We start from the raw sequence: 106,906 nt of genomic DNA on the forward strand, positions 1-106,906 counted from the left end.
TCATTGGTTGCGAGACAGAACTTTGAAGTCAGACAGACAAGACTCTGACGTTCGTCTCTGTGAGTGGTCGAGTGGTAACGGGCCTTCGTTGGACGGACACTTGCATCATCAAGTCGGAACTTCTGCCAAATCGTCTGGTTAGGCGGTATGCGGTGTAATCACATCCATACTCTACTCGGCTGGTGTCGCAATATTCCTTCCGTTTCTCATACAGCAACTGTCGCCAACTGTCGTCCATGGCATTGATCTGGATATAAGCTGATGACATACGAGTGAAAACCCTCAATAAATGATTGTTTCGTTGTGAACCTGCTTTGATGTGCACAATTTTCTTCTTTTTTTTTTTTCTTTCTTTTTGAAGTGATACAAGAATAAGTGATGGCGTCGAAGCATTTTCAACTGCTAGTGTCAGCAGTGCTTATGCTTTCGGTCTTCACCACAATTTCTGCCCTGTCTTGCGGCACCTGTATTCCTGAGAATTGCCCCGTTTTGTCTTGCCCTGGAGGGCTTGTAGATGATGTTTGTGGCTGCTGCAAGCAGTGCGCCAAGCAACCGGGACAATCTTGCGGTGGGCAATTTAACAAACATGGACAATGTGATAAGGGGTCCGTATGTGAACGGATTGTTGAATCTGGAGGATCCGTGCGTTCAGATGTTCCTGGAATATGCAGTGGTTTGTATTTAATTTCATCCCGTTTCAATTTCATGTAAAAAAATATATCTTTTGTAGTTTTGATGTCATGTTTCATCAGATGTGGTTGCAGTTAGTTGCAATTCAAGACGACGCCACAACCATGTTGGTAAAGGTCGAGAAGAACAGTTTCTACTCTAGCATCTGCAGTAAACTTAGGAGTTTCTCATTATCTTTTACCAACATAAAAAACATATTGCTGCTATGGAAACCAAATTTGCCAGACCACTTAAGTAAAAGAGTGAGAAACTTCATTGATCAAAGATGGTTTTTGTTGTTTGTTTGTTTGTTTTTACTTTGGAGTTTTTATTATATACCCTACAACAAGGGCTACTCAATTTTTTTTTTTTTTTCAGGGTCCTTGCCTGGTGTTATCGACTACATGTATACTTGGGTGACCCGCACCTCGTCATAGTTAATGTTTGCGCATATTTGAATCTCATTTCGCCACTGAAATTCTTTGAAATCCAACTCACATACAGGAAAAATGCTGAAAATTCCAATGGAACCACAATTTCACTGCTCGATATCGAAAATTTGCTGCTATCGTCGTCAAACGCGAACGATGCGAAAAAGTTGCGCGCTAAGGAAGGGGCCCGCAACTCGTCACCCGCGCTCCCATAGACAAAGCACGTAAAAGACGTGTGCGGGTGACCGTGATGCTCCCATAGACATACACGTAAAAGATGCGTGCGGGGACAGTTGTGATACTTATAACACGTATTCCGATTAAATTTCAGATTTTCGCGAAAAATCGTTCGGTTTTCACCACAGTTTGCTTGGTTGTGGTAGCCCTGCCAAGTTTCAAGCTTACTGAACACAGTCCCGGGCATAAATTTTTGTTGAGTGCGCTTAAAACAATTTTAAGCGGGGTGACGGTATTCGGGCCCCTGACGAGGTGCGGGCACCTCGCTATACATCATTTATTATCACTGTACCCAAATAAAGAAATGATCCCAAGTTCATACTTCCAGTTCTCGACTTTGATAGTTCAGAATTGTAATCCATGTTTAGCATACTTTAATATTGTATGTTTCCGTAGGTTGGAACTTACATTATACTTAGTTCATGAAGGAGTGAATGCAGAGAAAGTAGTATGGCTGTATTTGGAATTTTGTTTTTCTTTGTTTTCTTTGTTTTGTTTTGTTTGTTTGAGGGGGAGTAGTATTGCAGCTTTCATGTCCAATGCATACCGATATTTGTAGATTACACAAAGTTTTGTCTGTCCGTCAAAGTGATTGCTGCTCGGAATTAGATTCTTGTTTGTTGGTTTGTTTCTGATAATCCTCTTTAAACAGAGGATTTTTGCTATCATGAAGTGGAACTTTCTGGAAGCCGAAATCTCGTAAATAATGTTCAGCAACTGCTGTACAGCGCCACTAGACTTGTGTCCTAATGTGGATTTTTCGTCCTGATGATAACGTCAACGAGAGGCAAATAAGTTATTAACTTTAAATGCCTACTTCCAAGGTATATTTCCAAGGTATATAATGACCCCATACATCGCATCATTTACAATTGTAGATTGCTATAGAGAGACTTAAGCATCTTTTAATGTTGCTATATATCAGTGACATCCAAAATACTACTATGTGCAATGTACATGACCAGTACATTAATACTAATTTTAAACTTGGCTTCCTTAGAAAAAAAAAAAATCTGAAAATGAAATTAAGGAAACAGTGTACAAGGCCTTTGTAAGACCAGCTCTAGAGTATGCCTGCTGTGTTTGGAATCCTGCTACTCAGAAAAAAACATCAATAAGCTGTAGAGTCTGTACAGAGACAAGCTGCTAGCTTTGTGCTGTTCAGGTACCATAACACATCAAGTGTAAGCTAGATGATCAAGACCCTTGGCTTGGCTGGAGCATTGCAGGAAAATCTCACATCTCTCCACTCTCCCACTACCCCCTCGCCAATGATGCTCTCATAGCAAACGATTCCAGGTTGTCACCTGCAGAATATAGTACAGGAGGTCATCTTTCCTACCGAGGACCATAAAGGACTGGAACAGCCTTCCAGAGGAAGTAGTGGCTGCTTCAAACCTTGACACATTTATGTCAAGGGTCAGCAAATAACCAGCCATCATTGGGCATTTTTTTTTATTTTAGAAAAAAAAGAAGAAGAAGAATTTGTACAGTATGAAATAGCAGTTTGGTAGGTCAATGTAGGACTGGTCAAGCTTGTAACAGTCTATATCCCTAGTGCCATGATAGTCAACCTATTGATTGTGGGCATCTTCAGCAAGACAAGACAAAGTCATGTCATCAATTTTCAGATCTACAATTGAAGGGGTCGGTGCAATATAGTGCTAACCCACACAATAGTCATTTTGAGATAATTGCTGTTGAATCTTTGGAAAGTCCATACATTGTACATTAATAAAACATGAATGCATGCATTTTTTACCATCTTATTGGTAGAATTCAAATATGATATTTTCACGGAGGTTAGAGTAAAGGATAAGGATTATGAAAATGCATGTAACTCAATTTTGACAAAAGTGTGGGTTAGCACTATATTGCACCGACCCCTTCAATTGAAAAGATACATGGTGCCACTGTGTAAGGAGAGGATTGCACAGGTTAATGCATGGTCTAATAAAACTGACTAAGCTGAAAAAATACTGTAGCTTGGAGATTTTCAGGGGATAATGGAATTATGTGGAAAGAGGAGAAGGAAAGATATTGAATACCTCTGTGACCTTTTGCTGGTATTGAGGGAAAACATTCTGTTTGAGCAATCTTGGTACTACTTGTACACTATACTAGGAAATATATTTCTCTGTTTTAGCAGAAGCTCCCTATATAATGCCATTCCGTGGGCATGAAGTCTTTTGCTGTCATTTTTGCAAAATTGTTTACCATTTGCCATTTATGAAATTATGGCAGATATTAGAAGAATGCTGAAACAGCAGTCAGGCTTCCAGGTCTATCCTCTTGTCTGTGCGATCATATCTACAGTACCCACTTACTTCAATGATAAAGTGCATGTAGATAGGGGACAGAGAGGGCAAGGAAGCAGTGTCCTCACAAGAGTATATGTTCATGAAATATATACTGAGAATGATGAGTGAAGTACTGCTGCTCTATCCAGCGATGATCAAGCCTGATTTTGAAGGTGTCTATGCTCAGAGCCGCAACTGCTATGTACCTCCACAGGGAGGGAGTTTCAGTCAGAAAGGAACTAGAATTAAAGTACTATTCGATATAATTAAAACAACTCAGAAAAGAACAGCTACACAAATGATATGATGTATCAAATTCAGGGAGGGAAGGTGTTTTTTTTTTCTTTTAAATTTTCTCTCATTCATGTATTTCCAGTGAGAAATTTAAGTGGCAGTCATTGTGAAGATTTTCATTGTGTCTTTGAAGTCAGATAGTTCTAGATACAGTGTGATGAGAATAAAGTTGTTCTTGAATGCTTACAAATTTGTTTAAGTCACAAGTAATTGGTAATGGAAAATGTGCACATAAAATAATTTATATAGTCAGGAAATATGTGGTAACTTGCAGTTCCAAAGATGAAATGTAACATGTCTGTGGCAATGAATCAAAAAGAAAGGAAGAGATAGCGATATGCAATGTTCCTATTCAATTACAAAGATGTACAAAAACCTACATGCAGGCATACACTATATAGACCACACTTCAAGATAAAGACTTAGTGATGTGTGCAGCTGGCCATCAGATGCATTGATTTGCAAATCACTGGCCTTTCTACCATAGACTTGTTACTGGAGATATTAGCTGCTCTTTATTTGAAATTCTAAAAGCCGGGGACATTAGCAGTTAGGGCTCCGTCACAAAGCGTGGAGTCACACTTGCAAGTGTGTGATTGAATGGACTTTTGCAGACCCAGGCAGCACTCCACAGAATGGGCTGGATGATTGTAGGGGGCAAAGGGCAGGTAGCATGCTGTTGGTGTGTAAATGCTCTGGGTGTTTAGCTCTGAATCAGAGCAGGACTAATGGAGCAGGGCTATCCAGTCCTCCCCATGCCAGGAGGGCATGGTATGCAGGTACATGCAAAGGGGGAAACAATTCAAAGCCTGTGGGTACAACTGTATGCCATGTGGGCAGAGTAAACGCAGTGTGCATGGACAGTTCTCTGCTATTTGTTGGACTGGCATGATTATAGGAGGGAGCAGGCAATGCTACTAATCACAGAAAATGTCTTATATTCTTACATTTTCAACTACACACTTTTGTAAACAGGCCAACCAGTTCATTTGTGTGTCATTGATTCAGAGTAATGCTAATGTACGTTTCACATTCTTGTCATTTTCAGAGGAAATAATCAATTTGATGACTGATTTGTGAATGGTATTGAGCCGTAAGTGTCTAATCACACTAATTAATCATACCACATCCGTAACTCTCAATGACTGTCAATCAGTTTGTTCTGATGTTCATGGTAGAAGAGGTCATTGTGATGTCTTTGTAAGAAAGCTAATTTTGTGATTCACTAGTATCCCTAATATGCATTCTGATGTCAGTATTGTAACTTTTGTCATGTCCTATGCTGTGTACATGTAGTTCATACAAAGGGCAACATAACTTCTTCAATTCTGATTTGTACAGAGCTGTTTGTAGAAATATGGTGAGTGCAAAATTTGAGTTTTATCAGGAAAACTGCTTGTGTTGGCAAAGAATATGCTGTGAAGCTACAATGTATTTATAAGCAGCTAAGATACAATATTTCTTTGCTCTGTACTGTAATACTACCATGTCACACCTTTACACCTGTATGTTGTGTTGGGTTTTTTTTTTTTTTTGTGTGTTTATTTTGTTAAAGCTTAACATACAGATACTCAAATGCCCAACAACATTTCATTTGGAACTTTTCATTTGTCAACCAAATATAAAAGTCTATTGGCCTGTAGTGTGATTATGCTCAGCAGATAGATGAATTGGTTTTACTCTGAACACTGAAGTATAAAGCGCCCAAAGAAAAATGTTTTAGGTCGGTTAGGATGTGCATAAAACACAGCAACAAGCTCTGTATTAGCCATGGATTTTGCATTCTGTATCATCCGATGACTAGTTATTACATTGTAATAATATGCCTCCTGTATAACAGAAATACCATGAATACCATCTTCAAGCTAGGACATTGCTAACTTTTTTGTTTACTTAACACTTGTGAATACAGCTGTATGTCTCTCCAGTTATGTTTCACAAAAATATCATACTCACAAATTGGTCGTGGTGCATTTGATTTTTTTTTAAGGCATCACTTTTCTTTCATTCCGAGTCCTTTTCTTTGATACATTTTGATGAATATAGATGGTTTTTAGACCTGAAAAAAAAAAAGTTAACCAAAACTACTGTGACATTGAAGCGTGCAATTTGTCTCAACAAATCATACTGTCAAAAATACACAGCGAAGATGGTAATGGGATTGCATAAATGAAACTTTTATGAACTATAGTGTACCTAGTTTTGTGGAAGTACAGGTATACAATTTATAATACAACAGACACATACACGTAGTAGTGTGTAATTGATGTAAATGTCTGTTGCATCTAAATCTTTCATTTTCTTTCAGTGGTACATGTACATTGTATAATTGTATTGTGAGGTGCATATTTGTTTCTGGCGCGCCAGTAATAAGAACAAACAAACAATATAAATCTACACTCCCTTCATGCAGTGTATATTAAAAAAAAAACAACAACAACCACAAAAGAAAACATAAGAAGGAGCATGAGTGAAATTGTCTTTCTGGTAGACATCTTTGTTTAGCATTTGTAAGCATTTCTGTTTATTGATTTCTTCTTTGAACGTACCAGAGCTTTGGGGCAAACTGTAATGTTTTTAAGACCTCCTCACTGCTTGTAATGCAGTATGCTCAAACATTTGATAGAATGTGAAACACACACAACTGTAAAGAAATGCATGGCTTCAAAGATAACATGATTGTACATCATGAAGCCTGTTGTGCTCAGTTGACTTGGTGGAATCTAAAAAAAAACCAAAAAAACAAGTGTATACATGTGTGTGTGTGTGTGTGTGTGTGTGTGTGTGTGTGTATGTGTGTGTGTTTGTACTGTACATGTATGCACACTTATAACTTTCCTACATTGTAGGGATGAACAATGTTTCTCCAACTGAAGCCACATGCATGTTCATTTGGCCTCGGTGATTATTTGCATGATGGGATTAGAATACTGGATCCCTTGGAACAGGTATGTGCAATGTGCCTACATGTATACTCCACAGCAGGGCAAAGCAGTGTATCGTATCTGAATCCATTTCCTTTGCACGCTAATGAGATTCTTCCATGGTTATCCTACTGTACACCAAATGTGAGGGTTTTACTTGTATTGTATTGTAAGGATCCTAAAATACAAACACCTCGACTCTGCATACAATTTTTCCATGTTCTTTTAGTCTCAAAGAGTACGTTTTGTGTTGCATTTGTTTTTTCAAGTTACAATTAAGCCAAGAAAAAAAAAAAAAAAGAGCAAAAGCAAAGTCCATCTATACTATTTTTACTAGACACATAATGTATTTGGCATTGGATTTCTTTAGTTTATAATGCACAACTATGCATGCATCATCTTTGTTTCTTAGGATTTGAATATGCATCACAAGTACCTGGTAAATACGAAATTCATGTGTGTCTGTACTTGTGAGCATACACTTGTACATTATTTAGTTGTCACGGATGAACCTAGCCCCCAAACAAGGAATATTTTCTGGTTCGAGAACCGCAGCCATTGGATGCTTGTCAATGCTGCTCTCTTGGGGGAGTGAAACAAGGAAAGTAGTATATAGGAGTGCTGATATTGATTTCTGCGCTGCCTGTAATTAGAGGAGTGTACTCAAGGAGTGTGACAGAGCATCTTGCTACAACAACACCTTGATTCAGGGAGAGATTTTCCAGACAGTTCAGCTAATCGATAAGATTGAGTAGGCCTTCTGTTGTCTGATTGTCCTGTCACTGAATGGATGACGAGTAAAGAAGATATGTGACACTTGAAGGTAAAGAGAGAATGGACGGGATGGAGTGGGGGAGATTATTTCTAGCTGTTTGGTGAATCCTCAACTGTTTTTAAATGTTACTACTTATGATATGATTTCAAAAGTCAAGAATTTTAAAACATTGTACTTGTTGACACTGTACAATGGGGTGTTAATATGATTTTCTTCATTAGCAAGTCTGTGAATGGGTATACAGTGAATTAACAAGTGTGTGTGCATACAATACAGTACATGTATGCCACTAATTCGCTGTCAGAGAATGACTACAATATGGAGTATAAGATTGCCTTAAAAATGCACTGTCACAGCACTCTTCTGTTCCCATCTGTAGCATTTCCAGGAAATTTTTGGCTGTAGTTTGTCTTCTCTGTCACTGTGACTTGTCAGATTTTAGCATAAGCCAAATTGTGATAAGTTTTCCCTCACAGTTTTTGAAAGCTTTAGAAATGGTACAATGTAACTTGACTCAGCTCAGAGGTGCAATCCAATCTGTGAATCAAGTGTGATGTTATAAATGACATACAAATTACTATGAATTGTTTATGGCATAATTAGCTGCATCTGTTGTGCAAAAAGAACTTCTGGCAAAAGGAAAGTACTGGTATTCCTTTTGATGTTCCTCCCTGTTTAATTATCATGTTACAATTAATTGTTCTCAAACTCCAACCTGATGACTTAACTGTTTGTTGTTGTTTTTTAAATCGGAATAAGCTTTTTAAGTCATTCAAGGACCCTAATCCCTACATGTAGCCTACTTCAATCCCCCTTTACCTTCAAACACCTGTAACTCTTAATGGTATGACCTTAAAGAGAGGAGGGGGATAGACCTGAAATTGATTTCTTCACTTATTCTCAGTCTTATTATTATTCAAACAAAAAGGAGAGTTAACTTACGATCCCCTTCTTCTGAGAAGCAAAGAAAGACGAGAAAATTACTCTCGGATGGGTAAAGTGTTAAACTATTTTGCATTTCGATTTGAGTTGGTTGTGTTTCGGTGTTTGATAGGAAAAAAAAATCAATAGAGATTTTGTAGAGTGTTTTCAGGCTATTAATACCATAGCCACAGGACCATGCCCCAACTTTAGTGCAACATCCTTCAAAATGTAAGATATTGTAGGTGTTGCCATGTCATAAATTTGATGACATGCTAAAAATAAGAAATGTATAGGAGAGTGAGTCAATATGTGTCTGCAGAAATCAGACTAAAAATCTGTCCACAGATTCATATCTTTCCATCACAGCTTGTTTACTTTGGTTAAAGCTGATCCCCTGCCACAAGGGATTTTGTGCGTTGTGACTGATGGGCACTTCTTGCACATATCAAGGTTTTCCAGGCAACATGCCGCATATTCAAATTGCGAACCACCTCACTTGATGACCATTAAATGAATGTTGTCATGGCAAGATTCAATGGAAGCTGAAAAGATGCATGTAACGTACAAACATAGCTGTAAGTTCAAGCAACTGCACAAATACTAGCTTCAGAGGCAGTAAACATTTTCTGTGCTGGACTTAGTGCATGTGAGTTTCAATCCTACCTTCACAAGGACTCTTATTTTGTTTTGTATTGTCTTTTGTCTTTTCTCTAAACTGAAGATTTTGAGGATGACACCAGCTCGAGCTTCACCGAAACCTGTGAAATCAAGTCCTTCTCGGGCTGCAACATCGTGGCCGAGGAGTGTGGCTGCAGCTCGGAGGCAAGAGCTTGCGTCAACCCGTTCCAGTTTGCAGACCTTGCAGAGTGTCGGGCGGCCGTGAGCACCGTCAAGGGATCGCTGGCAGGTAAGCGTCGTCGTGGCGATGTGAAAGAGAGAGCGGCCCGCCCATCCTTGGTACCTGTGAAGTGTTGCTTTGTGCCACTGTTTAGAGAGAGGGAGAGGATGTGCGCACTTCTGCTCGTGTGAACGTTGAAGTCAGGACTTTGTGCCCCTAAACTGGCACAAAGTAGCCACAATTTGACAGATTTCAGCTTGTAAAACTTTTCTTACACCAAGTTGTAGCTATATGCTGCATGCAAAAGAACCACATGGTTGTATTTTTGTGTTGATATTGTGTGCTACATGCTGTATACTGAAAGTTGGGTAGAAGACATGATAGAACTATAAGGCAATTGGACGATGGCTGAAATGCAAGCTTGAGGGAATTGAGCAAATGAGGAGGGAAAAGAGAGAGTGAAAATAATGCTAAGATGAGAGAAGAAAGTATACTGAATGGGGCCAAGTGTGAATGGAGTCTGAACTGAGTGTGATCGAGATGTTGGAGGAGGGAATCTTGATGGCCCAGACAAGTAGATACTGTACCTATACGGTAATCATATCAGGTTTCAGACCACTTCCATCAAGACAGCTTCAAGCAGTTATGTGCATATTATACACACATCATTTTCACAGTCTATGTGTAGCAGCTCTCATTTCAACCTGTGAATGAGCATTATCAGACTTTTTATGTCATGCTCAGACTGGCTCAATAGCTGCATCTAATTTTGATATTTATAAGACAAAATGAAAATGCTAAGGTGAAAAGCTAAAAAAAAAAAATGGTGTACTTGATTACACTCCCACATATCCCCTTTATCCCAATCGCAAAGCAAAAATAGATACATTATATACTCTGATTGACCTCTCTTTTTGGGGAGGTCGAATTATAGTGTTATCAACATTCATATCCTTGACAATGGCCAAATGGTTCATTAATGCCACATCCTCAGTTATTTTCAGGTTCTTCGTATGAATGGTGGAACACATTGACACATTGTTTATGATTACAAAGTTGAGCAAACACAACCACAACGTTCTTGGTGTCATTAAAGAATGCCCGTTCCACCCTAGTCACTGCGTGGGTTGGATGTAAACAGGGCATGTTACAGACACAGGCGTAGGCAGTGGTTTCAGGCTTGCACCAGTTAACATTCCAAGCAGCTTTGTCCAGGGACACGACTCTTTGTTTGAGTGGCACCCGAAACGAGACAACTCTATATGTCCCATCCTGTTTTGATGGACAGTTAGATCAAACTTTCTCTTTTGTACACATCTTCTGCTTTTCTCCTCTCTCTTTTTTCTCCCCCCCCCCTTATTTTTTACTTGTCAACAGCAGAAAAGAAAGCAAGCCTACGGTACTTGCCAAAGTACTGATTGTGCGCAGTATGCACAGTGAAGTGCACAGTGCGTCTACAAGAAAGGATACCAGTGCATGGTTTCGAGGCCTATAAGTAATTTATCCTTCCCTGGTGATGTTTTGGAAAGTTTTGTTGAGCGTTGGGGCATTGAAAGAAAGGGACTTAAATCAAAGAAAGCGGAATGCCTGAATGACTGTAGTAACTGCTTTGTGCAGTGCAGATGTCTCTCTCATCTATTGAATAAAGTATGCGAACTATTTGACACAATTTGAGCAGAATTAGTAGGCCTACACAAGGAACTCTGTACTGTAACTGGTAGCAGTGAGGATTGGTCCTTGACTCCGATGCCCTTGCATTAGGCAGCTGTTTCTTAGAATGGCATGAAACTGGTAGTGCTGCAAAAGCTCTCTGAATTTAAGTGAAATATATAAGTACAATGTTAATAGTGCTGTTATATATTTCTGAAGAAATTAATCTGAATAGTTGCATTTAAGAAAATCAATGTTTGACATGCAGTTTTTGGTGTCAGAGCATCTCCATTCAAAAGTTGATTACTTTTTGATATGCATTTTTGTTTGTGTTTATGTGTAAAGGTTCTTTTCACCTTTATAGGACCACCATCCTAAAATGCTACGGATATTGTGATAAACATGTAACTGAATAGACTGATATGGTTAGATGAAAAGATTTGCATGGTCAAAGACAAAGATGATAAGTGCTACTCGAGAATTGTCATCAAGAAAAGGGGGTAGCAAATGTGAGGGTATAAATATCCTATTTAGATAAGAAAATCATGCTTTTGAAATAATATGGGATTACTTTGCAACAAATTATTGATTTTTTAAAGCATCCACAAATTGGGGACACAATTTGCAGCAGATTGCGTGCATTTAAATCTACTAGCACAAATTGAGGTACCAAAAATCGAGAAATAACAGATGCAATTCTCACGACTTTCACTGTAAAATGCCTGCACACTCTCACACAGACAACATGTCTGCTTTCATGCAATTTTGAATGAAAGCAAAACTTTCAAACAAGACAGGAAACGTGTGTTTTTGTACACAGAACAGAAGCCTTTCATTACTTCTGCCAAGTAAAACAAGTTTCTAGGTCATCTGTGTTCCCCCATTACTACTGGGGCTCTTCCAAGGGATGAAGCTGTTCAAAGTACCACAGCGAGCCCTGGGGAGGATATCAATATACAACCACAAATGATAATGCTATCAGTGATTTTCCTCCACAGGGAATTCCTTCCATAGGGACAGGCATGAACCTCAGAGGATATATTTCTATAATATTGATAGACAGGAAATTGTGGAACAAATTTAGGTCATTATTTCATGTCCTTACCAATAACCTTTAAATCAGATTGACACAAATGGAGGAGGAGTCTTTTGTTTCTGCATGAACAAACAAAAGTTACAAGCGGCAGTGCTTGCATGAAATTGTGGTCTCTAGTCAAATAAAGCAATAGAGAATGCCAGAATTGAACTCAATGAGACTGTCAATAACAGTTGTATGAAGTTATTGTTTATGGCTGCTCTTCTATAACACCCCCCCCCCCAAAAAAAACCAAAACAAAACAAAACAAAAAACAAAAAACAGAACGAGGGTGGAACAAATATCAAATCCCATTTTGAGGTAAGATTCCAGCACCATATGCCGTGTGGTTGTGTTTCTAGCCCCGGCGTATTCTCTCTCCCTGTCATTCCATGTCGCCGGTGGTATCCATTATCATAGGCACATCTGCATTTTATTTTCAGAAAGGGAGGAGCAGGGCAACAATAAACTGATAAAACTGCAGGCAGAGTGGCGACCCGACCCGTTCAGGAAGGGAGAAAAAAATGAAGAAGAAAAATTATGAAAAAAAAAAAAAATCATGCATGAAATACATTTGATTCCGATGAACTCTGAAGTCCTGGCACTGAAGGGAAATCTCTGAGGGATCTGCCTTCATCCTTTTTTTTTTTCCTTCGTCTCCATGAGGGTTGAAGCAACCAGGCGTTGTCAGTCATGTTCAGATTTATAGATAATTACTACGCTGAGTGAGGTATTGATCGTGGCCACGTTTGTGACAGGCCAAGCGACATGATTCATCTCTGTGTTGCCTGTAGTAGCAGCAGAAGCTTGAGTTACTCCAGTTTTTCTCTTTATGTCAATGATCGCACTGAAGTCTCCCTTTCACTGTTTGATGTCGATGTAGTGAAATGATGTGGACTTATTTGGAAAGTAATCCAGGTCGTGTTTCGTCTGATTTTGTAAGCAGGCTTGCTGGGAGACGAAGGTGAATGGAACTGCTGCTACTCTTTTTTTTTTCTTCTTTTTTTCTTGCCCTGTGTTGTATAGGCTTGGATCTCTCGTAACAACTGCAAATAGCAGCTGAAGGTGCAGAAATGAAAGGGGAGGAGGGGGCAGGATAACACTTCAACCCTCAATGTCAGCCCTGAGATCTATGTACGAGACAAAACTTATCATGAGACAGTTGTCTTCATGTACATGTGTGTCATGGTGACACATTCAATTTGATTAGCCCCGAGTGCTTGTTATGGTGTTCATAAATGAATGATGCACTCATCCATCACACGAACACACCCATTGTGAGGCAGGGCTTGAAGTAGTTGTACATTTTTAAAAAGTGAACATGATGCATCACCCCAAGCAAGTTACATTTGAGTTTCTGTTTGATGACATTGACTATTGTAGAGATGAATAAATTTCTTTCCTGTGCAGAAATTTGATGACGTTTCAAGCACAAATGTAAGCCTGTTTGTTTAATATTATAAATGATACCATCATCACTTAGTTACAATGTGTCCTTTAAGTTAGTCATTAGATGTCATCTTTCAGGACATACCAAAAATGAAATGATTGTAACTTTCTGCATTATTGCCATATAATTGCCAATTTTTAAAATCTTGTGCTTCTCGAAGGAAAGCTATATCTCCAGCAAAAGTGCATACAATGTGTTGATGTATCATTTGTCACATTAATCAGAATAAGAAATTTCATTATTTAAGGCCAGATAGGTGTTGCTTCAGTCGGATGAAGCACACCAAATCTGATGAAAGCAGTATGCTTTTCAAAAGCTCAAGTTAATTTGGGTTCAAATTCGCAGTTGAATCCATCTTGCAGAATATAGTGAATTTGGCTTTGATCCAAGATTTCTTGAGACAGCCCCTGCTGTTCCCACCTTACCCTTAGGACACTCTTCTCGCAGGGGTTGGGGGGGGGGGGGAGGAAGTGGAGACTATTTTGAACAACTTACACTACAGTATGAGATTTGCGTGCTTACTTTAATGAAGTCAATGAAGAATAAGATTAGAAAGGGTATAAATGTGGATTATCAGAAATTGATACTGTTCTGGTTTCTAGAATGTTGCATTTTTTTTTGTAGCACTTGGTCGCAGGCCGTGAGCTAAAACTGTTGATGGCCATCCAAAACAGCTTGCTAAATTGATTTTGAAATTTTGTGTCCTCTCTTCAAAAAAAAAATAAATAAATAAACATCTAATCGTATTCAGACATTTTTGGATGTCTTTGTAATTGTTGATTATATTGAGTTACTGGTCTATATATCTTTGAGGTGTGCCCTTCCATAACATTGTGCATGGTACAGAGGATTCATATCCAGTTTATTGCAGAAAACGTAGGCCTCATGCCTACCTGTACTTGAACAAAGGCTAATGTGTGGAGAGCACTGCATTTTCCAAGTATATGTATGCACTCAAGCAAAGTTTAGAGTCGAGGGTAGTGCAACTGTGCGGCTAGGTTGCCAATTGAACATTTACAGAATGGATTAATGCAGAGCTGTACTAACCTCTTTCCTAAATATCAGCCAGCGAAGACGGGGCTAATCGTTGCATGATCCCCAGGTCCATATTTACACCAAACTCGACTTAGCCCAATTTTCTTACATTGCCTTCAACATCAAGGACAGTGCATGCAACCTTAGACGTGGTTCCTCGAAAAGTCAGAGCTTTCCTTGCTAGCTATTATCATGGAAAATACCTTAAACTCCAGCTGCTTTTTTCCCCTAAAGATCTAGGTTATTTCTTGTTATATTGCTCCCCTCCCCTGCTGCCTTTTTGCTCCATTCATCTTCAGTCAGTATGGCAGTTAATTGAGGATTAGGTGAAACTCTGATCCTACAGTTAGTTGATGCCAGCCAAAAAAAAAGGTTATGGGAGCATGCCTTAGAGGATTTACACTTAGTCTTTGAACTTGGGATATCCCCCCCCCCCCCCCTGTTCTAGTTCAGAGAAATCTCCATTAAAGGGACTGAATAGGACCTCCCAGGAGACACCACTCCCTCCCCCTCTCCCACCCCCCTCTCTCCCAGGGGTTTGACCAGTGGTAAGCCCTTAATGACGTTGCCCAATTACACGGGTAATTTAATTGACACTGTCCATATAACACCCAGGTGCAAAAGGGGAGGATATTCCAGTATCCCATCAGTTATTTCCTTTCTCAAGCTATCGCACAAGGGCAACCAAGTGCAACATTCCAAAACAGAGAAAGTTCATTCCTAGGTAGGATGCTACTATTGTTCTCAAGTAATGGGGGCAATGAGGTATGAAAAGGAAGGAGATTATGGGTTGGAGGAAATTGTTTTTAGGAATCCTGTGTGTTTGTGTGGGGGTGTGTGTGACAGGTTGTTAACCCCTAGCTAGTAAAGAGATGCGGTTGGGGGTAAGGATAGACAGGCAAGGCAATCGTTTGTCCGCAGTGAAGATCTGCATCATGTAACTTCTGAACACTGTATACGCCATATATTTAGAGAGTCTAAATTTTCGCGATTCGGGACTTCCTTACGATTTCGTGAGTGGTTAAATTCGCGATCATGGAGTACTGTACTGAACGGAGAAATGTTTATGTGTGCGACGCATTCATATCAGGATCAGAGTCATTATTTTTGTGTGTCTTTAATTTCACGAATAGCACCTGAAATGCGAAATTCCGGAGAACAAAATCTTGTGAAATATTTAGCGTTTACAGTAGTATTTGGTAATGTCACTTGAACAGGAAAGTAAAAATTTAGACACACTTGACTTCACATTCATCTTACTATATCAGTAATGACCCATGAGAACACCTAGCCATCCCCAAGCTGGAAATCAGAGGAAAGTAAACTTTCTAGCAACAAACTATGCTCCTGGTGGTCTTTTGTGCCTAATTTAACTCCCAAATATATCAGAATAGCAGGTAGGCAGAACATCAATTATAGGCCTCACACTTTCATTGTTTTGTACTTGAGTTGTCCCCACCCACTCCTTTTGTAGATTCTTTGTGGTACAAACAACAGATCACGGGGTCACTTTGAAAGCGTCTGAAGTATTTGATTTGTCACCATTCCTGTCGACCAATTACAAAGCACTTAGCACGATGTCACGATGCACTTCATGGCAAACAGCCAAGAGAAGATATAAAACCTCGACAAACAACAGCTATTTCTCCATCACTCTCCCCTTCCCTTTCTTCATCTCGTGATAAGCACTGTCATCACCGCCCTGCCGTTGGATTCCAAAGACTCTCCTGGAGAGTAGAGTGGATTTAAATCAGCCCCTTCAGTATCAAAGTCTAAACTCGTCTCGCATAGTATGTCAATCAATCCCAGCGACAGTGACTGCAAAATGTCATCAACTTTTAAGAACGTCACTCTTTCTCCATGTTTTTCTTTTTGAATTCAAATTTGTATCATTCACTAGACATATCTGTCAGGTAGAGATAAAAGATGACTTGTTTAGCACAGGCCTGCACTGCACTGTTCATTAGATGCAGTACAGCATCATTCTCATCTGGTAGAGATGCTGTAAAAACTCATAAAGAGCCTGTATAGCATGGACGGATATCAGTGAGGTAGACAGATTTCTCTGTAAGTTAGGGACATCAGTCTCTTTGAAAACTTCAAGAAAGTCAAGCCTGTGCAGTTCAAGTTGCTATGTGGGCAGACTTACATAAATGCACCTTAACCCCTGCTGTGCCAGCCACCTGGCTCCTGGGTACTTGCCAGGGGTCGTGTCAGGTCACACCTCATTCCAGCTCAAACTTGGAGAACAAAACACATTGTTCTGTTATGTGCGTAGTCTCATGTTCAGACGTTGTAATCCAACTTTCACTTTCTGGAGAATTTATCATAATGTCTTGGAGGCATCAAACCAGAATGGTACATTAAGGTAAATCTTTTGCTTTTTCATGCAAGCTCATACGGAAGATGGCATTATACAGCAATTTTATGGCCAAACCATCAGCAGGCGTAGAAAAGAGAGTGTAGATTCAAAATATCAACATGTTTTTCCTTTTTGAGACTAGTATTATATACAGTGCTCTAGAGGCCCTAATTTGTTCGGTAGATATACTGCAATGATGATAATTTGAATGTGGAGGTATGCTTTACTCCATGAGATGGGACGAGTCACACATGCAACTAAAACTGATCCTTTATGGTAACTCTACTCGAATATGGAGAAATCCACACATTTGGAAGTTTCAGTGGCACTGAAAGGAATTCATGTACATATTGTACCTAGATGCTTTATCCTGGGTTCAGATTTGATTCTGACTGAAGTGTTGTGAATGCTAATTTGGCTAAGTCTGGCACATTTGGAATATGCAAGGCCATCAGCAGAGAAGTGATTGGGTTTAGAGTGTATTTAGGGCCAGGTTACTGTGACATTTACAGTTTTTGCAAATGATGTTTATGTTTCATCTGCTCACAAGTTTATCTAGGTCAACAGCAATAAAGAAGTTGTGAGTTATACCATATTTGATGGTGAAGATACCCCCTCCCCAATTCTGATGGCTTGTATGTGGACCAATTTGTTCCCACTGGTGATCACCCATGTTTGACTGAACTGCTGTGGTGTCTGAATCTAATCCTACGACCAAAGTTCTTGGGTGTGTGAGGTAGACCAACCAATCAGGCAGCATCAAACCACAACCACTAGAAAGAGGGGGGGGGGGGGGGGTCTTTTCTTGGTTTGCATCTGTGGTCCTATCAAACCTCTTAATCAAGATTGAGATGATCTGAATAATTGGGATCATCCATTGCAGCTTGCCATCACACCCACCTGACACCTGCTTCTCTTCAAAAACATTCAATCATCTACTAAAAATACTATTTTCGTAATAGCGACTCTATCCATACTTGCTTCTGTTTTGTTTTTATGGTGGTGGTGGTGGTTTCATCATCAGGATTGTAATGAAATGTATAGATTTTTACTTTAATGATACACTGGAGTAATGCCATTTTTCATTGCTCTTTTGTGTGTGTGGGGGGGGGGGGATGGAAAATCCTAATTGTCATTGACTTTTGATTTAAGTTCTTAGAGAAAGCCTACACCTGTAGCACCATTGACAATACATTGACAAAAAAAACCCCAACAACAACAACAACACAACACAACACAACAGAGCACAGCATAGAACATCACAGAAAATACATAGGGTGATTTTTTTCCCCCATGGTGGAACAGAAACCAAGTAAACAATGTTACTCTTTGTGTACCATTATTTTCAGGATTATGTATCAGATAATATGTATCTTTCTAAATATAGCCATGCTTTGTGTGTGCTGGATAGGGAAACATTTATAGTGAGCACAAGGAATGACTTTTTTTTTCCAGTATTGGGGTAATGTGTGATGATATAAGAATACCATAAAACATTTCCATCACCCCCAGAAAAAAACAAAAACAAATGTAACCATACCAAAATGTTATTCTGTAGTGTATGGAATTTTTGTTGAATTCAGTGAGCTTGCTTGAGAATGGTACAAAATGTTACATTTGTGCCTTGTGTCTACTGGGAAGATTAAAGTTTTTCTCTGCTCTGCTCGTATAAATTGTAGCTACAGTGTGCTCTGATTTAATACGGTATATACATTTGCAGTAATTTATACAAAATGTATGTAAAGAATGGAATGTTAAGCATAATTCCAGGGTTATCAACATTATTTAAAAGAAAGAAAATAAGATTTAACAGGAATGCCATGCATAATTGAGAAGCTTAACATTGTTTTGCTGGCTTAATACTTACGAGGCATGTGTCATTCTTGTGTGTGTTTGTTTGTGTATATAGTCTGTTTTTGTGCTGTGAGTTGTTTTCTGGGAGGGATTAATTTACTTAGCCCAGCAAGATTGCCATGACAAAAAGGGGATTATCACATCAAGAGCTAAAAGGGGAGAGTTGATGCGTCATCCAGGAGAAGCCCCCTTTCTCTGCTCATTGATGAGTGTAAGACGTAAGGTGCATCTCACACCCTGTTAGATGTCGCTGCACTAAATAATATGATTTATATTTAGACGCTGATATTTTATGTCTTAGTGGAAACACACCCAGGATGTACTGCTCTTCAGTGAGTTTGCTTTGCTGTGGACGATTTCTTGAAATAATGACAAGAGTTGGTTCCAGAAGTGTGCGTTTGCGTGCATTTGTGTGTGTTCTGTGCCAGGAAAACATTTTATGGCTTTGAGGAGTGTTATTACCAATTCCAAACACAAATTCTGATTGTTATCTATCGTGAATGAGTTAGTGTTGCCTAAGTTTAAACTGTATGATACAGTATACATTTTGTAGGTAGAGCTCAGGTGTTTTTTTCTTTGAGGAGATGCATGCAGTTCTTCTGTTTTGTGTATTTGCATTAAAAAAAACCCCCAGGAATGTGTATAGGCCTACATGTATACTGATGTAGGTATCAGATTATTTTAGCTGTTGTCATGGCATCGCATCGATGTATAAGTGTAGTCTTGCAGTGTAATACTAGCTAAGCTCATTATCTGTGAAGATGGTAGACTGATTCTACACTGGACTGCGGCCTCTCCTTTTATTTACCTGGTATTTGTTTTTATTTTCTTGTGACCTACTAACCATTCAGGCCTCCTAAGCACTGTCAAAAGTCATCTCAAGGCATGATTGGTTTGGCCTTCTGTTTTCTGTGCAGGGATTAAAAGTGGGAAAGACCGCCTAAATCCGCCACTGAATGGCAGCAACTTTTGCTCACTGTTCCTGGCAAGGCAACTTTCATTCATTCACATTCTCAACAAACAAGCTGGTAATGCTTGCACTGCGCATGACATATCACAATGTTCTACTTCTTGTCATTGTTAGGCTAGTAATTGTATCTGTAAACAATCACATTCTTTTCCTCTCAAACTCTCAATGAAGTATATTTCTTTTCTTTTTAGGTGGGGAAGAGGACTACAAAAGCACAACATGTTATTTGGTAAAGATATAAGATAGGTGAAATATGTGGTTCAATCTGTGTTGTGCAGTGTTCTTATCGAAGTGTTTTGACAACTGCAGAAGAGACAAGATCTATGAAAGAAATTGGAATATCAGCAGCAACCCCATTTTTAATCTTAGTTTACAGTGTTCACTGTTTACATTTTCCCTCCACGTCTGCTCGCGGCAAGAATTAATTTGTTAGACCATGATGGATGGGAAAGGACTTCGGTGTGTCAATGAGCGCATGAAGTCATGAGATTACTGCGTGTGATAAGAAATTCAGCTGCACTTGCTTTGTGTTAGTGTGGGTACATATGAGCAACTCCTCCTTGACAGTACAGGTGTTACGATTGTGCTCTGATTGATGATAAAGGTTGCCCTGTTGGCAGGTAAAGAGCCAAAGTGAGGCGATCATCAACAGGATGTCTTGTTTACTTCTTGTTAACTGGATCAGCTTACAAAAATATCTATTATGGAAACACTAAATCAACAAAAACATTTGCGCTTCGCAGCTTTATTGTGGTCACTACTGCATTAACTGAAAAGTTGATTTGTGAAAATATGTTGTTGTTTTTTGGGTTTTTTTGATAAAGAGCTTGGGCACTGTTTAAAACTTAATAATTACTTAAAACAGTTATACCTGGGTTTTCTGTTAGCCCTCTTAAAAGTATGTTTTCTATTTGTACATGATTAACACATTAATGGTAAATGACTGTTTTGTCAATGTTAAAATAATTTAGTGCAAAGCCATTAAATCATGCCCTTTTCAGGCTTTACCCCTGTAAATATAAATTGTTGCAAATGTCACTTTACCATCACCTAGGAATCTTTGAAATGGATACATCAAAGTGATGCTGATAGACAAAAAAACCCCCCCAAAAATCCCTGTCAAAGAGTTTGGTGTAAATAGAAATGCTGTTTGCACCCTTCATGGAAACATGTCTAGATGATTACCGATTACACTCAGTGAGGTCATGCTTCACATGTTCTGAGCATCCTCATGTCCGGTGCCTTTAAAAGAAACAAAAGGGGGAGGGGGAGAGGTGTCTGGTTCGGGACCCATACAGTACCCAACTTTAGCGGAATGCAGGAAGTGACATGCAGTCGGGCATGGGTTGTCAAGCCAGAGTTTCCTGTCAGTTTGAGTGAGGTGGGACTCCAGCTCGTCCCCAAAGACCCGCTTCCTCAGGGTTTGTGAGCTGGAGGAATGTCGTCTGGCTGAGAACGAGACTTGGGGGCCATGTCACCCAGAGCTTGTTTTCACTGTGTGGAATCGGGTCCATCCAGTCGTGCATGACTCTCCTCTCTGTTTCCCCATACTTTTTCTTCTCTATTATACTGATTCTGCTTTCATTCATTTCACCATGACACCCTACAGACAGGAACTGGTGCAAAGTGAAATGATTCTTGTGATATCAATCAGCAACATATCATTTCTCAGTGCCTGGTTGATTGCATGTAAGGCAACCATGTAGGATGAAGAATGGATTGAGGCTGCCATGTTGCACCAAAGAAATGATCCATTACACATATTAAGTACTAATCAGGTCAGTTGCACTGAAACATTTGAAAGCAAGGGAAAATAGAAATGTATGCTGGTATTCCAGCTGCAGAATGATCTTTGTGGTAGAATATTTTACTGATCCATTAACTCTGCCCGAGCACTGGACATGGATTTCTAGAAAACTGTGTTGCTTGTTCCTCATATAGACTATAGTATCTCAGAGATGCAGTAGGCCTATTTGTTGCAAGTAACTGAGATACTATATCACTATTATCTACACTAGCTCTTACTGAGCCAGTCAAAAGTAGCAAGGAGGGTTGGGATTCCCTCACCCATTGAAGACAGACTGGTGTTGCTGTAACATTCATTTCGCACAGACACATGTCCGACTGTACCCAGCACTAGACTTCAACAGGTTTAAAGCGGGAAACACATCGTGCTGTTGAGGGTCAGTCATAGTCCTGTTCAGGGCAGCTTGGAGCAAATGAAAATCCCAATTGAGGATAGTGGAGTACGAAAGGAAATTGCGGACAGTTTGATTCCCCGATGCTAAACTAGGAGACAGCTCATTCATTGCAAGTGTTACCAGTAACTTCATGTTCGGTTGTCATATTCCATTTGCCATGAATTGTTACTTGAACAGGAATGAGGGATGCAATAGATTGATTAGGCTTACTTGTGCATTGTAAGTATTATAAAGGTAACAGTGCATTGTCATGTTGGACATTTGAGGACATAAGAGGAAGCAGCACAAATACAGTGGGATTTCTGAAACCCAGACATATCAGCTTAAGAGAAAATCACTTTGGATTGCAGGGCACGTGTAATTTTGTTAAAAGTGAAAGCACTAACTTGCACAGTTGCAAGCATTTCAAATTGAGAAACACCCAATGGAATTTGTCCCCTGACTCTTATGTACATTGTCACTGGCTGGCAAAACAGCGATTTCATTACACCACAACTGGACTCCTTCCATCTACTGTCCAACCCGGCACTCACACTCTACCCCTCCCCTCCAAAATGTTGGAGTAAACGAGGAGAAGTTCTTTGTTGAGCAAGAATTGCAGAATAAATGAAGAGCCTTTGGAGAAACAAATCTTGCATTATTCAGCAATGTCAACAGAGCTTTGTAGGCCCTGCCAGGTCCCATTGCAAGTGGACCTCTATCCCACGCCCTGTCTCGATGTGATTCAACCACTGGCCATAGAACCCAAATGAAAACATGAGGCATGTGGGTATTTGCCAAGTCAACATTGCTCTATATGGGAGATGGGGGGGGGGGGGGAGGGGATAGAATACCCAGCATTAAATCCAGGTATAGGCTATGGTAGTTGCTCTTGGTATGCGAGACGAGAAAACAGGTGAGTATCTCTTACCCTCGACACTGGTCCTAAATGTCTGGCCTACCTCACTTCAAAAGGCTTTGTAGGTACAGGCCCTATTGTTTGTGGCCGATTCCGGGTATTGAAACAGGGTCCCCGAAGTAAATACTTAGAATAGGATTAGGCCTGAATCCACATTTGCAGCAGTGTAAAGTTAAAAGCGGCATGCATTCTTGTAGCACTATGAGAAGAAGAAGGAGTTTTAAGGTAAGGGGATGTGGAATAATTTTTCCCCTTGTTAGTGTTGGCACAGACTGAGTGGGTAAATAGGGCTCATATTAAGATTCATTGATTTACTGCACAAAACAACTTTGCAACTGGCATCTCATTGAGGCATCTTATGTTTCTGTCACAGCCTTGTTAGTCTCACTCAGGTGAAGGAACAAACTTCTATAGGCTTACCCATGAAATTGCATGGGTTTAGGTCTTGTGATCATCACATTGAGCTGATGGAGGCACACATCCAAACTTGAATGTGATAATGTCAAAAGACCGTTCAGATCAGCATACAAATCTTGGGTTGGCAATGAGCCATTACAAATAGTATTACTCTAATTCACAGAGCATGGAATTGTCTTGAGCTTGTCAGACTGCTTGGCGGACATTCTCGGGTGTTAAGTGTTGGACATCTGTTCTTCTTTCAAACAAAGTGATTACAAAGTGGCCAGAATAGGTTTGGACATACATATCTATCTATCAAGCTATCTACAAATGTATTTCTCTCTATATATTTTGCTGTTGATGATGGAAAGTTCACACCATGGAGGTGGGACATCTCCCTGTTTACACCGTGTGAATGAGCCAATACTTTGGGACTGATAAGACAATTTTGCATGTGATGAACCTTTCAAGCAGACTGTATATCCCATGAGGTTTCTGGCCACTCACAAGTAATCTAGTCTCCATTCCTAAAAGAAAGGATAAACTTGAGAAGTTTTCAAAGACTCCTTGAGGGGAGCCTATCTTACAGAGGATCCCCTTCACTGTGACAATTGTTTAGCTGAGTGGGCAGAGAAGAGGTATACTTTGACTTTTATGGTGTAAATTCCTTGTAAAAGCTTCAGGATCGAGATGAGCAATAAAAGGGGTGTGTGGGAGGGCAGTTTAGACAGTGAGACCAACAAAAGAAGCGTTTAAGACCAGTGTTGGTCCATTCATTTGTATACTCACTGTCTTGCATAGGAGTTCATAATAATATTCCTTTGAACGAAGGCTCCCTTGTTATCTCAGGAAAGATGTATTGAGTGCACATCAATCATTGATTTTCCTTCTGAGAAGCGTAGAAATGGAAAAAGGAGCAGAAAACATTTGGACACAAAAAAGTTTAAGGAATATGAATTTTTTGAGAAGAGGTGATCTTGCTGATACTGGTGGCAGGTGTTATTTTCAGTTTTAATGTGTTAAGATGTGTGTTTAGCAGGATATTGGGAAAGGTTCGTCATTGTATGCAAAGTATGTGCATGCTACTTCTCATGAGGCATTGGTGTACTTTTGATTGAGGAGGTTTAATGTGTGCTTGCTTGAACATTGTAACAAGACACTGTATTAATATCATCATGACTGGAAAAAAAAAATCAGCTATAAAGATTTGTTCATGTTGTGAGTATCCTAATGTAAAAAAAGTACCCAGGTTCAGATTTTGTGATCATTCTGAGCATTTGCTATATTTGCTTTGCCATTGTGGTTTTCATTGTCGATAGTGTTGATATTGTGAATCATATTACCGTCCCAACATTCAATATCTTTTGAGTTTGTCACAGTCAAAAGGGAAATCGGTACAGTGCCGGGACTGTAATTTAACATGTTTGCTCACATTTGCTTGAGCAAACGCTCCCAAAACTGCTCTTGGTCCAGATGCCCCAACTCCGTCACGAATGTGTGTGCGCATCTAGGTGCAATATGGAGAAGAGAAATTGGGTTGGAGCAAACTTGCAGGCCGCCCGAACATGTAAGGCGAGATCTGCGCTTGTTTGCGAGTGGTCCCTAGGCTGAGGTCGGTCGGTCTTGTACTTTCATTTGCACCTGCCACAGAATGTATGAGCAGTCTACATTCTCTCCTCTCTCTTCCAGAACTGTCTTTTATGTTGAAGTCATAGCTGTATCCAGTGTGAAAGTATTTCTTTTCATGTGAAAAATATGAAGTTTAGTGTATCAGCCAGATTTGGGGTTAGGGTTGATGGGGGAGGGTATTATGCAAGGTATGTGAGGTATTATGTGAAAGTGACAGATTTTAAGGGAGGTGGTTTTTCCTTTGTCCAGGCTGACAAGAGTGAAAGTAGAGTAAATGACAGTTGTGAAGGTTTGTGTGCCAAAGAGGGAGAGAGAAAGGGGGTGGGGTGAATGGGAGGGAAGAATGAGCTGAAAGAAATAATGATGTTGCCTTGGAGTTGGAATGGAATAAGGTTAACCACCTCCTCGATGAAGAAAATCTGGCCATGCTGGGGATGCCTGCCATCAAAGTCAATGTGTTTTCCAGTGCATGTAATTTCACATCTGTAGGTTGTTGCTTTTGAGCAGTGTATTTGCATGAGCCTTCGTTTTTTCCTGCTGAATGAAGTCCAAACTCTGTCCTCTTCTCTGAAGAGCTTGTTTTTGTCCCAGAGTGTTTATTTTGACAAGTATTTATGATCAATTGGAACTTCTGATAAAAGGGGGGTGACTGACTCCTGGGCAGCGTTGATGGGCTAAATGATGATGCTCCCTTACCCCCGCTGGGTGCCACAATTTGCTGAAAGTTATGTGGGAAATGTGGCGATTGTTTATATTTCATATAGTGAAGTGGGCACTGTATGGCAATAATTTGAGCACGTCTTGAACAGAGCACATCTTTTATAGCGCAGGATTTTCACTCGTATGCATGTAGACACCTTGTTCCTAGGATGCACAACACAGCAAATATTTTAGCCCCTTACAAGCGGCACATAACTCCAGTTCTGAGAGACAAAGGAGTGTAAAATACTGTAAAACACCCGCAAAGATTTCTTTGTGACAAAACTTTTTTTTTCCAAATGAGATATCACAAATGACAACTTCTTCAGTAGCCTATTATGAGATTTCCAGACCTATAATGTGACTGAGCAGGCAGATATCGTACTGATGTAAGGTGGTTAACTTAGCCAAGTTCACAAGCTAAAAGTTGAATGTAGTCTGCTCGTCGTATGTAGTGTAGCAGATGGAATCTTGAAAATTCCATTGATGATCTGCTTCCATGGAAACCTGACAGGAATATCATGTCTTCTTCTATCACATGGCATCAGTAGATTGCCCATGAGTTGTATAAAACTCCAGGCTTAGTCATGTTTCCTATAGATACATGTATGTTGTTACTGCCTACAACAGGGCTGCCAACTCCCACGCATTGAGCGTGAGACTCACGCATTTTGGTCCTTTCTCACTCTAAAACTTTATTTCATTTGCATGCATTTCTATTGATCTCACTCATTTTGACTCCTAAATTATAGCATTGGCCTATGGGAGTCTCACTCTCAACTAGTTTCCAGTGTTGGCAACCCTGCTACAATCATCGCATTGCAGGACTTCAACTTGACTGGAGACCAGTCCAGTAGCTTGAAGCATTGAATGCATTATGATTCCTGGTCCCTTTTGCCATGACCATGTAGCCACTTTGCTGCCTTTAGTTTTGAATACCATGACACAAATGAGAATAAGTGACAGAAGAGACTTGAATAGGCTTACATTGTAAGTGGTTTTGCAATCATGTTGTGAAAGTGAAAATAATTCTCACGTCTAAGAATTGCATGAAACTGACCTTTATGTGGCCGCTATACTTCAGAAAGTTAAAAAGGGGAAAGATTCATTGTAATCCCTGTGATATTTTTCACTAAGTACTACTTTTTGTTAAGTCCAGCTTTATGTCTGAGTAGACTATGGACAGAATAAGTACATGCTTTAGAATGATGTTACTTAAGCGCAATCAAAACGTCGGCCCTGAAGAGGTGTGGGTATAATAGTTCTTTATGCAACTGCCGTACTGTATTCTATGAAAAGGGGAATATTGGAAGTTTGCACAACTCTTTAACAGTTCGTTCTCACACGGCCTAAATGAGCTCAGTGTCCTTGGCACTGTACTGGCTTTATCTCTGGTGTGACCTTTAGTCACCCATGAACAATGATGTGAAATCATTTGATTTAAAAAAAAAAAAATGACCATGAATCAATGTAGGCCTAAGCTGTCACAGAGGCATTTGATATTGGTGTAGATATTAAGGAGTTGTCATCACAGCTTCATGTTTTTCTTTAGCGAAATCTTAAATTTAGGGATTGAAAGAGAGATGAGAGGGAGGAAAGCAATTGGAAGGAGGAGAATAAAAGTGATTTATGTGGCTGTCAGAGATGTGCTAGCAAGCACCAGCAAAGAGAGGTAAAGCCTCCTGTACATTTTATACCCCAGGAAGTAATGATGTTTACACACACATAAAATGTCAATGAGAACAAATTCCAAAACAAATTTAAAGATGCCAATCGCAGTTCTGACCTTGCAGTAGGAAACACTGGGAATTGTCCTCTTTTTCTTTGTCTTTTTTTTTTTTAAATTCTGAGGAATATAAGGTTGTCTTGGGGATGTTGGCGGCAGCAGATGATGGAGGGGTTCCCACTGGCAGGTAACTAGACTTCTTGGTGTTGGTTTCAACACATCTTCACCTCCCCATCCTCCCATGCCACCCTCATAGTACCCCCCCCCCCATCTCTTCCTGTTCCCTTACCCACCCTTTTCCCATCCCACCCCATGCCCCTGCTGTATTTGTGCAGTGTGGTTCAAGTTTCAAAGACTGAACTGCGCATGAACCCTGTGCCGCCCTCATTCACAAGTTAGTCACCGACGATTAGTGCAGAAGAAAGAATGGAGGGAGGAGATGGGGAAGGTAAAAGAATTTTGGAAGGTTTGTAAATCTCCCACTTCAGTCTGTCCATTTTTTGCCTTGTTTTGTGATGCCTATTGATGTTGTGAAGCCATTGTCGGCTAGAAATGACAATAAATTGGCATTCTGAAAAATGGCATCGCTTCCTTCACCCAGCATCCACTGTTCACAGGCATTTTGTTAATCCTCAATTTCATACCGCATCAGCACAGATATTGGAGGTCAGAAGTTCAATTTCTTTCTTTCCGTCTTTATTTTTCTTTTTCTTTTTTTCTAGAGAGCAGTGTCGCTTGTCACATTTGACCAAATTTAGCACTAGAACGCCCCTCTGATCCCCCTGTTTGTCAGCATGTTTGTTTGTTGTGAAAAATCATCAATATGACAATGCATGGAGTTTTTCCTGTGATATCAAACGTCTTGTTCTATTTTCTTACTTAGCAACCACTGCTTTCCTAAGCCACATTTCTGGTGCCATAGAGAAAATGGCATTTCATGAGGATTATTTTGTCTCGTGTATTAAATCCCCTACTTGGTTATCTTCTCTGGATGTTCTTACTGGCTGTCACGTCAAGGTTGTTGTCCTTACCAACTCTCCTAAGACAACACTCAAACAGAACTTTAACTCTAAATTCTCTTTAACTTTAAACTGTAATCATTTTGACTCATCGAAAAGCTTCATTGCACAAAGCCTCTTTTTTTTTTCTCTCTTTTTTTCTTATGAAGGAATAAAAGGAAAAAATTGTAATTTCATATTGTATAGTCTGAAACTTTTACAAGGGAATATGTAGAAAGCAGCAGATGTTCAGTATAGTCATCCATAAGATGATATGTAGTGCATCAACAATCTTCTGGTTACTGCAAGACACATATATTTTCCAGTATTAGTACATCAAGTCACTAGTCAATGTGAGAGACAAGACATATTGAATGAATAATGTTCCCATTAAATGGGACGTGAAGGCTGAACGACTGTCAATAGCAGTGTTGACAATACAGGTTAGTAATTTGTGAAATCTGTCTAGTGAACATGTGATTTCCCACATAGTGAGCATTTGTCTGTTATATAGCCTAGAGGCATGATCTTCTTGCTAGTTTTATTTCATAGGTAGGTCATGTCTCCCAGAACTAGAGTTCATGTTGTCTCAGTTATTTCATTACAATTCATGTACAACTCTATGCAGTTGTTCAGTACAGGGGTACACAAAATTATAACTTGGCAAATTATGATGTTCATTCTTACCACTGCACAAAATCCTGGCAACAGATTAAACTTTTCCTTTAAGAATGGTTTTGAATGTGGCAGGAAGGGGGATAGTATGACAAGCATACAAATGTACAGATATTTTCTGTTTCTTAACCTCCCCCTAGCTTTGCGCACCTTGAAATGATTGTCTGGGATGGAGGAAGAAATTAAACAAAATGAGGTTGTATTCCAATGTTCAAATCGACCAAACAGAAGCAGTATCTGGTAGAATGCTAACTAAAGTATTTTACCTCATCTCTGCAAATCTGTGTGACAATGGGATACGTTTATGAGTGTGGCGTGGACTTCTTTTTGAAGGCTGGGGTTTTATTGCTCTGTGGCACCAATAATACATGGAAGATGCTTGCATGACAGGTGGTATAGGAACAATTGTCAGATGATGCTGAGAACTCTTCTTCAACAATGCAAAGATTTTTCCTGACCTTGCTCGCGAATACAGCTTTCAAAGCAATTGAGCCTGAAATCTTATTTCTTTTCATGAGCTTATGCGATCAGCTTTGACTAAATGATAGCATTGTCCTTTTTATGGCCATTAGTGAATACAACTTGATTATACGAGGACAAGAATACTCATGTACAATCATTTTCATTTATGTAGATTCCTTTATATGTCTTCTACAACTTACAAATGCTAGCTTAATGTCTGGGAGTGAACCAGGCTGGTCGTTACCTCGACGGAGCCCCATTGTTGGGATCACATGCCCTATAATCGCCCCGGAGCTGTCCAAATTTGTTCAGGAAGATGGAACGTTTCCTCTATCACTTCCCTTTAGCCATTGATTGATCTGTCATGGATGGCAACATGCCAGTCTCCTCCTAAACCTTGTCAACAGTGCTGCATAGCAACGTTTTCAATATTTTGTTCCACCATTTTTCAGTCTGTTCACTCTTCCTCTCTTGTGCTGTGTCTTAACAGTGTCCCTTGATCTCTCTTAATTCTTCCCATATTACTGGTCTTTATGATGAAAGGATTTAGAATAGACTTTTTTCGTAATGGATTCAAATTTATGGATGTCTCATTCCCGGGAACATAGAGATGAGCTGTTCCATTAACCTGCTCTTCTTGACTGAAATTCAATTGTTGGGAATCCATGTTGAATATATACTTGTTGCTATGTTGGACAAGACTCAGATAAGCTTTCAGATTTTTTAAAAACAACCTTTGTTTTAAAGGTATGCATAAGATTTGAGTATGTTACAAAAACCTCCTACTTGTGATATCCAATCCAAGGATTTCACTTTAAATTTCTCATTTGAGAACCAAACCGGAATCAATGTCAATACATTTGTAGTCTTCCTTTGATATGTCTGCTATTCAATTTCCTAGAGTAATGTCTGTCATTGACTTGTTTTCTTTTATTACCAGGGAGCTCTGGTTGATAGATTCTCATGTAAAATGGTTATGCCTTTTAGTATGATGAAAAATATGCTTCCAAGGATTGCCAAGGTTTCCACACTCTTATGTTGATTCATCCAGAAATCAGTGCCCAATACACAGGAGTATATTGAGTTTGTGCCTTGAGACTAGTTAGTGCCATGTTGTTGGTTTGGAAGGTGACAGAAGGAAAACTTCCCTTGGGCGGCAACGGAAGAAAGTGTGAAACTGCTTGTTGAGCAGGATGTGTGGGTGGAGGGGTCCTACGGTTCAAGTGGACCGGTAATTATTTTTACCCCAGACGCGATAATTCCAACATATTTTCCGTGTGTTGAGTAAACACACCCTGAAGTGATGTTCAAAGACGACACACCTATTTGGATTCCAAAAAAGGTGTTTATCACAGGCTGGCGGGATGTCACGGTAGTAGTGGAGGAACAACACAAGAGAATCGTGTCACTATTTTGAGACAAATTTGACAGTGGATTATCAGGTTGCTGGCATGTGCCATTTATATCAGCCAGTGCTTTACCTCAGTCGGTGTACCTTGGACCTTGATGAAGTGTTGTTTTCTGCCACAGAAGCTGTACATTGTAGTTAAAGGCTGGAAAGAAGTGAGGTTTGATAGGATGGTATTTTTAGATAACGTACAATGTATAATGCTTCTCAAGAATGGTTTAATCAATGTAATGCTGGAAGCTGTGTTTCTGTTTCTTCACAGGCCTCCAAAAACAACAAAAAGGAGCAAAGAGTTCTTTGCAAACTTTATCTATTGTGGCAAACTAATCGTTGAAAAACTGGCATGGTTGTGTCTTCGTGTTTGTGCATTAGCGTGCTCGTGCTGCAACTGGAGACATAAGTGTGCCATTATTTAAGAATGTGAACAGGGTGTATTGGTTTCTTGTGCCCCGTAGGATACTCCCCAAATGAACTGCAATGTCGGGCGAAAGGGGTCACGTCCCAGAGTTAGACTGCTGTAATGGATCCCACCGAAGCCCGGTCACATGCCCGGAGTTGGCATAGCTGGCGTGCTTCGTCCCGATGAGGTGCCGACTTGACATGCTCCTTTCTATTGTACCTTTGATTTAAAAAAAAAAAAAGAAACAAAAAGAAGAAACAAAAACCAAAACAGATTCTGGCAGAGGTATAGAATCTTTTGGCTGTAATAATAAAAATTCAACAAATATTTCATGCATCACCCAACATCACCACCCTGTGAGATGGTTGTGCCAAATAATGAGGTGTCACATTCTAAGGAATGACAGGCAGGTAATGTTTCACTTTATGACATGGTTTGAAGACTTCCTGGAGATTGCTCCAAAGAATACTATGAAGAATGTTCTGAAGAATGCAAGATGGTACCATTTACTCTGAAGTAGTTGTCAATATCAGAGTACATATTGAATGTATCAAGCTGTGAAAATTTACAGATACTATGGTAAAGTTTAGTTAAGTAAATTTTCCAAAGAAATATGGAGTGATTTTTCCCTGAGTATTTGAGGAACATCTGAAGTCCTGTGGTGAATATTAATTACTTGATGGCTGATGGCAAATGTTGTACACCATGCCCCCATGAAATATGCATATTTAAGTTTTATAAGCCTCCAAAATTGAGCAAATACATGGGACACAAAGTTTATGAACAGCTTCCACACTTGCTACAGCATTTGTGAGTGTAAATGCAGAATTGATTCAAAGTGCAATGAATGAATATGAGAAATGCAATCACAAAACGGGAATTGAAACTGCCAGGTGTACGATTTCTGTCTTGATTCTTCCTCTCTCAGATATTGACAGGACTGAACCGTCAGCTGGCATGATAACTCATTCTCTGAGTGGATGCATTCCCATAATTATTTCCAGCAACATAAATCAAGTTGGACAAACACAATAGTTGCATCTGTAAAAGCGTGGTGCAGTTTATTCTGTTTTTTTCTTTCTTTCTTCTCAAAGAAATTTCTGCCCTCACAGTCCAAATCTAATCAGGCGAAATAGCTCTAGGGAGTCGTCAAACTTTAAACTCCTCATTTTCTACTTAATCAACTCCCAGCTACCAATACAGCAGGGTTTGTTTTATTTGTATTGTTGTATTTGCCGTACTGGGGTCTGCTGTGTTTCCCTTCAGGCAATACTTGCATTTAGGCTCCAGCGGGTAACCTTGAAATTGTCAAACAAAATCATAGCATAAAGTAATCAAAATTGTTTTCAGGGCTTCAAGAATGAAGGAGCAGGGTCCTTTTCAGATGTTAGCAAGATAGGGGAATGGAAGTGAAATATCCTTGAGCAAAATTTAATAGATAAACCCTCTTCCCCTTTTTTTTTTTATAGAATAGAGAACAATCTGCAAAAGCTCTTAGTCTGACTGATAAGTCTGCAAATCATTTAAATTTTGTGGTGGATATAAGGCAACCAACTGTGTCATCTTTATAAATTTAGAAAATAACAAGTACAGGTACTTTGTATGTGTGTGCATGGGGGAGGGAAAATGTCTGCACCCATCATATTTTTTAAGCTGACAGTAGATCAGGAGCACTTTTGTATTGGGAGGAGAGCTTGCAATAATGCCAAAAATACAGTAATAAAGGAAAAAATCATTAAAATGCTGTGCTGGTAATTAACATTTTTGTCAAGATGTTCATTTCTAAAAGATTCATTTCATACTCAATGTAGCATTGCATTCAATTATTGGTGAATGAGAGGAGGGTGACAAAACGTGTGTGATTAGGAGATGCTAGATTTTATATTCAAAGCTATTATTGTCATTTCTGTATGGCATGCCCGTGGGCAGTGCCCCTTTGGATGGATTGGGTGCTTGGGGAAAATGGAGATATTGAGGGAGTCGGGGTAGCTTGCATTGGCTATGTTGTCGCTCTGAAGTACTTTCAGAAGGGTCAAACTTTCAAAGTGGTTCTCTCCTCTCTTGGGAGTGTCTGCAGCACATAGTGACATGTGATACTGCAGAACAATCTTATTCTTGAGCCCGCCTGCCTTGAAAATCCCTTCCCTGTTACACCCCCTCCCCCTCCCCTTTCCCCTTCCTTCACTGGGAGCAATGTCTGGTGCAAGTCCCTGGGAGATCCTGTCTGTGTTTTGTCTCGGGGAGCGGATGAGATTGCCTTAGACCCTCTTGTTCAGGATCTAATCACTTTGTGGAGGCAGCGAAAGATAGGGTGGAAAATAGAGGTAATGAGGTGTGGTTCAACTATATGCATTGTGTTGTTTGTTGCACTATTTTCCAAGCTCCTTTGGTGGTATTAATAATAATGCCAGATTGGATAAAAAGGCTAAAGTAGAGAGGGGGTTAAATATTCTACACCCAGTCTGCACATTGTTGCCAGTCCCTTGAAAACACTTACCAGCATTGTCTACCTCTTGTTATTACTTGGAACAGAGCAGATCAACCCCGCTGAAATGCATCAAGGATCTTAAGGAATTCTCCTCAATTAGGCATTTTGTTATCTTGGCGAACTCTATGTGGGTGTAGGTGTTGAGCAATTCCGACAGATTTGCAGGGCTTCAAAAGCTCCCGCTTTAATACAGTAGCATCAATTCACAGTCATTTGGTAATCCCACACAATCGGATTTGTACAGAGTTTGATAAGTGGCGACATTCCCAATGCACTCCCAAAGAAAAGAATTAACCATTCTTAAACAGTTATTTTCTTACCCCAGGCAAGTATTTAGGCTAAATTGTTGCCTCTATTAAAAAAAAAAAAAAAAATACAAAGACAAATAGGGTCTTCAGTTTGATGTCAGAAAAATACTTGTTTACTGGTCGGAGCCAAACCTAGCGAATCTTTGGGGTAGGGTAGGTTTGTAAATTGAATGAGGACGTGTATGAAACTACTAGTACTTTACAGTTTGTGATTTTGGCAATGATGTGAAGTTTCTTTTTGCCAATGACGTATGGTTTCTTTTTGCCATCATTACTCTGAATCTTTGCGTGCCATGAAGAAGCTGTTTGCTTGGTTCATTGAAAGCAGAGGGCACATTCATTGCATTTCATGGCATTTCACGACAGGTGACATTGAATATCAGGCGCACTGAATGTTGTAACTAATATTAATAGCTCCGAAAATGAAAAATTAGTGCATGCTTCAGATTTGCTTGGGGTTATGCATAACGTGGTAGTATATCATCCCTCGTTGCTAAAGAATATGCCAATCAAATGACTTTACATCTGTCACCACTGGCACAGCCTTCTCTAAGCTAGTATTTCCACACACAACCTTCCTTTCCTCTATGTAAAGCCCAAAATAGCTGTAGCTTGGGCGTTTTTTCTTTTTCTTTTTTAGCGGTCCCAGACTAAATCTAGCCGTGGAGTGGCCAAGGTCACTCGCGGCTCTTGACAGGTTAGAGACGAAGCCGTGCAATGTGACAATTCAATTTCTGTCAGTCTAGTTTGTCTCCTCGAAAAGTGACGTTCGCATAGGACGGTGATGAAGACATTAGAGTTAGCAGTCATTCCTGGCTGGTGCAACTGTTAACTGCTGTGTTGATTTACAAGTTCAGCAGTCCGTTGTCGTTAGAGTAAATCACCAGATACAGAATTGTCAGACCCTGCGTGATCACATCACCATCTGGAAAGACAATTGCTTGATTTGTTTTTATTATGCATCTCATTGGCTGTTATTTACAAACTTGAAACCTGTGATGATCTGCGGAAGCACTTGATAGCTAGCTTTTTCACACAGACCCTTTGTCAGCATCCAAGCTGATGATGTATGAGATACGATCTGTGTGTAGTTTTTATCCCCCTTGCACATTTCTTGTTTGACCTAACCTGCAACTGTTGCGTGTCTTTAATATGTTGGCATCAGATATCTCAGCATATTGCACTGTATAAGGTGAGTAATCTCTCTCTAGACACCACAGCAATATTGTAAAGTCTCTTTGAGCAGGCTAATCACGAGGCAGATTATTATGTCCCAGAGGCCTCGGTACATGAAATCATCAAGAGTTGTGATGATGATTTTGATTGAGAAAGCTGGCCCTGTCCATACTGCTAATTTGGGCAATTGAACCAAACAGGTGCACCCACATGGCAAATGCACTTTCCAGCAGTGAATGGAAGGGAATGTACTGGTTTCCACTCTTCGTGCGATGTTCTTTGCATGGAATGTTCAAAGCGATAGGTGACTACATGTCAAAAGGGACTTCACTCCTGATTTAAAAGCCAGTTTGAATGAATGCCTCACGCAAAATCTGAGCAAAATTGGATGACAGGGAAGAAAGTTCTAACCAGAGGCATGTTCGTATGTCACAGCATAAAACATCCATCTCTTACCCCTTTCATAAACTCAATAATGCGGATAATATCCGCAACATTTGGTCGTAAAATCGGAGCGGGGATAGAATAATGCGCATTATTTCGACCCTTCTATTATCTGCATAACAGCAGCGTCGGGACCAGATTTTGAGTTTATGAACGCAAACCCAAATAATGCGGATAATTGCCGGGGTGCGGTCAAACGTCACCTGTCTTTCCCGCAGGAGGGACGTGTGCAGTCACCATGACGATTATCCGCCTTTTTCAGGACGGGCGCTCGTAAAAATAATGCGGATTATTTTCAGAGTTTGTGAACGCATTTTTTATTGAATTGTCCGCATTATTCTTATGCGGATAATAGGAGGATGAGTTTATGAAAGGGGTATTGGTTACCACATTTGTTTCATTCACATTGAGCACATAGTGACTCATTATGTTCAACTCTCAATTTCAAGTAATATTGTAATTGCATGACCTCAGCAGGTGGTTAGAAAAGGATGGCCTAGAGACCATGTTCACACTTTTGGAATATCCCCAATTGTGTGTGTATGTTTCACTGATTGTTGTATTCAAGATGATATTCTCTTCAGATCTGCATCAACCAGGTGTTCAACAGGTGTCCAAGGCCCCTTTGTTATCACATTAATCAATTATAATTGTCATTGAAATTGTTTGTATTGATTGGCAGCATACAACATCTGTACTGTTTAAGACCATATTTAATGAATTATCATTGCCTTTGAAGGATTATGTATGTATGATTGTCTTTTTTTTATGACTTATTGTCACCAAATACCAAATTCTATGCTGTAGACATCTGTCGTTTGCCATGGTCACAATAGTATGATGTTATCTGAATGAAGACTGAGGGTTTGAGTGGACAATTGCTTTTTCTTTTCTTTTTTCATGTGGGGGGGGGGGTGGGAGTGGAGATCTGCACATCACTCTGCAGCCTTGCAGTGCACCAAATGACAATGAGACTTTATCAATATCGAACATAGCCTTTAAACAAGGCGACTCGCTCTGCGTGCCCCCGTATAGCGCGTTTACCCCACAAACCTGTTGGCCGGCGAGTGGAGCGAGCCGCCTTTATCCACTCGTTCAGGGATGTGTACTTTTGTCGTTGTTGTTGCTTTATATTCTTTGACAAATTTGCGTACAAATTTGACGCAGAAAATACACACGGCACCAAGGCAAGCCTCGTTAATATTAAGTAACTATTCTTAAGTAGAATAAGAATAGTTACTTAATATTAACGAGGCTTGCCTTGGTGCCGTGTGTATTTTCTGCGTCAAATTTGTACGCAAATTTGTCAAAGAATATAAAGCAACAACAACGACAAAAGTACACATCCCTGAACGAGTGGATAAAGGCGGCTCGCTCCACTCGCCGGCCAACAGGTTTGTGGGGTAAACGCGCTATACGGGGGCACGCAGAGCGAGTCGCCTTGTTTAAAGGCTATATCGAACATGGCAAGAGGCCGCATTCAAACCAAGCATTCACTCGGCACGGTCACACAATGCAATACTATGCGTACAAAATTTGTAGTTTCACTCCCCGGTATTTTGCTTCACGTAGTTTGGGCAGTGTAACAACAAACTTCTCTAAAAGTTGGCGGGGAAACTTTCCGCAAAACTTCCTGCATGCACTTGGGAAGTTTCTCACTTCTTGTGAAACTACACATAATTTTGTGCAGTGTGACTGCGTGCAGCTGAAACTGCGAAATATTTGTGATGCCATAATATATCCATTCATGTTGATTACACACAGTGTGTATTCTTTTGTATGCTGCTGCATGTTTGCATTTTTTTCCTGTGAGAGATAGAAAGTACAGGTAGTTTTCTGTCACTGAAACTATGCGTACATGTAGGTTTGTCCATTGTGTGACCATGTGCTCAAACTTCTGGAAGTTATTGGGAAGCAAAGTTTGTGCAGTTTTGCGTAGTGTGACCGCGCCTCATGAAAGGTCCAAAAGGGCTGCTTGTGAACATCTTGAGTAATTTATTTTGTGCTAACCAAGGTGTCTTCATCTATATTAGAGAAGACTACAACCATATTTCTCATATCACAATCCTCAAATGGTTAAGCTAATCATGGTCAAAGAAGGGATTTTCAACCATGCGGAGTTCAATTCTGGGTGCACATTTGTCATTTGGAAAGTTTGATATCTAGGCCTATCTAAAATCATGTTTGGGGAAGCAGAGCTTTGCTTGACTTCATACTCAACTCATGTGCCAAACCGCTTGTGTCTGTGTATATGCTCTGTGCGTGGGTATGGAGAGCTGCTTTGTTTGGTTAACGAGTCAGGAATTTGTTACGCAGCTGTTTATATGAGATGTCATTTTCAATTTGTAGTAATTAAGGAGCATCTGAACTACAGTATGTGTAACTCTAAGCAAACATGATTAAAAATATGTTTCATAAGCATGATGACAAATGCGATATACTTTTACCATCTGAAAATGGATCATGTCACATGCCTTTCCCGCTGTTCATATTAAAAAGATGTCTACCAAGATTTCTCCGATCATGTGTTCTGTGCGAAAGGTTCCTTTTGTAACCTTATCAAAGGGTCCTTTAACCCGTTGAGGACGAGTCCCGAGTATACTCGGGCAAGCGTCTATGGGAAATGTGTGTTGTAACAAAATCAAACCGTCCTCAACGGGTTAATTATGATAGAAACTTTTGAACAATAGCTTGAACAAAAGCAGTTCATCTTTCTCACGGATAATAAATGTGGAATGGGAGAAATGTAACAGATTCTAATCTATTCATTCTCACAGCTGTCTGCCACTTTGATTGAACTGCCACGTTTGTTTCCCTTGTTGTGATTGTTCACGCCTGAATGTGCAAGAATGTGTTGGATTTGTTGTTTCCACTCAGCCCAACAGAGCGACATCAATGGACTCAAATTTCATGCATATTTTCCGCACACTGGTTGCCTTCCAGTGACTGGCTCAGAAAGCTTAGCCAAGTCTCCCTTGTCTGTGCCTTTGCCTGACATACCAACATACTTTCTGTGAAGAATATGGCCAAAAGGATAATGTTGACTTGGAGAAATGGTATATGCCAAGCAATCATGTTCAAATGCATTCTCAGCCATTTCAGAAACATTGTAAAGGAAGGAAAGAAAACTCTTTGTTCTGCCATTCGTAGCAACTTCTTATGAAAACCACCCACATTTTTCCCTCTTTGTATTTGTTGGTAAATGCCTGGCTTGCGATGGAAAATATGAGGCTCTATTGTTTCTGCCCTTTCAAACTTCGCCTCTACCCTGGGAATGCACTCCAGCAAATTGAAAAATGATTCAATATGATGATGCTTGGCCCAGCTGTTGCTATTGTCGTGTTGGTTATTTCCTTTACTTTCCTTGAATATGCTCTATCTCTACTTTACTCTTTAATATGCTGCAATGTGCTTTTCTCTCTTGTTCATGTTCATTGTTGAAACTGTTGGGTCCGGACAGCATAGCTGGATTTTTTTTTCTCTCTCTCTCTTTGTCTGGAGGTATTTCATTCTATCTGATTCTTGTTATCAAATTACTGTGCTAATGCAAAGAGCCTGTTTGAGATTTCTGCCAAAAGGTTACGTGCTCGAGAGAGTTGTGACGGAAGAATGGAAGGCAGAGTTAGTGATTGGATTGTCATAGGCCAGGGTTTTGTGTTCTCTGTAATCATATTTCCCCAGCTTTGCTTAATAGAGGTTATCACATTTGACACGTGTGTATGGGCAGTAATGCAAAAATGTGTCAATCATGTTAAAATGCAGAGGTGGTATGTTGCAATGTTTCTTTTGTTGAAACTACCCACCCCACCCTCATTTCTTTGTCATCTGTCCCACCCCCATCCATCCCTCCCACTACCCTCCTATTCAAGTCATTGTGTCAATCATATGGAAGAGTTTTAGAAAGTTGATTCTGTGTGTGTGTGTGTGTGTGTGCGGGCATTTCATAGATAATGGTTAGATTTGCTGCTCGTTGAAAAGTCAGATTATGGTGTTCGACTTTCTGTCGCATCGTTTCCATGAAGCGTCACATCTGTACATTTCAGTCTGCGGTGAACTTGTTTCTATATCCAGTGACAGACTGCTTGATGATATTTCAGGGTGTCTGACAGCTGTTTAGGTTATTCACGTCACGTTGGCATCATCTTGATTTCTTTGGGGGTTATTTGTTTTATTTGTATGTTTTTTTAGTTGTTGCTTTTTTGTGTTATGTAGCTGAGGAATTAAATTTGAAAAAAAAAAAATCTTTTGCAGAAGAAAAAAAAAAATTACTCTGCCGGGGCCTGTAATGTCGAACTCATCCAGAGAGTAGACAGATATCCATCCTGAGCTGTGCTCTGGATTTCTTATGCACACCTGTCAACTTTAATTACCGTTATGTACATTAGCTATGTGGAGAGCAATAACATGTGTTTGATGAAAGTGCGAGAAAGATCTCTTGCCTCAACCAGCTCTCACGTCTAAGTTTAAGTCAGAGTTTCTGAAAGTGAACTTTCTGAGAAACTCAAGTTCTTCAGAAGAAAGTCAAGCTCAAAAAAACTTACTCCAGTGATTTGCAAGCACACAGAAAAAGAAAAAAAGTGTTTCTTAATTCTTCCAAAAGATTTTAGATAAATCGTATACAATGTGTGTGTATTTGTATGTGTGTGTGTGTGTGTGTGTTTTATTGAGTAAGTGCCCTTTTTTCATCTATCTCAGTTTTAATATAACAGTGGAAGGTTTCCCGTCAACATTACTGGCAAAGTCACAATTGATCAATTAAAAATGGACTGATTTTCCTTGAACACGCGTTTCCCATTTACCCCAGCCAGAGAATACTCGGGACTAGTCGTCAGTGGGTTAACAGTCTTTTTCATTTGCTTTGCGCTTCAAACGCTGAGATACCCAACCCTTCTTCTCGTCATAAAATTGTCTGCCAAAGGAAATTCCGTCTTTCTCGCCCCCACCAGCATGCGTTTCCGAGGGGACTTGCGGTCATCAGGCTGCCAACATACACGTGGTGTCATAGGAAGGGCAGTGGGAGGATCAGCCTCCCAGTCCATGTCCTCCAGCAACCAACCTTATGCCAGCAGATCATCAACATTTGGTTAACCCCTGCCACACCTGTCATAGCAATGGCGGGGTATTCTTACACTCCAGCCAGCCCCAAACCAGGCGTCCAGAAAGTCGTTGAGACCCATGATGAGACTTTCATGTGTGTACAAGATCACGGGGTGTCAGCTTCTTCCTCTGCTTCCGTTTTCAAGCTGTGCCTACTTTGCAGTATCTGTGTGTATCATGTCCCTGCTCCTCTGTTCACTCTGTAGATGTTTTATTTTTTGCCCCTTGACCTCATTTGAATTTTTTTCTTTCTTCATAGGAATTGGTTTTCTCTGTACCTTTATTAATCGATTCAAAGATTTACAGAGATGAAGAGATGGTTTGATGTGGCACAACTCTTTACCTAATCATTTGCGATATTATAGAATAACTTATGAATCGTAAAGCAATACACAAGTCTTCTGGAGATCTGTTCATTTACTGCCTCTCTTCTTTTCCTTGTCCTGTCCTCTGTTCCTTTTTTGCCGGAGAGATTCACTGGGAAAGACATTAAAAAACAATGCAATTTTTGTCTTCTCTGACTCTGTTAACTGGCATCATCATCCTTCCCCTTTCCACCTCCCCCCCCCCCCTCCCTCCCTTCTCTCCCTCTTTACTTGTCCCTTCCGTCAACATCATCATCTTGCCAGAAAGATTCACAGGGAGATGATGGTTTCATCTGTCGCTGTGTTGGCATGCGGGAGACGGGTGTCTGTCACCTCCGCCATCAGCTCCTCTCAGGCTCAGTACCGGTATCAGTGATGGATGGCATCGATAGATGAGGAAAGATTTCCCAAACATCTGCAGTATCCAGCAGACGGCCGTGGAAGGAGGATGGGAAGGGGGGGGGGGGGCGAGAGAAAAAAGATCATAGTGTGTGGATTAAAGTGGAAGGGAGGATCAGGGATGGTGGAAGTTGGGAGAGGGGGCGGATATGAGCAGAGCACCAATGGAGGACTCTCAATGTCACGGCCATGATCACATAATCCTCCGTGTTAGGAATGCAGGGGGTAACCGTGCTGTGGCCATCAGCCAGTTAGGCTGGTGGGATGTGGCTTTTGTTGGAGTTAACCAACCCTGACAGCGGGAGAAGGATTGAGGCATTCTAACGGTATTGACAAACGGAGATTGCTCCTACAGAGGATAATTGGACGCCACTGATGATGGCATCTGCACACCAGCATCAGATGGACCAACTTAAAGGACACACGCCTTTCAAACATGGTGCGTTAGGAATAAATGACAAGGTTATTATAAAGCCATAGCCCTTGTTTGCAAAATGCTAGCTCTTTCATGGCAAGGTGACCTGAATAAACTGTGAGCATTCACAGAAAATTCTAAGAGAGAAATTCAGAAAATAACCAGCCAGCATTGCAGGACACCAAGGCAGTTTAAATCGACAGTAGCACATTTATATGGCAACCATTGCAACAAGTGGTAGATTAATTGAGAGAATCCTTGGAGAGTTGTAAAACACACCCATCTACCTATTAATACATTCATACAAGTTATTGCTGATGTTGTGTTTTATCTCTGGTTGCCTAGCTACTGAATGTTTTCATCAGCAGCACTTGAAGAGACCAACTCTCAAGTGCATTCATGCTCCACCCACCCATTGTCTGCATCCTTGACATGCAGACCAAAGGTTTTGGCATCTCTGAAGGAAGACACATCTAGTGAGACATAAGTGTCTGAAAGCATGTCACTTATGACTCTTTGCATGGATAGATAGATAGATGGATGGATAGAAAGGTAGGTAGCTGGAAGAGATGATTAGAACCAATAGATGTGTAGAGGATTAGATGAATAGATTAATGTGATGGGAGTCATATTATGGAATCATCAACAGATGGATGTATTTTTGAATGGAAGAATGGATGGCTAGATAGATACATGACTTGATGTATGGATGGAAAGATGAATTGATCTCTTAATGGAAAGCTGATTGGATGGACAGATGGGCTGTATTATGGAGTCATCTAGAGATGGATACGGTTAGACGGTGTGAACGGATGGAGAGATAAATTGATCACTTAATGGTTGGAAAGTGGGATGGTTCACAGGAGATTGGTTAGGAGGAGGCTATCTGACTGAATGGATTTGTGAGGTGATAGTCAGAGGATGGTTCAGGGAGGGAAGGATGTGAAAAAGAATGTTATTGCTACCAGCCATTCCTGGGAACCATCCTCACATCTTCCCATTTCCATCAGACAGAAGAAAACACAGATATCTTGCCCTATTTCGCTAGGAGATGATAAAGTCTCGGTGTAGTCTTCACAAGTGTATGAAGTGATAGATGTTGGAGAAAATCTAGTACAAATCATCACCTGTGTATTTTTCTTCTCTTTTTTTTTTTTTTTTTTGATCATGAGAAATAACTGCAACGTCTTCATGTTGGGATGTGTCTGTCTGTCAGTATGTATGAAGCTTGCCCCACCTGCATCTACATGAAACTATGTGATGTCAATCAAGGTTTGATATGACAAAAATTCTCTACAAAAAAAATATATTCAATCAGATTTTTACCCCAACTTCACTTCAGTTGACAATAAAAAAAAAACTTTCAGACAGAATAGAACATGTCAATGATATAGGCTTCCAGTTAAAAAAAAAAAAAAAAAAGTAAAGAGAAGTAAAGAAAATCTGACGTTCAATCTGATAACTGTTTGCAATAGGCTAGAAACTAGACGATCAAAGAAATTCCATCGCTGTGGAAAACAGGGCCACCCAGCTCTCGACCAAGCCTCGCTAATCCCTCCAATTTTGACAGTATCACTCCCTGCTAATTATTTTGTGCTCAGAACTGGGCTGTGAGCAAATAGCTGGCAAAGTCAGGCTTGTCTGGGTTAGGAACCGCTGACCCACCCGACAGAGTAATAGATGAGAAATCAACACTAAATCAATACCATGTTAGTGATGTTAACATTCCTCTGTTTTTCTTGGAGCTGCTGTTCTGTCTGCAACAATATTCCTCAAAATTTCTGTTAATTGATGGGAGATGTAGCTGTGTGGATTCCTGATGGGAGAGGGCAACTTGCCTCATAGGGGGATAAGTAGTGACCCATGTTTGTCGTATTACAGAACTATTTTTTTTTTCCGTGTCTTCTTGACTGCATCCAGCATCGGCAGCCTGCAATCTAGAAGTTCAGTGACCTCAGGGCATGTCAGGCAGAGATTGACCACATTCAAGAAAAAAAAAATAGGGGTGAAAGACTTTAAAGTCCACTTAATGACTTCCAGTGGGGTGCATAACAAGTCCATCAAGGGGCAGGTCACTTTGACCTTTGTTGGTAGCCAGGCACCTCAGGGTGTGGAGTCACATGTGGGTGTTATTACCCTCCCCTACATGCTGTAACTAAGCCGAAAATTGGTACGCGGTAATTAGGGGCTAGCAGTTAAATTCAAGGCTTGAGTGCATTTTGCAGCAGGATTGCACTGGACTGTGATCCAAGTTTTCATCACGTTAACAGGTTTCTGCCCCAGTAAAAATCATCGGAGCTGCCCCCAACCAGAGGAAATATATTATCAAAAGAAACATATTAGGCTGTGCCCCCAGTACGTTCCCTCTGCCTAACTTGCGCACACAAAATCAATATTGGCAGCAGGATTCGTCCAACTAAGTTTGTTTCAGTCTGGGTCAAACCACACATTTCTGCCTTGAACTTGATAACTGACTGGTTGGCAGGGGGTATTGACAGCTAACGTGTAACTTGCAACACCTAAAACCTTTCACTGGTATGTCAGGAATTTGGGCCTCTTGTAATTGCCTACCTTCTCTGGCTCTCACACTTGCTTGCTAGGCCTGCTGGAGAAAGGGGGTGGGGGTGGGGGATGGGGTTGAGGGGGGAAGAAGTAATCTTTTGATACATGGGAAGTTGGAGGAGGAAATGGAGGGAGGGGAAGGGGAGGGGAAGAACAGGGTCAGTGAGACATGAGGAGGGGATGCAATACACCCCTACCAGGATGGCCTAATTGATTCTATACATAGTCTTTCTCTTTTTAGCAAGTACATACACACTTGCCTCTCATGTTTCAAATGCATATCACTTACTCAGTGGCACACGCAATCATACCAAGATATCAAATGTGACATAGTCTGTGGTTGTAGTCATGCAAGGGAAATGTAATCAATGCTGCCACAGTTATTAGGGGAAGGAAAGAATGACATTCCATTACCCATGCATTGTAAAGTTTACTATGAGTGATAGATGATACCATGCAGTCATCACTTTAGCAGCCACTGATCCTGAAATGTTCATACCTATGTGATGAAAATGTTCTTTTCTATCTCTGTGAGTGATCCCTTGGATATTACCACAGACAATGAGTTCTGTTCTTTGATGTTATATCACCACTAGTGTTGTTATTGTGACCACTGGGGGAAAGTAAAAGTGAACATTGGCACTCAAAACATTATTGCCTCTGCAAAAGTTTTCCCTGGAAAAATTTGTTTGCCACTGACATAGTCCAGAAAACAAAAGGCATAGGCCCTATATTAAGCTAAACATTCTGTAATAGAATGATAATATCAAAGAAAGTTAAATGGTCAGCGTACTTGTGCCCTTAGCTTATAAGTTACATTCGTAGTACTTCGCAAAGAATGAAGAATTCATATCAACTCATTAGCTCCCGTAGTTTTGACTTAAATTTCCTCATTATCACTGCTCTAGCCAGCCAGCTTGTGTTTTAAAATCACCAGGAATGAATGTTTTGGGCAGGGTTTATTAAAGTACATAGAGTCAAGGTACTGGTAATGGGAGTGAGACATATGACTCAGGTCAGTGGTGTGTTTTGCAATGGAAGGGGCAGTATGCATTGAGCATTCACTTTACTGCAGTGGGATTGGTCAATTATTGCAGAGGTGTGTGCTTGCCAGCTCAGCGGATGACCCACGAATGCATGTGAGTGGGACTAATACATTTTATTAGTGAATAAACATCGTGACGTAGTGATCTGGGACTAGTTAGTGGCTTATTGTAAGAGCCAGGAGGAGAAGTTTCAAGTTTAAGAGAATAGTCAACCCAAAATGCATCTGAAAGTACTCATTTACCCCCCCCCCCCAAAAAAAAACAAAAAAAAGATAAATGAAACTAGAATGTGAGGGATAATAGAAAGAAGTCACATGATGAAAGAGGCCAGACTGTTGAATGGTATGTTAAAGCATTCTGCATACATTATGTGTATGTTAGTCTGAGGCCGCGTTCATGCGAATTTCGTAGCCAGAATCACAAACACGAATCATGATTCAAAACGGCGTTTCAAATCACGGTCTCAGCGGAAGAGCGTTCATGCGGGCTTTCGCAACGCTGATTCTGGCTCAGCTCATCCTTTGCCATTGCGCAGCGCACTGCGCAGTTTGACCTTGTCTCTGCAACTCGAGCCAGACCTCCTTATTCCAACTGTACAGGCCGTTACGTTTTTATTTTGGTGAATACTTTCCGATAAGCTGTGGCATTCAGGCTCTGCCCACAGATCGAGGAACAGATCGAGGAATAATCCTAATTCTTCGTCTCTCCATATTGTTTCCCTTGGTAGACACAGCGCTACAACCATTACTTTTATCAACTCAATCGGAGAGTAATTACATGTATTATTATATTAAACAGTTAACGTTAGATACTTATAGCATAGAATCGGTGTATGGCGTTGATATAAACAAACAAGTGTAAGTATGGTACCAAAACACACGATTCATAAGACGTACACAAGCGCGCGAACAGAACTTGAAGCTGTGGGATACCCCATGAGACACGCATGCGCACAGCGCACAATTACGTCATAGAATCATGATTGAAATCACAGTTGCGTTCATGCGGTTTCTGCGATCGTGATTCTGGCAGAATCATGATTCAAAACGCCCTTTTTTCCGCTTTTCAGATCGGCGTTTTGAAACGCGTTTAAATGGAAAAATCGCATGAACGCAACGCAACTAAACACGTTTAGCGACTAAACGTGTTTAGAAACGCAATTCTAGTTTCGCATGAACGCAGCCTCAATCACTAGAAGTTTAATTGATCATATGGTCTTCAAATAGCAAATTTAGACAGAATCTGCTGACCATGTCAAACATCAATTTTAGCGCAAGTCAGATGATCATTTGCACAGAGTACCTAACACCTTATTTTCCTTGATTATTTCTGTGGGAGATGGGGGCAGCTTTCTTGATCTCACTTTTATTTTACATCTGTTTTGTTTAGGACCTTGAGTGTGATGATGAATAAATGGTTGTCATTATGATTACTGCAAATTGAGCTGTGTGCAGAATATAAAGAAGACAATTATGGGGAAACAGAGGGGAAGTAACTCAATAGCACACCCCTAGTTTCCCCCATGTTGCAAAACTCAAGGTAAGAATTATGAAAGCATCAACCACAAGTGTGCAGCTGTGAAGGTCCAATCAGTGCTAGGTGATAATTCATTTGTTTTGCTTTTTTTCCCCTTGTATTTTGATCATTTTGCGCAGTGATGTAGAAAATTCTGATGAAAGAGAGTTGTAAGGTTAGGGGGAAATAATGTGATGTTTCCTGTGTACATGACCAGAGAAAGTGTAATAAACAACATTAATGGCCCTTATGTTGTGATATGGTTGTGAATGAACTAGTCTATACTCACAAGACACATTTTTTCTGTTGGTGAGGGGGAGGGTGCAGAAACCTTTGTCAGTGATTGGTGTCAGGCTTAGCCTCATAATCAACCAAGTTGGTATAAAGTATAATATGAAATATTTGGAAATGTGTTTGTTAAGTGTTATGCCAGTATTCTTAATTGAGTCTCCACACAGTGAAGAAAAATTATGTCCATAAGCTTGCAGTGTTAATTTAAGTTTTGTAAGAGGGCCTGTGACAACAGACTAGGTATGCAGTGTAAGGAGGATTGTTTTGATAGGGCCGCTGCTCCCAGAGGTGGCTGGGTGTCAGCCCCCAGGACTGGACAGGGCTGGACAGATGACCACAAACAGTGTCAGGAATGTGTACAAATAGTCTCTCCGCCTGAATGGGCATCAGATCGCCCCTGAAGGAAGGAGATAAGACCTCTCTCTGGGTCCTCCTCCTCCTCTCTCCCCCTCTTTCTCTGGTGGGGGAGAAAACTTGCTTGGAGGTGCAGCAAAAGCTGGAGTCCTGATGTGACCTTACCTGACCTCAGGCTGGGCCGGCTGAGGTCATGACCTCAGCGGGGTCACCATGGCCACTCCAGCTTGCAGGCAGGCAGGCAAAGGACATGTCTCCTTCAGGATTCCTCCTCCTGGTGAAGAGAAACATAATGGGTTGATGCCCCCCTGTCAGCTCCTCCCACCCCACTGCAGAACATGTGGTGCTGGCTGATTTCGCAACTGGAATCTTCCCCACTTGTTGTGCCTTGTGAGAGAGAGGAAATTTACTTCATCACAAGCTGGCACCTTGCACGTTTACCAGCCTCTAATGTGCACTTGTTGCCTCATAAATCAGAAACTCACACGCAATGGCCATTTCCCATGTAGGCCTTGACATATGCCAACACAGGGACCTACAAATTCTCTTGCTACTAGCAACTAAAAACTTAATATTGAGCAAGTGATTCGAATGAAGACCAATTTTCTGTTTAAACAGAGTATGGGGCCCTTGCCTGAAGTCCATTCAGGCAAGTTGCTGATGTATCTTGTGTAACACCTTAATACAGTTATACATCGATTATTTCATGGTCATTTTCTTTCCTATATTCCTTATGTGTATTCAGTTTCGCTGCATGTTAATTATGCTGCATTTATTCTAAACTTCTTGTAACCAAATGCTGATGCTGAATGTACTGAATTATTGCAGTGAGTGAGTGTCTATGTCAGTGTGGCTGATAAGTGTCCCAACATAATTTTGAACAAGATTTGGGAGAAAAAAGTATAAGCAAAACCATAAAAGGATTTGTAGGTCTACTAGCTCTCAGTTCTTGCATGTTAGGCCTTTCCATTGTTTACCAATCTGTATAGGCCTACAAGTTGTAGTGTTATGCAAGCTTGCACAGATCCCAGTCTAAGACTACCCTGTTTATATGGGAAAACCTCACAGGTAGCGAGATGACTGCTATCTCACATCTGGGTTTGAAAGACTGCTTTTCAGAACCATAAGTAAACCACCTACAAAATTAGATGGAAAGAAAAAAAAAGAGTCAGTAAAAGAGTTGTTGAGTTGCCTTGTCCTGATTCGCTGTTATGAATACGACCTGTACGCACAGATAGAGCAGTTAGGGAGATCTTTGTCGGGTGTTTCCTCAATTTGTCGCCTGACGCTGTTTACTCTTCGTAACACCCATCCAATTTTGGAATGACCTTGTATTGTACAGCTTCTCAGATACAAGAGAGAAAGAGAGAGAGAGAAAGAAAGGTGAGATAATATTCCATCTTACTGCAGGAAGGGAAAAAAAAAATGTCCTGAAGAAAGATTGGTAGCTAATGATTGGAGTTGCCCACCCCTCAAACAGCGCTCCTGGCAAGGGGCTGTCTGTGAGCCAGATGAAATAATATGGGAGGCGACAGGTAAATTTTGACTGGTCAACAAGATAGTGACAGTTTGATGGTCAAAGCAGATTCCTTTCCCTTAACCCAGTGCCTCCCCGGGCAGGTCAAGTTTAGGTTTTCTCTCTTTAGCCACTAGTGACCACTGACCTCTAGTAAATCAGATTTGAAGACACAGCAACTGACAGGGACGTGTTGATGTCTGCCTGCATAATACTTTAACTTTGGTGCCTAGTGTGATTGATCACCCTTCTACTTTAAATTGTGAGAATTCCAGTTGTTATTGCCAGTTAAAGGGATGATATAGTTGTGGTTGAGATGGGGGGGGGGGGAGATTCAGATTTTGACTTTTTGAGAGATGATTAGAAACCACTTATGAAATATTAAAGATCATACAATTCTAAGAGAAATTCAAAGTTTATTTGATGAAAATCAGTTTTGAAATGGCTGAGATATCCAAAAATGAAGCAAGTTCAAAGTGGTCCAAATAAAAGGTGGGTCCTACCTTTTATTAGGACCTCTTAATTTTTGGATATGTCAGCCATTTCAGAATACTATTGATGCAATGAATTTTTGGTACAACATGGATACAAAGAAGAAAATAAAGAATATGCCTTTGTCATACATATTTAGTAGTCTGACATATCAAAGTCATAGTGAAAAGCTACCGCATCCAGAGAAAAAGAATTTAGAAACAGAGCAGAGAACACAAAGGTGAGCACTTACATAGGGATTTCATTGCAGCTACAGCTATCATTCCAGATAAATCAAGTTGTTAGACCTTGTCTGAAGGAAAGGGGTACCAGTAGGAGGAGTGTGGAAAAGGAAGAGAATTATTAATCTAAGTGAATTGGCAGGGTTTGACAGGGATGTAAGTTTGCTCTGGTCTCTAGAGACACACAGCAGACGCACCAAGAGGAGGAGGAGGAAGAAGAAGAGGAGGAGGAGGAGGAGGAGGAGAAGGACTAGCCTTTTCCCAAGGCCCTTACACCATTGTTAGCACTGACAGTAATGAGCAAAGAGCTAGGAGCCAGTGCCAAGCTCATCACTGCAAGGGCTTTTTGAGCTCTGTGATTGCAATATTCCTGACCAGGGGAAAGCCTAACCCATGCACCACTTATGTGTCCTTATTGCAGAATTCTCAATCATGGAAGTCAGATTCATGAAGGAACACACTATGTAAACAAAGTTTTGAGTTTTCCTTTATATACTGTAAAACCAGAAATTTTCACATGCATGAAACTTTTGCAACTTTGAGGAGCCAAGATTCGTGAAGATAAAATGCATGCATAAGTTCTTGTCTATACATAGTGCATTGAATGACAGTTGCAATTCACAGAAAGTGCATGTTACCAAAAAGATCGTTGGAGCCTTTTCACAAATGTTTTTGGTTTTACAGAAATACAGACATTGTGATGCATGAAGCAGTCTTAGTAGGATTATAGGTTTCAATGTGAGTTAGAGTAAGATTCTAGATCTTTATTAGGGATGATTTAAATGCATAATTTTAAGAATTGTACTTTTCTAAGAATGATTCCAATATCTATAAAGAAAGGCAAAGGCTGCACAAAGCATGCCTTGAAAAAATGATTGTGTATGTAGAATTGTAGAGCAAGATGGATTGCATGTTTGCTGAAATAAGAAAATGGGGAGAAGTGTAATGGATGTGAAGTCTGGGGGGAAAAGTTAACTTGCAAGAAAGCAACATCAACAATGGCCTTAACGGCAGAGAAAATGTTTGCCATGAAATATACATCAGTGCCAGTCTTGCCCACAAGGGGAGCTATTTGAGCGGATTGCTGTCAATTGTGCAACATTACAAATCGCCGCTGATCATGTAATTGAGTTGTGGCCGAACAAAGGGCCGCTCAATCGGCCACTTACACCTCGTGATTGCTCAGTTATCAGGGCCCTCTGTCGCCCCCTTTTCGGGAAGCAGAGTAAGTGGCTAGCAACCAGAGGGGCCGTTAGTCATGAGAAAATGGGCCGCATTATTCAACGTGTTATCATTTGTCGCCCAAACTATGGTGGTCTTATTTTTGTCCTTTTACAAATCCCCAACGCTCTTTTTCCCCCCATCTTTCTTTTAAAGGTCCAGCCTAATCTAGATGGAGCTCTTTTCTGTCGAAGTCTGAAAGGCAAAAATAATAATGGTTGCCACAATCGTCCACCAACACTGTTATATATCTGAGCTGTTCCCCTGTTCTCATGGTTGGGGTAGGCAGGGACAAGAATAGACTCTTAGTCAAAGGAATGGTCTGAGAAACTCCTTGTATTCTACAGAAGGGGGAAATAGTCACAGATGCCAGCTCACATTTTGATACTTTTTGTTAATGCAGCTCATTGAAGAATGTCCACATTTGAATTGATCTTATCCTGTAGGATTGCTGACATGGATTATGGTTTCCTATAATGACTAACAAATACGGAGTTTAAAACTCTACCAATTGATGTAAATGCTTCCCGTATTTGTCATCTTTATTGCATCTTAAGAGTCACAAAGGCCACAGATCTCAGTTCTGGCCAAAAGTAACCCGCTAAACAATGACTATAGGACAGCTTTAACTTATCAGCCCCATATAGCAATGTTCACAGCCATATGAACACTTTTTGATTGTGAGTGGTCGTAAGGTTGCCAGTTCAGTGCTATGTTCGTATCATACTTGCCACTACAAGGCTTAGACCATGTGGCTTTAATGAGATACAGTAGCTGTGTAGAGAGCTCTCAGCATCCTACCAGAACATAGTCTGAATGACTACTACTGTTGTGTGTTCAGGAATGAAGGACTTGTTCGGGTTTGTAGCCAGACAGCAAATTGTTACAGAACCTGGTATGGAGATGAAAACTCGTGTCATCATGTCATCACTGTCGGACCATAAGCTCTACCTCAAGCCATTTCCCTTGTCCACAGTGCGTGTTATTTGCTTGTATAGTACCTGGCCTGGCTTTAGATGCTGTTGACTTGAAACACAGTGTGAAAATCTCCTAAGTCTTCCCAAAAGGCATGTACTGGAGGGATAGGTTCATTCCTTGTCGTGAAGTCATTGATGGCGAGCGCAGTTTGTTTTCGTCCTGCAGTTGGGACGTAATTGTCTTGCAGAAAATTTCGCCCCGCCGCTGAAAAGTCTGAAAGGTGAAATAATATTTTGGTTTCGAAAGCGTTCTGTTTTGAGGACTCCATGAGAATTTAGATACAGCCAGAGCTAGTATATTGTGTCAGCGTGGCCAATTACGGTGAGGTGCAGTTTAAGGGGGGTTTGGTGATCTGCAAATCATATGTTTTGCAGTGGTTGTTGAATCTAATGTTTTCCCTGAACAGGGAGCATGAAGTGAAGCTATCAGACGCGATGATTACTTTGTTTTGAGCGATATCCAGATATTTGATCAGTATCGTGGTTGATTGTGTATTACCAGCCAGCAAACTCAGCAAACAGAAATCTGGCTCGTCCGTGCTGAATGGAGTGTGAAATTGGGCCCTGTATCGCACAAAGACTTCCCATTAATTGCATGTTGAAAAATAATTGCAATTGCTGTCGGCCATTGAGAATAGAGTGTTTTATAGATACATTGATACTAGTTTCTCACCTGTAGTCAATTCCAAGTCGTTACTTAGTTTGTATTTATACAGCAGTTAACTGTTTGGATGTATCTTTTTCAGGTTTATAGAAAATGGAAATACATTCCAACCAAAGTGGGGAGACTATCTATCTTTTCAGCACCAATTAAAGTTTTGCCAACATTCATATCATGATTATTTTTAGCATTTAGTATATCATTTTTGTTAAAACTTTATTTGTATGGAAGTCGTGTTTAAACTCAGTTTTCATCTTTGGTACACGTAGATGCGTGATTACACATTTTTGGTCTGTATAGATGCGTAGCTGCCCAGTTGGTCGTTGTAGGTATAGCCGCACTAAACATACCATGCTGCTAACATTTGATTACAAATTATCTATTTTATCAGACGAGACGATACTCCAGTCCACATCTCAGTAGGAGGCAAATTATACAGAAGCCACCCTCTATCTCCTCTCTCTTCCCGGCTCTCCTCTTTCTCTCTCTCTCTCTCTCCAACACACACCACATTTGGCACTTCTTCAAGATTCCTTGGTTCCCTCGTGTTGATATCCAGACCGTTCAGATTGTGCTTCCACAGGCTCCTGGGCAGTTTCAAAGTTCAAGTATACCGCTGGTCAGCCTTCTCTTTACCATCATACAAATGACCTCGAGCAAAGCAAGTAATTCTCTGTAAAGGAATGTTCCTGAAATGCTGATTAATACCCATTTGGAATGCTCACCTGTGAAGAAAGATATTGCACAGTGAACCTGAATCTAGATTCAGGATGTAGTCCCTTTGCAGTAAGACTCATTCCAAAGGTAAAGATGCATTCTTGTCATCTTGAGTCAAATTGTATGTCCACATGGAAGTTGTTAATAGATATTAGGATACTACGCAAATGGAGAGCTTTGCAGAGCAGAGTACTTGCATTAAACTTTTTTTGAGTGACATAAGTGTTTTGTAGGCTTTATGAAGCAAGAAATCCTGGAACATTGTACAAGACTTAGCGCATCCATTCTCATTGTACTGGCATCACTCGCTGTAAAAGTGGAATTTTTCACGGTGTTGAAATTTTCATGCATTTCGCGCAACCAGAAACTAGCCCCAAAGTAAAAGCACATGAATATCTTTGCTTGTAATATGTTCCAGTAGCTCATGTCTTGATTCCACAAAATTAAAAAAATGTAAAACTTATCTTTCTCAGCGGAGTGCAAAAAAAAAAATTACTCACATGAAAATATCCACTTTAACCATAGTTCAGAAAGCCCATGTTACTACACAAAATATCTGTAATTCCAGAAGAGTTTGTGTAATAGTTTGTTTACTTGGTATTGTAATAAGGCATGGTAGACCAAAACCGCAATGATTTTTTTTTCCCCCTGTAGCAATGTGAAGCTAACTACAGTCAAACTGGAGTGGGAGGCCTCTAACGTGAAGAAACTTTATTATGAAACTCTCAAGAAATTGATTTTGTAAATTTCTCTGCCAAAGCATTTGTTGCCTCCAATGCCAAGTGTACCACACTCCTAGTTATTGGTGTTTCTTTAGCTTCTCCCTACATTGAGTTCACCAGGAGTTTGCACAGCAGTTATCTTCGTCTCTTCTAATCTTCAAATTGGCACCAGACTGGGTTACTTATCGCGTCATCGAAGATGCCGGCACGCAAATCTTATCTACTCGGTGACTTACGCAGGCATCCAAAAGTCTAGGGCAACAACTATTTTCTTCTTTTTCCTGATATTGCTGGAATGCCTTTATGTTCAAAACAGTCGGGGAGGGCCAGCACTCGCTTTAATGCAGGTGACCTTAAGAAACTGATGCAGAGCTGTCTTGATAAATTGTCATGGCCAGGAATTCAAAGACATTAGGCAAACAGTTCATTTGGCAGTAATCTTATACCACTTTATCACACCACCAACGTTATCTGCGGGCTTCCAAGTACGGTTGTATTTCTAAACAATCAGATAGTAGTGCGATATGGACGGTATTTATTTCATTCGCATTTGTTTGAGTTCTGAGAGGTGATGGACCAGTGCAATATTGACATTTCATGGAATATTTCTTTGTTTGTTAGAATGACTTGAATCTGACACTAGGAGTATCACCTGATAGAGACTTACAGTTTAAAAAATATGGAAAATAGATAAGCTGTGTACAAACAGCATTGTATATATAGCTGTTCCATTATGGTGACAAAAAAAGTTGCCCTTTAAAGAATTATACAAAGTAGCTTTTTCATTAATGTGGCACAGCTGCTGACAGCGTTTCAAAGATAAAGAAGTTGGTGCATTTGTGTTTCCACTTGGAAATAGTTCACATTGTCATGTGAAGCTATAGTATCAATGTTATTCAGATGGTGAAGCTTTAATATTAGTGTTATTCAGAGGGTGAAGCTATACTCAAGATACCAGTGATGGCACTAGGTGATGAGCATTTGCACCCACGACAGCATCAGTTGTGTCTTTCGGTATCGTTTTAGATGGAATAGGTATGTGCATTGATTATCTCTTGTGTCCCCTAATTCTGAAAAGAGGGCAAAATGTGTCCTATTTTTCTTCTGGCGGTTTACAATACAATTCACTCACTGCCCTCTCCACTAGATCTCATTTAGACAGTCCTTCTCACCAATCAATGCACCTGCTGCATCATATCTTATCTGCTATTCCATCACAGAATACTTAAGTCCTCCTGGACTGTGTTTTATACCCCTTTCAGGTAATCGCGGTTCAATTATCCGCATCCAAATAATGCGGATGAAGTAGTCAAAATCGCGTTCATATATCCCATGAAGTGCGCACTACTTTTACGAGCACCCGTTCATATAATGGTGCGAGTTATTTGTGCGAGTTATTTGTCATGGTTACTGCGCACGCCTCTATAATGACGTAATGTTTCCGGTGAATATCCTCACGTGTATGCACACCTCTCGCTCGCTCAAGCTCAGCAATCAGCGGTTGTGCGGGAAATCGAGTGACCTTTGACCGAACTGTGGAATGTTAGTGCGGATAAGTCGTAAAACGCGTTCATGTATTCTCGATCTACTCCTCATGCTGCAATTATGCGCATAATAGCAGCATAAAAATAATGCGCACTTTTCTACTCCTCTCCCGTTCATGTAATCGAAATTTTACGACTTGTGCTCCTATTATCCGCATCCACGATTACCTGAAAGGGGTATTAGGGAAGGAAGCTCTGAGACCTGTACCAAGGGCAGGATGCAGATCTTAATACCCCTTTCAGACAGGGCAATCTTTATTAAAGCTGCACCCATTGAAATTCTTTGTTTGTTTTTTTTGAAATCTTTCTCTCTGACGGGCTCTTGTGAAATACCAATGAAACAGTAGTGTATTTATTGGCTGAAGATTTCATCCTCGCTCCCTTTATATTCCCGTCAGCATTTTATCCGGATAATTCAACATTTAGGAGACTCTAATCTGAAATGCTTTCACCTTTAAAACACAAACAAATGGTTAAGAGCTTACATTGGGCACCCTAACACTGGAGAGTCACTTTCCCACAAAGGCTCTTGCAATCAAAATTCACTTTCCTTGCACTTCAGCCATTTTCAGCATGTTTATGGTCATGTAATACATGAGGTAGGTGTGAAATGGTGTCAATCTCTGATATAAATGTAAGAGAATTCCAGCCGAGTTCAACAGGAAACCGATGGGTAAAGTTCGTCTGAAAGGGGCCTTTGTCTGGGAAGGGATCACTAAAGGAAATATCTAGATGCTGCTTCTGGGCACAACAAGCTATCACGACATCAGCAAGTTTTTGCATGTGATGAACAGGATAGTATCATCTCACTCTGACTAAACAAGGGTAAAAGAAAAAGAGGAACATCTTTTTTTGTTTCTTTTTTGTTTTAAAAGGATAAAAAAGTATGTCCCATATTTTGTTACTGATATTTCAAGATGATTATCACTTATGTTGATTCAGTTCCTCAATAAATAATCATTTTATATCATATCACCGGCAGTAGGGAGCCAGTTGTGTGCATTCCTGATGGTGAAGATGATACCATGTGCACATCTGTGTTTTGTTTGTGTGAAAAGCAAATTTAATCTATGTACTTCAAAGTTGAAGATGCGCAGATAACGAATGCTACATCGTCTGGAAAGGTGTCTCCAAACATGGCCAGCTAAGTGTTTCTAATCAAAAAGTAATCTTCAGGTGACCCAACCCTTCATACACAAATCTAGCAGACTTTCAATGTGATAAAACATGTGCATGCCCTGTTCAAAGGTTAGCATACAGGCGCCATATTGGCTGAGCACCAAAGTTATAATCTGTAACAGAAAATATCAAATCCACATGAAAATCAAACATTAGGTGGGTCGTAATCTCATCAAGGAAATGTTGATGATACTCATCAACAAGATCATCCCAATCCATCACCTGGAGCTATAGAATCAGTAATCGTCAGATGGGAGGTAATGGTGCAATAAAAGCTTGTGCGACATTAACCTTTTACATCATGCGCACAGGTGAATGAACATGCATGCCCTTTAGTGCCAAGTTCATGTAATCTATAGCTCACATCAGAGTGCTGCATGCTCTAGCAGTTATGGCAGGATTGCTTCTATTAAGGCTCATTTCATTGTTCAGATTATATTTCATGTATGAATGACTCCTTTGTTTAAAGGACTCTTTCCCGTTTCTCTCCTGGAGACATTTACAATTAAAATATGTATATATTATTTGTACACATACTGGTGATCATACATTCATATCGTGTTTGAAAATCAATTTTGCTTGAGAGGATTAGTACTCTACTACTTCCATTTCTGGGCAGCGTATAAGGGTTAATTGATGAGTGTTCCTGAAGCAGACATTGGCAGTGTATGTTTATCAGCCAGCTATCTGTCGATAAGCACATTATGCTCTTCACTTTTTTTTTCCTTTTATGCATTTCATGGTCCATGACTGAGTTTGAGGTTTGTTTGCAAAAGAGGCATCAAAGCATTCAACCACTGTCCCATACAATGAGCTATTATGTGAATGTGGGTGGTTTCAGGCTTAAACTTCTGTTGTGTGCATACATGCGCATAAATACCATGCTTTGTGTGAAGTAACAGCTCTTGCATCTACGTTTTGGTGACAGTTTTTCTACTTTCTGATGTATGCATAGTAATTTCATTTTTCTTTTGTGCAGAGGTGTTCTATGCATTTGAAATTTACATTATTATCAGTACTAGTCTTCTTCTTCTGTTAGTACCTTGAGATGAAATAGGAATTGCAACGCAAGTAGCTACCTCACTTGGTAGGTATTTTAGGGACTTAGTTACCAAGAAGAGCCTATGCTTTGTTCCAAATCCTGAGGTGTGTTTTTAGAACAGTGTAATACCATAATTGATGAAGATGAGTAGAAATGAATGATATTTACAGTCAACAGTTATTTTCAGTTACAGCAGTCACCATGTTAACAGAAATAAATGGACAGACTTTTGGACAAGTGCGTAAATAAGCGAAATTATGAAGAGAAAACAACATATGTGGGCATCATTCAAAATGTTGAAAACTCCGAATTATCAATTATGTTTTCTCAACCCCCATTTATGTAACTGACACTCAGATTATGATGCATTTTGAGACCATGCCTAGTTTGTGAGAGAACAGCCACATTTATCAAAAGGGATAGAGTGCTAAAAATATATAATATATAATAAATAATTATGTATATATATATATATACATATATATACATATATATATATATATACATATATATATATATATATATATATATATATATATATATATATATATATATATATATATATACCATGTATATATATATTTATATATATATATGATTTATTTTCTACAGATATCACAGTCAAAGATATTTGGAAAAGGGGTGATATATTTTTGTCTTCAGCACACACATAGGCCAATCAAGGTGGGTTATCAAATCCATAGCCATTCTTATATGTACATGTGTACCTGTCAAAAGAAAAAAAAAATGTGGTCATTAATCACGGTGGCTGAAATTTGCAGGCTTGTACCTAAAAGCATTTTCTTACACACTTTTTTAGTATATTACTAGCGTGGCAAAATTCCGTTGTGTGCTGTTAGTATAACCAGGGAGGTACCTCCTTGGTATAACTAGCTTGGCAAAATTTCGTTGTGTACTTAACCCCTTTTAGTTTGAGTGTCTGCATGCCTCTATAAACTTCAAATGACTCCCAGAGAATTTTTTTTTTTTTTTTATGAGCCATGAATTAACAGTTTGAATTATGATTACAAAAATATTTGGTCCTCCCCAGGCCGTCAGTCTGTCTGTGCAGTCGACAGTAAATATTGGCGTTGCGATAAGCAGTCCATTTGAGGAACAAATGGTACACAGGCCCACCTCAGACCAGGGATGTATGCCCTCAACTGCCTCCTTTGACCTCTGACCTGAGGAATACTCATTCATAGACTCCAAGGGGGAAAATTGGGGGGGGGGGGGGGGGAGTAGGTGGGCAAAGAAGAAGTTGCGCGAGGAGCACATTTTGCTGAACCAACAAATCTTTGCGCATAGCCATAATCATTGATAGCCTCGTAAAGCACATGAATTGTGGATATAAAGTACCAGAGTTAAAGTGTGTTATGTGTGACAATTGTTTACTAATTTGTAATAAATTGCTCTCTTCAGCTGGGGGATTTCTCTTGTGTTGACTTTGTTTTCTGGCACGTTTGCACAGTCTGTGATGAATGTTTGCTCTGGCAGATCGAAATGCTACGTCTGCCTCACGGGGGCAGCGGCCCCTAGGAGCTGCCAATGAATTTGCACTAGATATAGCCAGGGCTGTGTGGCTACTAGAGCTAGACTGGTGTCAGAATGCAAGGTGGTCCAAGCTTCCAACATTTCTTGATCTTTACATACCATCTGTCATGTGGGACTGAACTGAACTGTGTAAGAAATGCATCAGTCAGTTCAAAATGTTCTTAAAAGACCTCATAAATGAAGCACTACTTGAAGCGTCAGTGACCTTCCCTCTCCCCCCCCCCCCCTCGGTGTCAAATGGTGAAGAAGTGAGCATTTTCAGATTTAAAGTGAGCCAAAGTTATCAAGTATAGGTACAAGGTGATGTGATCTTTGTGACCATTTTAGAATATAGCATTTGAGATCAAACATCTATTGAGTTGTGGTATGTATGATGCATGGCCATTGATGTCTATCATGCCATCTTTTTGTTTTAACTGTCATTACTGCAAGGGGGGGGATCGAAAGATAGGAAGGATTAGCTGCGAGAGATATAATATTGTGGTATGGAGTGGATGGATGAGCGGTAAAACTAGCGGGTCCAATCCTTCGCTCAGATGGCCCAAGAATCCATATGGATGACAGATAACCTACCAGATGTAGTGTGCCGAATTCATGTTTGGTGACAGATGGCTGCCAGCGTGCCATCATCCCGCAGAGCATCCTCCTGAAAAACTGATGGAGGGCTGGTCCTCCAGATGATGCCCCTCGCACGTGTTATGACGTGATGCCATCACCGTGCTTGGATGGTGTCGTGGCGCAGCGCCAGGCTATCAACATCGAGTCTGGCTGGCATAAGCCATTAACAGCTATTTAGATACCCGATGAGTTGCAAGAATGTCCGCTAGTGATAATACTGATTGACAACAATAACTTCTTGAAGAGGAGGGGAGGGGGGAGGGGAGTAGGATGGGGGTGAGGGAAGGAGCAAGATAATACACCAGTGATGGAGCCTTGTCCAAGTCACCGAGTATTCCTTTATCTCCAGTGGGGGTTTCCTTTATCTGTTTATAAATGTCAGTAGTCACCTCTTCAACAAATCATGAATAGGCTTATCATGGCATTGAGTGACAGGGAATGGCTCAAGAGGTTTGACAAGGCTTGGAGTTCCACTGAAAAACCTTTGAAATAAACTTCTCTTTGTATTTTGCATTGAACGATAAACTGCCGGATTAGGAGGTGTGTTTTTCAGAAAGTGCTTTGTAATATATGCCTTTCTTTATCTGTCGACCAAGTATGAATAGAATTCTTCATGCAACAGTCATTTCGCACTATTCAGTGACATGTGTATTAGTATAAGTATTAGTGTATCGTATAAGTAGTGAGGGAAGAGGGTTTAACATATCTCAATCAATTGGTAAAGATTTTTAGGTAGTGAAAACGTATGGTTGTAGTTTTTTTTTTTGTATTAAGTGTCTTCAATTAGGCTGCCTTTATTTTAAGCATCATATCGTCAGAATTTGAGCAAATCCTACAGAGTTTGTAGGTATCAGATAGAGCAATAGCCTCAGTCGATGAAGGTGTTAGATTGTAGTCCTTCAGTTGCACAATAATGATATGCACTGTATTTCTTGAGTGGTGGTGGGAAACATTTGCATTTCGACAAATAACATTGAATGATCAACAGTGAATTATTGTGTATGAATAAAAGCAGCCACAACATCCAGGACTTTATCAAGTTGCAGAGTTTGAAGTTACATGCACAGTAAACATTACAACAAGACTGGACTGTAAAGGATGCTAGCTTTCCTTTGCGATGAACGTCAGAAATGTGCTTGCCAAGATGCTTAATGTCGTTTTCTTACCTAGCAATGCTTTTCCTTCAGTTTATTGGCTAAAATTAGCCTTGACTGAAGTCCTTGAAGAATAAAGCCACAGTTAGCCTATCATCTCACATAATGGCAGCACTGATCATTAACTTCAATGGGCAAAATGTCATTTATTCTAGCAATGAGAAAACCTTCTGGTGTTTGGCAAAGAATAGAAAAAAAATGACAATAGGTAATATTCCTTATCGCTCTTAACCCCCCCCCCCCCATGCCACAATGTCTACTTTCAAGGAACAGTGAAGGGCATCCTTCTGTCAAAAGAGTCATTTAGAGTCTATAAGGTAAAGGCCTTTTCATTAAATCACACATAAAGAATGCTGATCTCAAGAAAGTTAGTATGTATCACTGCATCACACTAATCATAAAGAGGGGATCTAGAATTTATATCTGTTCTTTGCAGCTGAAAACACACAAAAAAAGATATGGCTCAGGTGGCTGACAAAGCACACAACATAATGCTTGGTCACGGATTGAATAAATTAAACTTCAGTTTTGTCTTTACAAGTACATAGAGAGATGGCTTCAGCATTCATTGCAAAGTCACAGACCCAATTCAATTCCCATCTCTACATGACTTGGCAATTTGATATGAAATATCATAAATGCATAATTTGTAAGCTTTTTTTTTTTTTTCTTCTTGTCTGTCGGATTCATTACAGCGATGGTAATGTTTGCAAAATTCTATGACTTGGGAGGATTTATCGGCTACTGTTGCAATATTACCTCGGGCCATCTTCTTTGCCAAGCTTTGCTTTGAAAAGTGGTCCCCTGCATTTCAATTATTTTTCCTTTGTAAACTTCACTCAAAGTGTTCCCTCTTTCAGTGTACATTCAACGTGACATTGCTTTACATCTTCACTTTAAACATTCAGTATGCACAACATGACAGCGTATTTAAATTTTGTATACAATTAAACTGACACTCTGTTAACGTTTGTATCATTTTATTGACCATGGAATACAGAAATAAAATTGAATTTAACTTTAGTTTTTATTCTTAAATGAGTATACATCCAGATGAAATTTCCAGTCACATCAGAGAGAAGCAAATGCCTGCAAGAGAATGCATGAATGATATGGGCAGAAATTATGCCTGCAGTCTCTCTGTGAATATCAATGCAGATTTAAGCAGATATTCTCTGCACTGCTCGTTAAGCTCGAAAGAGCAAAACATTGTGCGTATCCTCTCGCATGCGCAATTGACCTTTTGAAGTCAAATTGAAAATGATCCCCCCTCCTGATCCCTTTGTGAAGTGCCGCCATCTTTTGTGTTGTTGATGTTGCTGTGAACTACATGTTTGCCATCTCAGATACAGGCTGCCTCATTAAGGACTGGTAATGAGGCTATCGGGACACAGAGGGAGTGGAGAAAATGAGGGGGAAAAATGGGCCAGTGATAGACACGCTTTTGACACTAATCAACCTGGGGGGGGGGGGGAGTTAGGGTGCTTAATTAATTTAGAGGCATAACTAACTCCATCCAGCCTGATGCATTGCTGTATGTGCTAGTTTGTATAAGTGGTGTGCCTCGTGCTGGAAGAGGCATTCATTTCATTGGGTTCAGTCGTGATCGTACGCAGGATAAGCTAGTATATGCTCCCAACATTGCAAGATCTGAGGATTTGTTACTATATTGTATAGATTTGTTGAGCCTATGATATGGACAACTTTCACTCCTTGTTCTCCCTGCCCCCTCCCCCCCTTAACCTTAGATTAGTGAAGCAGTTGTATTCCTTTTAAACAAATGAACAATCTGAGACATATTTTGACAATGGGAGAAGTTACATCGATAGGTACATAGCTGCCTGATATGATGCATAAATGCTGCCACCCGTGTTCAACACTGTTATTGTCCCCACATCTTTAGATTCAGGTGAATCTTCATAACATGTTGCTGTTGTCACAACACAAGATCCATGAAAAGGGCCTGTCAATGTACCCTAAATACCTGTATTCTTTGCAGTCGCCTATAGTGTGTGATGATCTAGGTACATCAACAGGTTTGCGTGATATCTGGCCCCAGGAGAAAAGAACAGACAAGTTATTATGCCACATATCATCAGCAAGACATTACATCAGCAAAAAGAGTGGACTGTAAAATCATTTATCTGGATTTGCAATTATAGGTAGTCAAAGACACACATCCACTAACGAATAGATGTTACAAGCAGTAGCACAGTATGATTGCAGTCTCTGCCATTTGCAGATGTATTAAGTTCTTCTGGGTCCAGACAGTACAGTAATTCATTAATCAATTACCAGGTAGATATCACTACTTGATACATACATACCTAATACGTTCCCCCTTTAAATCATGAACCCTAGGAGTAGTAAACAACCACTCCATTTGCATGGAAGTTTGCCTTTGAGGCATATATGAGAGAGCATAAAAGGTTTCTGGTTGAGAAGTTATGTTTACTGTCACATTAAAAACATCAAACCATGTATGCAAATTACTCTGGATGTTGAAAGATTGTTGTCCTACACCATGCATAAATATCTGCACAAATAAACAACACGTTATCATTGATACCCGTCTCGGATAAGGGCTTTTGTTTGTTGCGCCTGTTGTATTATGACCTTTGTAAAGGTTATGTATTTGTGCTCAGCACACCAGAAACATTGCTTCATTTTACAAGAAAGCCCCCCCCCCCCCATGTGCCTGTAACCAGTACAGCACATTCCTACTAAATGCTTGATGTGGGTTTTATCTTTCTCTTGTATTTGTTTCTGTCTTTTATCATTCATATCCTGGTTGATTTTGATCTTTATCTGTCTTGTTTACATTTACATTTTCTGTGAGCAAAATAGCTAAAATAGACCAAATGGACACAAGAAAAAACAGAGATAAGCAGATTGGGCATGATATCATTAGAAATGCTTATCTTTTTCTCAAGATCCGTTTAGGATCATCACCCAGTAATGTCCATCAAAACTTTTCAAGAATTGAATAGGCCTAAGTCTTCACCAGAAATTCAAAAGTAGGAGTTATGAGCATTTAAGAAAGTATATACAGGATCTCTCAGTCAGATTGAATTTGAAAGAGCTGAAACTAGTTCTTTTTTGTTTTGTTTTGTTGTTGTTGTTTTTTTGATCGTCAAAAAGAATGTGAATGATTGAAAGAAGAGTATTTGTAGAAAAACAGGATGGGTGTGATTTCCAAGGCTTTGTATAAAGCTGGCAGCCTCAATCTAGAATAAAACACAGACGACAAACACTTAAACCGTATGATACATTGTCAACAACTCAACACTAATACTAGTGCATAAAGACGACCCCCATAAAAACCGTGCCATGTTAGGATTTCATGTTCACTCCCCTCCCTGCTTTTTATTGTTTTCATTCTCATTAAGTCCCCTTTTTAGTCAGAAAATCCTCATAAGCTGAGCTCTGTCTCTCTATCTTAAAGTCATCAGACGTTCCGCTACTAATCATTGATTAATCCCACTGCAAAAACACATACAGTAGGCTCCTAGATGGGTTTCGTCTAGCCAGTAACTCTTGTTTTGATAGACATTTTGCAATATGATTTAATCATGATGTAGAACCCTTGAGCATTGTGCTAATTTGTGGTTACCTTGCCATGGCCTGACCTGATTACATGTATTACCATGTGGCAGTGCACTGCCACATAAATGCACTATGGGTGGAAACTTGGGTAGAGATTTTTTTTTTCTTAAAAAGGAGATAATTCTAGATTCTGAACTCTTGGAGAAAAACATCCATTCTGCACCAAACAACAAAAGAGAAGCTATGATTAAGAACTGCGTCAAGATCTACAGTGCAAGCTTTGATGATGCCAGTCACACAAACTGGTGTGCTAGCGATAAACTTGACTGCTCTCATGTAGATGATCTTGATTTTTATTTTCCTTTACATAGGTAAATGAATTTGTCTTCTACAGCCAGCTATATGACATTGTGTTTTAATCTTGAAATATTATTGAACAATAATGCTAATGGCTCTGCCGCAGGGCAACCAAATTTGTATTTCACTTGCTTCGATGGAGCAAGCAAACGAAAAGGAAAAAATAACCCAGAGAACACAAAATCAGTGGTTTCTTGCCCTGCAGCTAAAACTCTTCAGTACCGCACAAATGCCAAATTGAATCTTGCTCTCTGCAGTCAGAATTTCTTTGAAAGAGGGATGGTCAACACACTTGGGTCATTACCTTTAGGTTCACTTGTGCTGAGGACAATATTTTGATGGATTTACAAAAAACAGGGGATGACATCTCTTCAAATGGCCGAGCTCTAAAGCCTTGGGTTGCTGACAGTTGCTCCACGGAAGAGCACGGCGAAGTGTTGAGTGCGCGAAATCTTCGCTTTGCTCCACTGCCACTGAAATCCTCTGTGGTTTCAGCCGAAGTGACCTCAGCAGGAATTCCAAATATGCAGTCATACTCTCATCTTGCAATATTATGCCTGTTTAAAAACGCATAGGAAGAGATGACAGTGATTTAACCAAGTAACCGTCATATTTGTTTGCTGCGGGTATGTTTTTTATGCCTGTGTTTGCATTTTTTTTTTTAAAGTAGTTCCGTGATTGCTAAGTTCAAGTTCAGGTAGCGTATCCCAGCTCGCATTCCAGCTCAGACACATTTTCATCACAATGTCTGTACATGCATCAGTCACAGCCCGTCAGAATCAGCATTCTTGATGTCAAATTAGATTTGATAATTTCTTCCATATCCTCCTTTCCCCCAGCAATTCTACATTCCCCCCTATTTTTCCTGATATCTCACTTTATTCTCAGGTGATGGGTGTGTCAAGTTTAATGCTTCAAATACTTCGTGGAGCAAATGATAGATAGCATATATCCACTCTGTTCATCATTAATCGAATCATGAGAAATATGTATGTAATTGGCATTGCATTGCCTGCAGATTTGCCATTTCCCTTTTTTTTTTCATTTTGACAGAAGAACCAAGAAAGAAAAGTTTTTGACCCTAAAGAACAGACACCTGTTATTGGTCTTTAGAATTGTCAAAGAATACAGACAGTTGCAGAAATTTTATTTTACATGAATGATGTATCAGACCCAATACATACAGAAATATACACATAGCCACTGTGAGAATGCCTGATCCTGTAATCATTAGGTTAGGTTAGGTTTTGTTTGGTTTTGTTTGGTTTGGATTAGTGTGGTTTGGTTTGGTTTGGATTGGATTAGTGCATTTTGGTTTGGTTTGGATTTGTGTGGTTTGATTTGGTTTGGTTTGTAAGGAGAGAGTTAAAGTGTTGTTAAGGTGTTGTTAAAGTGTTGTTGTTTATCAAGCGTCTTTGATTGTTTTTAGAGGTGCTAGATAGGCGCACACTAATTTTGCATGCACGCCAAAGAGGTTTTTTGATGCGCGCGTTGTAACAACTCGGACCATTACTGCAAGTAGCCAGAACGCGAAGCGCTAGTTTATACAGGCCGCTCCCATAGTACAACACAGTACAATCCAGAGGGACAACCAATACAACTCAGCCCGCCGTCAAAGCGAGGCGGAGTTATCCCCAAGTCCGAGTTTAACCTGACCCCGTTCGGGTAAGTTCTGAGACTGAACCTTTTTGGTTAATATTTCGCATTTTCGTCGTTACCCATCGAATATCTTGTTATTACAGCATTATTCCGCACATTTCCTAGGCATATGTTCACATTTGGGAGCGAAATTTGACAACTTTTGCAGGCGTACCAGAACTATGTTTTGGCTTGAACTCCATGCTGTTGATGATTTGTGATGGAAAACAGACTTGATGCATAGCCCTGTAATGATGCAGTGAACAGTGTATCATGACAGGTGACTTTCAGTGGATGAGGGTTTATTTAGATACTATTTAGTTTTCTAAAAGCCTGCTAAGAGCAGAATCAGGGCTAGTTTCCTTGATGGTTGCAGCTGAAACTTTTCACACACACACACACACACACACACACATACACACACAAACACAGCACAGATGAGTGGATGTCCTTGACTTTGCCACCAGGATGTCATTTCCCAGCTTTGGGAGACTTATGTGGCTACATGGGTCCTGCGATGAGTGATGTACCCTTCCCAAAACATGTGGCCGAGGACGAATTTCTCATGAAGCACTTTCCCCCACTTCTCCTCCCCTAGGCAGAACAGAGAACATGATTATGTTCTGTGTGTGGGTCATGTGTGTTGTGTTTGTGCATGTACCTTTCTCTAATGTGCCATGATGCCATCTCAGTTTTGTCAGCATGTGGTATTGCTTGTAAGTATTAGATATGCTCTGGATTAATGAGAACTTCATAATAGCGTCAACTTTTGAAGAATGAAAAATGAGCAAAGAAAATGGGTTAATTGGGGTGCCGACAGATTAGTATTCATATGTCGTGGTTCTATACTCTCAACTGTGTACGCACATCATCTTATCATTACTTCAATCAGTCATTATCTTTTATATTAGTCAGTGTTTCATAAATATTACGTGATGGGTTTCCTGTTTGATAACAATGAAATGACAATTTTGCATGACAGATATTGTATTACTCCATGTAATAGAAGCAGTCCGTGCAGCTTTTATGACAAGTGATATATAGGCCCTGCTCCTAACTTTATACTATCAATGGGCTGGCAGTGAGCTTGTAGTATGGAAAGGAAGGGGAAAAAATTGTGGATGAATTATGTCGACTTCTGGCAGTTTTTGGTGTGACTGAAAGCCATCAAAATGCCTGGAGCCTTCTCCAAGTTTGGGTCGATGTTTGCGTGATCTCAGAACTCTGGGACTCCCTCTTCACCGTTTCCCACCAGCCTCTTACTCTAGACTGAAGGGAAGGGGTCAGACATTTAGGGAGCCTTGGCACATAATTCACATAGTTTCAGCAGCATCCTGGGAGATCAGCAGGTAGTCATTGGTATGCTAGCCTGGCTCCCAGGCTTCAATGTGTATTTTCTGTCCAATCCTTCAACCTCAGCCGGTCAATAATGCTAAAACTAACCCCTCTTGGAAAACCAACCTCTTTGGTACAGCCGCAGGATAAATTTTGTCCATGCATAATAAAAGAGTATAGTCTGTACACCAGACAAATTGGTAGTTAGGAATGTCTCAAACCAGAATGCTTGTCCGGAAGAAAAGAAGCACACTGCCTTGAGATCTGGCTAATGATGAATATAAAAAGCCTGCCAGCGTCTGCTCCTGAAGTGGAGGGAAAGTTCGTGTGAACTCCCTTGACACGCAGCAGCCCCTGAAACATGAATGGTGTCAGGCTCCTTGGAACCTCTCTACTGGCACCATCGTTTTTTGTCAGTTCTCCTAGTCATCGGTGCAAGGGACACCCAATTTTTGATTTATTCCAGGAGTTCATGTCCGACTAGTACGTGTCACTGCTGATGCTGAGGTAACTAGACAGGCCAGAATTTCTTGCAACCTGTTCTGACGACGAGATTAGGCAGGAGACAGCGTGGGGATAGTTTGGAACCGGGGCTGCTACAAGAAATATCGCCTCTCTTCCCATTGGTTGTCAGTTGTCCATCAGCATAGTCCCTGGACTCCAGAGTGACATTAACCAGATGCAAGTGACTGGAGTAGCTCTTTCACCTCATCAACAACAGCCAAATCTTATTTTGGGGGACATTACATCCCTTCAAAGCAAATGTCCAAACAATCTTCTCCATGCAGACTCACATACTTAAACACACATACAAGGCTATCTAATTATTCACAGTTATAAAACACAGGTAAACATACCCGAATTCACATATATGTAAGATAAGGTCACCATCTTTATCTCATTGTAAGAGGTAACAGTATTGTGTTGTATCAAAATCAAAGTTTGTACTGGCTGCTGTAAGCTTTATGTGATTAGTCAGATGTCCATGAAACCCACCTATTTTCATTCTGAGACTTTACGGATACATTACACATCTGATTGTGTTATTGTTGGGATGAGCTGCACAGAACAGAGTGGTAATGATAGACTTGTAGGTAGGTCTCTATTAGGCAGGGCAAGATGGAGGCTAGTGACTAAAGAAGATCACTCCTATCCCCCAATCCACTGGTTTGAGATAAATACAGTGTCACACCCTCCCAAGCATCATGCTTAATCTGTCTAGCCACCCCACCCCTTCTTCAAATCCAACAACTCCCTTCTAGAGTTTTGTGATCACCATATATTTGTGACCCGCTACAACAAAAGGATCCTAAAGTCGCTGACGGGTGAGCCGAGCATGGCCAGAAAAATGCTATTTTCAGGCCTTTCCTTTGATCATTTAGCTTCGAAATTTCGGCAGATGATAGAAGATACATTAGACTACAAAATTTAAATATGTAAAAACAGAAATCCAAACGTTTTGACAGATTTTGGTGATCTGACTTCAAACTCGATTTTCTCGGCTCACCCGTCAGCGACTTTAGGATCCTTTTGTTGTAGCGGGTCACATATGTCCTTTCTCTTCAATATTTGCTGATTGCTCAGACGTCTTTTTGTGCCTCACTCTGAATGTCTTTTTTTACTTAACTCTGATTGCGACCCTCTTCTCATTCTGCTGTTGCATTATTGTTTGAGAGGAGAGTGCCATTTGTGTTACCTCTATTTTGATTTTCTCAGAAAATGGTCCCATTCCCCTTCTCGCCATGAACTCCACGCAATCAATGTTAAAGCATCACAGTTCCAAGTACAAACAGGTTGTGATCTGCACTGTGCAACCTTCAGTAGAGACTCACTGGTTGACCAGAGCAGAGCTACTTGTGTGTTGTATGCACTCCTGAAGTCAATGCTCGACAATTTTCCTAGTTTTAAAACACACCAAAAAAAAAACATAAAAAAACATAAAAAGCTTCTTTCACACTTTGTATGGTCTTAATGCTACTTGCATCATTGATATTGTGAAGAAAAACAAAAGTGAAACATTTGGGAATTGTTCGAAGATATTCTAATAAGGACAGCCTAACTTTATTTACTTCGATGTCTTTTGATCCATTGAATATCAATATAAAGCTCAGTCAACAGAGTTGAAAAATGATTAAAGTGATCCACCACAGTGTTAAACAATGCCTTAGGGCCAGCTAATCCATCCTGTAGAAAAATTCTGTCGTTGAAACATGATGATGTTGAGGAAGGGCATGTCCTAACCTCAGACGAGAGAGTGTTTTTCCTGTCTCAGATGTGTACTTTGATAGCACTGAATTGTTTTCATTTAGCCATTTTTGAGCAAGAGATCATAGTTTGTTTTTCAAAACATTTGACTCCACATGAAAATATGCCGACATGCCACAGTGGAGAACCAAAATCTTCAAATATGTGTCATGGGCATTCATTTTCTACATGGTGGAAGCATCTATCTATAGAGTTTTGAGATTTAGTTTCTTCTTTTTTTTTCATTGAAAACTTCATGGCCATAGCAGTGCATACATCACCTGTTAGCTTCCAATCATAGACTGTTAAAGCTGTATACTACATTTAGCAAAATGCATTTTACAATTATTTGTTCTGAATCTGTGATTTTGGTTAAATAGAAGGGGAAAAAAGACTAAAACTATCTTTGAAATAATGGTTGACATTTCTGAATATTAAATGGTTGAACTCTAGTACATCTTGAGCAAACTCCTGCACATCTCAATGCGCAGAATTGATAAGATCAAAATGAGGCGAAAACTTCGGACATGTTCACGTAAGGATGTTGCCAGGTCTGTTGTGATGTGCAGTGGTATTTGCCTTCCTCTTCACACAGTCATATCCAAAAAATCCCAAGTATGCCAACCGATAATGGATCCTTTCACAGATCAATATAAATTTCATTCTTGGCTGGTGGGGTGGAGCTTTGTGACTCATCCAATTATTCTAGATGCCGATATCAGTACACTCTCACAATAATGACATCAAAATTCCATCCTTGTCTTCTTTACTGAAATGAATGACAAAAAAAGAAGAAAAAAAAAACCCGACCTGATTAGAATTTGTATTTCATGCCCAAGTAGCGGTTGACATATATACTTAGGAGGGTGGTGACTGCAGTAGACTTTGCCGAGATTTAATGCTTCTATGCGTTTTAGTCACTCACAAAACTGACAAAAGGAAAATAAAATTAAAAAGATGAAGTTCTGGTCACAGGGCTGTAATAAGGGGAGTTTTATAAGAACAGCTTGCTGACCTGGTAAAAGTTAATGATGCATTGGCCCAATATCATATTTGAGTATCATGGATCGATGGTTTCAAAAAAAGAAGTAATAATCTATAGCCATCAAGGGTCAGTCTACATTGCTAATTGTGAAGATGCACTTGTATCCAACTAGTAGTGCAAATTTGCCATTTTTTAAGGTCAAGCAAAACAAATCTTTGGCATGAGTTACCCTGTCCCTATCTTTCATTTAACTAATTGTTTGAGAGATAGGTCCTTGTCTTCTTTCAGTGGTGTTGCAGAATACTTGGACAAAAATGGGAGCATGTGTGCCAGAGGAGCTACAATACTGTTACAATGAACACGTTTACACCATACTACCTGATACTCTGTGAATGTGCCATTGGATATATTGTGCAGTGGCGGATCCAGAGGGGGGCGCAACCGGCGCACGCCCCCCTTTATTTCTAGTTAAAAACAAAAGAAATAAAAAGAAAAAAAATGAAATGAAACCCGGAAGTGGTGCCAGAAATATTAGTTGCGCCCCCCCCCCTTTACAAAATTCCTGGATCCGCCCCTGTTGTGTATCATCACTTGTCTATACAAGTGTTCCTAATTTCCTGAAACTTGTTGAAGACAGCATCACACTTTCTTTAAGCTATCAGATTTAATGCCATTCCTGGCTGTGAGCACACCACACCTGCAAACTATACTGTAGTATGAAATCCTATTTTAAGGTAGCTTGTAGCATGTGTTACGAAGAAAAAGCCCATCCCCGGGTTGTATCCTATATGCGGTGGAGATCTGACCCATCTCCCATCTCCCATTTCCCTATAGCATGTCCACCAATTCAATCCTACTCACAATGATATTTCCCCTCCCCAGTGTCCAGTCATGGCATTGACCTTCAAATGACCTCCTCCATAGCTTCTGGTGGTCACTCTCGGCCTGGGAGAGGGGATCAGGTTGCTCGGGAACCGATCAATATCAATTTTTGCGGCAATTTCAGACAGGAATTCCATGGCTGCGTCCTAAGATGATGATCCCCTGGTGGAGAGATAGGCTGTGAGGGGATTGGAGTTATGGATTTGTATTCTAATAACCATGCTTTGCCTTTGGGGTTAATATACCATTATATCAAAGGGGCAAAATTCCATAGCTGGTCAGTGGGGTTTCTCTTGCTTTTCAGTTGTAAGTAATATGTCCTGTTTTTAAGTGATATAAAAAGATGTTAAATAAAACACCCCCTGATATCTTGTGTCAGTTATGTTCTATTTTGTGTATGTTAATAAGTATAAAAATGCATTATTATCTTACTGCTGTAATATTGTTCAGACTTTGTATTCTAATATAGGCCTATACATACTTAATGTGTAGGCCCTATATAAAAAAAAATTCATTATATTTCTATAGATCTTTAAAAGGAGTGGTGTGCAGCCATACTTCTATAATTACATTCCAATGATGCTGATTACATCTACACTATTGTACTACAACTCCCAGAAATGGAAATGCAAGAAAAAAATAATGCATGACACACTTGAACACTTATAATGTCTCTATCATTTAAAAAGATCATAGTGCTGTCACAAGATGATACTTTTGCCTGCTGTTGAATGCATGGTTAGGCAGTCACTTTATTATAAAGTTTTCAAATTTGTGAGATATCTAGCAAAGGTAAAGATTTCGACATGTACGCGTGCACTCAAGCATGCAAGTCATTTTGTCCAGCACATTGTCTTTTTGCAGTCAGTGTGTGTATTTTTTTATCCTCATACAAATTGTTTGCCTTTCTCAAGAGCAGTGATAATTTTGTCATAAATCTGTACCAATGAACTGCCAGGACCTGCCATTTTCCTCAAGGTGAGATAGTTGGGCTCATAAAACCCAGAGAGTGTTTTTCTTGGCAGACTAAATAGGATGGGCAAACATTGTTTCAATGGGCGACCAAACGGCCATCATTGTGGTGCTCCAAATTGTGTTTGTTGTCTGACAATCTTCGCGGAGTCTTGTCAATATTGGCCCTCCCAGCATCCCGCAGAAAAACCTTTGTCATACCTGTGAAGTCGTGGATGGGAATATCGGAGAAGCGGGAATATCAGAAATAACGATGATGATAATAAACGGAGGAGTGCAGAGAAAAATGCATGAAAGGTATGTGCCCCAGCATGACCATGCCGCTCTCCCTTTAACTTTCTTTGGATGGCCATTTCAAACTTCCCATTGCTACGACACTCGAGAGTTTTGCTATCGAGTGCTGAAAAGGATAAGTGAAATGTGTGCAGGGGGACAAATTTGGTAACGGAGAATATTGTGAACATAGTCAGTAATTACATCAAGTGAGCATGTGGTTATAGGTAGCCAGTAGTTACCCCAGCCTGTAGTGGTAAGCCTCACATGACAGGGATATGAGGATGTAGAGCTTCCAAAAAGAGCTGCTTTGTGTAAAGACCCCCTGAAGCCTCATCTCAACCAAAACTATACCATCCCTTCAAGCCTTCATTAGGCAATGATGACATGTAGGCAAAAGCTCCACAAACATCATCCATGCTAACTTGACATAGGCAGTCGCATTGATCACACATAAAGTGATTTGCCTGCAGCCATCTCCAGATATTGCAATTTTGCAATATTGCGAGTTTGAGGCAGCGAAAGGATTGATACGGATGCCTTGCTGAAGGGAAAATGAGGGTTTCTTCAAGAGAGGGGAGAGGGATTGTGTTTTGTGATAAGATATTTTTTTGACCAAAGATAGCAAAGTGTACCTTAGGGAGTGGGAACAATAAAGTATGCATGCGTATATGTCCTATGTCGTATGAATATTCCCAGCCATGATTGATCATGAAGATTGTTAAAAAGGATACAAAAAAAAAAAAAAAACTTTAACAAAGAAGACAAGTGTGGTTTGGTTATAACGATAAGTAAAGCGATAATAACATAAAGAGATGAAAACCAGAGCTGAATACGTCCACCTGATCCCTGAAGCCAAGAATCCCCCCCCCCCTTTCTTCTCCTCCTCTTTGTCTCATGATGAGGCACATCTCCAAGAGACGACTTGAGTGGATGATGATCCGCCCTCCTATCACCGCATTATCTCGGCAACAAGAGTGCCGGGATGAGATGACACTGATGCGGTGGGTGAGTCCGGTCCTCGATGATGGATGAGCCTTTGTTGACACATTACAGCGTACTCCTCAGGAACCAATTAGCCGCCTGCATCCGGACTGGGGAGGCACAGCCAGTGCCCCAACACTGGATATAGATCACAGACCTCTTGTCTTACGCAAGATGGGCACCATGCATCCTCGTTCATAATAACTTTGTTCCACTAACCCCCCCCCCTTCCGTCTGTCTGTCTGTCTGTCTGTCTGTCTGTCTGTCTGTTTGCATCTTTATTCTACTCTTTCACACCTTTACAATACTTTTTTTTTGGGGGGGGGCAGTTATACCTTTATCTTACAATCTCTACCTTTTCGGGAGCAGTTTGCTATATCTTTCATAAGAATCGTTGCATGTGATTAATGTGCAAATTCAGATGCATTTTCAGAGACAGAGGATAAGCTATGTGTGTGTCTTCCATCTCTACTGTGCCTAGGCTACCCATACAAGGCATCAGCTGGAAAACTTAGGGGAGAAAAAAATAACAGTTTAGGAAGCAGACTATATAGCCTGTATCCACCACAGACCAAGCAAGAGGCAAGGAGCATCAGAACCGTGCCCTTTTATCTTTTTGAGAAAGCATATACAGTCAACGTAGCCCAAGTCAAATCTATTTGGACTGAAGAAATAGCATCGACTTAGAGAAAATTTGACTTATGAGGGATTAAAATCAATAGAATATTTAGAGAAAAGGACTTGAAAAGACCTTCAACTTGGGCGATTATTCGACTTATGCGAGGTCGATTTGAGCAAGGTTGAATGTACTTCTATGTAGCTATTTGCAAATATGTACTTGTAAATATGGGAATACATGCATTATTTCACATAGAGGCATAGCACATAGGGATGAAACACAACTTTACAGAGATGGGGCTATTTATAAGTACATGTGTTATTGGTCCATCTTGCTTGGATAATCTGATGCTATTCCCAATGTCTCTATGGGAACGAGGAGGGTTGTTTGTCTGTTGTTATTGGGATTCCCTGCTGAGCATTGGATGTGAGGTCAGAGAGATTGGATGCCCGCTGCCTGCCGTTCTTCCCTCTGAACTCGAGGAAGGTCAAGTTCTATTGATAGCTGACATCTCAGTATTATAGAGAGAGCAGAGAAAAAAGAACGAGAGATGGAGAGACAGAGCGAGGGAGAAGGGGGTGATGGAGGGAGAGAGACAAGAAGTGATGCAGGAGAGGATGCAGCAATCAAGGGAGATGCCAACAACAGCAGCATCCCTGGTGGTGTGACTTCTTCGGTTCAAGTTCAGGGGTAGAGTTTCCCCCCTTTGTTCATCTCAGAGGTGCACAAACAACAACAGTGAAGTCAGGTAGAGAGAGATGAAACACACACACACACACAGAAACATATTCAGATGCGCAGTCTGAAGTTCAATCATGGTAGTGTTTAAAGGGACTGTACAGCACTGGTTGAAGTTGGGGGTTCATGTTTTGAACATTCCTAAGTGAGATAATGAGAAACCTCTCATAAAATATGAAAGAGCATGTAATTTTAAGAAGGATTCAACATTTATTTGATGAAAATTGGTTTTCAAATGGCTGAGATATCCAAAAAGGTGATTTTAAAAGGCGACAGGCCACATCTTTTATTAGGATCTCTTTGTTTCACCTTGTTTTTGGATATCTCAGCCATTTCAAAACCAAATTTTCATCAAATAAACTTTTGATAGCCCTTAGAATTGCATGCTCTTTGACATCCTCATAGAGTGGTTTTTGAATATCTCACAAAACGTTAAAAGCTAAATCCTCACCTCAACCAGAACTGTACACACCCTTTAATGTCCATGGAATCAAGACTTGAATAGTGGTAAAAATTTCCACACAGCAAAAATTTTCACTTTTACAGTGTGAAGTCAAGCAAAGAATCATGTACCAGGTATACAAAGTCTCAGTAGATGCTATCTGTGTGTTGTTATGGGACTCCTTGTGGAGAGGGGAGGCAGACAGTGAGAGAGAGAAATAATTGCTTGTGATTGATGCTAATGATGATTTCATATGCTAGGTTGATGTCTTTTTAGTTGGCTCAATGGTCAAGATATATCTCATTAGAGAACTTGATCTCTGATGCACAGATTAAAAGAGAAAATCCAATGCCACAGAGTTGATGTTTGGTACAGCATGCTCTCTGAACAGGTCTTGCATAAATGACAATGACCAGGTCAAATTGACTGAGAAAATGTCATGTTTTCTGTAAGTACCGATTGGTAAATTTTGTATCATTCTCAAAGTAGACATGTCCATGTTTGCCCTTTGAAGTGTTACCTTTTTTGATGAAAGATGTGTAGTGTTTTGCAACACTGATATCACATCTGTACCGTTATGAAGCAAGTACTTTTCTCAGTAGGCTACCATTGTTGTCTCTGTATTATCTAAACCTGCAGAGTTCCTTCTTCAGGGTACCCAGATCAGCTTTTCAGATAGCAAGGATTGCATGGGGTAAATCAATGTCAGATGACAGCAAGCGATACACTATGTTTGTTCATCTATGATACACTTAATATTGCCATTAATCATCACAGCGTCCTCCATTTTCCTCCTCAATTATCTCTTTCACCATGAGCCAAAGTGATCGCATGCCCAACATCCCTTCCTTGTTAACCCCACACAGAGCCAACGCCGGCGGACTGCTCCCAGGCGCGGTGCGACATCGTCTTCGACATCCAGTGCCCGTCGGACAGCCTGAAGATCCAGGCACGGCGAGTGGCCGGCGAGTGCTGTCCCCAGCCCCCGGAGTGCCAGTGCAACATGGCGGTGTGCCACAGCATCCCCTGCCCCGAGGGTTACGAGTACCACCAGCTCCGGGCAGGCAATGGACGGCCAGGATCCTGCTGTGACACATTTGAGTGCAGGCCAAACTGTGAGTCTAGTCTCGAGTCCAGACGTTCTTCATTGTATTGTTGGAAATCTCTCTTGCAAACCTTCTGAAAAGTTAGAAAATACAATGTATAGTGGGCAGTTCACACACACACACACACGCACACTCACTCACACAGTCAAATTATGTATCAAATTTCAATTTTTTCAAACTCTTGTCCTCATTTTGATATCCACTCAAGTCACTGATTTATCATTATGAAAGATGATATGGATGACTGATAACGTATCACATTTTTCATACTTTATAGTAAACAAAATAAGTTACAAAGAAATTAATGAAGCAGGGTAGTCCACCTACATGCATCTCCATACATTGAACTCTTCCAAATCGTCCTGACAAGTGACGCACAAGTCCCACCCAAGTCCGGGCGATCCCCCATCACTCGTCTCGTTACTCAAGTTCATTATTCGCCGCGAGAGAGAGAGCCCCAATCCCCTTCCAACCAATCTCCTGAAATCACCCTCTGCAGTCCGTTCCTCCACCGCTCCCTCCCTCCCGCCCCAAAGGATGCACTTTCCTCCCTCCCGTCTCCGGTCTCTCTCCATCATTATTCCTCGTTCTGGGTTTTTGTGTCCATCCCTGCTCCTGCGACGTGTCTTTTATCATCCTAATCTGTTTTCCAGGCACATCCCAGTGCATCAACTTCTCTTTCTGTATTTATTTCATCAATTTTCCCCCTTCCCCTCTTTGTCTTGTTGGCTGCTTTCCAACAAACTCCATCATATACCTGCTAACTGCACTTGTCTTTATCAGTGTTTTTTCTCTCCCTATAGTGTTTTTCCATTCTTGTCGCGATCTCTTATCCTCAAATGCATGTCTTTGTGTGTAGAAAATTTGTTGCTTGATCATATAGAAAGGCAAAGACATTTGTGAGACATTAGCGTTGTCTGCAACATTTTTTGTACTGTCTTTCTTCTACTTATTTGTTGAAAGTGCATTTTATTTTGTAGGGGGAGGGGGTGTCTGCAAAGATTGTAACAAGGGTAAACAGAACAGAAAGGAACCTGAAGACAAGTTATTCCTTCTTTTAAACTTATCAAGTTAGCAAGCTCGAGGGATATCATATCATGTCACAGAGTGCATTGTGAAATGATATCTCTGCAATTTTCAGGTTTGTTTCGTTTCTTGTGTTTTGTTTCATCCCAAATACACACTGTATATTTCCCAACGCACCAGGGAATTCAGTTCATTTTCCACTCATGCAGCAGCATTTTCATTCTTTTTCTTCTTGGCAGATGGAGGGGATGGAGGGGATAGTTGGGATTCTTATGTATCATGATATCTACTTCCTTCAGACCACCCTTGTACCGTCAAATAGTAAGGTGGTATCAGTTCTGCCGTCCTGTATTAGCCAATTTGCAAACTGCAGTAGGTTTTGAACAAAAACCACCTAATGACTGCAATCCATCTACTGCAACTATATCCCCCCTTCCATTGCGGGCTGAGATTTGCCAATTCAGTGCTGCTGAACAACTGCCAAAATGCATGCCCCACATTGTCACAGTCAATTGAGGATCATCCCAACATGTTTTATTCAGTCTGTGCTTCGACTGAAATTATTCATAGAAAGAGAACAATTTTATCACACAAAAAAAGAAGAAATAAACCCCTGAGATTTTTTCTTGCACTCAGTTTAAACTTATAGTGTAAACTGTACTTCTATAGTCACTCAAGAACAATACATATCAAGTCTGAGCATAAAACTACCTGTACTGAATTTGACTGTCTTCATTTTCCTTTTTTACCGCAATGAACAAACAATGTCATTAAAACATAATGATTAATTCTGTGATTTAAGACCAATGCAACAAGTTGGATTTAAAAAAATAAACTGCTGTTGGCCAAATGAAGACTGTTGATATTAACCCATTGAGGACGGGCTGATTTTGCTACAACACACATTTCCCATAGACACCTGCTCGAGTATACTCTGGACTTGTCCTCAACGGGTTAATAAATGTTACCACCAAGACTTGAGCTGTAGAACCTCTACTGTAATGATTTGCGATGAGGGAAATATGAGAGGAGGTTATTCTGACAGATTTCCTGGCGGGCTAATTCAGTTGACTCCTCAGTCACACTCGCATGTGGGTTACTGCCCTCGCGATCGGCGGACGATGTCACGCGGCAGGGCAGCCCTGGAAATTACACATTGCTATTTTCGCCTGCTATAGAGCCATTGATTGATTGAACCTGGGCAAATAGTCATGTTGCGTGCCCATCACCTTGGCTCTCTCCCAGTATTTGCCCACTCGGCACCCAAAATGAAGAGTCTCTGCCGGCAGGATCAATCAGAAAGGGTGTACTGCTATTTGAACATGCTTGCCTTTTAAAGGAACCAGTCATGCAAGTTGTGGTGGCAATAGGAATACGCCCTTTTTACATTATTTGCTCTCGTATAAACCAGGTATAATGTGGTGCCATTCAGCAATGTGGGGAGACATGTCCAAAATCAGAAGCGAGGGAATTTGAAACCAGGGCAGCACATCATGAAACTCGTCAGTCACTAACAACTGTTTAAAGCTACTGAATCCATGCATCTGATTGGCTGAGAGCAAATTTGACATTTGAAACACTTCATGAAATGCCCCCCCCCCCCCCGAGTGAAACAATAAAAGATTCTCAGACATAGTATTTGTTGACCAGCTTACCATTAATGAATTTTGAATTTTGACGACTTATTCATGGGATTTGTATTACTTATAATTAAAAACTAAGAAGTCTTTTCAAAGCTCAGTATTCAGATGCCAAAAGTGTACTATCCAAATTCTATTTCATTTTCCATTTCTTTTGTTTGTTTATCCAATAGTGAATGTGACTAACTGCCATGGCGTGGTGTGTCCGGAGACCAACGTCCAGATGTGTCCGGTGGACTCCAAGGCGGTGATGGGAGGAATGTCGACGGACGGATGTTGCATCCTACCCAGCAAGTTAGTATCTTGGCCCCTGACAAACCCCCATGACCACACACGCACACACGCACAAAGCTGAGAGCCATTTGATGCCTTGCCGCTGGATCTCCTTACGAATGTTTTTCAAAACAATGCTGTGATTCCGAGCAGAACACCCAGTCAGACTCTATTTCATTTGTTAGCGATGAGTGTTTCATGTCGCCCCTACAGTGAAACCCTCACATTTTATGTATAGATGGCATTCAGAACTAGAACGTCACTCACTCTCTTAAGTTATGGTGTTTACGGTTGGAAAACCTCAAATTTTCTCTTTAATTTCATTACATATTCTGTTATACCACTTCAGTGCTTTGTAAACTTAATAGTCTAAATATATTGAGAGATGCTCCATGGTCTTGTGTTTGTCTAATCAAATTTAATGTAATACATACTTGCCAACTAGTAAGATTTTATCAGATTCAGTAAGATTTTTTACGTTAAAAATAGCAAAATCAGATTTTCTGTCAGAGAAATTAGATTTTTTAAAAATATTTAGATATAGCTTTCATGTGTATTTTCTGAAGATTTGACCGAAAGTATGATTTTTAACTTCAGTTTGCATATAAGATAAGATTTTTGCAATCCACAAGTAAGATATTTCGTCTTGAAATGTTGGCAGGTATGGTAATATAACATACTAACATATTTTCTCTCTTCCTTCCCCCTCTCCCCCACCTCACACCATCCCATCCCCCTTTCCCTCTCCTTTATCTTCCCCTCCCTCTCTTCTTGATCCCACCCCCATCCTAACCTCCCCCTCCTCCCCCCCCCCCAATTCCTTGTGGTACCTCTGTAGGTGCACCTGTGCCCTGGAGCGCTGCACGATACCGCTCTGCACGGATGGCTACTCCCCGCGGAGGATCGCCAGTGGCAGCATGGAGCCAGGGTCCTGCTGCGACGTCTACGAGTGTGTCATCGGTGAGTTTGCCTCCCTCTATGGCAGAGGTAGTAATCCCTCGCTTTGTGAAGATCTTATGTGTTCTTACAGAGTGAGACATTTGCCATATCGGCACATTAACTGGGAGAGCAATACTGCTAAAATGGATATTTTCGCGCAACTAATTTTTCGTGCTTGGCCGGGTAAGATGAGTTTCGCATGTTTTTAATGCCGCGGAATCAAGATATCAACTACTGGAGCATACGGCAAGCAAAAATATTTGCATGCTTTTATTTTTGCACTAGTTTCTGGCTGCATGATATGCGCGAACATTTTAACACCATTAAAATGTCCACTTTTACAGTATGGAAGCAATTCATGTTGGAAGTATTGCAGCTGTGGTTGCAACCAAATGATGTATTGTGTGTCGGAGATTAAAACTCTTCCAGCGAAAGTACCTAGGTGTGTGAAGCACACGAGAGGAACAATAGGAAATTCCAGAAATGCTGCCATTGAGGAGATACGTTGTGACCCAAGATATGATGCGCCTGAGATTAAGTTTTATCCACCTCCTGACAGATCTTGGGAGGTCGATGAGGAGGACGAGCAAAGGCAGAGTGTGCCGGCCTTTAATCCATGAAATGTTTGCACGGAGGCTTGGGGAGCGTGGCTGCCATGGCAATGCATACTTGCATTTGCAAATATGCCATCGGCACTATGGGAAAGAAGAAGTGAATGAAAAGGCGGCATGGACTCTACTGTTCTCTTATACCCATCTGCTACTTCTCTATGACACTCAAGATTTGAATGCTGTGGAGGGGATGGGGATCCTTCTGTAATTAAACAAGTTTGGATTACAGTTCACTTTCAAATTCAGACAAACAAGTCACAATATTCACAAGCCGATTCTCTGTCCCACCTTCATTTATCACTATGCCTTCATTGCCACTTTTTAAGTTTCATCCCACTTTCAATCTGCGTAATCTTGATATTAATGTACGATCAAATGCTAAAGTATGCAATTTGGGTCTAGGATAGCCTACACTTAATCATGATGTGCTCTCAAAAGTCTTGTGACCTCTTGTACGTGTGACCTGTGGCATTGTAATTGACCTATTACAATTGATCGGTGTCAACACACCAAGTGACAATCTCCAGTCTGGGTGTTGTTGTTTTTGTTTTTCATCTCTTATTAAGTACCAGGGTAGTTGAATTGCATGTATTAACCTTTTATTTTTCTCTTTTTTTTTTGGGGGGGGGGGGGGGTTGGGGGTTGGAAAGGGGTTTTTGGATTGTGGAATTTCCACATAGCTTTGTCTCATTTACATTATGAGTATTAATAGCATGTGTGTCCAGTGAGTCATGATAGGTATGCCTTCACATGGAAACTATGCTAACTGGAGTCAATAGGCTCTCTGAGTGTGTGTGTAAACACACGATTGGAGATGTGTGATAAGAAAGCCACGTCCTTCCATTGCTTCAAAACCCAGCTCGTAGTCTTCCCCTTCTTCCATTTAGTGTCTGCACTGACTTTAAAGGGAGGCATCACCTGCAGTGAAAGATTTGTGTCTGCCCTTATGTAATCATACTACTGCAAATAATTTTGAGGGCACTGTTTACAGCATGAAATAATAGTTGTAGCACCACAGGAATATGTTGTCAGCACTCATGATGAAACATCCTTCAGAATTTTCATACAGATCAATTTGACTAACTCTATTAAATGGGGGGGGGGGGGGGAATGGACATAGAGTATAAGGATAATGAACAATATTCATGGATGATTGGAGTAGATATAGGGTAGATACCTGAGACAGTTGATGCTATGGAAATTTCCTTGGCCATTTAGTACAGATGCACAGTCGGCTTTTAAAGGTATAGTGTGTATGTGGTGTTTGACGTTAGGGGTATTTGGCAAAACAAATGATGCGACAACAGACTTGTTTAATACTTGCAGAAAGGCAGCAAGAAAAGGAGTGAGTATTGTGAGAGTCCCGAAGAGGATAGCAGAGTGTTTCCTGCCATACAGATATGGAGTTATGACCTTTCAGCCTTTGCGAACGTGTAATGTCATCGACTGTGTAGAATGCATTTAGTCATATGCCTCAGATGAACATGACATGGGCATGAAGAGAAAATGTCACCCGCAGGCCAGTGGAATTCTGCTTCATTGGAGAAATTGTATTTGTCAGTTGGTGGTTGTTTGTTTGCTTAGTGGTTTTTATATATCCTGCTTTTAGTTATGTGTTTTGCTGTGGTGGACAAAGAATTTGTATTTTGTTGTGCTTGTTTTTGTTTTTGTTTTTGTTTTTTTTTCCAGGAGGAATCCTGCAGGACCTATATAATGCAGACTTTGTGTCAGTGATCTGTGTGGGTAGATGGATGGATAGATAGACAGATAGATAGATAGATAAATAGATAGATAGATAGATAGATAGATAGATAGATAGATAGATAAATAGATAGATAGATAGACAGATGTGATATATAGATGGAAAGATGCTTCACCTTTGTATAGGTAAATTAACTTGTAATTAAACCCCTGTAATGATGTCTGTCATGGGAGACATAGATGAAGATATGTTTCTTGATAGCAGACATGGAACACCATGGGTGGTATGTCTTCTATGGTATCTTCAAACAGTCAGGGATAGGATGAAAGATTTGCTGTGGGTGCATTTCAGAGGACTCAAATAATGTATTCATGACAATTACTGATCCTTTAGACGTATGAATGAGTGATTTCCTTCAAATTATAAGTCATGTGACTAAGCCGCTTTAGAAATTGAACCGCTCAGTCTGTCATCTCATGATTTCTCGTGATCCAGCGAAGATTTGTACGTACCGTGTTCCTTTCGTTCATTGACCTGGCAGCCTTCCATCATTTGAAATAGTATGTGTATGATATGTCACTGTGTTATAAGATTTTATCGTACAGGTACGTGACCTGCGATCTTTGACCGAGTTTTTCCACATTAGTCATCCTAGAACGATATGAGAGGAGTGGCATGAATTTGAGATCACAATGGGAATACCTTCGGCAATTAGATATTCATACTTACATCGTCCCAGGGGATTTTTAGTGACGTCTATTTCATAGTTTTTTGCCGTTTGCTACCCCGTGGCCGTCCCCAGATGCAAATATTTACCCCAGTGGTTCAAAAGGACGTGAAAAACCCACACAGATTCCACTCTGAAGTGTGCAATATATTCCTTGCTACATTATTCTTGCAGTTGCCCAGACCAAGAGTGAGCACTCATGAAGGCTCCCTGTGGATTTGTCGATTTTGCAGAGTGTCTGTTTGTTTTTGAAGCAAAAGTACATTTTGATCTGATTGTTGAATCTCACTCTTTTTTTCCTTTCCTCTCTATCTCTCCCTCCCTGTCTCTATCTGTTCAACTGCTATTTATATGTAATGATCAATTATGCAGTTAGCTATAAATATGCTATTATATTCTATTTTTATTCTTGATGATTTTTTCTTTCCTGTGTTAAAATAATCTGTCAAAAGGCATTTTTCTTGTGAAATGTCAAGTGAGCGGGTCTGGTGGTGAATTGGAGCTTGTAGGGAAACAAAATAATCTGTATAGAGTTAAAGAGAAGGAAAAAAAAGGGGTTACTCTGTGAAAATCATATGTGTCTGTCAAATGATCTTCATTTCTGCTCTTTTCAAATGTATCTTTCCTACATTTTCCCAGCCATCAACTTTGATCTTTTTTCTTCCAGCCAAGTGATCGTGTAGTTTTCGCATGATGCAAAAGTTTATCACAGTCATATGTTCAAAAGACTCCTGTTTTCTCAAGAAAACATTCCTGTAAGAGTACTTTGAATGAGATGATACTTTTGTGATGAAGTATCTGTTCCTGGCAAAACGGCACATGGAGGGATGTTTGTTTGATTGGTTAGTTTTTGTTTGTTTGTTTTTTATTCCAAGGCAGGTGATTTCATGCTTGGTTCTGTGGAACGTTCCATCGTTGTGGAGTTTTGTTTCATATTCTCAGCACAGTGAGAGGCGAAATTTTGTCTCATCTGCGGGGAACGATAAGGAAAGCAGAACGAGGGTAATCGGTCAGAGGAGTTAGTATCCTGTCAACGTATTCACCTGTGTTGCCTACCAGTAAGCCTGTCAGTAGGATGCTGGCGGAGGCGTTTGTGCCGTGGAACGGTGGAAAAGATGAGATTGTGCTGACGGATTTGTCACGTGCTAACTGGGTCAATGGGGGCAGGGCAGTGCAGAGGGTCTAGCTTGGTCACAGAATATCTCACAAGTAAAAGGAAATCTTCACTTTTTTTGATAGCTCGGTGGTTGCTTGGTCCGTTGTGGATCTGTGAAAGGATAGAACTAAATAGCTGTTAGCAAAAGTGTTGATTACAATGTCACGTTTGTCAAATGTGCGAGTGATGAGCTAGACATCTTGTATAAGATTTCTGTGAGCAGTTTGTCATTCCGAAAGGAAAAAGAAAAGATTACTTGAACTTGATCATACGTTATCATTTGCAGATGGCTTAGTAATATATTCATGAGGTGCGATAGAATTTACAAGGTGCAGTCCGTGAGTGACAAGTCGTCTGTCATTGTTGAGTTGATGGGCTGTTATGTGAAGATAATGGCCAAGTCATATGACACCATGTTGTAGCTATCAAGAGAGTTTGAGTTGAAGATTCATCTGTTGGAATTTTTATTGTAGAAATAAGTTTACAATCTGCTGATGTATTGTATAATCAGACGGTAGTTCCTGTTCAGTCTGAGGTAATTTGCGAAAATAGTGGGAGGAATAAAAGTTGATTTCTCTTGATGCTGAAATGCAATCAAGACAGTGCCACATTGTATTTTAGAATAGTAATCAAAGGTATAAGGAAAGATTGCAAAGACATATAACTGAGAGTGATCTTTGTGTTGTAATAGTAAAGATCTTATCATACCCTCCTCTTCCTCCTCCTCCTCCTCCTCCTCATCTTCCTTGTTCTTTTCCTCAACCACCTCTCCCTCATACTCCACCTCTACCTCCACGATCTCCTCTTTCTCTTCCTCCTCTTCCTCTTCATCCACCTTCGCTCCCTCCCTAATTTTCCTCAACAACCTCCTCCTTCTCTCCTCCTCCTCCTCCTTCTCCTCTTCCTCCTCCTCTACCACCCCAGTGCTTGCACAGTTTCTCTGAACAATGAAGTGTGATGTTAAAAACTCTTTCCCCCCTTCTTCTCTGTCCATCTGTCCAGGCATGGTGACCGATGGATGCACCCACAACGGCCACACCTATGCGGACGAGGAGGCGTGGAGCGATGGCCACTGCATGACGTGCCGCTGCGAGGCGGGCTGGGCGCACTGCATCAAGCAGCAGGACTGCAACGCGGAGGAGACCCAGCTCTGTCTGACCAGCCAGGGCATCAAGACGCCCGGGGAGCGCTGGGACGAGAACGACTGCACCATGTGCGAGTGCGTGGGTGGGAATGCCGCCTGCATGACGTCCAGCTGCGTGGTCAAGTGCCTCAACCCCCGCAAAGTGGACGGGATCTGCTGTCCAGTTTGTGACAGTAAGTGAACTGGGAGTTCTTAAATGATGGTCAATTTTAGTCAATAAATATCTCCTCAAAAAGTTTGCTCATTTTTAAAAGCCCAGAAGAAGCCCTTAAAAGATTTCTGTGTTTTAAAGTATCTTACTGCCTTGTATTTACCTATCTTTGTCTTCCCAAACACTGGAGATAAAAAAAAAAGAGAGGAAAGGAAATGGAGATAAAATTCATGATATTATAATCATAACCACCAATACCACCTATAGTTTTGATTTCATATGATCTTCTGAGATTCTTGAACTGCAGTCACATTTCAGTTCATGCTTTCATCCACATTTGAATGCATTTCCTTCATTTGCTTTTTTTACTTGTGCATTGCTAGTTATTTTTTCTTTTACCCTATAGTCTACCCCTTTTGTTCTTACATCACAGGCAGTCAAAAACATTCACCTCTTTAATCTTATATCAACACACACTCTTGTTGGCTGTATCAGTCACGAATATTTTAGAAAAAAAGATACAACTTTGTCTTGTGCTTTTTTTTTTCTTTTTAATTTGACTACTTCCTCTTTTTTTTAACTTCCCCCAATTACCGTCAACAGCTGTGACCAACTTTATCACCATGAATCCCGTCGGATGTCCGCCGTTCAACTGCACGCTGCAGTGTTCCCATGGTTACGTTCGGGATGACAACGACTGTCACGTATGCCAGTGTCTGCCAGGTAGGGCTCAGTGTGAGGTCGTTCTGTGGGGTCATGGGATGAAGGGAGAAAAAAAAGGCAGTATGCCCCAGTTCTCTCTATCTCCTGTCTATCTCATGATCCACATCGTCCTCTTCATTTTTTTTTTCCCGGATCTGTAGGTGATGATGATTCATGAGAGGAGATAGACATGACATTCCACAGAGCGAGCAACAAAAAAAAAAACAAAAACAAATAAACATTTTTTTAGATTGTTACACTCGGGGAGATCTGAAAAGAAGAGGAAAAACAACATGACTGTGATAGTCATATCCACTTTATTTGATCATGCTGTGGGATGAAACACTTTACTCACTCTTTATTCCAAAGCAATCTTTGCAGTCATTTAAGCTTCTTGATGAGCTCATTTAAGATAGCCATCAGTTGGATGAAGGGGTAATGTGTAACAAAGGTAGTTCAGTGTAATACATGATTTATATACATAAATACTTATGTGAACATTTATACAGTAATTTCATGCTTTGATTTGCCTTTTTGTTGATGGTTAAACATAATGAGTATGGCTTTTGTCAACATCAACAGAATTTTGTTTTTGTACTATGTACCTGTACTCCATTTAGAAATGCAAAATTCCTTACTTTAATATTACCCTGTAGGATGTTCCAAACCTAATAAGGTGTGAGTAGGAGAAATTGGGGGGGGGGGGGGGGAATTGAGTTTTGTGTTGTTGTTATGTTTGTTTGTTTGTTTGTGTTTTTTTTTTAATTCAACTAATGAATTTTGAGCAAGAAACTGTATTGTTTTTCACTTTTTCCACACACCAGAAATAGATACACCTTCAGCTTCGTCAACTGCAACTGTTGCAACTCTTCCAACCACACGCGCAACAGTGACAACGGCATCTGGGAAAATGCAGCCAACAACGACGCCGTCGAGGTCGAGATCGACCACAGCGCCCTGGGTGGTGGTCTGCCCGTTGATAGACTGCGCCACCACGTGCTACAACGGCTTCAAGATGGACGAGAGCGGCTGCTTCACCTGCGAATGCAGAACAGGAGGTAATGGCTGGCAATGATTTGGCATGCTCATTTTTTGCTGGGAATTGTGAGCTCGCTTGTAAACCACACATGAATTTCCAGTGGTAATTAACACAGTGGATATAGCCATTCATGCAACTATAAAAGTAGTGGATTTAACCTTATGCATGTAGTTCAATTTCAGCCATGTCCAGGTATTATTATTGCATACCTTTTTGTGGTTTCGTTTTGGATGATTTTAGCAAAAGTTAGGCGAACCTAGTTTTTGTATTTCCTGATGTATCCAAGAGGCATTTGTAATTATATCATCATATTGCTTGGGCTATGAGATCTTGGAGTATAGATATGAGATCTTGTAGTATGGAACTGTAGAAGTGACAAATAGTTGTGATGTGACAGCTGTGAAGTGTCCCATCAGTGAAATCAGTCTGTTGATTTTTGTTTGTTTGGTTGTTTGTTTGTTTGTTTTTGGCGGATGGGATCTTGTTCTTACAATTTGTACTCGTAGTTGAGGGGAGTCTTGGTCTTGTGATTTTGCCAACACCAAACATGTCCCTTTAAACAATGATGAAGAAATATTTCCTTTAGAGAGCTGTGACTCAACTACAACAATGACATAAACTTCTGCAGATGTCAATGAATGAAATATGCTTTCACATTCCTCGAAGAGGCATGTTTGTCAATATCTCCCCCCTTCCACTAACCCCTTCACCCCTCCCCCATAGAATCCCCAGACTGCCCAGACATGTCAGGTTGCCAGCGAGACTGCGCCTACGGCTACCGGCAGGACGAGCGTGGCTGCGACACCTGCCGATGCCAGACCTGCAAGCCCATGGACTCCTGCACCAAGTCCTGCCTCTATGGCTACCAGACCAGCCGGCACGGCTGCCTCAAGTGCAAGTGCAACAAGTGCCCATCACTGTCCGACTGCAAGAAGTCCTGCCCCCACGGCTTTGAGGTCAACGACCGCGGGTGCCAGATCTGCAAGTGTCAAGGTAATGATGCGGTCCTTTGCACCACCAGTGGTAGTTAACCAAAGAGTGACATTAAATATAGGTTCCAAGCTGCTTCTTATACCCTAGATACCTGCTGTTTATCTGTGTAGCATCATCTATAGGCATGCTGGATCATTCTATTTATAAAGAGCAGATAATTTCTGGAGGCGACTGTTCAGATTTTCCTTGTGCATATCATCCTTATTTGTACCCAGGGTTTTGAATACCATGACTTTACAAATGTGACTAAATCAGCAGTGTTAGCTCAGTCGATGACTACATGTGCATTCATGAGAATGCTAAGTTATCTAGTGTACAATTTGAACACAATTAACATCTGAGTGAAACAGCGGCATAAATCACTTTCACGATTGTAGTCACACACAGTGACACAGTCCAGCATCAGAGCTGCCACACAAAATGAAATTTGATTCTCGCTCCCAGCTCTGTTTTTGTCTTCGTGCTGCCCCGGTGCTTGCCCTGCACGTCTGCCGCTGTCAGCCGATTCACGCACGTCGTTTAGGAGATGATTTACAGCCATGAGATCCGTAGATGCCCATAATTCAGTGGGCTGTTGGGTCGGATAAATCGATCTCGCTTCCTACCTGTTGTGCGAAACAATAAATTTTGGGCCCCGGCGTCACGCCCGACCCCACTCGCGACCTCTGACAATGCTGTGCCAAAGGGGCACATCATACTCCCATCTGCACCAGATTGAGTTTTTACCACACACTTCATTTCCATGATTTGTGTCACCTCCAGTTAGGCGATATGTGTCTCTCCTATCTCTATCTCCTTTTCCCCTAATGTAGACTTCAAGATGTAGAGAGATAGTTTTGAAGAATTCCACTATTGTTTAAAAGAGGACCTGAGAAGATAGAGGAAGTAAAAATCAAGGAGAAAAAAAAGACACCTGAGACTTCAAGGGCAAAATTCAAATGGTATTAAACTGAGAACGTTCAGATGCAATGTATCCATCAATGGTCTGTTCTCACATTAGGTGTTGACAGATTTAGATGTATTGATTACAAGAGTAACAAGGGCAAGATTATAAAGTATAGTTTTACAGAGAGAACGAAAATCGTGATCAGTGACAGGTAAGGTGCCAAATGAAAGAAAAATTTGAGCTAGTCACAGTTAACCCGTTGAGGAAGAGTCCCGAGTATACTCGGGCAGGTGTCTATGGGAAATGCGTGTTGTAGCAAAGTCAGTCCGTCCTCAACGGGTTAAGGTGTTAAATGAAAGAAAAATGTGAATTAGGTTGCAAGTAAGGAGCTAAATGGCTAAATGAAAGCCCAAATATGCCAGTAACTTTGTATTCTATAAGGAGAAGAGATGAAGAGGAGGAAGAAATCAGGAAGGAATGCAAGAGTGGAAAGCAAGATTAAAAGATGGTAAAATTGTAGATGGATGTGCATTTGAATGAGAGAATGTCTCTGTCTGTCTGTTTGTCAGTCTACCTTTTTTGTACATGATCATGTTTATGTACAGGTGAAACTCTGTGTGTGTTTGATTGAGAGGGGGATATGACAAGCATCTTTAGTGCATATTATCATGCTGTGCTCGTCAGAAGATTTAGCAATTGTTGGTGCGAAATTGACTCCCAAGAACCCCTGACACGATGATCTCTGAGAGAAAGGGGGAAATTTCAGCTGCCAGTGCCGAAGTAATTCGGCCGGCTGAGTGATTTACAGTGGCTGGTAGCAGCTCTTGTGCGGTTGGAGTTCATTGATACCAAGCAAATAAACGAGGCCCTCCCAGTATCTGGGTTTGGGATATGATGCTTAACCTCTTGGCATCGGGGTTGACCACAAAATCTGCAAACACGTTCTCCCCAACCCCAACCCCCCTTCTTTTCTAAAACCGCAAACTGAGCCATTCCATCCACATGCCTTTCTCAGTCACAAGAAAAGAAGAAGGCTTTTGAGTGAAGGCACAGATGTGTAATCCGAACTCCTGTTGAAATATGTGTTAATGTCGTTGAGGCATTGAGGAGTTTTGCTTCAGTTTTTACATTGTGCTGCATCTTTTTGGGTGAGGAATTTATTCACTCTTGAAGCTCTGTGATTATGCTATCATATCACTTGTTAGTGTGGTAAACATAGTGTCTATTGGGTATTTTTTGTCAAGTCAGCATCCCTCGGGTTGAAAACCAGTGTAAATGGTATCCTATTGTAAAGAGAATATGATCCAAATTTTCTTGTGTTTTTATTTAGTCATAGGTTTCATTGTAGGAATCCTGTATCGTTAGTAGATTGATGTTAAAGGCACAAATATAACTTTTAGTATATATATATCACGCTTTCTAGTTGTCTTCGATCAGCACCATAAAACATGATGAGTGTTTTGACTTTTATCTTATTTCATGGGATGCCGTCTCACCGTGTCGTTACAGCCTCATCTACGGTGACAGAGACCAAGCCACCGACGGTGACCCAGGGCAGCTGTCAGTCCGTGGACCGACGGACATACGAGGACGGGGAGAGCTGGCACGACGGTTGCCGACAGTGCTACTGCAGCAACGGTCAAGAGATGTGCGGCCTCATCACCTGCCCTGTGCCGGCCTGCAGCAAGCCGGTCATTCGCCTCGGCCACTGCTGCCCAACTTGCCCAGGTGAGCGTACCCCCTCACAGAGCCGTGTCACACAACATCTTTATTCGAGAATCATTCCAGCAAGGGGATAGTTCCAATAACCCTTTTGTCTTTAATCCACAGTCGCCCTTGCTGGGGTCGACCTTGCATTTATAAGTCGAAGGTCTTTTCAAGTCGTCTTCTCTTTATATTGTATTGATTTTAATCCCTCATAAGTTGAATCTTTTTAAGTTGAAGTTATTTCTTTAGTCCAGATAAATTCGACTTAAGCAAGGTTGACTGTATTTATGGGTGTATTCATGTATCGTCATGTTGGATTGTGTTTGATTATACAGAAAGGCAGTATGAGGTAGATAAATATTCTGTTTCGCTGTGAAATGCAGTAAGTTAATGTTGAACGTACTCTCCATCATATCCAGACGAGCCAATGACCCAGCAGCCAGATGTGTCCACTCAGGTGTGCCATTCAGCTGGCGGTCAGTACTACGTGGAGGGGGAGAACTGGATGATTGGGTCTTGCACCTCCTGCCTCTGCCACAATGGTCAAGTCCTCTGCTCCCCTGAGGTGTGCCCACCACTCCCCTGCCTCAACCCTGTCTTCAAGGGGTCCAAGTGTTGTGCAGAGTGTGAGGAAGGTAAGCATTTGAATTGGGTGAAAGGCTATGTGTGGATTGTGACACCAAAAATCTATGAATATGATCGAAAAGTGAATGACAGTGAAGTAGAAGGCAAGGACTAAGGGCTGAACCACTGGGGTTTATTGCGACAGCAGTGTCAAGTTTCTTGGTGGCAAGAATATTGATAGTATGTATTGATGCAAAGAGAAAGAGTGCCAATGGTGGCAAAAGCAATGAAACAGAGGAGTGTGGAGGATTGTGGGGGATAAGTCGCGTGCATTAACTCGAGCTGTGACACTGCAGTTTATCGAGGCAGGTTTGATGACACCCCTGTTTGGATAAAATTTCATATACTTGCCCGTCAACCCCACATACCATTGAATATAAAGGCTCACGGGGCTTTGTTGGATGTAAATATCATCTCTTTGTGCAGCCTTCCTTCCTCCCCCCAAATGGCAATTGTGGTGATGGAACAATATATGACTTCATCACTCGCATCATCTGTCACTCCTCTTCCCTTCTCCGTCTTTACCACATCCAGCCCCACCGGACCTGATGCCCCTGCCCGGCGACACCCTGGAGGAGTCCTGCATGATGCCCGGTGGAGTGACCTTCCAGTCAGGGGCCACTTGGAAGGAGGACAGCTGCACCAGCTGCCAGTGTGTGGGCGGGGCACCCCGCTGCTTCTCCCAGACATGTCCTCCGGTGGACTGTGACAAGCCCCTCCTCAAGAAGGGCCAGTGCTGCCCCACCTGCCTAGGTATGAGGACATTGCAGCCCCCCTTCTCCCACCCATCGCTCCAAACCCAGTCCCTACCAAGTTTCCACTCGCACCCATGTGACCACCGTCTAGTAACCTTGAATTTTCAAGATGGACACACTGGAGAAACATTGACACATACAAATGTGTAATATTTACGCTCACATACACAAACGCATATTACGTCTTTTCGTGGAAAATTTCGGTCCCCAGGTCCAAGTGAAAATGTGATATTTGCCCCTGTTTTGTAACTGTATTTGCCTTTATCTATGATGTGTTTGCACTTTGGAATTGTTTTGATAATTTGACACCTTCACATCTGATCAAATTGATAGGTTGTAGTGCATTCAGAGGAAAATGTAACCCAATAGTAAATGCAAGCAGTTGTGAGCAACTGCAGTAAATGTGTCCCCCCCCCCCCCCCCAAGTCTTTGTGTGGTGCAGTGATATGAAATAGATACTCTACGAGCTGAAATTTTCGCGGTGGTTTTATTTTCGCGAATTTCGCGAATCGCCTTTGAACCGCAAAAAATAACAACACGCGAAAATAACAATGTGCGAATAGATAAGTACAGTTAGACCTCGCAACCGCGAAATTAACAACACGTGAAAATGTCCTCCTAGTAGCAATTCGCGAAAATATCTGTACGCGAAAATTTCAGCTTGTACAGTACCAGATGAATTTGATTTTTCCCTTGCATTCATTACATTGCACAACCCAAACTCTTCCCACCATTTGTTCATTTCCATAACCCAATCTAATGGTTCTTATTTCCTTTTTTTGAGATTCTAACACAATCTGTTTGTTTGCATTCAGTACCTAATAATCATTTCTCCTCCCATTTATTTGTTTTTGCCCCCCCCCAACCTCTTGTGCCAACTCAGATCCCGAAATCAGACACATCTGCATGCTAGAAGGCAATGTGTACGTTGACCAGGAGAGATGGCAGTTGGATAACTGCACCACGTGTGTCTGTGAGGAAGGGGACATTGCCTGCACTTCCCCGGTCTGCCCAGAGCTGGCTTGCAAACACCCAGTATTTGATATGGGAAAGTGCTGCCCATTTTGTCCAGGTGAAAAAAATAAAACAGTCAGTCAAACAAAAACCACACACACACACACACAAGAATACTACTGTAAAAGTGGAATTTTTCGCGGTGTTGAAATTTTCGCGCATTTCGCGCAACCAGAAACAAGCGCGAAAATAAAAGCACGTGAATATTTTTGCATGCTGTATGTTCCAGTGGTTGATGTCTTGATTCCGTGGAATTAAAAACACGCAAAACTTTTTTCGTCTGGCCAAGCGCGAAAAATTAGTCGCGCGAAAATATCCACTTTTACAGTATGTCATTTCTTCCTCCTTCATGTCTAAATAGCAGCGCAATCATCTGCTAAAGAGGATAATAGTATCTGACTGGAAAAATAGGAATGCCGGATAGGAGTTTATCAAATTGAGTTTGGTTTGGTACTTGCATGTTTTTTCTGTTCATCATTTTTGTGTGTGAATTTCTCTTTGTTTGTCATGAATTCACTTTTGCATGTTTTTTACTATGCCATAATTTAAAAAAAAAAAAACTTGGGAAGGTGCGATTATGTTTTTTTAGCTGCCTATACTCTTTAGGCTTCGTGATTTGAGCTGGTGTGCCTGTTGTGAAACGCTGCCTTGTACCACGCCGCATCGATGATGCTTACCAGTAGTCTGAAATGACATGTTTGTTTCTTTCCCTCCTATTTGCATTTTTCTCTGTCGTCTGAACGGGTGCAGACGAAGGATTACAGCATTCCACCAAATCGCCGACCAAGGTTTCGCCCACAGATAAGAAAGGTGAGTGGCAGATTGTCATGTTGGAATGCAGAAATAGAAAGAGAGAAGGGGGGGCACATCATTTTATTCTGTCATTGCAAAACAAATGCAGCAGGTTGATTATGGAAGATTGGAGAAGTATGCCTGAGCAGTAATGTGTGACTAAAAGTTTACACATCTGCTTTGTACTGTGGTAGATTAGGATACCTCCTGACAGACATCTGTTGTTTTATTGTCTTACACATGTCAATCATTTTGTTTGCTTTGGAGGGTAATTACCTACTTCCACTCACCGATGACAAGCGATGTTGTTTAGTGGGGGTGGAGGGGGGAACTGCCAGTTATTCATTCATGTCAAATTTGATTTGATTCTCGTTTATATTCTTTTTTGCCCGAGGGACTAAACATGAAGAGTACACATTTTCAGATAATTACTATTCACAGAATTCTTTGTTATGAAAACAAGTGTGTAACAAATAAATTGGGAGCAATACATTGAGCGTACAGAAAACTGTGCTTTGTTCTCAGCTCTTCTATTGTCATGTTTTTTGTTGCAATTTGTTTTTGTTTTATGATTGTTGTTTTGTTTTCTATTTGTTGGGGGCGTTTTGGTCCAATACCCAGTAAGTAAAGTAAACATGAGATATCTGAATGACACCTTTTGTGTGCATTCTTTTTCATATGGCCAAAGTGTCGTTGCAGCTTACAATAGACTTGTTTGATGCACCTGCAGGGGATTAGTATCCGAGGAATATCTTGGCTCTAATATCAGCATGCTTGAGTGTTTGAAGCATTCTATCACGCTACTCACGATTTCTCCATGTCCGCATATTTATTCATTCCACACTCTGTAGTCAAGAGTGGGTGTTGCCTTTAAAGTATTGTTATTTATAGCGGGTTTTAACACCTGTAGAGTATTTAAAGAATTTTAACACTTGTGCATACTTACAAGGCCATTGTTGCAACTGGTTGAGAAATTGTCCTTCATCGACATAAATAAGCACTGATTATTCAGTGTTTACAGTAGTGATTGAAATCAAGGGTATACATACCTAACTGCGTATGCCAATGATTTTTATCATGGCCTGGTAGTCTAGTGGATATGATCCATGTCTAGCAGTCACAAGGTCGTGGGTTCAAATTTCATGAGAGTATGTATGCCCATGATTTCAGTCATGACTGTCACACTAAACGCTGAATAATCAGTGCATATTTATGTCGATGAAGGGCACTTTGTCAATCAGTTGTAATAAAAAACATCTTGACACAAGAACCAGTCATAGGAGTAAAGGACAGTGTTGTTCATTTCCACCATTAGGGAGGGTCTTGATTAATGGGCTTGTATAGTTTGGTTGAGACCTAACTTCAAGTTTTCAACATTTTGGGGTGAGATAATGAGAAACCTCTTATGAAATGTAAAAGAGCATGTAATTCCAAGAGGAATTCAATGCTTATTTGATGAAAATTGGTTATGAAATGGCTGAGATACCCAAAACAGAGCATTACTAATAAAATGTGGGACCCACTTTTTATTACGATCACTTTGTTTTACTTTGTTTTTGGATGTCTCAGCCATTCCAAAACCAATTTTCATCAAATAAACTTTGAATTCCTCTTAGAATGGCATGCTCTGTACCATTTCATAAGTGGTTTCCTGGTATCTCGCAAACAGTGAAAAGCCAAATCCTCAACTCCACCAATACTGTACCATCCCTTTAACACTCTCATTCCCACCATCTCATATATGTCACAGATATTTGCATGCAATAGTCTACTGGTGATAACAAGAGAATGAGATATGACATTACACCATACTGTGTGTATCTCTCCTCTTTGCCCCGCAGAATTTGAAGCCACGGAGCCTGTGCCCAAGACTGAGAAGCTGAAAACACACAAACCGCTGATGCCAAATCTCTCACTGCAAAATAAAGGTAATTTTTCCTCTTTGTTTGCAAATTCTTTTATTCCTGCAAGACTTAAGCTGAAAGGGGGACTCAGAGAAACAACTAGCACATGCAGGTTGCAAAATGAACCATGATATTTGGTGCTCAGACTCTCTCAAGTGTAAATATTTGTATGCCTCCTCCCCAAAGATTTGAATGCATTATTTTTTTTAAGGGGTCTTATGTTTACATACCCATATATACTGTGCCTCAAGTATGCTACACAAGATTTGGATGCACTGATAAGATTTTGAGCAAATCTGTCAAGGCTAGAGGTCAAAAGGCACTGAAATTTTAGCTGAAAATGTGGAAAAGGTGGAAGGCCAAATTCAAAGAGCTCTGAGTTTTGACGTGACATATCATTTTATAGTCAATAAGTTTAGCTGGGAAAGTCGTGGAATTTATAAGACAGAAATAGTCTGGAAACAAATTTATGTTTGTGCTGATGGGTTGAAGGTCTATCAGGGTCAAAGGTCAAGGTCAGTGAACTTCATGAGAGTATAAATGAAGGGTGATACTTTTGGATGGTGATCATATAAGAAGGCAGCAGCATCATTGCAGTCAGATTGCAGGGTTTCACCAATCATTTTATCTATAGTAACACAAGTCCCTCTTCAGAAATAACCCGCCATATTTTTTTTTTTCCATCAGTTGTTCAGCTGCAAGACTATTTTGGATTAGCGTGGTTTAATTTATGTATGTCAGCCGTTGATCCTGCCTCGCACTGGAAACCTTTTTTGCCCTTTACATGACAACATCATCATATAGTAGGCTGTGATGAATTGGCAATGCTACAAAAAGTTTATCAACAATTTGTAAATATTCTTTAAAGTGCTTGAAATCATAACTTCAACGTGTGGCTTTCAAAATGCATGGATTTGTGCTGTATATATGTATGTATATATTATGTATGCCTATGTTGTGACTTCTGTTTATGGTTTACTTTAGATACGAACCAGTCTGATCCACCTGAGGATTCCATGACTACCAAAGCAACTCAGCATCGCCCTCTTACAGTCTACCCGATCGTCATGGCGATCCTGGGCATCCTCCTTGCAATATGCATCGTCCTGCTGCTCCTTCTCTTCGTCACGAAACGGCGCCACCGCCTGCTGTACCACGTCAACGTCAAGTCGGTGGACGCCAAGAGTCACGTGCCCATTGCAGGGGTGGCGGCGGCCAAGACGAAGAACGTGGACGCGCGAAACAGCAAGCGCGACTCCATTCGGGACTCTGCCGTGTTCAAAGACAATTTGCCGACCAAGGCTAGCGTGAATGTGACGTTGGATAGCCAGGAGCTGAAGAGATATAGTGATATGTTTGCCGTCGGGAAGAGCATTCAGCCAGTGTGAGTGCATCTCCGTGCAGACATCATCCATGGACTCGGCGTTTTCTCACTTGCTTGTCTAAAAGACCAAGAGAAACCCCAGAGAGACAATTTTCCTGTTTTGTTTTCATTTTTTGGGTCAATCTACTATTGCCTAGATTGAACCAACTGTGTCAAGTTTTCCCTTTATTCCCCCCTTATCTTTCTATCTCCGTAAGAGTTTGGATATGTATTCATTTTCTTGTGAAGAGTTGCAGACAGGCTGTGTGGGAAGGTGGCTTCCCATAGTAGTCTCCTCTTCAGCCACATCTGTGTCCACATTGACTGCAAATCATACACCAGTGTTGATGTGAAATCCGGATGCCTATCCATAAAGTAGCTAGACCAGCCACGTACACCCTGTCTTTGGGCTTGTGATTGGGCCTCTGGGAGAATATACATGTTACTGATTTGATTCTGGCCAAGAGTAGATAGAAATGTTGCCGCACATCCGGAAAGTGACAAATCGTACATCACGATGAGGGCGCCCTGCCCTCTTTGGCATAAATGAAAAGCTCACTGCTGATGACACTGAGACACAATGGCTTGTAGGTGTCTTTTCAGGTGGAGTGCAGAAATGGTCATTTCATCACAGTAGCTGCATGGTATCCTCCTAGCCAAGTGAGTTGATGAGAGGGCCAATAACCAGTGGCAACCACTGCGCCTTCGTCGTCATCATCATCATCATCATTTGTTAAGGAGTTCACTGTCATTTCATTCCATGTGTGAAGACTGCCAAAAATGCTGTAGATGCTTAATAGTTCAGATGGAATGGGAAATTGTATTGCCAGTGTGCCCACGAGATTTGTCATATTTTTACAAAGTAATTTTCATGATTTTCGACAATTCAAAGTAGTTTAGTCTTCTTGGCAGGGCATTCTTCAGATGCATAATCGAAAACTTCCAAGATATACAGCAAATGTATAGATGTTATCCAGTTAAAATTGCTATGAAACCAAGAGACACATGTGATTTCTGTGGCACATTAACAAAAAATGATTTCTGTTCTTGTATGTATGTCTGGTCTTGGTTGTGTGCACAGATTTGCTAATTCCTCTGCATTGTGCTACATCCACCCTTGCTCGTACGATCTCTGTGTGAACAGAGAGAGGAATGATGCTAGTCTTGTGCAGCGCTTAAACTCTGTTGCATCTCAGTCAGCGTAAAATCAACACAGTTTGTTCGCATTCAACTCCACTGTTGTTTCTTTTAACAATCTTCTATTATTCACAATGTCATCTATTAAATGTTTTAAGCAACTCAATTGTGCGTGTACAGGAATTTTGACAGAGATAGACCTGCACACTGTTCTGTGAATGGTGTAGAGTTAATAGCTACTGGAGTGCCGAGGCAAGAAACTCCCCACTCCAGCTAAGCGGAATATTTTATTTTGTCAATCATGACTTTGATTTTTTTAACGACTAATGTCTGAAATGTAACCAATTATGACTAATGTTTGTGTCTGTGTGGTTGGTGTTCTTGTACAATACGACAAGCGTAAGAAAAAAGAAAAAAGTACTATTGGGGTGTATGGAAAGCTGTGTGGATTCATAACAAGAAGTTCAGACTTTGCAGTATGATGGATATTGATTGTGTGATTGTTTTATTAACATGCTTCTTATGTACAAATGGACATATCAGAGCAGGTTCTGAACCAATGTGTTGATCTATTCTATTTTTTTTTTTTACTTCTTACTTTGCACTCTTTGTCTTGAAATCATTCAAACTTTGGAGAATGAAATCTTGAATTTTCGTGACATTGCAGCGGATACTTCATCAACTTGCTTTTGTGGTGGAAACTTGCAGATGTGTTTTTGCCATAAAATGAATGGTGTGACTAATAGATAAACAAAAAGGAAAACAAAAGCAAGCGACTGCTGTGTATAGCATAAGTGTATACTCCAGATAACGCATTTACTCCCAAGTACAGTTGCACAAAGCCGTTTCACATTCTTTAACTCCTGTGACTGATGTCCTACAGAAAGCTGGAATTAACAACTCATTGCTTTGTGTATTCCAAAGAACTATCTCCGTAACACAGTTTGACTCGGTTAAAGGGAAACTAAAAAGACATTTTCAAAGAGGAGTTCGATTTTTCTCTTTCTCTTTTTTTTTTTCTTTTCTTAAATTATTGCCAATTTATGTCGCATAGATTGGGACATGTTAACATGTAACATAAGAACCTTTTGTAAAGGGATGTTGTAAATATATATATAGATATAAATAAAATATATATATTACATTGGCAGGGCTGCCACATCTAGGAAAAGAAGCCATGCTCACGTGAGCAGCGTTACTGTGTTTGACTGTAAAATGTTTCCTTGTCAAATTCCTCCCTCTGTTTTTTTGTTTTGTTTTTTTTTACTTTTTTTGTGCAGAACTTGTGCCTTTGCATTTTGTGTATATGTGAATAGATTCTTGCTCTGTTGTTTGATCACCTATAATATTTGCAAAGATGATTTTTCAAGCAAATGGCTTTTTGTGCAGGATAGAGCAGCAGGGATTTTTTTTTTTTTCTAAAGTAATGAATAGATTTTCTGCTTTGACTTGAAATTGATGATGAAATATTTGGTGCCATATATATTTTTTGTTACTATCTAAAATTAGAGTGTGAGGGAGAGAGAGATAGATAGAGAGAGAGAGAGAGAGAGAGAGAGAAGATAGAAAGGGAGAGAAAGACAGAGTGAAAGAAAACAGAAAGAGAAAGAAAAAGAGAAAGAGAGAGAGACGGGGATGATTATATTTCGTAACAGGGTAATGTTTATTCCCTATACAGAGTACTTCCCTTGGTTTGTGCACCCATATCTATATATCTTTTCTTTGCGTGATACACTTGTTCTGGTAGGACTTTGAATTCTATCCTTAAATTATTCATTTTCATTTATATGTTTCTAAGAACAAGTCAACCCCCCCCCCCCCAAAAAAAAAAAAAAAAAAGGACACAAAGAAAATTTCAGGACTAATTTATTATAACTTAGACCGTGGGTGAGTACTACTGAGCTAGGCTGAAGCTTTTGTTGCTGCTGTTGTCTAGAAGAGTATTGTGCTCTTCTTCTTTTTCACTTTTTAAATGATCTTGGGAATAGAACAAAGCATATTTGTTATGACTTATGGAGATGGTCAAAATTTTCATGCAACAAAGAAGGATTACATGGTGCAACACTGAAGGTTTCTTGAATATGATGCCCTTATTATTGACATGAATATATCATTTATTTTTAGTCTTTTGCCTCCTGTATCCCCTTTGCTGGCAAAATAATTACTGGTAACAATTTCAGAAGAAAGGAAAAAAAAAACAGCTAAACTTACAATGCACATGGAAAGGTCTAATATTTCGACCTTTAGTACATCAAGAATGTTGATGGCCATTTTGGTATCAATGAAGTTGACGTAGATTACTTCTCATAAATTTAATTGCACTTGGGAGGTGCCTTTGAGGTTAAGGCAGGAAGCTATGGAACTATGTTCATAAAGGACCCTTAAGAATACCATAAAGCAATCCTAGGATGTACTGGTATTTGCTTATAATGTAAGCATACAGGAGACTTCATTCTATTCCGTACAGGCAGGCTATTTCTGTCCAATTGTCTCTATATTGCACTTTAATTGCAGTTTTACTAATTATGAAAGTTGCTTGTCATTGCTACTTACCCTGTGCAGCTAGTTCTTTCAGATGTAATGTTTAATGCAATTATCTAGAAAAGCAGTAAAACAAAAAAGAAAGAAAGTACTGAGATTGCATTTTTGTATATGTCTCATCTACTTAGGAGCGTTCATGTTGAGGGCATGTTACTGTCGTCTATGTTCAGTGAATAATAATAAGTGGCATGTATTGAAGTTTGTCTATCCTTCTTTGCTTTTTAAGTGACCCTTATGTAGCTCCATGGCTAGCGTCAACTTTCATTTCCTTCTCTTCCTCCCCTTCCAATTTGAACAAAATTTGGGACAAATTTTGCAAGCTATTGAATGTTTTCCTTTTTTTTTATTTTACTTCAGCACAGTTTGTAGTACATGACTTGTACTGGGTAATCATTTGTTGTTGTTTTTTTATTTTGTTTCAATATAAATTCACTTGACTCAACCAATGAAAGATGGAAAATTGGGAGTTTGCCATTCATGAACATTCAAAAGATTACACGGTGCATTAATGATAACTTTCTAATCTGTGGATTTTTGTATACTGGTGCTGCAGAATTTCACCCTCTTTCTTTCTCACTCTGTATCTGTATCTATCTGCCGATCTGTCTATCTATCTATCTATCTATCTATCTATCTATCTATCTATCTATCTATCTATCTATCTCTATATCTATCTATCTATATATCTATCTATCTATCTCTATATCTATCTATCTATCTATCTATCTATCTGTCTATCTCTGTCTATCTATCTGTCTATCTCTATCTATCTATCTATCTATCTAATCTATCTAATCTATCTATCTATCTATCTATCTATATATCTATCTATCTATCTTTATCTATTTATCTTTCTATCTACCCTTCTATCTATTTATCTATCTATCTTTATCTATTTATCTTTCTATCTACCCTTCTATCTATTTTTCTGTTTTGATATCTTTTGTTGTCTGCTTCTCTCGGCTGATTTTGATATCTGTTACTGCTCCTTTACCATCTGGATTTGAAAGACTCCATTGAGACATTCAACATACATACGAAGGGAGAGTGGATGCCAGCACCACTACAATATGAGAGAATTCTTGCTCATTCCATGTCCCAATGCTTTGCTCTTTAGGACTATGGATGTTGTGTAATGATGCTTAAAGTGAAGCTTTGCCACAGTATTGTAGTACAGATATGTCATGGCTCCTACCAAAACACTGATTAATTTGCTGTAGGCCAATTTGTCAATCAGTTGCATTACAGATGTGTTTCTTCTTTCCTTCTTCTTCTTCTTCTTCTTCTTCTGCTTTTCTCATTGACCAGAAGGTCCTTGAAAATATCATTATACCAATGCGGTGCAAGTAATTACAGCTTCATTGGAATGTCAAATTCAACTTACTTCACACATATTTTAATTCATCACTTGTGTTAAAAACGAGCTCCCCTCTAGCATCTTTAATGTTAATGTTGTTTGTTTATTGTTAGTTTTGTTTCCAAACTGATGTGCTTATGTCCTGTCATGATTATCTGCCCCAGTGAGCTTGACACATCGATCTGTAATTCAGCTTCAACATCTCTCAGTTTGCCCTCTCCCTTGATTATTTTTTTAGCTTATTTGCTCTCATATTCTAGTTGACGGAATACTGTGTATTCCATATTCCTTCCTTGTACTGCTTGTCATGTCATCTTTGCTGCTCCCCTGTCTCTACCCCACCCCCACCCACCCTGACAGAAATGGTGTTGCTATGACAACATCACTCTTCATCATTGTTTGCATGAGAATGGGGGTACAATCACATTTTGGATGAGTCTTCATTCTCACTATTCATGACATCACCTGTCACCACCATCCTGGTTTAGTACATTGGCTTGATAGCATCCAGAGCCGTCGCTATGGCAACCGTCTCCATAGTTATTATTTGCCAGACACTGTATAAGCACCGTCATTACCATCCTTTTCCCCTTTGCTGATAATCTTTGTCAATTTCCTTTGAGCATCCATGCACTTTAAACTTCATCATCTTCGTGTACCAAGATCGCCATGACTACCATCACTCATGGTTTTGACCCCGCCCTTTCTCCCTCTCCCAAATATGTGTTGTGGTTTATATGCATCTTTGAGCAAAAAAGAAAGAATAACCTTGCATTCCTGCCTCCCACCTTGTAAAATGATTTAAACCAAAGGTCTGTGTTTATGTGATCTTGTTTCTTTATTATTTGTTTCCTTGAGTAAGAGAAAAATGAAAATGCTCTAGTTGCCATGTTATTTTCTTGTTTTCTTTGATATATTTGTATTAGGTACTGCTTCTTTTTGTTTTCTGATTAAGGCAGACACTGTCTATGCATAAATGATTCAGCAATATTAGTGTATAAAATGGGAAAATGCTTGTAATAAAATTTGCTAATTTATAAACAAGTCTTTGTCATGCAGACATGCTGTACTTCTTTTCCAGAGGTGACACGTATTTGTGTGTGTTTGCGTGTGTGTGTGTAGTGTGTTTGTGTAGAGTGTATGGATGTGTGTCTAGATGCTTTCATTTTGGTGTGTGTGTGTGTATTTTTTTCTATGTGCATGTGATTTAAGTATAATTAAACAAAATTTGAATTAAAAAAAGAGCATTTCCTGATGTGTGTATTTTGTGTAATATATGTGGATGTCTTACTACAAGATAATGCGCGCTGAGTTGAAATGATAGTTTATTGTGCGTTGGATAGTTGGGATATAGATATAATAGCTGCTTAAGTGTGGTGATGATAGGATTGGGATAGGGTAGACATGCTCAGCGTTTCTCTTATTCGAACCATTCCACTGATGTCACATTCATTGTTATGAAATAGAATGGTATCAACATCACATCGGTCTCGCATAAGGTCAGAACGGAAACTGTTATAAGCAAAGAGTTGAAAAGGCTCAGTTCTAGAACCCCCACCCCCACCACCAAATGGAAGATGGGACGGTAGAAAGGATGATGAAATTGACATAAATGAAAGGAATTGAACCCTGGAACATTAAAAAATATGATACAAATTCAAAATGATTGGTGTAATTATGATGATAGTGATGATCTGAAGATGACAAAAAGGATCTTCATTAAAAAGGATTGCCATCATTGTGTCATTGTGATATAGATGTTAGGAAGAGGAGGAGAGGGAACACACTCGCATGCTAGTTGCAAATTATTATGAGTCCGTTTGTACGTGTGTGAGTGTTTAAACAGAAGGCACCATAATATCAGCACACTCGAAATACTCATGATGTGGCCACTAAACAGTTAATTACATTTGACGTAGATGGCGCTATTTCCACAATGTTTGTGGCAGCCGGGGTAGGGCGTGCTTCTTCCGTGTGTTAGTCCAACGTAATCCATCACAGAGAACAATGTTGACGACACTCATATAACAGTTTTCCCCCATAAATGTCGATACAAAATCATAGGGAAGATGGACAGAGTCGCTGGAGGAAGAAATATTAAGCCTTTAAAGTAATTATCAATCCTCTTTAAAATAAGAATACACTATAAAATCACAACTCTATCGATTCAATTTGAATGATTTTTTTTTTTAATTTCTATAGTATGCAGCCTGTGATTGCATTGCACGATGTTACATTAAAGAGATAATACATACACAAAAATTGATAAAAAGGACTCTAAAAATTGCACAGAAACATTGAAATAATACAAACATCCATAGAGGAGGGGGACTCGAGAGGAAGAGATGGGACGAAGAAAGAGAGGGAGAGAAAGACAGAGAGAAAAGAGAGAATGAAGCAGAAATACGGGTAGAAGTTCGAGAGAAAGAGAAAAAAAGGGAAGAAGTTTGTGCGACGACATAATATAGATGTTCATAAGCATACTTTCAACAAGATTTATACTATATACAATGTATATGAATTGCTTGAAAAGTCTTAAATTCTCTAATTAATCGTACCATATAGGTACCTGGTATAATTTTCGTGCGTAAAAGATCACAGTTTACATAGATTGATAATATTATTTCAAAGTAGTGTATAATATGTGAATTTCAGCATTACAAGACATCTTAGGTGCTGGCATCGGCCTCGTAAAGCAAATGATACTTAAACACAGCAGAATATTGTTACGTAACGCAAGGTACACTGCATCAAAGACGGCTATTCACCGCGAACTATAATGCGCAGTTTATGTACTCTCTGACAAATAAAATCAGAGGTTTACATGAAAACACAAGCTATGGCAAGTGAGTGTCATTTTCATAAGAACAAAGAATAGAAAATCCAATAAAACTGGGACAAAAAAAAATGGGTTACTATTAACGATAAAACTGTATGTCAGTATAGGGATATCCTAATGCATCATGGGGATAGCGTTAATTCAGTTTTATTTTCTCTATTTATATTGATGACACTTGCGTTATGACTTGAGATATTACCTTCTTATGATATTTCATTCCTTTTTATGTGAATTATAAAAGTTATCACTAATTGATCAAGAATCAGTCTACAATCATTTGTGTATTTTCCGCGGCTGATGTTCTTTTTTTCCGAAGGTACGTTATTCCGAGACACACAAATCCCATATATACCCAGGGTTCAGCCGCCAAGGGTTCGTCAGGTTTACCATTATTTTGTGGCG

General features: G+C 40.3%; 1 protein-coding gene across 1 annotated transcript; it reads left to right on the top strand.

The window, feature by feature from the left end:
* Positions 1-341: 341 nt before the first annotated feature.
* On the top strand, positions 342-101,300 carry LOC140239673 (cysteine-rich motor neuron 1 protein-like). The gene is made up of 16 exons (XM_072319532.1): positions 342-673; positions 9,276-9,461; positions 77,243-77,491; positions 80,322-80,442; positions 81,260-81,381; positions 86,559-86,873; positions 87,455-87,574; positions 88,378-88,611; positions 89,316-89,585; positions 91,981-92,199; positions 92,598-92,813; positions 93,337-93,555; positions 94,441-94,629; positions 95,322-95,381; positions 97,205-97,291; positions 98,252-101,300. The coding sequence occupies exons 1-16, from the start codon at positions 379-381 to the stop codon at positions 98,653-98,655; spliced, it is 3,306 nt and encodes a 1,101-aa protein (XP_072175633.1). The 5' UTR covers positions 342-378; the 3' UTR covers positions 98,656-101,300.
* The last annotated feature ends 5,606 nt before the right edge of the window (positions 101,301-106,906 follow it).

This window comes from Diadema setosum, chromosome 1 (assembly GCF_964275005.1).
Source record: "Diadema setosum chromosome 1, eeDiaSeto1, whole genome shotgun sequence".
NCBI lineage: Eukaryota > Metazoa > Echinodermata > Echinoidea > Diadematoida > Diadematidae > Diadema > Diadema setosum.

Coding starts and splice junctions, on each gene's coding strand:
- LOC140239673 (XM_072319532.1), top strand. CDS start 379: ATGGCGTCGAAGCATTTTCAACTGCTAGTGTCAGCAGTGCTTATGCTT. Junction 77,492..80,321: donor ATTTGAGTGCAGGCCAAACT/GTGAGTCTAGTC, acceptor TTTATCCAATAG/TGAATGTGACTAACTGCCAT. Junction 92,814..93,336: donor TTGTGCAGAGTGTGAGGAAG/GTAAGCATTTGA, acceptor TACCACATCCAG/CCCCACCGGACCTGATGCCC.